The sequence below is a fragment of the Cervus canadensis genome, chromosome 2, assembly GCF_019320065.1.
Source record: "Cervus canadensis isolate Bull #8, Minnesota chromosome 2, ASM1932006v1, whole genome shotgun sequence".
NCBI lineage: Eukaryota > Metazoa > Chordata > Mammalia > Artiodactyla > Cervidae > Cervus > Cervus canadensis.
Genome location: NC_057387.1, coordinates 11,152,104 through 11,266,405, shown reverse-complemented (window position 1 = coordinate 11,266,405; position 114,302 = coordinate 11,152,104). Strand labels below are relative to the sequence as shown.

General features: G+C 41.6%; 4 protein-coding genes and 2 long non-coding RNA genes across 7 annotated transcripts; 3 read left to right on the top strand and 3 right to left on the bottom strand.

Moving 5' to 3' along the window:
* The first annotated feature begins 27,101 nt into the window (after nucleotides 1-27,101).
* LOC122431248 (antigen-presenting glycoprotein CD1d-like) lies at nucleotides 27,102-30,487 on the top strand. 2 transcript variants are annotated; one of them, XM_043452444.1, is made up of 5 exons: nucleotides 27,116-27,798; nucleotides 28,092-28,370; nucleotides 29,078-29,356; nucleotides 30,081-30,183; nucleotides 30,280-30,487. In XM_043452444.1, exons 1-5 carry the CDS (start codon nucleotides 27,222-27,224, stop codon nucleotides 30,299-30,301), a joined length of 1,260 nt encoding a protein of 419 aa, XP_043308379.1. In that variant the 5' UTR covers nucleotides 27,116-27,221; the 3' UTR covers nucleotides 30,302-30,487. The 2 variants fall into 2 exon arrangements, with proteins under 2 accessions (XP_043308388.1, XP_043308379.1); XM_043452453.1 differs by lacking the exons at nucleotides 30,081-30,183; nucleotides 30,280-30,487 and adding an exon at nucleotides 29,762-29,894 and having other exon boundaries at nucleotides 27,102-27,798.
* A 2,429-nt stretch (nucleotides 30,488-32,916) lies between these two features.
* On the bottom strand, nucleotides 32,917-49,927 carry LOC122431406. The gene is made up of 3 exons (XR_006266499.1): nucleotides 49,817-49,927; nucleotides 37,232-37,239; nucleotides 32,917-32,987 (listed from the first exon to the last, which is right to left on the bottom strand). It is a non-coding gene; the product is annotated as an uncharacterized LOC122431406 (long non-coding RNA).
* LOC122431414 lies at nucleotides 39,850-42,753 on the bottom strand. Its single transcript, XR_006266500.1, has 3 exons — nucleotides 42,532-42,753; nucleotides 41,453-41,458; nucleotides 39,850-39,887 (listed from the first exon to the last, which is right to left on the bottom strand). It is a non-coding gene; the product is annotated as an uncharacterized LOC122431414 (long non-coding RNA).
* LOC122431258 (antigen-presenting glycoprotein CD1d-like) lies at nucleotides 43,933-47,308 on the top strand. Its single transcript, XM_043452464.1, has 5 exons — nucleotides 43,933-44,597; nucleotides 44,891-45,169; nucleotides 45,888-46,166; nucleotides 46,902-47,004; nucleotides 47,101-47,308. Exons 1-5 carry the CDS (start codon nucleotides 44,021-44,023, stop codon nucleotides 47,120-47,122), a joined length of 1,260 nt encoding a protein of 419 aa, XP_043308399.1. The 5' UTR covers nucleotides 43,933-44,020; the 3' UTR covers nucleotides 47,123-47,308.
* An 8,089-nt stretch (nucleotides 49,928-58,016) lies between the features above and the next one.
* Nucleotides 58,017-61,368, top strand: LOC122431402 (antigen-presenting glycoprotein CD1d-like). Its single transcript, XM_043452716.1, has 5 exons — nucleotides 58,017-58,668; nucleotides 58,962-59,240; nucleotides 59,948-60,226; nucleotides 60,962-61,064; nucleotides 61,161-61,368. Exons 1-5 carry the CDS (start codon nucleotides 58,095-58,097, stop codon nucleotides 61,180-61,182), a joined length of 1,257 nt encoding a protein of 418 aa, XP_043308651.1. The 5' UTR covers nucleotides 58,017-58,094; the 3' UTR covers nucleotides 61,183-61,368.
* A 37,857-nt stretch (nucleotides 61,369-99,225) lies between these two features.
* On the bottom strand, nucleotides 99,226-100,179 carry LOC122431325 (olfactory receptor 10R2-like). Its single transcript, XM_043452603.1, has one exon. It carries the CDS (start codon nucleotides 100,177-100,179, stop codon nucleotides 99,226-99,228), a length of 954 nt encoding a protein of 317 aa, XP_043308538.1.
* Between the last annotated feature and the right edge of the window lie 14,123 nt (nucleotides 100,180-114,302).

Genomic DNA, 114,302 nt, shown 5'->3' with positions numbered 1-114,302 from the left:
CTAAATTTTTTCTTCTGGTAACTTTCATACACTGGACCTAATGCCACCCCCAAGGCAACTGAGAACTGAGTGAATTTTCATTTTTTTATGATAAATCTTTAAACATTGGCTAGAGATCCACAGTCCCCTAGATTGTTTTTCATTTTGATAATTTCAGACCCTTCCCATTTTGAATGACCTCTTCAGGACAAGATGCAATCGTAAAAACTCCTCTCTTGTCAGGGTGTGCCGGGGTCCAGCCTCGGCAGGATCCAGGGGGTACCCTCAGGATGAACGGCGTTGGTGAGAGAAGACACGTGAGACCAGCCTTGATAGGGCGAAGTCTGTATTTTACTTTTTGACAACAGTTTTTATACCCTCACTCAGAACGTTTCCAAGGTACAAGATGCTTACTCATGCTTCCACATGATTAGTATTACATCAGTTTGTTTTTTAGGAAGAGCAGGATGTTTTCTGCTTTCTAATTCTATAGTAAATCTTAGCACATTATCTTCTGGCCTTGGGGCCCATTAACATTTTATGCAGGTCAGGTGAATGTAAACCTATTTTCCGTTTCTGTGGTGACCTTAACTGAAAGGTAGCAGTCTCATAGGGCAACAGTACAGAGTAGAAGTATATCCTTGTTAACACAAAAGTTAATCCTTCTGCAGAAGTTGTCAGTTGAGTTTATCTAAGAAGTTTACCCCACACTTATTCTGCAACTTTGTTGAGGCAGCACCTGCCTAGCACTCCTGGCTAATAATTAACAACCATTTCATTGTTACCACACTAGGGCTAAGCTCTTATTTTTCTAGATCTTTAACTATATTAACAATGGTTTCTATAACACAACCTTAGCACATTGAAAGCAAAAACACAGCAAGCAAAACACAGCAAGCAAATATCAACCCAACAACCACCTTTAGAATAATTTTTCTTATGTTTTCTAATAGGACTCCTTCACCCCTCAAAAAGGCTCTATGTCTACTAGGGCTTTTAAATAATCAGGTTCTTTATGTTATTTTATGATTAGGGTATTATAAGCAATCATGCATATTAGTACCAAGGGCATAAACGCATTTGCCAAACAAACTAAAATACCAGCAAAGGAGTTTAAATTAAAACACTCCTTTCACCCTGGATAATCTCATAAAATACAACCACCCCAGAAGCTTATTGATTAAAGTTCTAAATTGATTCTTATTTGGGAAGAGATCGAGGAAGGCCTTCTGCCTGTGTCACAGAAATTAGGGAGTAGTCTATTGAAGCAAGCATCAGAAAAACAGAGATCATCTTTAAGGTGAGCGCTGGGGGCAGCTTTTCGGAATCCCTGAAAACCTGATCCGCCTTGCCTTTCAGGCTTTCTCCCTCATGACCTTGTCACGGCTGGGATCTCGTGTGCTGGCTCCCAGCAAGGGTGCTCAGAGTAATATCAAACATCATAGTGGGCCATTTCTGGTAACAAGGCAGAGTAAAGTAAGAGACTGCTCACTCATCTCAACATACTTCAAAGACTTTAAATGCTGAGTGAAATGTAACCTAAAGATTATAGACTATGTAGTCAAGCTCAAGCCTGCCTGTAACAAAGAGAAATGTTAAATCCGTAATAGTAAGAGTGAAGTGACAGGGTGGCAGCTCATCTGTGTCCTGGCCATGGCAAATAGATGGGGAAACAGTGGAAACAGTGAGAGACTTTATTTTGGGTGGCTTCAAAATCACTGCAGATGGTGATTGCAGCCATGAAATTAAAAGACGCTTACTCCTTGGAAGGAAAGTTACGACCAACCTAGTTAGCATATTAAAAAGCAGAGACATTACTTTGCCAACAAAGGTCCGTCTAGTCAAGGCTATGATTTTTCCAGTGGTCATGTATGGATGTGAGAGTTGGACTATAAAGAAAGCTGAGCACCGAAGAATTGATGCTTTTGAACTGTGGTGTTGGAGAAGGCTCCTGAGAGTCCCTTGGACTGCAAGAAAATCCAACCAGTCCATCCAAAGGATATCGGTCCTGAGTGTTCATTGGTGGGACTGATGTTGAAGCTGAAACTCCAATCCTTTGGCCAGTTGATGCAAAGAGCTGACTCACTTGAAAAGACCCTGATGCTGGGAAAGATTGAGGGCAGGAAGAGAAGGGAACGACAGAGGATGAGATGGATGGATGGCATCACCGACTTAATGGACATGAGTTTGGGTGGGCTCTGGGACAGGGAGGCCTGGCGTGCTGCAGTTCATGGGGTTGCAAAGAGTTGGACACGACTGAGCAATTTAACTGAACTGCTTATTCCTAGGTGCTGGGGGCTGGGTTTCTTTTGCCCGTATGGGGATCAAACACTTTGCCTTTGGACCAGTGGGAGGTGGGGCTCTGCAAAAGAGGTCCCGTGAATAAAGCTGTATCCTTTAACAGATGAAAAGCTTATGACTAATGGGCAAGAAAACCCTGCCCACTGGTCCTGAGAAGTGATGAAAAAACTTACTAGGTCTGTGGATATAATAAGAAAAAAAAAATATCCTGGAGAAATTAAAACCCCAAGCTTGTGTTATGCACTGGTTTGAGGCCTTGATATTTTGTTGTTTGCATAGAGTGTGAACTATATGCTAAGAATTAACACAAGAACTGACCTGGGACCATTAACATTCCTGGGACCTTGACAGAGCAAATGCAAAATAGTTCTATATGGATTTTTTCCTTTAATCTAGGTCAGATAGAACTTCTGTGGGGAAAAATATATAAAACATTACTTTAAAAAAACCCTCCATGGCAATGAGGACACAATAAATACAAATCACATTAGTAAAAGAATCAGTAGACATAAAAGAAAACTCACATCCCAATAATTAAAGATAATAAAATAATGTACAAGATAATAAAATAAGTATGCTCAAAATGTTTAATAAGCTAAAAGAAGGAACAGAAACCATAATAAAAAGAAGATAGCACAATGAAAAGAACAGGATTAAAATAAATCAAGTAAATCTCTGAGAACTGAGAAATTAGTCTCCAATATTAACAAGTCAATGTACAAATTAAATAGCAGAACAGAGATGATTGAAGGTAAAGTTAGTGAAATAGAAGGTAGCTCTAAAGAAATTACCCAGAATGCACTAAGAGAAATTAAAAGGGAGAAAAGCATAAAAATGAGCCATAGAGATATAGAGGTGAGAATAAGAAACTCCAACACATAGCCATTTGAAAGTCTAGAAGAAAACAGCAAGATAATGGAGAAGGATCCATCAAAAAGATTATTCCAAAATAAAGAAAAATGTAAAGGTTCCATCTAAAGAAGTACATCCACTCTGTGTCAATACGTTAACACATTTTCAGTTTGGGGTCATTACAAAGGGCTTCCCAGGTGGTGCAGTGGTAAAGAATCCGCCTGCCAAGCAGGAGACCGGGGTTCGATCCCATGGTAGGGAAGATCCTTTGGAGAAGGAAATGGCAACCGGCTCTAATATTCTTGCCTGGAGAATCTCATGGACAGAGGAGCCTGGCAGGCTATGGTCCATGTAAAGAAGTGTAAATGCACTTGAGTTGTTAAACGAACACATTTTCAGTTTGGGATCATTACAAACAATACTGCTATTGTTGCAGGAAGGGGGACCCCTTCCAGGGCCCAAAACTGGGCTCTTGTCTAACACTCGGAAATGAATTGTCTGAGGAGACACATGTGCTGACAAAGCAAGAGATTTTATTGAGAAAGGGTGCCCGGGTGGAGAACAGGAGGGTAAGAGAACCAGGAGAACTGCTCTGTCACATGGCTCTCAGTCTTGGGTTTTATGGTGATGGGATTAGTTTTCAGGTTGTCTTTAGTCAATCATTCTGACTCAGAGTCCTTCCTGGTGGTGCAGGCCTTGTTCAGCCAAGATGGATGCCAGAGAGAAGGATTCTGGGAGGTGGTCGGACAGGTGGTGTCTCCTTTTGACCTTTCCGGAACTCTTCTGGTTGGTGGTGGCTTATTAGTTCCCTGTTCCTTACCAGGACCTCCCGTGGTAAAACAACTCATGCAAATGGTTACTATGGCGCCTGGCCAAGGGTGGGCGGTTTCAATCAGCGTGCTTCCCCTAACAGCTTCCCCCTGAGAGACTTCATACTCAAGATACTTCTTGGGAATTGGGGCGGAGGTCTCTTTCTTCTGTAACTTCTTCCTGCTGTGCATGGGCTTAGGCGTGCCTGGCAGAGAAGAAGTCTCTCTCTACCTGATCTAAGTCAAGGTATTTTTTTTGCCTGAAATCAGCATTCACCCTTGTAATAACAGCAATTTAGTTTGAAACTGTTGGCTCCTTTCAGAGATGAAATAGAAAGGGGCCAAACAGGAAACCTAACAGGATGGTCATCACTGGTTCCCAGAAACAGGAGGCAACATTTGGGGTGAGGGCTGCAGGGTTTGTGACTTTTTTTTTTGATTGGTTGGTGGTGAAGCAACAGAGCTGTGCTCCAGGAATCTTGTGTTTAGTCTGAAGTTACCATCCTCCACCTGTGTGGGGGCTCCAGTTCTGTAGAACTCAAAGACATTGTTATGCATATTTCTTTGAGTAGGAACTAGGACCCTATCTCAAGGCTGTACCACCATTTTATTGTTTCTCCTCTGTTTCTGTATCCCCTCCATTCCCTGATTAGCATTTGTTTGAATCCACCCTTTGGAACTCAGGGAAGGTCAAGGAGGCTGAATGAAGCCTATATCCTACAGATAAAAAATGGAGAACACACAACAGATTGGTACTCCAGGCCCCACAGAGTCCTGCTCAGTTTTAATTTAAGGAACAAGGCAACTATGACTGTGATAACTTCCAGTCAAAATGGGGCAAAGGACTGACTCAGCTTTGAGAATAGACACTGAATTGGAAGTATTCCTGAGTTCCAAGTCCTAGCTCTGAGCCTTGTATGATTAAAATCTCAATCTCTTGGTCTGCCATTTTGTTGTAACAGACCCAATTAGTAGCTGGAGGAGGGATAACTGAAATTTTAATAGACAAAATAAATCTCATTTCTTTTTAGAAGAATAGGCCTGAAACCCAGTCTGGACCTGGCAATTCGGGGAGACTTTTAGCCAGGTAGTCAGTTGACTAGTTTTATAAAAAGTAAGATTGCAGTTACTAGCTTCCAGCAGACATTGTTTTGAGAATGGTGGCATTTAAACCTGACACGACTCAGAAAACTCAAGTGTTTAGCAATATAACGTCTACTCTGAAATTACACCCATAGTATCACCTAGTTATTTCCCAGGATGTCTGAATCGTAGTTACTCTATTTTGACATTTAATTGTAAAATTTTCCTTAATAGCCAAAGCAGATGTCACCATTAATGACGTCAGTGTTTTTCTAGGTATGAGAAGATGCAAGAATTGGAACTCATAAAATCTTCTCCTGAAAAGATCTAACTGTCTGAAGGCCTGTTCTGCCAGTTTTGCCCAGAGCATAGAGTGCCTCATTCCTGATTTTCACCCTGAACTCCTTTCAGGGGCGTTGAAAGTCAGCAATTGCAGTGGTCATGATTTAATCTCTGTAGATGTAGATGGCAAGTGTCAGTCTTCAGTTGCCAGAGCCCCTTTTTGCTCATAAACTTGACCATGATTTTGAGGGGGGCATTTCATGACCACTTCATCCCATGGTGCTGAGGATATCCATTCTCAGGTTTGGCAAAGATTTTGTTGACAGGCCACTCAATGTGCTATTACTGGACTAGGCCATAAAACAATATCCAAAATTCACTGGACCACCTGTCTTACTAGCCTCTTGGTCCAGGAAAGTATTCCCTCTTGTTGCTTCTTCCCATATCTGGAGTTACACTGTTACCATCATTGATCTCTATTAGAGGCCTCAGACACACATTTGGCAGTGTAAGAAACAGCAGTTTTGTAAAACAGGTGAAATACAAATGACATAGCCAGCAGTATTAGTAAAGTCACAAGTAAGACTTAAGAGCTTCCATTAGATGTAGCCCAGTATATCTCAGGTCATCTGACTTAGTCTACATCTGTAGAATCTTTATCTTCCAGGGAAATTATACATTGGCACTACCATCTATAAGGCACATAGCCCAGTTTTCTAGTGTTACTAGACTGATTATCCTTAGTATGATTTAATTGTTTCCAACACAGAGGAGACTTTAAACCTAAATTACCATAGCCTGGTGTTATCTATATAAATCCATCCCATAATTGTGGGAGATTTTTTTCTCCTTTGCTGAAACTTTCCTTGTTGCTCTGATTGAGCTTGAGTAATAGAAAAAGGCTCAAATTTATGGGCAGAGTCAGAGCAGGCATTATTAATTGGCCTGGTGAGGGGATCCCATATAGTAATACCACAATGATCTGAATATGACTATATATATATATATATATATATATTTTTTTTTTGAAGTAAATTTTCTCAGGGCCAACCAGTTAGAGTCTTGTAGTAGAGAAATTTACCAAGGTAACCCAGAGCTAGACACAGGTAATTGGCCACAAATCCAACAATTTGAATCAGTTCTAATGAGATGGATGAAACTGGAGCCCATTATACAGAGTGAAGTAAGCCAAAAAGATAAACACCAATACAGTATACTAATGCATATATATGGAATTAAAAAAGATAGCAATGATAACCCTATACACAAAACAGAAAAAGAGACACAGATGTATAGAACAAACTTTTGGACTCTGTGGGAGAAGGCGAGGGTGGGATGTCATGAGAGAATAGCATTGAAACAAGTATACTATCAAGGGTGAAACAGATCGCCAGCCCAGGTTGGATGGATTGATTTCTAAACCTAGCATAGGATCAGGCCTATGATAGAAAAACATTTGATTTATATGCAAAGGTCCAAGAAGTCAAGAAAACATAAATGATCATACAAATCAGGTCCAGCATCTTGGGCAAGCTGTCTACCTCTGATGTCATTGTCTTCTCATCCTGGTGTAGTGTAGTTTCTCCTGTTTGAGCATCATTTTAAGGTGAGATCAGGTCATCTGTCTTCTGTATAGACCAGTCCAGTGTAGGGGCCTTTGGAAGTGGGGATTATCTAAGAGTTAATTTCCCTTCAGTTTCATTGTGCATGAGCTAGTTAAGAGTACCTGATAAAAAAGTCCTTCCATCCAGGCTGGAGACAGTCCCTTAAATTATGTCTTTTTCCAGTCCTGGTTGCAGGTCATGAGGCATCTGATCTTTATCCAAAGATAGATTACTGAGATAAGCTTCAGAAACAAACTTAGGGTGTTCTTTAAGAATTCAATTAAATTTTACATTAATATCACATAACAGCAAAGAACTATCCAAGAAATGAGTCTTACTACCTCCATTGGTAGACCTCCACTAACAAACAGGGATTTAACATTTATTGAAACATCTTTTCCTTCCTAAAATTACTCTCATTTTTATCAAATATAACCTAATTAAGGCTAGCTTGTTTGCAAAATAGGTCTGTTCTCACTAATTTTGGTCTGATGATTTATATAACCATAATTGATCATAGATTTTTTTATTTTGCTGAAACATTTATAGACTCTCAGACTGAACTTTTAAAATAAAACAGGGCTGGGAAACTCACACCAAAGGCTTATCACAGATTTTGCCTAAAAAATCTAGGTGAATTCTCCCCTTTTTAAAGTCTCAAAAATCCCTTGAGATTTTTGTACCTGTTAGTGAGATAACCTTCCTAGCTTATGTGAAAAACTTACTGGAAACCTAAGAGTTGAAAATTTCTGGAGGAGTCAGATAGAGAGAAAATAAAATTGTTTTGTTTATAAGGTATAATTTTATCAAATTATTTTCATAATTAGTTTGAGAGGAAGGTTTTCCCTACTCCCAGAAAACACAAGATTCAAACCTGTAATTTTTCATATAGAAACTGTTAGGTAGTTAGAATAGGGAAAAGGAGTCCAAAATGGCGGTGGCTAAAAGACAGAAAGGGAAAAGCCCGCGAAAATAGAACAGAGGAAGGACAAAGGAAGGCCCGAGGACCGGAGTGAGGACTTCAGGTAGAACAGCGCTCCTGCCTAAGCCCAATTTGCATAGGATAGGCCCAGGGGGAAGAAAAAAAAACATATAAAAAGAGGAGCCAAAGGGCTCTCTCTCTCTCTCCCACACGATGGGGTGCTCTTCTCTTTGTGTGTTTTGATCGACGTGACCTCACGGCTCCAAGATGGATTTTCCTGCTATCTTCTAAATAAAGTAGAGCTGTAACAGTGAGCTGTAACACTGATTTCTCTAAAAGCTATAACACGGTCCGTTCGAGACCTGAGAGCTATAACACGATCTGCCCAAGACCCGAGAGCTGTGACCTGCCGAAGGGGCTTTAATGTTCATCACTACCAATCTTTGTTGTGACGAGACAAAGAACCAAGGAGCATACACTCGCCTGACATCTATGGTGCCGTGACTCGGATTTAACCTGGCTGAAACAACCTCCACACAGAAGAGGCGAAGCGCAGCAGGAGCCCAACTCAGCAAAGCTCCTGCAGTAGAAGCGGAACGTGAAGAAAACCCAGTGCAGGGGAAGGCCCATCGTGCTGGAAATCAGGACACTGAAAAATGAACTCAGCAGAAAGCTCACGCGGCTCAGCCACAGATTCCAGAAGACCTCCGGTTAAGGTAGGAGGTCCTCACTCTTATGGCGGGAGGGACATGCCTACCAAAATCTTAATTCCTTTACAGTCTCTCATTTCTTGTTTCCTTGAACCCCCCCGCAAACAGGCAGGTGGCAGTGGGCGCAACTGAGGGACTCTGGAGAGGCTACCCTTTGGTATGTCCCAAAGGCACTATGGGCTGGGCCCCAGTAGCGGTTACCCAAGCCGGTGGGGGTTCTTCTGTCCTTACTCTTCTCTGTGCCAAGAATCAGGCCAATGAAAACTGTGAGCACAGGTCAGGAATTTAGCAAGTTTTCTGGCAGACTATGAAGGGGATTCCTTGGCACCTTTTTACCACTGCTTTTTCCTCCTGTCCTTCAGCTGTATCCCAGGACTCAAGCCTGGCCAAAAAGTAAGGTGGATTTGTTAGGATACAGAGAGAAGCCTTGCTTCAGAGTGTGGGCCTTTGCCGAGGGCAAGGGCTCGGGCCATGGAATGTGGCCTGACTAAGTTTTGCCAGGGGGTTAATTCATATGTTAATGAGTGAGAGGATCATCCCAGCCATTGGGGAACCACCCACTCCTCCATCTTTTGACAGTGCCTTAAGAGCTGTTCTGCCACCTCTGGGTGTGTCTTTTGGCTTACAGATTGGGGATTAAGGTTTACTTGAATTTGACTGGTCATGTTGGACCCAATTGATTTTAATCGGTTTATGTTATGCCCTTGTGCTATGTCATTCTTTCAAAGGTTGTGCTCTTGCCCCCCCTTCCTTCCTGTTTCATGCTCCTTTCCTCAGCCCCATCTGGGCCCACAATGTTGCCTCTACAATCTTCTAGAGGGACAACCAGAAAATAGCTGGCCTTGGGAGGGAAGTACTGTATAATATCCAACCTCTTAATCCTACCTAGCACTGGTCACACTGGAGATCTTGGGGACGCCCAAACTCCAGGCCGGGGTTCCCAGGAGGTCATCACGCCTTGACCTGCCTGGGGATCTGGTCCTCGAAAGGTTGTCATGCCTCAACCTGCTCGGGGATCCGCTAGTCCCAAGGATCCCAGGAGGTTGTCATGCCTCGACCTGCCCAGGGGCCCAATTCTCGGGAGGCCGTCACGCCTCGACCTGCCCAGGGATTCGATCTCAGGAGGCTGTCACGCCTCAGCCTGCCTGGGGATCTGCACCCTGACCCGTGGATGCCTGGCTCTCAGGTTGCTACAGTTCTGGGTAGAATAAGCTTCAGAAAGACTCACCCCTAAGGAAGTCCACCCATGGAAACAGAAGGAAGCCTATGATTTGTGGGACTGTGCCCAGTCTCAGCAATAACTCAGGAGCCTAATGAGAACCCCATTGCCTTTCTGGAAAGGCTAAAAGAGGCCCTCCAAAAGTTTACCAATCTGGACTTAGGCTCTTATGAGGGACAGGTGATTTTAAAGGACAAATTCCTGTCCCAATGTGCATCAGATATCAGAATTAAGTTTCAACAGCTACTGCAGCAGGACCCTGTTGCTTTTTTAGATGAGATGATCCAGAAAGCCACCAAACAGGAGAAGGAGGCCAAGGCCCAGGAGAGAGAGAGAAAGAAAGAGACAAGGCATGTCCAGATGCTGTGTGCCCTCCAGGGAAGCCCCATGGCACACCCTGATTCCTTGAATGACAAGGCACGAGGCAAATATCTAATCTGTAGACAGGCGGGGCATTGGGCCAAAGAGTGTCCTAACCGTGACAAGTCTCCTAGAATGGCTTGCCACAAATGCCATCAACTGGGACATTGGGCGGCACTCTGCCCTTGGGACCCGAGAGCCTCAAGGTCAAGTGCCAAGACTTGCCTCACGATGGTTCAAGAGGACTGAAGCGGCCTGCTCCAGCCAGCCCGCCTGTCACAGATAACCATCACGGGGCTGGAGTCAAGGGTGAAACTGGATGTGGCAGGTAGGTCCGAGAATTTCTTGGTTGACACAGGGGCTACCTACTCTGTCTTGATCTCCTACTCCGGAGCCTTCTCCTCCCAAACCTGTACCATTTTGGGTGCTACAGGAAAAGCAACTACTAGAAGATTCACCCAAGCACTTCTTTGTTGCTGGGATGGACAAATATTTTCCCACCAGTTCCTGGTGATCTCTGAGTGTCCTACTCCCTTAATGGGAAGAGACAAACTCACTAAACTGGGGACCACCCTTGTGATGGGAAGCTTTTCAGCCCCTAGAGCTCTACAGCTCCTGGTTACTACTGAAGAACCCATTACACCTTCTCCAATAGAGAGGGACCAAACACTATGGGAAGACCAAATTAACTCCCAGGTGTGGGACCAGGGAATTCCTGGACGAGCCCACCAAGCTGAACCGGTCATCATTTTCCTCCGAGATCCCACTCGGTTTCCTAACTGGAAACAATATCCCCTCAGAAGAGAGGCTCAGGAGGGACTACAGCCTTTAATAAATAAATTCCTTGCTTGTGGGCTACTGGTCCCCACCAGTTCACCATGTAACACCCCAATCCTCTCAGTAAAGAAAAAGGACGGAACCTGGCGAATGGTTCAAGATCTCCGGATCATAAATGAAGCTGTAGTCCCTCTCTATCCCACAGTACCCAATCTCTATGTAATCTTGGGAGAAATCCCACCCAGTGCGAAGTGGTTTACAGTATTGGATCTCAAAGATGCATTTTTTTGCATACCACTGGCTAAGGAATCCTAATATCTTTTTGCCTTTGAGTGGGAGGCCGCAGGAGAAAAACACCAACAGATGACTTGGACAGTATTACCTCAGGGGTTCAGAGATAGCCCCCACTTGTTTGGACAGGCCCTTAGCCGGGATCTCCTAGATCTGGACCTGGGACCTAATGGGAAAATATTACAATATGTAGATGACCTACTAATCTGTTCTCCAGATGAGGAAAATGCCCAACAACATGCAATTCAGGTTCTAAACTTTTTGGCAGAAAGGGGATATAAGGTCTCCCGTGCTAAGGCACAGATGGTCGAGACAAAAGTCACTTACCTGGGAGTTCAGATTACACACAGGTCTAGGAGGCTGTCTTCTGATCGGGTACAAGGAATCCTCCAGTTGCCCTCCCCCACGACTCGAAAACAATTGTGAGCTTTCCTGGGGCTAACTGGGTATTGTAGAATCTGTATAACCAACTATGGTCTAATTGCCCAGCCCTTATATGAAAGCTTAAAGGGATGAGATGATTCAATCCCACTGACGTGGGGGAACTCCTCAAAAGAAGGCAGAGGCTACACTAAAACAGGCCTTAGCTCAGGTACCTGCCTTGAGGCTGCCAGACCCAGAAAAAGCATTCCAATTTTATGTCCATGAAAGAGAGGGAATAGCCGTGGGAGTGTTAACTCAAAGGTTGGGATCTGAGCCCCAGCCTGTAGTTTACTTATCCAAGAGACTCGGTTCAACCACCCAAGGCTGCCCGCCCCTTGCCTTCGAAATCTTGCAGCTATTGCAATCATGATAGAAGATGCTTTAAAACTCTTCTTTGGGGGCAAACTAACTATTTTTACCAGCCACCAAGTAAAACAACTCCTAAATGGGAAAGGCCATTTATGGATGTCTGATCAAAGAATCCTCAGATATCAAGTGATGCTGATGGAAAATCCAGGCCTCACTATATCCCCTTGTGAGGTTCTTAACCCAGCCACCCTCCTGCCTACTCCCAAGGGCTCTCTCCCCTTTCACTCTGGTCTAGAAACCTTGGACCACTGGACAAAACCCCGAGAGGAACTGTCAGAAGATCCTCTGACCAACCCTGAGGAAATCTGGTACACTGATGGAAGCAGCTTTCTTCTTGGAAAAAGAAGAGCTGGATATGCAGTAGTCTCCAATTTTGAGACCATAGAGGCTAAGCCTCTGTCACTAGGTACTTCAGCCCAATTAGCTGAGGTCACAGCCCTGACTCAAGCTTTAGAGCTGGGAAAAGGAAAAAGAATAGCCATTTACACTGACTCCAAGTATGCCTTTCTGGTGCTACATGCACAAGCAGTTATTTGGAAAGAAAGGGGCCACTTGACTACCCGAGAGTCCCCAATCAAATATGGTGATCAAATTCTTAGACTGTTGGAGGCAGTCCATCTGCCCACTGAAGTTTCAGTCTCTCACTGTAAAGGACACCAAAAAGGGAGCACTGAAGTGGCATGAGGGAACCAAGCAGTTGATCAGGCAGCTAAGAGAGAAGCATTACAGAACCATGACCTAATAGGGGTTGCCACCCTAGTTACACAGACTAATTTGCCAGAAACTCCTTCATATACTGAAGGTGAGACTCTTAAAACTAAGAGTGAGAGCTTTCAAGAAGATCATATGGAGTGGTTCCAAAAGGAGGGACTCCTTTTTCTGCCTGGGAACCTCCAATGGAAGTTGGTTAACTCCATACATGCCACCACTCATTTAGGAGAAAAGGCCCTCCAAAAATCACTACAAAGATTCTTCAGAGTAACAGGCCTTCAAACAACTATAAGACAAGTGGTCTCCTCTTGTCCCACTTGTCAGTTAAACAACCCCCAAGGAGCTCGAAGACCCCAGCTGGCCCAGCGCATCCAATGACGTGGGACCTATCCAGGAGAGGACTGGCAGATGGACTTCACCCAGATGCCAATTTCTCAAGGGTATAAATATCTATTAGTCATGATAGATACATTCACAGGATGGATTGAAGGCTTTCCCACCCAGACTGAGAAGGCTGAGGAGGCAGTAAAAAAACTATTCCATGAAATCATTCCAAGATTTGGTCTGCCCAGGTCATTACAAAGTGACAATGGGACATCATTTACTTCTAAGGTCACCCAAAGGGTCTCTAAAGCATTGGGCATTACTTATTATCTCCATTGTGCCTGGAGGCCTCAGTCTTCAGAAAAAGTAGAAAGAGCCAACCAATTCTTAAAATCAGCAATAAAAAAAATAACCCAGGAGACCTCCCTGGGATGGAAGGAGGCTTTACCAATAGCTTTCCTCCGCACCCATATTGCCCCTAAGGAACAGGTTGGTTTTAGTCCTTATGAGATGCTACTATATGGGAGACCTTTTGTTTATGTCAATGACCTCTTCTTAGATCCAGAGGTTCAGACCCTTCAGTCTTATACCATGGCCATTGGGCAATTCCAACAGGATATACACTTGTGGGGTATGAACCAGGGCCCAAAAGACTCTAAGGACTCACCACTATATGCTCCAGGGACTCAAGTCCTAGTTAAAGTCTGGAAAGATGGGTCCTCAAAGGGTCAACTCCAGCCCACATGGAAGGGCCCCTACCCTGTAATACTTTCTACTCCCACAGCAGTCAAGGTACCAGGACATGACTCCTGGATTCACTACTCATGAATCCAGCCATGGAAGAAAACAGAAGAGGACACTCAATACACCTGTGAGCCCCTGGGAGCTCTCAGATACCTATTCAGAACTACAAATGAGTGCCATTCTAATGAACACTCCCAAAATCTGGTTTTGGGGGATAAGATTTCTCAGAATAGCTCTGAAGAGCCAACACAGGTTGACAGAGATTGTACTCCAAAACAGACAGGAGATAGATCTTCTGATCCCTGAACAAGGAGGGACTTGAGCCATCCTGGCAATGTGAATTTAGAATTGGCTAATGCCCCTACTAGTCCTTGTTACACCATACTGATGCTGTTTATGATTGTTTCATGCATTATCAATTGTCTAACCTGTTTTGTCTCTGCTCAGGTCAACAAGCTACAACATGCAGTGCCAGTTCAACAAAGATACAAAACTACAGCCGACTATGGAAAATATCACTCACCCTTAAAATGGACACCGCTATGAGAACTCTGAGGCCTGAGACTAGCAAGAGGGGGAGGCCCAATACCCCTCACCATCCCAGTTCAGCAGGAAGTAGCCAGAAAGACCTCGATGCCCCTATCCCCAAAGAATTGGGCCTCCCATCTCTTGAGGGGGGAATGCTAGGTAGTTAGAATAGGGAAAAGGAGTCCAAAATGGCGGAGGCTAAAAGACAAGGAAGGGAAAAGCCTGTGAAAATAGAACAGAGGAAGGTCAAAGGAAGGTCCGAGAACCAAAGTGAGGACTTCAGGTAGAACAGCGCTCCTGCCTAAGCCCAATTTGCATAGGACAGGCCCAGGGGGAAGAAAAAAACATAAAAAGAGGAGCCAAAGGGCTCTCTCTCTCTCTCCCGCATGATGGGGTGCTCTTGTCTTCATGTCTTTGGACCGACGTGCCCTCACGGTTCGAAGATGGATTTTCCTGCTATCTTCTAAATAAAGTAGAGCTGTAACAGTGAGCTGTAACACTGATTTCTCTAAGAGTTATAACATGGTCCGTTGGAGACCTGAGAGCTATAACATGGTCTGTCCAAGACCTGAGAGCTGTGACCTGCCGAAGGGGCTTTAATGTTCGTCACTCCCAATCTTTGTTGTGATGAGACAAAGAACCGAGGAGCATACACTCGCCTGACAGAAACCATAAAAGTTATAGGCATATTCGCTGGTTTATGCAGTCCTTTGTTAACTTTTGTGAAGTCATCAGGTTTTTCATTAGAATACCAGGAGATATGAAAATGTTAGAACTCTATATAATTTCTAGGATATCTGTATTAGTAATTTTACCATACATTATAACATGAGTGAATTTATTACTCATTTGGTAATATTTTTCATCCAATTTAATGAACCAAATAAACGCAGTTTAATATGTCTCTTTGCGGATGTTTCAGGGGTCCTCTCAAGCATCCCATAGTTAGCTAGAGGTCAAAGGAACTTCAAAAGAATTTGATTTAGGAAGTTTTATCAAAAAGATCAATTAAAAGTGTTTAGAACATTTTGTCAGATTTAGTCAATGTTGATGGGTATCATTTAGCTTGGTGATATGTCACAATGGGTGTAAATACCAAGGATCAAGGTCTAGTGAAAGTCAGCTCTGCCATCTTGGACCTAGTTGGCTCTAACGAGTTTTCTTGTGGCTGTGTCATTCCTAACAAAATCCATTTATCTAACTAATTGTAATCCAATTTTATAAAATCCTGATCATGCATAACTCTTTTTAGTATTTTTTCATACTTTTTTTTTTTTACTGAAAGCACACTTCCTACTTTCCTTTAGCAACCAAGAGCTAACTTTTATATTAGCATTTTATAGATTGGTGAGCATAAATACCAGTGATAATCTCTAAAACCCTTGCTTTCTTAAAACATTTTAGAATGGCACCAAACATTATTCATTTATAGTCCCAAATCTCTTTAGTTTCTCTGTAAAAGGAAATTAGTGTTTAGCAGTAAATGTTGCAAAATTTTATTTTATTTGGAAGTGACCTAACTATTCAATAGACTTCCAACACTTAGCACCACCCTTAGAAATTCAAGTTACACCAATCTGGAGAGACTATTTTAGACAGATATTTCTAAAGAATAATTATTCTTAATAGAGTTCATATAAAAGCTCATATCTCATTTCCCAGTTCACCTGAACCTGGAATTTATTGTTAATTTAGAATTATTTGATTTGTAAGTGCTTACCTTTCTTTAAGCCAATTAAATAGAGCTCATTTACAAATTAACCTCAAAAATATTACCCAGAGACAAAGACACACCAAGACATATTTAGACAGACACAGTGCAAGATCTAGCTTCATTTTCTAAGTTTAGTCATGAATTAAATATTACAATATAAAATTTACTGGTTTATTAAAAAATGTTAAAATAAATAAAAAATTTAAAGCCTTTTTCCCCTTTTCCCTCAGTCTCAGGAGTTAGAGATGGTCTGGATAAGTGTTCCTGAAAGCCCTGGTCTCAAGGCACAGGGAAAGAAAATCAAATGGCAGCAGGTATAAACCAAATGGTGACCAGACAAAGCAAAATGGTCATCAAAAATCACAACACAGAACACAGAGTTAAAACACACATAAAAACCTGGCAGTCCTCATCAGACACTCCCTTAAATACAAGAATGTAGTCTCTCAGAAAGCCTTCTTTAGAGACACAGAACTTCAGATCCAAGTACTAACAGAGTAAATGAAAATATCTCAGGTCTTCAAAGATTTCAAAGGGAGGAAAGGAAGCCAAGTTAAAAGAAGAAGGGGGAGGAGGCAGGAGGGGGGCAAAAGGGATGGCCTTACAGACGTCTCCTGCCACCTGCAGATACCCAGGTGTTATGGGACTTTACCCTGGGCCTCCAGAGAAGGGAGGACTGGAACTCGGCCCAGAATTCAAGTTCTCTGCCAAGAGGAGGTGATCAGTCTCCAATCCTCAGCTCAGGCTGGGCCCTTAGATCAGATTCCTGCGTCCAGGACTGGGGGGCTAGAAAAAATGGGGAAGGATACAAAGGGTTAAGTGAAAGGTCGGGGCATGCCCCCGGGAAAGTGCTGCAAGGCAAATTCCGGAAGCTGGCTAAACTTCCAGGGGCTGGCCCCCTGCAGCCTTGTCCAATCAGGTACCAACATAGAGCCCTCGGACACTGAGCACTGCTGTAGCCCGCGCTTTCTTCCTTATATGAAAAGACCTGGCCTGGATGCCGGCCCGGACTATAAAACCCCTCCCCACCCCTCATACCTTGCAGACTCCCTTTGTCTCCTCACTCACCAGCCCCCGGGAGTTCTGCTCGAGAGCGACGCTTAATAAAAGGCCTTTACCACCGGTCCTTAGAGGTGGCTTTTTTCCTCCCGCGGCGTTTTTCCTAACATTAAGGAGAGGAAAGAGAGAGGGAAGGGGAGAGAAGTTAGTAAAGTCTCTTGTTCCTTACCCGGTCTGGGCACTTTGGTCAGTTGTCCGCGTCAGGAGGAGACCAGGGACAAAAGGATCCCAGTTGCGGCTGCTGGGTCTGGTCCGTTGGCAGGCAAGCTGGCCCCTGAGTACCTCGAGTGGTCAGGATGTCAGTCTCAGCGAAGAAGAGTCCTCACCAGGGTCTCCATTTGTTGCAGGAAAGGGGACCCCTTCCAGGGCCCAAAACTGGGCTCTTGTCTAACACTCGGAAATGAATTGTCTGAGGAGACATATGCGCTGACAAAGCAAGAGATTTTATTGGGAAAGGGCGCCTGGGTGGAGAGCAGGAGGGTAAGAGAACCCAGGAGAACTGCTCTGCCACATGGGTTTTATGGTGATGGGATTAGTTTCCAGGTTGTCCTTAGCCAATCATTCTGACTCAGAGTCCTTCCTGGTGGTGCAGGCCTTGTTCAGCCAAGATGGATGCCAGAGAGAAGGATTCTGGGAGGTGGTCGGACAGGTGGTGTCTCCTTTTGACCTTTCCGGAACTCTTCTGGTTGGTGGTGGCTTATTAGTTCCCTGTTCCTTACCAGGACCTCCTGTCATAAAACAACTCATGCAAATGGTTACTATGGTGCCTGGCCAAGGGTGGGCGGTTTCACTCAGCGTGCTTCCCCTAACACTATGATCATGTCTCATGGTATACCCAGGTGAGGCAGGAGGTAGATGAGCTCCAGTCTTGGCATTCACATCTAGCCTCCTATTTACATTTCCTGAGTAAGGAGGAAAATGGTCTCTAGGCTAGATATTTACAATCAACCTCCTCTTCCAACTTTGGGATGAAAATAACAATAGGAGCTTGGCATTGTTTTCTGTGGACACTTAAGATAGCAAACAGCATGGCAGAGACAGAGAGGGGCTAAACTTTGTTGAGTAAAAGATCAGTAAGTCACAAGTATTTCCCATCCTTGAGGCAAAGGAGACACTGCATACCCTTTCTCTCCAGCTGTGTATCTCTGCCTTGGCTTCTGTCTTAAATTGCTTCTCTGTGTGCTCTTCCACTTGTTGTACTGTGCCTCTAATAATAAACTACGAACCTGTTTTTACAGTTTTTGTCTCCTTGAGAAATTCATTTTTCAATGGGGGCAAGAGCCAGGGGAACTCTGATTCTAGCCTCCAGCCCCTGGTAGACTAGTGGTTAGGATTTCCGGTTTTCACCCAGGCTGCTCAGGTCTAATTCCTGGGCAGAGGATTAAGATTTTGTTTCAAGTCCGTGCTCTCTGCTGCTTTTCTGAGATCACAGGCATGCATTTATATAGGGACTCAGGAGAGGAATTGCTAGGTCAGACCTAGATCTGGATTGCTGTCTGATATACATGATGCTTATTTCAGTCTAACGCTCTCCTAACGGAGCTGTTCCGGCTAGCTGCATGATGCTTATTTCAATTTACTGTGCAAGTAGGATCCTGTGCGTGGTATCTACGCGCTGTCGATTTACAGACCTGGCATGGAAATCTTTGAATCTCATTTTTAGATTCTTTGACTCTGCAACATGACCATAACATATAGTGCACAATTCTTCTCTATGAACACAGAGTATATCCAACTTGGGAATGTCTGCAACTCCCAAGGCTTCTACCTTCTCTAGTGATGCTTGCTGGATACACTGCTGCTATGTTAGCCCGAATATTATGTAATGGACGATGCAGTTTCATTCTTACATTCCATTCCATTCTCCCTCACAGTATTCTCTATCCCTGTGTCTCTGTCTTTCTTTCTTTCACCTACACATAGTGCACAATCACCCTCAAACTGCAACAAAAAAAGTCTGCTTTTCCAGCAAACAACAATATTGCCTGCCATTGAGCCATCGATTATTGCAGACCCTCCCCCCCATCCCCCAGTGGTGCACCCTCAGGGGAATTCAGGATGAAAAAGACCAGAATCCTGGCCCCACATAGTTAAGATGCGTATCTAATGAATAATTTCAGAGTGTCTAGATTCCTGCATCTTCCCACACATGGGAAGCACTAAAATCACTAGCTCTAGATGTCTGTTTTTTGTAATTAGCAGTTATCTTTGATGTTTGATTAATTATTTTTGAGCAAAACTCCTATATATCCTGACTTCTTACCTCTTCCGAGCAGTTCCTCAGAGCTATTTGAGAGGCTGTCTCCTGGGCTATAGTTCTCACTAAAGTCCATAAAACATGTGTTAGGTTGTGCGTTTTTCTTCAGTCAGTAATACTCTATCTACATATACTTTAGGTTGATTCTCTCTTGAGAGCACGTTTCCCAAGTATCTTTAGTCCTGAAGCTCCTGGTTCTCCCTCACTCTAGATTACTTTTTCCACCTTAACCACTCTCCCACCCCCAGCATACTCAGATGATTCCTGGGGGCAATATGAAGGAAGATAAATAGCACAGTGCAAAGAACATGACATTTGGGAAGACATTTAAGTTAGACTCATACAGTCAATATTTACAAGCTGATGAGAAGTTATTTAAAATCTCTGTGCTTCCAACAAAGGAAACGATAAGCAAGGTGAAAAGACAGCCCTCAAAATGGGAGAAAATAATAGCAAACGAAGCAACAGACAAAGGATTAATCTCAAAAATATACAAGAAACTCCTGCAGCTCAATTCCAGAAAAATAAACAACCCAATCAAAAAATGGGCCAAAGAACTAAACAGACATTTCTCCAAAGAAGACATACAGATGGCTAACAAACACATGAAAAAGTGCTCAACATCACTCATTATCAGAGAAATGCAAATCAAAACCACAATGAGGTACCATTTCACGCCAATCAGGATGGCTGCTATCCAAAAGTCTACAAGCAATAAATGCTGGAGAGGGTGCAGAGAAAAGGGAACCCTCTTACACTGTTGGTGGGAATGCAAACTAGTACAGCCACTATGGAGAACAGTGTGCAGATTCCTTAAAAACTGGAAATAGAACTGCCATATGACCCAGCAATCCCACTCCTGGGCATACACACCAAGGAAACTAGATCTGAAAGAGACACATGCACCCCAATGTTCATCACAGCACTGTTTATAATTGCCAGGACATGGAAGCAACCTAGATGCCCATCAGCAGACGAATGGATAAGGAAGCTATGGTACATATACACCATGTAATATTACTCAGCCATTAAAAAGAATTCATTTGAATCAGTTCTAATGAGATGGATGAAACTGGAGCCCATTATACAGAGTGAAGTAAGCCAGAAAGATAAAGACCAATACAGTATACTAATGCATATATATGGAATTTAAAAAGATGGTAACGATAACCCAATATACAAAACAGAAAAAGAGACACAGATGTACAGAACAGACTTTGGGACTCTGTGGGAGAAGGCGGGGATGGGATGTTCTGAGCGAATAGCATCGAAACAAGTATACTATCAAGGGTGAAACAGATCGCCAGCCCAGGTTGGATGCATGAGACAGGTGCTCAGGGCTGGTGCACTGGGAAGACCCAGAGGGATGGGATGGGGAGGGAGGTGGGAGGGAGATCGGGATGGGGAACACATGTAAATCCATGGCTGATTCATGTCAATGTATGGCAAAACCCACTACAATATTGTAAAATAATTAGCCTCCAACTAATAAAAATAAATAAATAAATAAAAGAAACATGCCTAAAATGAAAAAAAAAAATTCAATTTTCCCCCAGAAATAAAATGTGGATTAATACTACTTACCTTCATTTTTTTTGGAAAAAAACTTGAGTGCTTAAAAACTGTCCCAGGGACTATTCTAGGTGAATGAAACCAGTAAGATATCTTGTGGATATCTGTGGAAAACTGTCCCAAGGCTTTTCTAGGTGAATGAAACCAGTAAGATATCTTGTGGATACCAGGATTAAGTAAGATAATGACTGTAAAGTACCTAGAATAGCTGTAGACCTAGAAAATGTGCTTGGCAATTCTTTTTTTTTAACTTAACAGATATTTATTGAGTATCTACAGTGTTCTAGTCTGCGGTGTACCCAGTGGGGATACAGTACTGAGAAAGACAGGGGAAACAGATCCTGAAAACAAACAAGCAAAATAAATGAGTCAGTTTCAGATCATGACATGTGCATGTGATTCACATAAATCAGTAAGAGTAAATGAAAGTACTATTGAGATCAGTGGGGAAATATTATTCAGAAACTTGAACCAAGCCAGCCTACTGAACAGTAATGCTAAGAGTAAAAAGAGAATAAAAAACTACTTTCAGGAGTAAAAAGAGAAATAAGGAAATCAACATGTGGTGATCAGAACCAATCAGGATACATCAGAGAAAGAGAGCTGACCTTGAAGGAAACAGTGTGGTAAAATCAACAGCAGGCAGGAAGTTCCTATTATATATCTCACTGGGAAGGGGTTGGGGTGGGGAGATGAAAGAGGGATCTCAAAAAGCCTTCATGATACTTGGGCTTCTGATTACTTAATCCATAACTAATTATATTTGTAACTATTTTCAGTCAAATCATCTTTGATTCTTGAATTCTAGGGCAACCTCACTTCCATCCAAGAAATCCCTATTCCATTCTCTAGCTGTGATGACCTTGGATCACAGACTCCCTCTCTCTCTCTTTTTTTTTTTTTCATTTATTTTTATTAGTTGGAGGCTAATTACTTTACAATATTGTAGTGGGTTTTGTCACACATTGACATGAATCAGCCATGGATTTACATGTATTCCCCATCCTGATCCCCCCTCCCACCTCCCTCTCTACCTGATCCCTCTGGGTCTTCCCAGTGCACCAGGCCTGAGCACTTGTCTCATGCATCCAACCTGGGCTGGTGATCTGTTTCACAGACTCTCTTAGCAGAAACCACATCCGTCATATCACTTAACCATATCCTTAGAATAGGAGATGCAACCTCAGAAAGCAACCATAAGAGACAAAGAACCAGGAGTTAGAAGACTGAGTTCTAGGGCAGACTCTGAATCATTATTGTGTGTTGCATCATTCTCTCTTTGACTTGCTTTCTTCATTGACAAAATAAGAATAGTGATCCCTGTTTCTCACAGTTGTTACTGGGATTAAACAAAATGGTATACATGAAAGTTCTTAGGGAGCCAGAAACACTCTAGAAATCAGAGACATGACTAATTTAGGTGCATGGATTGCAGCCAGTTCCTGGGCAACATGAAAGGTACTATGGCTGACTTCTCCCTACCATGGGCTGATTTTGAGGACCCGAGTAAATCACCACCTCGCTATGCTCTGGTTTTCTGACCTCTAGTATGTGAGGGTAAGTCTTGCCCCCAAAATGTTCTTCCATGATTCCATGAGTCTCTTCCCAGAGGAAAGCACTGAAACCTGGAATAGCTAAAAACTACCTGACTCAACTGACTTTTGGAAAAATATATTTATTTCCAATCCTAACTACTGAATGCCATGCTGTCTGCTTTTGTTGTTGTTGTTGATAAAAAAGAGTTCTTATATTTATGTCTGAAAGTATTATAGCACTTGCAAATTTTAAGATACAGATAAACTAAATAGAACTGTGCAAATTCTAAAAGGGAGGTTGGAAATTTCAAGAATGCAAAGTTGGATATTGTTTCATGATTCATATATAACCATTTTTCCTTTCACTTCCAGCTTCATAGTTTCCCTCCCCTCCAGGCTTCTATCCACTATTTGGACAATTTTGTACCCAGATTTAATCACTTGGCCTCTTACTTCAAATAACAGAAATAATTTTTCCACTTTATTGCAAACAGTTTTGGGGCAACATTAAGCATCATAAGAGAGGCTGGGAAAGGCTAGCTCCAAGATGCCAGCAGAAGCAGGAGCAGGAGTCTATTCTCTCTAGGGTTCTTACTATGGCAGAGTGAGGGAAGATGGAAATGTTAAGGTTGGCAGAATGGGAAGAAAACACGATCTTTGAATTCTGGCCACTCTCTAGTGGATTAAGGAAAAGACATCAAGAGACAGACATGTGAACACTTCTATAATTACAAGCTCTGGTCTGTACTGGGAGGAAAGGTTTACAAAGCTAGCTGGTGCACGAGGAGTGCGGGCAGGGCCACCCTGGTTCCTCTGCCTTTGTTCACAGCCTGGGAGGCCTGGAGAACTCCCCTGAGAAGAAAACCTTCCAGCTGAGATTTGAGCAGGAAGGAAAGAACTAGGCATTGTAAAGGGGTGTGGGGAGAAGGGGGCTAAGAGCCTTCCAAGCAGAGAGAACTATTTGTGCAAAGACCTTGGGCAGGAAGAGGTTTTGCGTATTAGAGGAACTGAAAGCATGTCAGCTGGGTTAAGGTCAAAATTAGTGAGACGACAGTAAGAGAGGACGCTGAAAGGCAGACCAAGGTCAGACTGCATACAATCTTGTATCCTGAGGAAGCTATTTCAGAAGATGAGGCAAAAGAATGGATGGTGGTGGAGGTGGAAATGTAGACAAGTGGGCACATGCAAGGGATATTTCAAAAGAGGTAAAAGAGAGGAGAGTTGTGATGGACTGGATAAAAGAAGGGGGCAGGAAGTGCAGGTGCTGTCCTGGTTCTGACTCACCAAAGAGGGGACTCTCTTTTTCACTGTGATCTGAAGTTCTGAACCGCTAAGTCTCATTGCTCTTATTTTCAGCATGATAACTGGAGAGCTGGCTGCTCAGGAACACATCATAATCTTGTCTCTGTTCTTTAGAACAGAAGCTCATATTTGGAGAGTGAATAAGTGAAGAGGCAGAGGAGAAAATAAGCAGGCAGAGACCAGGTGGGAGATGGGATGGGAGGAAGAGAGTCTCCGAGAAGGAGGCAGGGAAGACGGAGAGATTGGAGGAGTGGATTCAGGGACCATGACAGGAGGAAAGAGAGGTTGGGGATGGGGACGGTGAGATGGAAAGATCTTGGGATATTAAAGCTTGAAAATTTTTAGCCAACCCAGTCCAATCTTGTCAATATAGAGCTGAGAAAATCTGGGCTTATGTTAATATTTTATTTATTTATTTGGCCCTGTGCATCGGATCCTACTTGCAGCACACTGGGTCTTTGTTGTGATGTGGGATCTTTCACTGCAGTGCAAGGATTCTCTAGTTGCCTCTTGTGGGCTCCAGAGCTTGTGTGATTCATTCAGCAGCTGTGGCATGAGGGTTTGTCCCCCTGTGGGAGGGGGTAGATGACCTCCCCCTGCCTTCCAGGGTAAAGCGATTGGAGATTCATTCCTTGTGAATTGAAACTCCAAGACAAGAATAGAAGGTGTTTTGCCAAAAGTTTTCACTTTCATCTCAGGTTCAAAGAATTTGCTAGCAAAATCAGCCACTCTTTATATACAAATAAGTAATACAAATATTTATCAGAGAATTATCTAGCTTACTTTCAATATACTAAAATTAAGAGAAAAGAGAAATAGAAACAGCAGAGGATACATCACCAAACTGGGTTTTGACCAACATCCAGACTCAAACAGCACTGGGAAGTCCCATGACACAGCACATCTGGAGTCCCAATTGGGAAAAGGTCCCAGGCAAAGAGTTCCCTCCATGGGTGAGACTTCAAAGATTGCAGTTCAGGGTTCCTGCTTATAATCCCAGGACACAAACTGATATCATCATCAATCTGTAAGCAAAGTGCAGCTCTGGTTTCATGTTAATGCTGTTTGTTCTGTCACGTAAAACTTGGAATTGTTGTTAAGCCTGGGGCTTGATTGGCCAGGCCCCCTCAGGAGCTCAACAATCTCAAGATTACTCCCCCATCTTATCTACCCTGCTGCAAGACTTGCACTCACTGCAGGCACTTCCAGGCACTTCCAGACACCCGTAGTTAGGGTAGTGTCCAGGCAGGTTAGAAGCAAGGTCAGAGGCCTGCTCTGCTTTGTCTTTGAAGCCTGACTCAGTTCAGTTCAGTCGGTCAGTTGTGTCCGACTCTTCGGAACTGCGTGGACTGCAGCACGCCAGGCCTCTGTGTCCAACATCAGCTCCTGGAGTTTACTCAAACTCATGTCCATCGAGTCGGTGATGTCATCCAACCATCTCATCCTCTGTTGTCCCCTTCTCCTCCCACCTTCAATCTTTCCCAGCATCAGGGTCTTTTCAAATGAGTCAGTTCTTCGCATCAGGTGGCCAAAGTGTGGGAGTTTCACCTTCAGCATCAGTCCTTCCAGTGAATATTCAGGACTGATTTCCTTTAGGATGGACTGGTTGGATCTCCTTGCAGTCCAAGGGACTCTCAAGACTCTTCTCCAACACCACAGTGCAAAATCATCAATTCTTCGGCCCTCAGCTTTCTTTATAGTCCGACTCTCATATCCATACATCGCTACAGGAAAAACCATAGCTTTAACTAGATGGACCTTTGTTGGCAAAGTAATGTCTCTGCTTTTTAATATGCTGTCTAGGTTGGTCATAGCTTTTCTTCCAAGGAAAAATTAATTTCATGACTGCAGTCACCATCTGCTGATTTTGGAGCTCCCCAAAATAAAGTCTGTCACTGTTTCCTTTGTTTCCCCATCTATTTGCTCTGAAGTGATGGGATCAGTTACCATGATCTTAGTTTTCTGAGTGTTGAAGCCAATGTTTCACTCTCCTCTTTCACTTGCATCAAGAGATTCTTCAGTTCTTCTTCACTGTCTGGCAGAAGTGTGGTGTCACATGCATATATGAGGTTATTGATATTTCTCTTGGCAATCTTGATCCCAGCTTGTGCTCTATCCAGTCCAGCATTTCTCATGATGTACTCTGCACATAAGGTAAATAACCCGGGTGACAATATACCACGTAACTAAGATAATTTATTTAATTTCCCTATCAGCAGGTCAATTAAGAGAGGATGCTGGGCCCTGCCCAGAGCACGTATTTCTCAAAGTCAGGAGACCTCCCAGACCATACATGTGCAGAAAAGGCTCCTTGGAGGCCAAAGGAGAGCTATGTCAAGGGATGTTCTACCCAGATGCCTTTTCAGTAAAATCCATCTTGGCTAAGAAATGCATGCACACACATGGGAGGATCTTGAAATATACCAAATATGGACTGTGAAAGAGGCAAATTAAATTGACCGGCTGAAGGAAAACTGGAAGAAATGCCCTTTACTATCAAAGTAATTCAAACTGCCAGGAGGGTGGGACTCAGAGGCTCCCTCTCCTTGAGTCATCCTCTCCCTCTTGTACTGTCCTGTTTTCCTCTCAATAAATACCTTACTTGCTCCACTACTTTCTTTCTTTGTGGGAATTCTTTCCTGCAAAGCTGAAGGCCAGGGCCCTTGTCCCTGACCACTGGTCTACTGGCTAGGCTCTGGTGTTCTCACCACTGCAACCCAACCTCAGTCTCTGGCTGGGAACCCCAGCCCTTCTGGGAGCTGTTGCAGGCTGAGATCCCTGAGATCACCCTGACCAGGGATCCAACCAACACCCCTGCATTGCAAGGTGGATTCTTAACCACTGGGCCACCAGAGAAGTCCCTTATTATTTTATCATTAAGGTGATGTCTGCACTCCTAGACATTTTGGAAAACCAAAAATGTAAAAGAAAATCTTCCATAATCTCTTTGCCTAGAGACATCCATTGCTTGCCTCCCACTCAAAAACTTTGTTTTAAAAAACATGGTAGATGTCATACCACAGATACAACTTTATGTCCTGTTTTTAAAACTTAAATAGCAGTTGTAAAGTGTTTTCCACATACTATCTGTAACTCTACCTTGGAAAAAGCCGGTTGTGAGAAACATGATACTTAAGTGAGTGGCTGTGACCAGGGCTCTTTGCAGCTCAGATATTTAATGAGAGGGACCATCTGGCAGATGAAAAAGGGATCCCTGGACAGGAGGAGGTTGGAAGCAAGTCCCCAGAGAGCCAGAACCAGAGTCCTGCCTGCCTCCAGGCTTAAGAATTGGCCAGCCACAGGGTCAAGTTCAGGCTTTCCGCAGAAAGCCTGGTTTCCCGGAAACCAGGGGTGTGTGGGCGGGCGTTGGGGAAGGACCAGGACCGGGCGGGGGTGGGGGCGGAGATTCGAGGTCCCAGAGCAGAGCTAGGACGCGGGGTGCTTGCTGTTTCTGTTCTTCTGGGGGCTTCCCCAGATTTGGGGGAGTTTTGAGGATGAGTGGAACCGGGGCTCCCGGGCAGAGGGCGGCGAGAGGGAGGCGAGCGGGGAAAGCGGCCGACGCTCGCGGCGGGCGGGCGCAGACTGATACACCTCGGGAAGCCGGGAGCTTGACCCACCAGCCCGAGAACCTGCTACCCCCTGCCTCCAGCTGCTTGGCCCCTGGAGACCGAGCTCGATTCAGAGCCAGCAGACATCACCCTTTCTTCCCAAACCTAGCTGTTTGTTTGTTTCTGTTGCTCTTCCTTCTCCCTTCTGTGCTCTCCCTCCCGTGCCCCCGGTTCCTCCGATCTGTATTGTCTCCGGAGCCGCAAACGTCTTACTCCTTCCGCGGCCTCCAGATCTCCTCCTTTGCCAACCGCAGCTGGACGCGCACGGACGGCCTCGGGTGGCTGGGGGAGATGCAGCTCTATACTTGGCGCAATGAGTCGGACACCGTCGGCTTCCTGAAGCCTTGGTCTCAGGGCACATTCAGCGAGCAGCAGTGGGAGCAGCTGCAGCATACGTTTCAGGTTTATCGCAGGAGCTTCACCAGGGACATCTGGGAATTCGTCGAAATGCTGCACCGCGACTGTGAGCTGAGGGATGGGATCGTGGACAGCTGCCCAGGGGGAGACAGTGGATGCTGAAGCCCAACCGGGAGGTTCTGGCCCCCCGTGATTGTCTCCTCTCTCCCTTTTGAGTCCCACTTCTGCCTGAGAGGTCCCAGCTTGAGTCCTCAAAATACCCCTTGTTCATCCCGCTGCAGGTCTCCCATTCCCATTTACATGAACTTTGGGGTCCCCAGTATAACCCTCACACCAATTTCTTCAACTCCTTTCAGTCTTCTAAGCTCTTCATTGATCTCTTTCTATTCCTCTCTTCAGATCCTCTTGAGATCCAGGGATCTGCAGGATGTAATTTGCTCCCGAGGAACACCTCAGAAACCTTCTTACATGCTGCATTTCAAGGAAAGGATGTCCTGAGTTTCCAAGGAATGTCTTGGGTGCCAGCCCCAGATGCCCCCCCTTGGATCGAGGACCTCTGCAAGGTGATAAATGGGGACCAAGGGACCAAGGAAACAGTGCACTGGCTCCTCCATGACATCTGCCCCGAGTTGCTCAGAGGCCTCTTGCAGATGGGGAAGTCCGAGCTGGAGAAGCAAGGTCAGCCTACTTTTGTCACCTTCTGCCCTCCACTCCACTCTGGGGCTCCATCTGGGGTTTTCATTCCAGGGGTTCACACCCCTTTAAGCATCACGGGAAGAGGAGGGGATGGATAAGGTGTGAAGGTATTTAAGCATTCCACAGACATTAACTAGGTACCTTTTGGGGTCCATGAATAGAATTAAAGAAACCCTGGGGATCAATCAGGATCTGTACTTGAGGAGGGAGAGGAGAGAAGGCAGATGAACAGTTAAAGCAGTGTCCTGGTGGCTCAGATGGTCTGCCCACAATGCAGGGGACCGGGTTTGACCCCTGGGTTTTGAAGATGCCCTGCAGGAGGAAATGCCAACACCCTCCAGTATTCTTGCCTGAAAAATATATGGACAGAGGAGCCTGGTGGGCTACAGTCCATGGGGTTGCAGAGTTGGGCATGACTGATTGACTACCACTTAGAAACATGCTATATATGTTACAGCTGAACACAGGGTGCTCTGGGATTACAGAGTAGGGGTATTTACAGGAGAATGGATCAGGGAAGGGAATGAGGATCGGGGAAGGCTTTCCTGGAGAAGCTAATACAAACGGATTGAAATGGTGGGAGTTCATCTCCAGAAGTAGAAATGTAGGACTGATGAGCCTGCTGTAAAGTCCAGAGCCTCTGATGCGGAGTCTCACTTTAAGATCCCTTATTCTCGTGTTGAATACAGTGAAGCCGGAGGCCTGGCTGTCCAGTGGCCCCCCTCCCCGGCCTGGCCACCTGCGGCTGGTCTGCCACGTCTCAGGATTCTACCCAAAACCCGTGCGGGTGACGTGGGTGAGGGGCGAGCAGGAGGAGCCTGGCACTCAGCAAGGAGACGTCATGCCCAACGCCGACTCGACTTGGTATCTGCGAGTAACCCTGGATGTGGAGGCTGCGGAGGCGGCTGGCCTGAGCTGCCGAGTGAAGCACAGCAGCCTGGGAGACCAGGACATCATCCTGAACTGGGGTGAGGAGGATGTGGGAACGGGAGGAGGTGGTCCTCAAGCCCAGAGGGAGGTCCTGCGGAAGGGGAGGCAAATGACACCCCAGCCAGGAGTGATAGAAGGAGGGGATTCTCCAAGTGGAGGAATAAAGATCTGAACTCAAAAAGGATTGAGACAAGGTGTTCCATATAAAAGAAAGAAGAGGCTAAAATCCCCACAGATCCCGAAGTAGGTGGCAAGTACAGAATCCCAGGAAGATTTGTTCCCCAGAAGAGGGAACTGCGGACTTTGAAAGGCAGGGTACCAAAGATAGGTGTGGTTTATAGAGTGCTTTCTCGGTGTGAGCTGAACACTCTGCATACCGCAGAGTATGTGTGAACAATCATCCCCACTCTCCTTTGAGCAGGTGCTGTTGTTTTATGTTACAGATGAGAATTGAGGCTAAGCTTGGTCAAACTGCCCTGAGTCTCATCATTAGAAAGCGGAAGAGCTGGATTTGGACTCAGGTTTGGACTAGCTGTGACACTAGTGCCTGCCTCCATATGTGTACGAGCATATGCTGAATTGAATGGAATTATAGATGCCCAGACCCCAAGAAAATATGGGGTGTCGATTAACTTCACAGGAATACAAGTGGGCACATTAGATAGGACAAGAAATAAGCATCTGGCATGCTCACACGTGCTTACAGTAGGGGACCTGATGCAGATTCCCAGGCTGAGACACACCCTGTGTTCCCCCACACAGATGGGAACCGTGTCTCCAGGGGCTTGATTGTCGTCCTGGTAATCCTGGTGGTGTTCGTCCTTCTGGTTGTTGGAGGCTTAGTCTTCTGGTTTAGGAAGTACCGGTAAGTCTCTCCTTTCCATCTCCTCCCAACCTCAACCCCTCTACCCACATTTTCTCCTCTTCCCTTTTCCTTAATGGTGTCTGCTTTCTCTCACAGCCGCTATCAGGATATCTCGTGACTCTCCTCCCCACATCTATCTGTCTGGACTTCAGGATCTCTGGGCTTTAGCCCTCAGAATTTGAAGGTGAAAGAGAGCTACCTTGAAGAAGCAGAGAGAGAAACCTTTGCAATATTTGGGGTGTTGTTCAGTTGCTCAGTTGTGTCTGACTCTTCGTGACCCCATCATTTCAGTTCAGTTGCTCAGCATACCAGGCTTCCCTGTCCTTCTCCATCATCTGGAGCTTACTCAAACTCATGTCCATTGAGTCAGTGATGCCATCCAACCATCTCCTGCTCTGTCATCCCCTTCTCCTGCCTTCAATCTTTCCTCTCATCAGGGATTTTTCTAATGAGTCAGCCAAATACTGGAGCTTCAATTCAGCATCAGTTCTTCCAATGAATATTTTGGGTTGATTTCCTTTAGGAATGACTGGTTTGATCTCTTTGCAGTCCAAGGGACTCTCAAGAGTCTTCTCCACCGCCACCATTCAAAAACATCAATTCTCTGGCACTTACCCTTCTTTATGGTCCAACTCTCACATCCATACATGACTACTGGAGAAACCATAGCTTTAACTAGACGAACCTCTGTTGGCCAAGTACCGTCTTTACTTTTTAATACGCTGTCTAGGTTTGTCATAGCTTTCCTTCCAAAGAGCCAGCATCTTGATTTCATGGCTGCAGTCACCACCTGCAGTGGTTTTGTGTGGGAACCATGTTTTACTGATTTCTCAGAAATACCTCCTGGAATTTAATACTCATACTCTTTTCCTTGCTTGCTCTCCCCCACCCTTAATTTAGACATTCTGACTGACATGTCAGCATTAGCTGGATGCTGTTCTGTACACAGAACAAACCCCCTTATCTTCAAAGACCTTTCCTACATGTCTTATATGATTACCTCCTGACCTCCAGGAGGAAGCCTCCTTGATCCCTGAATTCTAGTCTCTGTCTTGCTTTCCTGCTCATACTTAAAGATTACAAGATAAGTTACCAATAAAATATGTGCTCAGCACTTCTTGGGGAGTTGCTTGTCTGAACGCTCTTCCTGTGCTGTCTGTCATAATACTGTGTGTTTGTATTATTCAGTGCGAATCCACCACAGTTTTGGCGCCCAAGAGAATAAAGTCCGTCGCTGTTTCCATTGTTTCCTCATCTATTTGTGATGAAGTAATGGGACTGGATGCCATGATCTTAGTTTTTTGAATGTTGAGTTTTCAATCAGCGTTTTTTTGGGATGTGGGATAGTCCAAATACACCTCTGCTGGATGAACCTAGGCCTCCCAGTTTGTGTCTGTGACATCAAAAGTTTGTCCTGAATGATACACTGAGAATTTCAGAACCTACTCTGGTCGTTCAGGTGGTAAGGAGTCTTCCTACAATGCAGGAAACCTGGGTTTGATCCCTGGGTCAGGAAGATCCCCTGGAGAAGGGGATGGCAGCTCACTCCAGTATTCTTGCCTGGAGAACCCCATGGACAAAGGCGACAATCCATGGAATGGCAGAGAGTTGGTCATGACTGAGCAAGTAATGCTTTCACGTTCACTTTCAGAACCTAGTTTCTATTTTGAACCTGAATTTACAAAGAGAGACATTTTAAAAGAAAGTTAGGTTGTAGGAAACAGAGATGTCTCAAATTTTTTACTTCATGTAACTTGATTAAAAAAGGAGACATCATAGTGTGGGTATATAATGTTGAAAAGGCTACTTTTTCATAGTGATATTTCTCTCACATGGCCAGTTATTTTTTTCAGAGTGGACAGAGACAGATTCTCCCACTTACAGCCATTAAATGAGACTATACATAAGCTGGGCTGAATCCATTTGGGCAGGCATGAGCGCTGGCGGATGGCCCAGCTGCCTGCTCTATTCTCAGCCGAGATATAAGAAGCAGGAAAGGCAGAGGAACAGCAGCCCTTCCCAATGTGAAGAAATTTGAAGGTCAAGATAAAATCCTCTGTTAGCTACCAGGGAAGTAGTCGAGTAGCACTCAAGGCCCTTGAACATCCAGAAAAAAAGACTAAGCTTTTGAAGTCTTTGCTTGAGAAAATGAAGATTTGGCATCTTCTGTGTTGGACTTGCAGATAAAACCTAGAATGTGTGTGGAAATGTAGCTAGTTTCTAAATCCATGGTTTCCAAACTGGTTTCCTAATCTGTAAGTCACATCACCTGGAAAGTTGCAAATTATGTTGGGCACCCCCTGCCAATGAGTCCTACTAAATGAGAAATCATAGGAGTGGGGCCCAGTCATCTGTGTTTTACAAGCCCTCAGGTGATTCTGGGAGCTTCACAGGTGGTGAGTGGTAAAGAATCTGCCTGCCAATGCATGAGGTACAAGAGACGTGGGTTCGATCCCTGGGTCAGGAAGATCGCCTGGAGAAGGAAATGGCAACCAGCTCCAGTATTCTTGCCTTATATCTGATGGGCTACCGTCCATGGGATATGAAAGAGTCATACATGACTGAAAGACTTGGCACATGCACACACACACATACAGGTAATTCTGATGTTCAGTTTAAGTTAGAGAATCCCTGTTTATAAGTACTGTACATTGCTATGCAACCGATTCCTCAGAATGCTAAATGAAATGTTGGCTTGAGGTTAGTTAGGGAAGGCCTCCAAGAGGGAGGGGAAATGGAAGCTGGAAGTAGAGACCCACTGAGGTGAACCCACAAGGGCACTGATTAGGAGACAAGGATCTCCTCTGAGTCACTCCATTCCTGTGCCAAAAGGGGACTCTAAGGTCTGTTGTGATCACGCTGCAGATTGAGTGTCTGTGTCCTCTGTCCTCTGTTGAAAACCGAATACCCAAGGTGATGGCTTTAGATGGTGAGTTCTTTGGGAGGAGATTAAACCATGAGGTCTGAGCTCTCATGAATGGGATTATAAAAGTGTCCTTGTCTATATATAGCACAGGGAACTCTACTCAATACACTGTTGTCATATGTATGGGAAAAGATCTCAAAAAGAATAATATGTATATGTATAACTAAATCACTTTGCTGTACCCCTGAAACTAACGCAACATTGTCAATCGGCTATACTCCAGTATAAATCATTAAAAAGGTGTTTGTCTCCTCCACCACTTGAGAAGCAAGACACAGCAAGAATATGCTGTCTAGGAACCGGGAAGTGGACTCAGTTGATCTGGTAGTTCTCAGCCTCAATTATAGAAAAAAAATTTCTCTTGTTTTTAAGCCACCCAATCTATGGTATTTTGTTATAGTAGCCAAGTGGACAAAGATAGATAATCTTAGAAATGCCATGGGAAGCAATGTGTACAAATGTGTGACAGTCCACAATGCTTGTAAAAATGTAACGCCTGTAAACAGCTTATGGTACCATGTTGACCTCAGGGGACGCTCTTCCACTTAGCTTCCTTGAGCAGTGTCTAGATTTTGAACAATCCCATTGGTCTTCTATAGTTTTCAGGAATGTGTGTTAATGTCCTTTCTGAAATCTTTTCCAGAATGCTTCAGCATGAATTTACCATAACTCTGGTTCATTGTTTTAAATGAATAAATTAATTAATTAATTTGCTTTTTGGCCGCACTGGGTCTTCTCTGCTGTGTGCAGGCTCTCTCCAGCTGTGCGGAGCAGGATCTCCTCTTCAATGTGGTTCGGAGGTTCCTCATTGCGCTGGCTTCTCTTCTTGGGGACCACGGGCTCTAGGTGCTTGGGCTTGTAGTTTGGGGCACGGGCTTAGTTGCTCCATGGCTAGTGGAATCTTCCTGGAATGAACCTCTGATCCTGACATTCACAGGCAGATTCTTTACCACTGGACCACCCTGGACGTCTTGCTCTGGTTCATTTTTAAGCAACTTTGATTTGTTTTGGAAGTAAATGTTTATTTCTCCAGGAAATTTTGTCTCCTTCCTTTAAATACTCAGTTCAAGACATCTCAGAAAATCCTTTGAATTCATTTCATAATGTTTATTCTCTTTATGGATATTGTGTTCCTTATTAAGGGCTGTGCTGAAAGTCAATTTATTGACCCTTAAGTCACACTTCATTTTAGACTCTGACAATCGGTGAAATTCCTCTAATCATTTCTTCAGAGTGAGCACCATGTTAAACACGTTTTCAGTAGAGGACCCTGGAGAGGTAATGTTGGCGGGAGGCGCTCTCCTGTAGCTTCCAACTGCAGCGGGTCAGGTCAGTGGAGTGGGTGAGAAGGCAGCCTGTGGGTGCTGCCCCAGCCACGTGCCCAGAGCTCATGGACACTCAGCAACTGCAGCTTCGGCCTGGCAGTTAACTTCCCATGGATACCAGCACTCTGAAGGCTTCTACCCCTCCCAGTGCCCCATCCTCTCCTTGGATACTCACAAGGCCGGTGCTAAGTTCATCTCCTGCCCAGAGCTTTCTGCTGAGTCCCACTCTGTCTGCCTGCCCTCACCTGGGGTCTGGAGAAAGGCTTTCAGCTTGTCTGGTGAGTGCAGACCAGCTGTGCCCTGAACAAACCTGTGAACTCCTCTGTTACCCATGGGGCTGAACTGCACCTTCTCCAAGGAGATCTATACTCTAGCCTGTTGTTCTTGTTCATTCTCTTAGTCATGTCTGACTCTTTTGGGACCTCATGGACTGTAGCACAGCAGACCCTCACTATATCCCGGAGTTTGTCCAAGTTCATGTCCATTGAGTCGGTGATGCCATCCAACCATCTCAACATCTGCTGCCCCCTTCTCCTTTTGCCTTCCATCTTTCCCAGCATCAGGGTCTTTTGCAATGAGTACTCCAGCCTTGGGGAGGGGTAATCCTTCCAACTATATTCCGCCTTAGACTTTCTCCTTCAGCCCTAGAGTTCCATGTGGAGTTTTCTTAATCTTTCCGATTATTGTTTCATAATTCTATTAAATTAAAATTCATCTATTAAATTCTAAGTTCATCTATTTAATTGTATTAAAGTACATCTGTTTAGCTCACTGTGTAATTTCTATTTCTTAATTGAACTCAGGTCATACATATGCCTACTCTCGACCATACACAGGAAATCTGAACTTCCCTAAGCTATTTCTTGACTTCTCTTTAGCTCATAAGTCTATGGCATGGAGTTGACCCACTTTGCTGTGTGGTTTAGCTCTTCCTCCAAGAGCTCCGATTTCATGTTCTCTGCAAAGCCATCCCCAGGAGTCATTAGCTGCCCCACTTTTAGTGCACCTGCTCGTCTCATTCACAGGGACTTGTAGTTGAGAGGGGTGTGGTGAATAGTTTGACCAGGACAGGTGTTAACTGTCCTGTGTTCTGGCTCAAACTTTCTGTTGATTTATTATTTTCTATCTGTGCTGTGCAGTTGCTCAAACTACCACACAGTTGCACTCATCTCACATGCTATTAAAGTATGCTCAAAATTCTCCAAGCCAGACTTCAGCAATATGTGAACCTTGAACTTCCAGATGTTCAAGCTGGATTTAGAAAAGGCAGGGGAACCAGAGATCAAATTGCCTACATCCACTGGATCATTGAAAGAGCAAGAGAGTTCCAGAAAAACATCTGCTTCCACATTATTGAATATGCCAAAGCCCTTGACTGTATGGATCACAATAAACTGTGGAAAATTCTTGAAGAGATGGGAATACCAGACCATCTGACTTGCTTCCTGAGAAATCTGTATGCATGTCAGGAAGCAACAGTTAGAACTGGACATGGACCAACAGACTGGTTCCAAAGAGGAAAAGGAGTATGTCAAGGCTGTATATTGTCAACCTGCCTATTTAACTTATATGCAGAGTGCATCATGTGATGCCAGGCTGGATGAAGCACAAGCTGTAATCAAGACTTCCGGGAGAAATATCAATAACCTCAGATATGCCGATGACACCACCCTTATGGCAGAAATTGAAGAGGAACTGAATAGACTCTTGATGGAAGTGAAGAGGAGAGTGAAAAAGTTGGCTCAAAGCTAAACATTCAGAAAACTAAGATCATGCCATCTGGTTCCATGACTTCATGGCAAATAGTTGGGGAATCAGTGGAAACAGTGGTTGACTTTATTTTTCTGGGCTCCAAAATCACTGCAGATGGTGATTGCAGCCATGAAATTAAAAGATGCTTACTCCTTGGAAGGAAAGTTATGACCAACCTAGACAGCATATTAAAAAGCAGAGACATTACTTTGTCAACAAAGGTCCATCTAGTCAAGGCTATGGTTTTTCCAGTGTTCATGTATGGATGTGAGAGTTGGACTATCAAGAGAGCTGAGTGGGGAAGAATTGATGCTTTAGAACTGTGGTGTTGGAGAAGACACTTGAGAGTTCCTTGGACTGCAAGGAGATCCAACCAGTCCATCCTAAAGGCAGTCAGCCCTGGGTGTTCATTGGAAGGACTGATGTTGAAGCTGAAACTCCAATAGTTTGGCCACCTGATGGGAAGAGTTGGCTCATTGGAAAAGACCCTGATGCTGGGAAAGATTGAAGGCAGGAGGAGAAGGGGATGACAGAGGATGAGATGGCTGGATGGCATCACCAACTCGATGGACATGAGCTAGATTAAACTCCGGTAGTTGGTGATGGACAGGGAGGCCTGGCGTGCTGCAGTTCTTGGGATAGCAAAGAGTCGGACACGACTGAGTGATCAAACTGAACTGATCTGAGTGGTTCAACCCTGGCTCTTCCGGTCTTCTTCCTGGGACCGGCCTCTACCTTCAGGTTACATAAATCTTCCCACTCCCATCGCCCACTCCTGTATTCTCTTGTCCCTCTGATCTTCCTTTGCCTTCTGTGTTCATTATCATCCCTCATTTTCAGCTGAGATACAGTGATGGGGAAGTGTTTATTCTCTGAAACATCTTTTACTTCCTCTGGCTGAATCTTCACAAGACTTGCCTACTTCTTTTACTGACGTTATTGCATCATCTCTGTGGCAGTGTTCCCCCATGTTGGTTCCTGCTTTTCACCCTGCAGAACCATCTTTCCTCTTTTCTTGTGAAAATCAGGATTATTCAGTAACAACTCCCTTGTCTTCACTCTCCAGTTTATACATGACCTTTGTACACCTTTCCATCTTCCCAAAACACATAGAAACTTTCCAGCCCTCCAAAAATCCTTCTTGTCGCTTTGTTAACAGTACCTCAGACCCTTGGTCTCATGCAACCACTGCTCTGCTTTCTGTCTCTAGAGATTTGTTTCACCAACCTGAGAAATTCATATCAATGGAATTGTGCTTATTGTTTTGCAAATCATCCCTATCATTGCTTGTATCAGTAGTAAATTCCATTTTCAGTTTTATGTAGTACAGTATTTTCTTGTCTGAACATACCATGACCATCCATTGACCTACTGATGAAAATTTTGGGATTCTTAGGAATAAGACTGCTGTGATCCGATGTGTATGTCTTTTTGTGGACTTAGGTTTTTATTTATTTTGGGTAAATACATAAGAATGGACTTGCTGAGTTGAATGGTAAGCGTATTTAACTTTTTGACCCATTGGTTATTTAAAAGTGTGTTGTTTAATTTCCAAATATTTGGAGGTTTTCCATGTGCCTTTTAGTTATTAATTTTTTCATTTGATTCCCTTTGGTCAGAAAACACACTCCACGTGATGTCAATCCTTTCAAGTCAGCTGAGACTTTTTTTAGGCCCAGTATGTGTCGATCTTGGTGAATGTTGTATGGGCATTTGAGAAGAATGTGTAGTCTGCTGTTGTTGCATGGACTGTTCTATAAATGTCAGTTAGGTTGTTAGTCGATATTGTTCTTCAAATCTTCTAGATTTATTTATTTTTTTTAACTTTCTATCTGATCTGTTACTGAGATTGTTGTTGTTCAGTCGCTCAGTTTTGTCTGACTCTTTGCAACCTCATGGACTGCAGCACGCCAGGCTTCCCTGTCCTTCACCATTTCCCAGAGCTTGCTCAAACTCATGTCCATTGAGTCAGTTATACCATCCAGCCATCTCATTCTCTGTCATCCTCTTCTCCTCCTGCCTTCTATGTTTCCCAGGGTCTTTTCCAGTGAGTCACCTCTTCACATCATGTGGCCAAAGTCTTGGAGTTTCAGCTTCAGCATCTGTTCTTCCAATGAATATTCAGGATTGATTGGTTTGACCTCCTTGTAGTCGAACGGACTCTCAAGAGTCTTCTCTAATACCACAGTTCAAAAGCTTCAATTCTTTGACACCCAGCCTTCTTTATGGTCCAACTCTCATATTCATACATAACTACAGGAAGAAACATAGCTTTGACTATATGGACCTTTGTTGGCCAAGTAATGTCTCTGCTTTTTCAATTGCTGTCTAGGTTGGTCATAGCTTTTTTTCCAAGGAGCAAGCGTCTTTTAATTTCATGGCTGTGGTCACCATCTGCAGTGAAATCTCCAACTATAATTAGGGATTTATCTATTTCCCCTGCATTTCTGTACACTTTTGATTATGGATTTTGAAATTCTATTATTAGGTGCAGACACATTTAAGATTGTTTTCTTGATGAGTTGACTTTTTTTTTTTTTTGGCCAAGCAGCTTGCAGGATCTTAGTTTTCTGACCAGGGATTGAATCCAAACCTTAGCTGTGACAGCACTGGGTCTTAACTGCTAGATCTCCTGGGAATTCTCATGATTGACACTTTTACTATTATTAAATGCCTCTTTGATTGCTGATATTCCTTATCCTGAATTCTACTTTGTCTGACATTAAAATGGTCACTCTTACTTTTTTATTACTAGAGTTTACTTGGTATGTCTTCTTCCAGTTTCTGTTTTCAACCTACATGTGTCTTTATTCTTAAAGTATGTTTTCTGTGTGTAGCAAATAGTTGGGTTTTGCATTTTAATTCATTATCACAATTTCTGCTTGTTGACTAGAGTGTCTTGACCATTTAAAGGTAATGATTACATTTTTGACATGGGTTGAGTCTAGTTTCAGGCCATTTGTTTTCTATTTGTCCCATCTGTGGTTGTTATTCATTCACTATGTCATGTCCAGCTCTTTGAGACCCCGTGGACTGTGGCATGCCAGACTTCCCTGGCTTTCACTGTCTCCCAGAGTTTGGTCAAACTCATGTCCATTAAATCAGCTGATGCTATCCTACTGTCTCATCCTCTGTTGCCTCTTTCTCCTCCTGACCTCAATCTTTCCCAGCATCAAGGTCTTCCCCAATAAGTCAGCTCTTCACTTCACATGGCCAGAGTATTGGGGCTTTAGTTTCAGCATCAGATCTTCCAATTCAGTTTAGTTCAGGATTAATTTCCTTCAGGATAATTCAGGATTGATTGTTTTGATCTTCTTGCATTCCAAAGGACTCTCAACAGTCTTCTCCAGCACCGCAATTCCAAAGCATCAATTCTTTGGCACTCAGCCTTCTTTATGGTTCAACTCTCACATCCATACATGATTTCTGGGAAAACCATAGCTTTGACTAGGCAGACCTTTGTTGGCAACGTGATATCTCTGCTTTTTAGCATGCTGTTTATGTTTGTCACAGCTTTTCTTCCAAGGAGCAAGTGTCTTTTAATTTTGTGGCTACAGTCACCATCCAGAGTGATTTTGGAACCCAAGGAAATAAAATCTGCCACTGTTTCCACTTTTTCCCCTTCTATTTGCCGTGAAGTGATGGGACCAGATGCCATGATCCTCGTGTTTTGAATCTTGAGTTTTAAGCCAGCTTTTTAACTCTCGTCTTTCACTCTCATCAACAGGCTCTTGAGTGTCTTTATGTTTTCTGCCATTAGAGTGCTATCTTCTGCATGTCTGAGGTTGTTGATATTTCTCTCAGCAGTCTTGATTCCAGCTTGTGATTCATCCAACTCAGCATTTCCCATGTGCTTTGCATAGATGTTAAATAAGTAGGGTGACAACGTACAGCCTTGATGTACTCCTTTCCCAATTTGAAACCAGTCAATTGTTTCATGTCCAGTTCTAACTGTTGCTTCTTGACCCTCATACATGTTTCTCAGGAGGCAGGTTAAGTCGTCTGGTATTATCACCTCTTTCAGGATTTTCCACAATTTACTGTGATCCACACAGTCAAAGGCTTTATCATAGTCAGTGAAGCAGAAGGAGGTGTTTTTTTGGAATTCCCTTGGTCTCTCTATGATTCAATGAATGTTGGCCATTTGATCTCTGGTTCCTCTGACTTGTCTAAATCTAGCTTAAACATCTGGAAGTTCTCAGTTTTTGTGCTGTTGAAACCTAGCTTGAAGGGTTTTGAGCATGACCTAATAGCATGTGAAATGAAAGCAGTTGTACAGTAGTTTGAATATTCTTTGTCATTGCCCTTCTTTGGGGTTGGGATGAAAACTGACCTTTTCCAGTCCTGTGAGCACTACTGAGTTTTCCAAATTGGCTGACATATTGAGTGCAACACTTTAACAGTGTCATCTTTTAGGATTTGAAATAGCTCAGCTGGAATTCTTTCACCTCCACTGGTTTTGTTCATAGTAATGGTTCCTAAGGCCCAGTTGACTTCACACTCCAGGATATCTGACTCTAGGTGAGTGACCACACCATCATCATTATCTGGGTCATTAAGAAACATTTTTGTGTAGTTCTTCTGTGTGTTCTTGCCACCTCTTCTGACTCCCTTCTGCTTCTGTTAGGTCCTTACCATTTCTTTGCTGTATCACGCCCATCCTTGCATGAAATGTTCCTTTGATATCTCCAAGTTTCTTGAAGAAATTGTTAGTCTTACCCCTTCTATTGTTCTCCTCTATTTCTTTGCATTGTTCACTCAGGAAGACTTTCTTACCTCTCCTTGCTATCCTTGGAACTCTGCATTTAGTTGGGCATAACTTTCCCTTTCTCCTTTGCCTTTCACTTGTTGCATCTGTAGATTTTTCTTTTTAGGATTCTGTATTTTATCCACTAGTGCCTTACAGGGATGCCTCTTTTTAAAACTTTTTAAAGGTATTTCCCTAGGATTTTCAATTGTTTTCAATGTATTGCTGGGTACCTTTAAGTAATATTATGTTACTTCCCTTATGCAGTTCCCAGGTGGCTCAGTGGTAAAGAATCTGTTCTCAATGCAGGAGATGTGGGAGATATGGGTTCCATCCCTCGGTTGAGAAGATTCCCTGGAGTAAGAAATGGCAGCCCACTCCAGTATTCTTGCCTGGGAAATTCCATGAGAAGAGGAGTCTTGTGGGCTATAATGGATAGGGTCGCAGAGTTGGACACGACTGAGCATGCATGTGTGCCCTTCATATATGTTTTAAGGACTATGCACAAGATATTTTCACTTCTCCCTTCCTGTTCTTTGTTGTCCTAACATTTAGTTATTTTTTGGCCTCGGTGCATGGCATTTGGAATTCTAGTCCATGACATCTGGTCTAGAGAATCAAACCTGAGCCCCTTGAATTTGAAGCACTGAGTCTTAACCACTGGACCGCCATGGAAGTCCCAAAGTTTATTTTTTTCTTTTTGAAGAAACATAAACCTATTATCGTTATTTTTTGACATTTAGTATTTTAAGTTTATTTAAAAAAATTTATTACAATATAGTTGTTTTACAATGCTTTGCTGGTCTTTAATGTACAGTGAAGTGAATCAGCTATAGATACACACATATCCCCCCTTTTTTGGATTTCTTTCCTATTTAGTTCACCAAATTTCAGTTCAGTTCAGTTCAGTTGCTCAGTCATGTCCAACTCTTTGCAACCCCATGAACCGCAGCATGCCAGGTCTCCCAATCCATCACCAACTCCTGGCATCTGCCCAAACCCATGTCCATTGAGTTGGTGATGCCATCCAACCATTTCATCCTATGTTGTCTCCGTCTCCTCCCACCTTCAATCTTTCCCAGCATCAGGGGCTTTTCACATGAGTCAGTTCTTCGCATCAGGTGGCCAAAGGATTGGAGTTTCACCTTCAGCATCAATCCTTCCAAAAAATATTCAGGACTGATTTCCTTTAGGATGGACTGGTTGGTTCTCCTTACAGTCCAAGGGACTCTCAAGAGTCTTCTCCAACACCAGAGTGCAAAAGCATCAATTCTTCCATGCTCAGTTTTCTTTATAATCCAACTCTCACATCCATACATGATCACTGGATAAACCATAGGTTTGACTAGACAGACCTTTGTTGGCAAAGTAATGTCTCTGCTTTTTAATATGCTGTCTAGGTTGGTCATAGCTTTTCTTGCAAGGAAAAATTATTTCATGACTCCAGTCACCATCTGCAATGATTTTGTAGCTCCCCAAAATAAAGTCTGTCACTGTTTCCACTGTTTCCCCATCTATTTGCTCTGAAGTGATGGGACCAGATGCCATGACGTTAGTTTTCTGAGTGTCGAAGCCAACTTTTCACTCTCCTCTTTCACTTGCATCAAGAGTCTATTCAGTTCTTCTTCTCTTTTGTCAGAAGTGTGGTGTCACCTGTATATATGAGGTTATTGATATTTCTCTTGGCAATCTTGATTCCAGCTTGTGCTTCATCCAGTCCAAAATTTTGCATGGTGTACTCTGCATATAAGTTAAATAATCTGGGTGACAATATACACCCTAACTAAGACTATTTATTAAACTTCCCCAACAGCAGGATAATTAAGAGAGAATGCTGGGCCCTGCCCAGAGCACGTATTTCTCAAAGTCAGGAGACCTCCCAGACCATACATGTGCAGAAAAGGCTCCTTGGAGGCCAAAGGAGAGTTATGTCAAGGGATGTTCTACTCAGATGCCTTTTCAGTAAAATCCATCTTGGCTAAGCGATGCATGTGCACAAATGGAAGGATCTTGAAATATACCAAAAATGGACTGTGAAACAGGCAAATTAAATTGATTGGCCAAAGGAAAACTGGAAGAAATGCCCTTTACTATCAAAGTAATTCAAACTGTCAGGAGGGTGCGACTCAGAGACCCTCTCATTGAGTCATCCTCTCCCTCTTGTACTGTCCTGCTTTCCTCTCAATAAATACCTTACTTGCTCCACTACTTTCTTTCTTTGTGGGAATTCTTTCCTGCAAAGCTGAAGGCCAGGGCCCTTGTCCCTGACCACTGGTCTACTGGCTAGGCTCTGGTGTTCTCACCACTGCAACCCAACCTCAGTCTCTGGCTGGGAACCCCAGCCCTTCTGGGAGCTGTTGCAGGCTGAGATCCCTGAGATCACCCTGACCAGGGATCCAACCAACACCCCTGCATTGCAAGGTGGATTCTTAACCACTGGACCACCAGAGAAGTCCCTTATTATTTTATCATTAAGGTGATGTCTGCACTCCTAGACATTTTGGAAAACCAAAAATGTCAAACAAATTAAAATCTTCCATAATCTCTTTGCCTAGAGACATCCATTGCTTGCCTTCCACTCAAAAACTTTGTTTTAAAAAACATGGTAGATGTCATACCACAGATACAACTTTATGTCCTGTTTTTAAAACTTAAATAGCAGTTGTAAAGTGTTTTCCACATACTATCTGTAACTCTAAGTTGGAAAAAGAGATTTAGAGAAGCCGGTTGTGAGAAACATACTTAAGTGAGTGGCTGTGACCAGGGCTCTTTGCAGCTCAGATATCTAATGAGAGGGACCATCTGGCAGATGAAAAAGGGATCCCTGGACAGGAGGAGGTTGGAAGCAAGTCCCCTGAGAGCCAGAACCGGAGTCCTGCCTACCTCCAGACTTAAGAATTGGCCAGCCACAGGGTCAAGTTCAGGCTTTTGGCAGCCCCGGAAACCAGGGGTGTGTGGGCGGGCGTTGGGGAAGGACCGGGCGGGGGTGGGGAGGGAGATTCGAGCTCCCAGAGCAGAGCTAGGAAGCGGGGTGCTTGCTGTTTCTGTTCTTCTGGGGGCTTCCCCAGATTTGGAGGAGTTTTGAGGATGAGTGGAACCGGGGCTCCCGGGCAGAGGGCGGCGAGAGGGAGGCGAGCGGGGAAAGCGGCCGACGCTCGCGGCGGGCGGGCGCAGACTGATACACCTCGGGAAGCCGGGAGCTTGACCCACCAGCCCGAGAACCTGCTACCCCCTGCCTCCAGCTGCTTGGCCCCTGGAGACCGAGCTCGATTCAGAGCCAGCAGACATCACCCTTTCTTCCCAAACCTAGCTGTTTGTTTGTTTCTGTTGCTCTTCCTTCTCCCTTCTGTGCTCTCCCTCCCGTGCCCCCGGTTCCTCCGATCTGTATTGTCTCCAGAGCCGCAAACGTCTTACTCCTTCCGCGGCCTCCAGATCTCCTCCTTTGCCAACCGCAGCTGGACGCGCACGGACGGCCTCGGGTGGCTGGGGGAGATGCAGCTCTATACTTGGCGCAATGAGTCGGACACCGTCGGCCTCCTGAAGCCTTGGTCTCAGAGCACATTCAGCGAGCAGCAGTGGGAGCAGCTGCAGCATACGTTTCAGGTTTATCGCAGGAGCTTCACCAGGGACGTCTGGCAATTCGTCAAAATTCTGCCCAGCGACTGTGAGCTGAGGGATGGGATCGTGGACAGCTGCCCAGGGGGAGACAGTGGATGCTGAAGCCCAACCGGGAGGTTCTGGCCCCCCGTGATTGTCTCCTCTCTCCCTTTTGAGTCCCACTTCTGCCTGAGAGGTCCCAGCTTGAGTCCTCAAAATACCCCTTGTTCATTCTGCTGCAGGTCACCCATTCCCATTTACATGAACTTTGGGGTCCCCAGTATAACCCTCACACCAAGTTCTTCAACTCCTTTCAGTCTTTTAAGCTGTTCATTGATCTCTTTCCATTCCCCTCCTCAGATCCTCTTGAGATCCAGATATCTTTAGGATGTGAGTTACTTCCGAGGAACACCTCCAAAAGCTACTTACGTGCAGCATCTCAAGGAAAGGATGTCCTGAGTTTCCAAGGAATGTCTTGGGTGCCAGCCCCAGATGCCCCGCCTTGGCTCCAGGAGTTCTGCAAGGTGCTCAATCGGGACCAAGGGACCAAGGAAACAGCGCACTGGCTCCTCCATGACGTCTGGCCCGAATTGGTCAGAGGCCTCTTGCAGACGGGGAAGTCCGAGCTGGAGAGGCAAGGTCAGCCTGCTTTTGTCACCTCTTGCCCTCCACTCCACTCTGGGGCTCCATCTGGAGTTTTCATTCCAGGGTTCACACCCCTTTAAGCATCACAGGAAGAGGAGGAGATGGATAAGGTATCAGGGTATTTAAGCATTCCACAGACATTAACTAGGTACTTTTTGGGTTCCATGAATTGAAATAAAGAAACCCTGGGGATCAATCAGGATCTGTACTTGAGGAGGGAGAGGAGAAGGCAGCTGAACAGTTAAAGCAGTGTCCTGGTGGCTCAGATGGTACAGTTTGCCCACAGTGCAGAAAATCTGCATTAGGTTTGATCCCTGGGTTGTGACGATGCCCTGGAGAAGGAAATGGCAACCCCCTCCAGCACTCTTGCCTGAAAAATCCCGTAGACAGAGGAGCCTGGTGGGCTACAGTCCATGGGGTTGCGAAGACTTGGGCATGACTGAGTGACTACCACTTAGAAACATGCTACATATGTTACAGCTGAACACAGGGTGCTTTGCGAGTAGAGAGTAGGGGCATTTACAGGAGAATGGATCAGGGAAGGGAATGGGGATCCGGGAAGGCTTTCCTGGAGAAGCTAATACAAGTGGAAAGAAATGGTGGGTATTCATCTCGAGAGGTAGAAATGTAGGACTGATGAGCCTGCTTTGAAGTCCAGAGCCTCTGATGCGGAGTCTCACTTTAAGATCCCTCATTCTCGTGTTGAATACAGTGAAGCCAGAGGCCTGGCTGTCCAGTGGCCCCCCTCCCCGGCCTGGCCGCCTGCGGCTGGTCTGCCACGTCTCAGGGTTCTACCCAAAACCCGTGTGGGTGACGTGGGTGAGGGGCGAGCAGGAGGAGCCTGGCACTCAGCAAGGAGACGTCATGCCCAACGCCGACTCGACTTGGTATCTGCGAGTAACCCTGGATGTGGAGGCTGCGGAGGCGGCTGGCCTGAGCTGCCGAGTGAAGCACAGCAGCCTGGGAGACCAGGACATCATCCTGAACTGGGGTGAGGAGGAAGTGGAGCCCAGCTGGGGATGGGAGGAGGTGGTCCTCAAGCCCAGAGGGACGGCCTGTGGAAGGGGAGGGAAATGACGCCCCAGCCAGGAGTGATAGAAGGAGGGGATTCTCCAAGTGGAGGAATAAAGATCTGAACTCAAAAAGGATTGAGACAAGGTGTTCCATATAAAAGAAAGAAGAGGCTAAAATCCCCACAGATCCCGAAGTAGGTGGCAAGTACAGAATCCCAGGAAGATTTGTTCCCCAGAAGAGGGAACTGCGGACTTTGAAAGGCAGGGTACCAAAGATAGGTGTGGTTTATAGAGTGCTTTCTCGGTGTGAGCTGAACACTCTGCATACCGCAGAGTATGTGTGAACAATCATCCCCAGTCTCCTTTGAGCAGGTGCTGTTGTTTCATGTTACAGATGAGAATTGAGGCTAAGCTCGGTCAAACTGCCCTGAGTCTCATCATTAGAAAGCGGAAGAGCTGGATTTGGACTCAGGTTTGGACTAGCTGTGACACTAGTGCCTGCCTCCATATGTGTACGAGCATATGCTGACGTGAACGGAATTATAGATGCCCAGACCCCAAGAAAAGATGGGGTGTCTATTAACTTCACAGGAATACAAGTGGGCACATTAGATAGGACAAGAAATAAGCATCTGGCATGCTCACACGTGCTTACAGTAGGGGACCTGATGCAGATTCCCAGACTGAGACACACCCTGTGTTCCCCCACACAGATGGGAACCGTGTCTCCAGGGGCTTGATTGTCGTCCTGGTAATACTGGTGGTGTTTGTCCTTCTGGTTGTTGGAGGTTTCGTCTTCTGGTTTAGGAAGCACCGGTAAGTCTCTCCTTTCCATCTCCTCCCAACCTCAACCCCTCTACCCACATTTTCTCCTCTTCCCTTTTCCTTAATGGTGTCTGCTTTCTCTCACAGCCGCTATCAGGATATCCCGTGACTCTCCTCCCCACACCTATCTGTCTGGACTTCAGGATCTCTGGGCTTTAGCCCTCAGAATTTGAAGGTGAAAGAGAGCTACCTTGAAGAAGCAGAGAGAGAAACCTTTGCAATATTTGGGATGTTGTTCAGTTGCTCAGTTGTGTCTGACTCTTCGTGACCCCATCATTTCAGTTCAGTTGCTCAGCATACCAGGCTTCCCTGTCCTTCTCCATCATCTGGAGCTTACTCAAACTCATGTCCATTGAGTCAGTGATGCCATCCAACCATCTCCTGCTCTGTTGTCCCCTTCTCCTGACTTCAATCTTTCCTCACATTAGGGTTTTTTCTAATGAGTCAGCCAAATACTGGAGCTTCATTTCAGCATCAGTTCTTCCAATGAATATTTTGGGTTGATTTCCTTTAGGATTGATTGGTTTGATCTCTTTGCAGTCCAAGGGACTCTCAAGAGTCTTTTCCACCACCACCGTTCAAAAACATCAATTCTTCGGCACTTACCGTTCTTTAAGGTCCAACTCTCACATCCATACATGACTGCTGGAAAAACCATAGCTTTGACTAGACGGATCTCTGTTGGCCAAGTACCATCTTTACTTTTTAATACGCTGTCTAGGTTTGTCATAGCTTTCCTTCCAAAGAGCAAGCATCTTGATTTCATGGCTGCAGTCACCACCTGCAGTGATTTTGTGTGGGAACTATGTTTTACTGATTTCTCAGAAATATCTCCTGGAATTTAATACTCATTTTCTCTTCCTTGCTTGCTCTCTCCCACCCTTAATTTAGACATTCTGTCTGACATGTCAGCATTAGCTAGATGCTGTTCTGTACACAGAACAAACCTGCTTATCTTCAAAGACCTTTCCTACGACTCTTACATGATTACCTCCTGACCTCCAGGAGAAAGCCTCCTTGATCCCTGAATTCTAGTCTCTGTCTTGCTTTCCTGCTCATACTTAAAGATTACAAGATAAGTTACCAATAAAATATGTGCTCAGTATGTTCTTGGGGAGTTGCTTGTCTGAACGCTCTTCCTGTGCTGTCTGTCATAATACTGTGTGTTTGTATTATTCAGTGTGAGGCCACCACAGTTTTGGAGCCCAAGAGAATAAAGTCTGTTGCTGTTTCCATTGTTTCCTCATCTATTTGTGATGAAGTCATGGGACTGGATGCCATGATCTTAGTTTTTTGAATGTTGAGTTTTCAATCAGCTTTTTTTGGGATGTGGGATAGTCCAAATACACCTCTGCTGGATGACCCTAGGCCTCCCAGTTTGTGTCTGTGATGTAGAAAATTTGTCCTGAATGGTACACTGAGAATTTCAGAACCTTCTCTGGTCGTTCAGATTGTAAGGAGTCGTCCTACAATGCAGGAGACCTGGGTTTGATCCCTGGGTCAGGAAGATCCCCTGGAGAAGGGGATGGCAGCTCACTCCAGTATTCTTGCCTGGAGAACCCCATGGACAAAGGCGACAATCCATGGAATGGCATAGAGTTGGTCATGACTGAGCAAGTAATGCTTTCACGTTCACTTTCAGAACCTAGTTTCTATTTTGAACCTGAATGTACAAAGAGAGACATTTTAAAAGAAAGCTAGGTTGTAGGAAACAGAGGTGTCTCAAATTTTTCACTTCATGTAACTTGATTTAAAAAGGAGACATCATAGTGTGGGTATATAATGTTGAAAAGGCTACTTTTTCATAGTGATATTTCTCTCACATGGCCAGTTAGTTTTTTCAGAGTGGACAGAGACAGATTCTCCCACTTACAGCCATTAAATGAGACTATACATGAGCTGGGCTGAATCCATTTGGGCAGGCATGAGTGCTAGCGGATGGCCTAGCTATCTGCTCTATTCTCAGCTGAGATATAAGAAGCAGGAAAGGCAGAGGAACAGCAGCCCTTCTCAATGTGAGGAAATTTGAAGGTCAAGATTAAATCATCTGTTAGCTACCAGGGAAGTAGTCGAGTAGCACTCAAGGCCCTTGAACATCCAGGAAAAAACGACTAAGCTTCTGAAGTCTTTGCTGGAGAAAATGAAGATTTGGCATCTTCTTTGTTGGACTTGCAGATAAAACCTAGGATGTGTGTGGAAATGCAGCAATTTTCTAAATCCATGGTTTCCAAACTGGTTTCCTACCCTGTAAGTAACATTACCTGGAAAGTTGCAAATTATGTTTGGCCACCCCCTGCCAATGAGTCCTACTAAATGAGAAATCATAGGAGTGGGGCCCAGTCATCTGTGTTTTACAAGCCCTCAGGTGATTCTGGGGGCTTCACAGGTGGTCAGTGGTAAAGAATCTGCCTGCCAATGCATGAGGTACAAGAGACGTGGGTTCGATCCCTGAGTCAGGAAGATTCCTTGGAATAGGAAATGGCAACCTGCTCCAGTATTCTTGCCTGGAAAATTCATTGGCTAGAAAATCCTGGTGGGCTACAGTCCATGGGGTCAGAAACAGTCGTGCGTGACTAAAAGTGTTGGCTCACACACACAGGTATTTCTGATGTTCAGTTAAAGTTAGAGAATCACTGTTTGTAAGTACTGTACATTGCTATGCAACAGATTCCTCAGAATGCTAAATGAAATGTTGGCTTGAGGTTAGTTAGGGAAGGCCTCCTAGAGGGAGGGGAAATGGAAACAGGAAGTAGAGATCCACTGAGGGGAACCCACAAGGAGACAAGGATCTCCTCTGACTCACTTCATTCCTGTGCCAAAAGGAGACACTAATGTCTGTTGTGATCATGCTGCCGATTGAATGTGTATGTCCTCTATCCTCTGTTGAAAACTGAATACCCACGGTGATGGTTTTACATGGTGAGTTCTTTTGGAGGAGATTAAACCATGAGGTCTGAGCTCTCATGAATGGGATTCGTGACCTTATAAAAAGGGTCCTTATCTATATATAGCACAGGGAACTCTACTCAGTACACTGTTGTAATCTATATGGGAAAAGATCTCAAAAAGAATAATATGTATATGTATAACTAAGTCACTTTGCTGTACCCCTGAAACTAATGCAACATTGTAAATTGGCTATCAGTTCAGTTCAGTCACTCAGTCATGTCCGACTCTTTGCGACCCCACGAATCGCAGCACGCCAGGCCTCCCTGTCCATCACAAACTCCTGGAGTTTACTCAAACTCATGCCCATTGAGTCGGTGATGCCATCCAGCCATCTCATCCTCTGTCGACCCCTTCTCCTCCTGCCCCCAATCCCTCCCAGCATCAGGGTCTTTTCCAGTGAGTCAACTCTTTGCATGAGGTAACTAAATACTGGAGTTTCAGCCTCAGCATCAGTCCTTCCAATCAATACCCAGGACTGATCTCCTTTAGGATGGACTGGTTGGATTTCCTTGCAGTCCAAGGGACTCTCAAGAGTCTTCTACAACACCACAGTTCAAAAGCATCAATTTTTCGGCACTCAGCTTTCTTCACAGTCCAACTCTTACATCCATACATGACCACTGGAAAAACCATAGCCTTGACCATACGGACTTTTGTTGGCAAAGTAATGCGTCTGCTTTTTAATATGCTATCTAGGTTGGTCATAACTTTCCTTCCAAGGAGTAAGCATCTTTTAATTTCATGGCTGCAGTCAGCATCTGCAATGATTTTGGAGCCTAAAAAAATAAAACATGACACTGTTTCCACTGTCTCCCCATCTATTTCCCATGAGGTGATGGGACCAGATGCCATGATCTTAGTTTTCTGAGTGTTGAGCTTTAAGCCGACGTTTTCACTCTGCTCTTTCACTTTCATCAAGAGGTTTTTAGTTCCTCTTCACTCTCTGCCATAAGGGTGGTGTCATCTGCATATCTGAGGTTATTGATATTTCTCCCGGCAATCTTGACTCCAACTTGTGCTTTTGCAGACCAGTGTATCTCATGATGTACTCTGCACATAAGTTAAAAAAGCAGGGTGACTCCAAGTACAAATCATTCAAAAGGTGTTTGTCTCCTCCACCACTTGAGAAGCAAGACACAGCAAGAATATGCTGTCTACGGAACCAGGGTGTGGACTCAGTTGATCTGGTAGTTCTCAGCCTCCAGAAAAATGTTCTACTGTTTTTAAGCCACCCAGTTTATGGTATTTTGTTATAGCAGCCAAGTGGACAAAGATAGATAATTTTATAAATGCTGTGGGAAGCAATATGTACAAATGTCCACAGTGCTTGTAAAAATGTATCCCCTGTGAACAGCTTTTGGTACTGTGCTGACCTCAGGGGATGGTCTTCCGCTTTGCTTCCTTGAGCAGTGTCTAGCTTCTGAACAATCCCATTGGTCTTCTACAGATTTCAGGCATGTGTGTTAATGTCCTTTCTGAAATCTTTTCCAGAATGATTCAGCATGAATTTACCAGAACTCTGGTTCATTGCTTTAAATAAATAAAGAATTAATTCAGTTTGCTTTTTGGCCGCACTGGGTCTTCTCTGCTGTGTGCAGCTGTCTCCAGGTGTGCGGAGCAGGAGCTCCTCTTCAATGTGGTGTGGTGGTTCCTCATTGCGCTGGCTTCTCTTCTTGGGGATCATGGGCTCTAGGTGCTCGGGCTTGTAGTTTGGGGCACGGGCTTAGTTGCTCAAGGCATGTGGAATGTTCTGGAATGAACCACTGACCCTCGCATTCACAGGCAGATTCTTCACCACTGAACCATCCTGGAAGTCCTGGCTCTGGTTCATTTTTAAGCAACTTTGGTTTGTTTTGGAAGTAAATATTTATTTCTCCAGGAAAATTTGTCTCCTTCCTTTAGATACTCAGTTCAAGATATGTCAGAAAATCCTTCGAATTCATTTCAGAATGTTTATTCTCTTTATGGATATTGTGCTCCTTATGGAGGGCTGTGCTGAAAGTCAATTTATTGACCCTTAAGTCATGCTTCATCTTAGACTCTGACAATCGGTGAAATTCCTCTAATCATTTCTTCTTCAGAGTGAGCACCATGTTAAACACGTTTTCAGTAGAGGGCCCTGGAGAGACAGTGTTGGCGGGAGGCGCTCTCCTGTAGCTTCCAGCTGCAGTGGGTTAGGTCAGTGGAGTGGGTGAGAAGGCAGCCTGTGGGTGCTGCCCTAGCCACATGCCCAGAGCTCATGGACACTCGGCAACCTTACAGGTTTGGCCTGGCAGCCACCTTCCCGTGGAGACCATCACTCTGAAGGCTTCTGCCCCTCCCAGTGCCCCGTCCTCTCTTTGGATGCTCACATGGCCGGTGCTAAGTTCATCTCTTGCCCAGAGCTTTCTGCTGAGTCTCACTCTGTCTGCCTGCCCTCACCTGGGGTCTGGAGAAAGGCTTTCAGCTTGTCTGGTGAGTGCAGACCAGCTGTGCCCTGAGCAAACCTCTGAACTCCTGTGTTACCCAAGGGGCTGAACTGTACCTTCTCCAAGGAGATCTATACTCTAGCCTGTTGTTCTTGTTCATTCTCTTAGTCATGTCTGACTCTTTTGGGACCTCATGGACTGCAGCACAGCAGACCCTCACTATCTCCCGGAGTTTGTCCAAGTTCATGTCCATTGAGTCGGTGATGCCATCCAAGTATCTCAACCTCTGCTGCCCCCTTCTCCTTTTGCCTTCCATCTTTCCCAGCATCAGAGTCTCTTGCAATGAGTACTCCAGCCTTGGGGAGGGGTAATCCTTCCAACTTTATTCTGCCTTAGATATTCTCCTTCAGCCCAAGAGTTCCATGTGGAATTTTCTTAATCTTTCCCATTATTGTTTCATGATTCTATTAAAGTTCATCTGTTTAGCTCACTGTGTGGTTTCTATTTCCTAATTGAACTCAGGTCATACATATGCCTACTCTTGACCATACACAGGAAATCTGAACTTTCCTAAGATATTTCTTGACTTTTCTTTTGCTCATAAGTCTATGGCATGGAGTTGACCCACTTTGCTGTGTGGTTTAGCTCTTCCTCCAAGAGCTCCGATTTCATGTTCTCTGCAAAACCATCCCCAGGAGTCATTAGCTGCCTCACTTTTAGTGCACCTGCTCATCTCATTCACAGGGACTTGTAGTTGAGAGGGGTGTGGTGAATAGTTTGACCAGGACAGGTGTTAACTGTCCCGTGTTCTGGCTCAAACTTTCTGTTGATTAATTATTTTCTATCTGTGCTGTGCAGTTACTCAGACTACGTCACAATTGCACTCATCTCACGTGCTATTAAAGTATGCTCAAAATCCTCCAAGCCAGACTTCAGAAATATGTGAACCTTGAGCTTCCAGATGTTCAAGCTGGATTTAGAAAAGGCAGGGGAACCAGAGATCAAATTGCCAACATCTGCTGGATCATCAAAACAGCAAGAGAGTTCCAGAAAAACATGATTCCACCTTATTGAATATGCCAAAGCCTTTGACTGTGTGGATCACAATAAACTGTGGAAAATTCTGAAAGAGATGGGAATACCAGACCACCTGTCCTGTCTCTTGAGAAATCTGTATGCATGTCAGAAAGCAACTGTTAGAACTGGACATGGAACAACAGACTGGTTCTAAATAGGAAAAGGAGTATGTCAAGGCTGTATCTTGTATTTATTTAACTTGTATGCAGAGTACATCATGTGAAATGCCAGGCTGGATGAAGCACAAGCTGGAATTAAGATTTCCGGGAGAAACATCAATAACCTCAGATGTGCTGATGACACCACCCTTATGGCCGAAAGTGAAGAAGAACTGAATAGACTCTTGATGAAAGTGAAAGAGGAGAGTGAAAAAGTTGCCTTAAAGCTCAACATTCAGAAAACTAAGATCATGCCATCTGGTCCCATGACTTCATGGCAAATAGACTGGGAAACAGTGGAAACAGTGGCTGACTTTATTTTTCTGGGCTCCAAAGTCACTTCAGATGGTGTATGCAGCCATGAAATTAAAAGATGCTTACTCCTTGGAAGGAAAGTTATGATCAACCTAGACAGCATATTAAAAAGCAGAGACATTACTTTGCCAACAAAGGTCCATCTAGTCAAGGCTATGGTTTTTCCAGTGTTCATGTATGGATGTGAGAGTTGGACTATCAAGAGAGCTGAGTGCGGAAGAATTGATGCTTTAGAACTGTGGTGTTGGAGAAGACTCTTGAGAATTCCTTGGACTGCAAAGAGATCCAACCAGTCCATCCTAAAGGAGGTCAGCCCTGGGTGTTCATTGGAAGGACTGATGTTGAAGCTGAAACTCCAATACTTTGGCCACCTGATGGGAAGAGTTGGCTCATTGGAAAAGACCCTGATGCTGGGAAAGATTGAAGGCAGGAGGAGAAGGGGACGACAGAGGATGAGATGAGTGGATGGCATCACCAACTCGATGGACGTGAGTTTGAGTAAACTCCGGGAGTTGGTGATGGACAGGGAGGCCTGGTGTGCTGCAGTTCTTGGGATGGTAAAGAGTCGGACATGACTGAGTGACTGAACTGAACTGATCTGAGTGGTTCAACCCTGACTGTTCCGGTCTTCTTCCTGGGACCGGCCTCTACCTTCAGGTTACAGAAATCTTCCCACTACCATCGCCCACTCCTGTTTCTGATCTTCCTTTGCCTTCTGTGTTCATTATCGTCCCTCACTTTCAGCTGAGATACAGTGATGGGGAAGTGTTTATTCTCTGAAACATCTTTTACTTCCTCTGGCTGAATCTTCACAAGACTTGCCTTCTTCTTTTACTGATGTTATTGCATCATCTCTGTGGCAGTGTTCCCCCATGTTTGTTCCTGCTTTTCACCCTGCAGAACCATCTTTCCTCTTCTCTTGTGAAAATCAGGATTATCCAGTAACACCTCCCTGTCTTTGCTCCCTGTTTAATACATGACCTTTGTACACCTTTCCATCTTCCCAAAACACATAGAAACTTTCCAGCCCTCCAAAAATCCTTCTTGTCGCTTTGCTAACAGTACCTCAGACCCTTGGTCTCATGCAACCACTGCTCTGCTTTCTGTCTCTAGAGATTTGTTTCACCAACATGAGAAATTCATATAAATGGAATTGTGCTTATTGTTTTGCGAATCATCCCTATCATTGCTTGTATCAGTAGTAAATTCCTTTTCAGTTTTATGTAGTACAGTATTTTCTTGTCTGAACATACCATGACCATCCACTGACCTACTGATGAAAATTTTGGGATTCTTAAGAATAAGACTGCTGTGATCCGATGTGTATGTCTTTTTGTGGACTTAGGTTTTTATTTATTTTGGGTAAATACATAAGAATGGACTTGCTGAGTTGAATGGTAAGCGTATTTAACTTTTTGACCCATTGCTTATTTAAAAGTGTGTTGTTTAATTTCCAAATATTTGGAGGTTTTCCATGTGCCTTTTAGTTATTAATTTTTCATTTGATTCCCTTTGGTCTGAAAACACACTCCACGTGATGTCAATCCTTTCTAGTCAGCTGAGACTTTTTTTAGGCCCAGTATGTGTCAATCTTGGTGAATGTTCTATGTGCATCTGGGAAGAATGTGTAGTCTGCTGTTGTTGCATGGACTGTTCTATAAATGTCAGTTAGGTTGTTAGTTGATATTGTTCTTCAAATCTTCTAGATTTATTTTTTTTTTAACTTTCTATCTGATCTGTTACTGAGATTGTTGTTGTTCAGTCGCTCAGTTTTGTCTGACTCTTTGCAACCTCATAGACTGCAGCACACCAGGCTTCCCTGTCCTTCACCATTTCCCAGAGCTTGCTCAAACTCATGTCCATTGAGTCAGTGATACCATCCAGCCATCTCACTCTCTGTCATCCTCTTCTCCTCCTGCCTTCTATCTTTCCCAGGGTCTTTTTCAGTGAGTCACCTCTTCACATCACATGGCCAAAGTCTTGGAGTTTCAGCTTCAGCATCTGTTCTTCCAATGAATATTCAGGATTGATCGGTTTGACCTCCTTGTAGTCTAAGGGACTCTCAAGAGTCTTCTCTAATACCACAGTTCAAAAGCATCAATTCTTTGGCACCCAGCCTTCTTTATGGTCCAACTCTCATATTCATACATAACTACTGAAGAAACATAGCTTTGACTATAGGGATATTTTTTGGCCAAGCAATGTCTCTGCTTTTTAATATGGTGTCTAGCTTGGTCATAGCTTTTTTTCCAAGGAGCAAGCGTCTTTTAATATCACGGCTGTCGTCACCATCTGCAGTGAAATCTCCAACTATAATTAGGAATTTATCTCTTTCCACTGCATTTCTGTATGCTTTTGATTATGGATTTTGAAATTCTATTATTAGGTGCAGACACATTTAAGATTGTTTTCTTGATGAGTTGACTTTTGTTTTCTTTTTTTTTGGGTGGAAGGGCAAACAGTTTGCAGGATCTTAGTTTTCTGACCAGGGATTGAATCCAAACCATAGCAGTGACAGCACTGGGTCTTAACTGCTAGATCTCCAGGGAATTCTCATGTTTGACATTTATACCAATATTAAATTCCCTCTTTTATTTCTGATATTCCTTATCCTGAATTCTACTTTGTCTGACATTAAAATAGTCACTCTTACTTTTTTATTACTAGAGTTTACTTGGTATGTCTTCTTCATGTTTCTGTTTTTAACCTGTATGTGTCTTTATTCTTAAAGTATGTTTTCTGTGTGTAGCAAATAGTTGGGTTTTGCATTTTAATTCATTATGATTGATTCTAGCTTGTGCTTCATCCAGTCCAAAATTTTGCATGATGTACTCTGCTATATGAGTTAAATAAGCTGGGTGGCAATATACAGCCTAACTAAGACTCTATTTAATTTCCCTACCAGCAGGACAAAAAGAGAAGATGCTGGGCTCTGCCCAGAGCACGTATTTCTCAAAGTCAGGAGACCTCCCATACCATACATGTGCAGAAAAGGCTCCTTGGAGGCCAAAGGAGAGTTATGTCAAGGGATGTTCTACCCAGATGCCTTTTCAGTAAAATCCATCTTGGCTAAGCAATGCATGCGCATACATGGGAGGATCTTGAAGTATACCAAATATGAACTGTGAAACAGGCAAATTAAATTGACCGGCTGAAGGAAAACTGGAAGAAATGTCTTTTACTATCAAAGTAATTCAAACTGCCAGGAGGGTGCGACTCAGAGTCTCCCTCTCATTGAGTCATCCTCTCCCTCTTGTACTGTCCTGCTTTCCTCTCAATAAATACCTTACTTGCTCCACTACTTTCTTTCTTTGTGGGAATTCTTTCCTGCAAAGCTGAAGGCCAGGGCCCTTGTCCCTGACCACTGGTCTACTGGCTAGGCTCTGGTGTTCTCACCACTGCAACCCAACCTCAGTCTCTGGCTGGGAATCCCAGCCCTTCTGGGAGCTGTTGCAGGCTGAGATCCCTGAGATCACCCTGACCAGGGATCCAACCAACACCCCTGCATTGCAAGGTGGATTCTTAACCCCTGGACCACCAGAGAAGTCCCTTATTATTTTATCATTAAGGTGATGTCTGCACTCCTAGACATTTTGGAAAACCAAAAATGTAAAACAAAATCTTCCATAATCTCTTTGCCTAGAGACATCCATTGCTTGCCTCCCACTCAAAAACTTTGTTTTAAAAAACATGGTAGATGTCATACCACAGATACAACTTTATGTCCTGTTTTTAAAACTTAAATAGCAGTTGTAAAGTGTTTTCCACATACTATCTGTAACTCTAAGTTGGAAAAAGAGATTTAGAGAAGCTGGTTGTGAGAAACATACTTAAGTGAGTGGCTGTGACCAGGGCTCTTTGCAGCTCAGATATCTAATGAGAGGGACCATCTGGCAGATGAAAAAGGGATCCCTGGACAGGAGGAGGTTGGAAGCAAGTCCCCTGAAAGCCAGAACAGGAGTCCTGCCTGCCTCCAGGCTTAAGAATTGGCCAGCCACAGGGTCAAGTTCAGGCTTTTGGCAGCCCCGGAAACCAGGGGTGTGTGGGCGGGCGTTGGGGAAGGACGGGGAGGGGCTGGGGACGGAGATTCGAGCTCCCAGAGCAGAGCTAGACGCGGGGTGCTTGCTGTCTCTGTTCTTCTGGGGGCTTCCCCAGATTTGGGGGAGTTTTGAGGATGAGTGGAACCGGGGCTCCCGGGCAGAGGGCGGCGAGAGGGAGGCGAGCGGGGAAAGCGGCCGACGCTCGCGGCGGGCGGGCGCAGACTGATACACCTCGGGAAGCCGGGAGCTTGATCCACCAGCCCGAGAACCTGCTACCTGCTGCCTCCAGCTGCTTGGACCCTGGAGACCGAGCTCGATTCAGAGCCAGCAGACATCACCCTTTCTTCCCAAACCTAGCTGTTTGTTTGTTTCTGTTGCTCTTCCTTCTCCCTTCTGTGCTCTCCCTCCCGTGCCCCCGGTTCCTCCGATCTGTATTGTCTCCAGAGCCGCAAACGTCTTACTCCTTCCGCGGCCTCCAGATCTCCTCCTTCGCCAACGGCAGCTGGACGCGCACGGACTTCCTCGCGTGGCTGGGGGAGCTGCAGCTCTATACTTGGCGCAATGAGTCGGACACCATCGGCCTCCTGAAGCCTTGGTCTCAGGGCACATTCAGCGAGCAACAGTGGTTGCAGCTGCAGCGTGCGTTTCAGTTTTATCGCAGGAGCTTCACCGGGGACATCTGGGAATTCGTCAAAATTCCCAGCGACTGTGAGCTGAGGGATGGGATCGTGGACAGCTGCCCAGGGGGAGACAGTGGATGCTGAAGCCCAACCGGGAGGTTCTGGCCCCCCGTGATTGTCTCCTCTCTCCCTTTTGAGTCCCAGTTCTGCCTGAGAGGTCCCAGCTTGAGTCCTCAAAATACCCCTTGTTCATCCCGCTGCAGGTCTCCCATTCCCATTTACATGAACTTTGGGGTCCCCAGTATAACCCTCACACCAATTTCTTCAACTCCTTTCAGTCTCCTAAGCTCTTCATTGATCTCTTTCTATTCCTCTCTTCAGATCCTCTTGAGTTCCAGGGATCTGCAGGATGTAATTTGCTCCCAAGGAACACCTCGGAAACCTTCTTACATGCTGCATTTCAAGGAAAGGATGTCCTGAGTTTCCAAGGAATGTCTTGGGTGCCAGCCCCAGATGCCCCCCCTTGGATCGAGCACCTCTGCAAGGTGCTCAATCGGGACCAAGGGACCAAGGAAATAGCGCACTGGCTCCTCCATGACATCTGCCCCGAGTTGCTCAGAGGCCTCTTGCAGATGGGGAAGTCTGAGCTGAAGAAGCAAGGTCAGCCTACTTTTGTCACCTCCTGCCCTCCACTCCACTCTGGGGCTCCATCTGGGGTTTTCATTCCAGGGGTTCACACCCCTTTAAGCATCACGGGAAGAGGAGGGGATGGATAAGGTGTGAGGGTATTTAAGCATTCCACAGACATTAACTAGGTACCTTTTGGGGTCCATGAATAGAATTAAAGAAACCCTGGGGATCAATCAGGATGTGTACTTGAGGAGGGAGAGGAGAGAAGGCAGATGAACAGTTAAAGCAGTGTCCTGGTGGCTCAGATGGTCTGCCCACAATGCAGGGGACCGGGTTTGACCCCTGGGTTTTGAAGATGCCCTGCAGGAGGAAATGCCAACACCCTCCAGTATTCTTGCCTGAAAAATCCATGGACAGAGGAGCCTGGTGGGCTATAGTCCATGGGGTTGCAGAGTTGGGCATGACTGAGTGACTACCACTTAGAAACATGCTATGTATGTTACAGCTGAACACAGGGTGCTCTGGGATTACAGAGTAGGGGTATTTACAGGAGAATGGATCAGGGAAGGGAATGAGGATCGGGGAAGTCTTTCCTGGAGAAGCTAATACAAACGGATTGAAATGGTGGGAGTTCAACTCCAGAAGTAGAAATGTAGGACTGATGAGCCTGCTGTGAAGTCCAGAGCCTCTGATGCGGAGTCTCACTTTAAGATCCCTCATTCTCGTGTTGAATACAGTGAAGCCAGAGGCCTGGCTGTCCAGTGGCCCCCCTCCCTGGCCTGGCTGCCTGCGGCTGGTCTGCCACGTCTCAGGATTCTACCCAAAACCCGTGCGGGTGACGTGGGTGAGGGGCGAGCAGGAGGAGCCTGGCACTCAGCAAGGAGACGTCATGCCCAACGCCGACTCGACTTGGTATCTGCGAGTAACCCTGGATGTGGAGGCTGCGGAGGCAGCTGGCCTGAGCTGCCGAGTGAAGCACAGCAGCCTGGGAGACCAGGACATCATCCTGAACTGGGGTGAGGAGGAAGTGGAGCCCAGCTGGGGATGGGAGGAGGTGCTCCTCAAGCCCAGAGGGATAGCCTGTGGAAGGGGAGGGAAATGACACCCCAGCCAGGAGTGATAGAAGGAGGGGATTCTCCAAGTGGAGGAATAAAGATCTGAACTCAAAAAGGATTGAGACAAGGTGTTCCACATACAAGAAAGAAGAGACTAAAATCACCACAGATCCCAAAGTAGGTGGCAAGTACAGAATCCCAGGAAGATTTGTTCCCCAGAAGAGGGAACTGCGGACTTTGAAAGGCAGGGTACCAAAGATAGGTGTGGTTTATAGAGTGCTTTCTCAGTGTGAGGTGAACACTCTCCATACCGCAGAGTATGTGTGAACAATCATCCCAACTCTCCTTTGAGCAGGTGCTGTTGTTTCATGTTACAGATGAGAATTGAGGCTAAGCTCGGTCAAACTGCCCTGAGTCTCATCATTAGAAAGCGGAAGAGCTGGATTTGGACTCAGGTTTGGACTAGCTGTGACACTAGTGCCTGCCTCCATATGTGTACGAGCATATGCTGAATTGAATGGAATTATAGATGCCCAGACCCCAAGAAAATATGGGGTGTCGATTAACTTCACAGGAATACAAGTGGGCACATTAGATAGGACAAGAAATAAGCATCTGGCATGCTCACACGTGCTTACAGTAGGGGACCTGATGCAGATTCCCAGACTGAGACACACCCTGTGTTCCCCCACACAGATGGGAACCGTGTCTCCAGGGGCTTGATTGTCGTCCTGGTAATCCTGGTGGTGTTCGTCCTTCTGGTTGTTGGAGGCTTAGTCTTCTGGTTTAGGAAGTACCGGTAAGTCTCTCCTTTCCATCTCCTCCCAACCTCAACCCCTCTACCCACATTTTCTCCTCTTCCCTTTTCCTTAATGGTGTCTGCTTTCTCTCACAGCTGCTATCAGGATATCTCGTGACTCTCCTCCCCACATCTATCTGTCTGGACTTCAGGATCTCTGGGCTTTAGCCCTCAGAATTTGAAGGTGAAAGAGAGCTACCTTGAAGAAGCAGAGAGAGAAACCTTTGCAATATTTGGGGTGTTGTTCAGTTGCTCAGTTGTGTCTGACTCTTCGTGACCCCATCATTTCAGTTCAGTTGCTCAGCATACCAGGCTTCCCTGTCCTTCTCCATCATCTGGAGCTTACTCAAACTCATGTCCATTGAGTCAGTGATGCCATCCAACCATCTCCTGCTCTGTCATCCCCTTCTCCTGCCTTCAATCTTTCCTCTCATCAGGGATTTTTCTAATGAGTCAGCCAAATACTGGAGCTTCAATTCAGCATCAGTTCTTCCAATGAATATTTTGGGTTGATTTCCTTTAGGAATGACTGGTTTGATCTCTTTGCAGTCCAAGGGACTCTCAAGAGTCTTCTCCACCGCCACCATTCAAAAACATCAATTCTCTGGCACTTACCCTTCTTTATGGTCCAACTCTCACATCCATACATGACTACTGGAGAAACCATAGCTTTAACTAGACGAACCTCTGTTGGCCAAGTACCGTCTTTACTTTTTAATACGCTGTCTAGGTTTGTCATAGCTTTCCTTCCAAAGAGCCAGCATCTTGATTTCATGGCTGCAGTCACCACCTGCAGTGGTTTTGTGTGGGAACTATGTTTTACTGATTTCTCAGAAATACCTCCTGGAATTTAATACTCATTCTCTTTTCCTTGCTTGCTCTCCCCCACCCTTAATTTAGACATTCTGACTGACACGTCAGCATTAGCTAGATGCTGTTCTGTACAGAGAACAAACCCCCTTATCTTCAAAGACCTTTCCTACATGTCTTATATGATTACCTCCAGACCTCCAGGAGGAAGCCTCCTTGATCCCTGAATTCTAGTCTCTGTCTTGCTTTCCTGCTCATACTTAAAGATTACAAGATAAGTTACCAATAAAATATGTGCTCAGCACGATCTTGGGGAGTTGCTTGTCTGAACGCTCTTCCTGTGCTGTCTGTCATAATACTGTGTGTTTGTATTATTCAGTGCGAAGCCACCACAGTTTTGGAGCCCAAGAGAATAAAGTCTGTCGCTGTTTCCATTGTTTCCTCATCTATTTGTGATGAAGTAATGGGACTGGATGCCATGATCTTAGTTTTTTGAATGTTGAGTTTTCAATCAGCGTTTTTTTGGGATGTGGGATAGTCCAAATACACCTCTGCTGGATGAACCTAGGCCTCCCAGTTTGTGTCTGTGACATCAAAAGTTTGTCCTGAATGATACACTGAGAATTTCAGAACCTACTCTGGTCGTTCAGGTGGTAAGGAGTCTTCCTACAATGCAGGAAACCTGGGTTTGATCCCTGGGTCAGGAAGATCCCCTGGAGAAGAGGGTGGCAGCTCACTCCAGTATTCTTGCCTGGAGAACCCCATGGACAAAGGAGACAATCCATGGAATGGCATAGAGTTGGTCATGACTGAGCAAGTAATGCTTTCACGTTCACTTTCAGAACCTAGTTTCTATTTTGAACCTGAATTTACAAAGAGAGACATTTTAAAAGAAAGTTAGGTTGTAGGAAACAGAGATGTCTCAAATTTTTGGCACCAAACTGCAATAGAAGCATTGTCTTTATCAGCATGCCCTCACAGAGGAATCAAAGCCAGGTTCACTTAGGATATTCTTCTTGAATAAACTACTCAGGAATAAACTTAACCAAAGAGATGGAAGATCTATATGCTACAAACTATTAACTATTGATAAGGGAAATTGAGGATTGAAAGACATAGAAAGATATCCTCTGCTCTTGGATTGGAAGAATTAGTACCTTTAAAATGACCATACTACCCAAAGCAATCTATAGATTTATTATGATCCTTGTCAAAATGCCCATGACAAATTTCATAGAACTAGAACAAATAATCCTAAAATTTGTATGGAATCACAGGACCCAAAACTACTAAAGCAATGTGTGTGTGCTCAGTCATGCCTGACTTTGCAACCCCATGGACTTTTGTAGCCCCTCAGGATCCTCTGTCCATGGAATTTCCCAAGCAAGAACACTGGAATGAGTTGCCATTTTCTACTCTAAGGGATCTTCCTTACCCAGGGATTGAAAGTGTGTCTCTCATCTTCTGCATTGGCAGGCAGATTCTTTTACTACTGCACCACCAGGGAAAAAGAACAAAGCTGGAGGCATAACAATCCCAGACTTCGGACAATAATACAAAACTACAGTAATCAAAACAGCATGGTATTATCACAGACAGATATAGATCATTGGAACAGAATAGAGTGCCTCCTCTATGGCCATAGCCTGAATGCACCTGATCTCATCAGAACAGAGAGCCCAGAAATAAACCCAGAGACTTATGGTCAATCTATGACAAAGAAGGTAAAAATACACAGTAGAGAACACAATCTGAGTGCTACTGGAAGGATGGACAGCTACATGTAAATTAGAACACTCCTCACATCATATACAAAACTAAACTCAATGGGGAGGGAGGTGGAAGGGGGCAAGTATACCTATGGCTGATTCATGTTGATGTTTGGCAGAAATCAACACAATTCTGTAAAGCAATTATCCTTCAATTAAAAAATAAAAACAAAAATAACTCAATGGTTTAAAGAGCTAAATATAAGACTTGACACCATTAAACTCTTAGAAAATAACATAGGCAAATAGTCTCAGATATAAATTATAGCAATATTTCCTTAGATCAGTCTCCCAAGCCAAAAGAAATAAAAGCAAAAAATAAATAAATAAAGGTAAAAAAACAATTGGAGGTGTGGTTAGGACTCTGCTCTCACTGCTGAGGGCCAACCCAGTTTTGATTTCTGGTCAGGCAACTAAAATTCCACAAGCCACACAGCAAAGCCATAAAATAATAAATAAAATTGGCCCACTTTAAAAAAATGGAGCTTAATCAAACTTAGAATTCATACAACTTAACAACAACAAAAAAACAAAATGAGCAGAAGACCTAAGCAGACACTTCTCCAAAGAAGACGTATAGATGGCCAAGAGGCAGATGAAGAGATGCTCAACATCACTAATTATTAGAGAAATGTAAATCAAAACTATGAGACATCACCTTACACTAGTCAGAATGACTATCATCAGAAAGTCTACAAGTAACAAATTCTGGAGAAGATGTGGAGAAAAAAGAACCTTCCTACATTGTTGGTAGGAATGTAAATGATGAAGCCACCAGGGAAAACAGTGTAGAGTTTTCTTAAACTAATAACCACATGATTCAGCAATCCCACACGTGGGCACGTATTAGAAAAGAAACTAATTCAAAAAGACACTTGCACCCCAATGTTTCTGGCAGCATATTTACAATAGCCAAGACATGGAAACAACCCAAGTGCCCAACAACAATTGGTTTAATAAGATGTGGCATATACACAACGGAATACTACTCAGCCAGAAAAAAATGAAATGTTGCCATTTGGAGCAACATGGATGTACCTAGAGAATATCAAACTAAGTGCAGTACGTCATAGACAAATATGACATTATGTGAAATCTAAATAATACAAATGAATCTATATACAAAACAAACACAGAGAGAAAACAAACTGGGGAAGGGAGGAGGGAGAAGAGGATAAATTAGGAGTATGGCGTTAACAGGGACATACTACGTGTTACTACTACTACTACAACATAGAAAATAGATAAACAAGGATTTACCATATAACCCAGAAAAATATAGCTAATACCTTGTAATAACCCATAATGGAAAATAATCTGAAAATATATGTAAAATATGTAATAATTGCTTTGTATATGTGAAACAATATTATAAATCACTTCTAATTACTTTTCAAAAGAGTAAGAATTAATAAATCTTGACTCATATGTACTTCTCAAAATTCTATTTGTCAAAGTGGGAAATATTCAAAAAGCACCTCTGCAGCCTCCTGAAATGAGAAGATTGTCTCCAGGCAAAGCATTTGTGTGGTTATTGAGTTGCAAGCTGAACTAGCCACTTTTTAATGGAATCATCTTTACTTAAAAGACTGATTGACAAGCTATAGTGAGCTATTTCAAATCCTAAAGGATGATGCTGTGAAAGTGCTGCATGCAATATGCTGGCAAATTTGGAAAACTCAGCAGTGGCCACAGGACTGGAAAAGGTCAGTTTTCATTCCAATCCCAAAGAAAGGCAATCCCAAAGAATGCTCAAATTACCACACAATTGCACTCATCTCATACACTAGTAAAGTAATTCTCAAAATTCTCCAAGCCAGGCTTCAACAATATGTGAACCATGACTTCCAGATGTTCAAGCTCATTTTAGAAAAGGCAGAGGAACCAGAGATCAAATTGCCAATATCCGCTGGATCATCAAAAAAGCAAGAGAGTTCCAGAAAAACGTACATTTCTGCTTTATTGACTATGCCAAAACCTTTGACTGTGTTGATCACAATAAACTGTGGAAAATTCTGAAAGAGATGGGCATACCAGACCATCTGACCTGCCTCTTGAGAAACCTATATGCAGGTCAGGAAGCAACAGTTAGAACTGGACATGGAACAACAGACTGGTTCCAAATAGGAAAGGGAGTACGTCAAGGCTGTATATTGTCACCCTGCTTATTTAACTTATATGCAGAGTACATCATGAGAAATGCTGGACTAGATGAAACACAAGCTGGAATCAAGATTGCCAGGAGAAATATCAATAACCTCAGATATGCAGATGACACCACCCTTATGGCAGAAAGTGAGGAGGAACTAAAGAGCCTCTTGATGAAAGTGAAAGAGGAGAGTGAAAAAGTTAGCTTAAAGCTCAACATTCAGAAAATTAAGATCATGGCATCTGGTCCCATCACTTCAAGGGAAATAGATGGGGAAACAGTGTCAGACTTTATTTTTTGGGCTCCAAAATCACTGCAGAATAGTGATTGCAGACATGAAATTAAAAGATGCTTACTCCTTGGAAGGAAAGTTATGACCAACCTAGACAGCATATTAAAAAGCAGAGACATTACTTTGCCAACAAAAGTCTGTCTAGTCAAGGCTATGGTTTTTCCAGTAGTCATGTGTAGATGTTAAGAGTTGTACTGTGAAGAAAGCTGAGTGCTGAAGAAATGATGCTTTTGAATTGTGGTGTTGGAGAAGACTCTTGAGAGTCCCTGGGACTGCAAGGAGATCCAACCAGTTCATCCTAAAGGAGATCAGTCCTGGGTGTTCATTGGAAGGACTGATGCTGAAGCTGAAACTCCAATACTTTGGCCACCTCATTCGAAGAGTTGACTCACTAGAAAAGACCCTGATGCTGGGAGGGATTGGGGGCAGGAGGAGAAAGGGACGACAGAGGATGAGATGGCTGGATGGCATCACCGACTCAATGGACATGTGTTTGAGTAAACTCCGGGAGTTTGTGATGGATGGGGAGGCCTGGCGTGGTGCGATTCATGGGGTCACAAAGAGTCGGACACGACTGAGCAACTGAACTGAAGACAAGTTTTTGAAAATGAACAAGTTAAACTATCTTTTCAATGAAAACTGTCTTTTCAAAGTATTTGTAGCCAAAGACAAAATTTGAGCTTTCAAGCAAATTAGAATTTTGGAAAATGTATTTCCTCAAAGCGCTCAGCTTTCTTTATGGTCCAACATTCACATCCATACATGACTACTGGAAAAACCACAGCTTTGACTATACAGACCTTTGTCAGAAGGACTAGGTCAATAAAAACCTATTCATCTATTGCTTTAAAGAGTAATAATCTATTCTTGCTCCAAAACTTCATCTTTACATTCAGGATGCTATGAATACATGTAGATACTAAAAACTATCATCAAGAAGAAATTGATGAGCATTAAAATAATAAATACTTGAGAAAACATAAAAGACTATTTTTTCTTTATTTATGAATAAATGTATGTAGTGAATATGTATGAATAAAGCAAAAAATTATTACATTTCCTTATGGGTTTTTAATGAAGAGATGAAATACACTTTAAAATAAAGGATAGGTTAGTGGTAAATGGATCTATGCAATTCCAAAGCTTTTACATTTCAGGTATAGTCATACAATATTAACTCTATGTAGACTGTGAAAGTTAAAAATGTAATTGCATTTCAGTTCTAAACTTTCTTTTAATTGTCCTATGATCATGGAACATTTCTCCCTTGCCAGCTGACACTGTACTAAGCTTTGTCCGTAGAAGGTGATAATTGGACTCCAGAGTTAGGAGACAGTTCTGTACCTGTTTCTGATGTGTTTGCTGCTGTCTAGAGGTTAGCGGCATGTGGGACACACAGAAGAATCTCCCTCTGTTTCAGCAGTAAGGTTCCCACAGACATTTTCCCCGTGAATTCCATATTGAGGCAACTTACCATTGACAGCCTCCTCCAGCTCCCCAGAAGGTGGCTTTGCAGCAAGTTCTGCAGTATATCACCTTCTCATATATGACAGAAAATGGAAACAAGAAAACACAACCCAGAGGAAATTATACCAAGACTTATTTATAAAGCTACATTTAAATAGACAGTTTGGTATTAGTGTGAATATAGACAAATAGATCAAAATATGGTGTCCAGAAATAGATCCATATTGATAAAGTCAATTAATTTTCTATAAAGCTGCCAAGGTAATCCAGTGATGAAAGTAGGGACTAGAAAATCCCCTGACTGATTGGGAGGAGGAGCTAATGATGAAAGTGTGACATCTACTCAAGAATGATGAAGAAGATGGTCTTCTTTTCCTCCCCACCTTTCCTACTGATTATAAAACTATAGCCCACTCAACTTCCTTGCCTGCCCACTTGTATCTCTCACAAGTGCCCTATACTAATAAACTCATTCCTGATCTGTCACTCTGCCTCTCAATGAATTCTTTCCTAACAGAGACAGAAGAACATATGCTTTACAACGTCCTAAGAGGATAACCTTTTCAACAGAGTTGCTTTTGGATAGGTGAAAAATAAAAACGTACACTCTTCTCACATCATATAAAATAAAATCAACTGAAAATGAATTATATCCTGGCTGCAAAAGCTGATATTATAAAAGTTTTTGAAAATAGCATTGGATAAAATGTCAACTAGCTTATGTTTTGCAAATATTTCTTGAATATAAGACAAAACACATAAACCATAAAAGTCAAAATCAGTATATTGTACTTCTTTAGCAATCCCCTCAAAAAAATTGCTCTTCAAAAGACACTGATAAAAAAGCAAAAGCAAATTAGAACATGGTAAAATATTTGCATAATATATATGTGACAAAACTTATGCCTAGAAAATATAAAGAACTCTTAAAATTCAATAAAGAGAAAAATGATCCAATCTAGAAATTGGAAAGACATTCAAATTAGGAAATGGATAAAAGATGTGAGAGGAACTTAACTAAAGAAATTACAGAGACGGCCAATAGATACATAAAACAATAATCAGCATCTTTAGTCATCAAGGAAATTCCAACCACAATTTGATACCACTGCCTATCCACTTGAGGGATGAAATTAAGACTGGCGAGTTATATTGAGCATGTCAAGCAACTGGTAACCCTCATATATTGCTGTTGAGAGTGTGTGTAGAGTGTAAAATGGCAAAATTCTTTGTCAATCTCTTATAAAGTTAGCATATATTTACATACAGAGATCATCAATTCCACACCTAGATATTTACATAATAGAATGAAAAATATCTCCACACAGTTATGTAAATGCATGTACACTAATATTTCTCCAAGGAAAGTTATGGCCAACCTAGATAGCATATTAAAAAGCAGAGACATTACTTTGCCAACAAAGGTCCGTCTAGTCAAGGCTATGGTTTTTCCAGCGGTCATATATGGATGTGAGAGTTGAACTGTGAAGAAAGCTGAGAATTGATGCTTTTGAACTGTGGTGTTGGAGAAGACTCGAGAGTCCCTTGGTCTGCAAGGAGATCCAACCCGTCCATCCTAAAGGAGATCAGTCCTGGGTGCTCATTGGAAGGATTGATGCTGAAGCTGAAACTCCAACACTTTGGCCGCCTCATTCAAAGGGTTGACTCATTGGAAAAGACCCTGATGCTGGGAGGGATTGGAGGCAGGAGGAGAAGGGGACGACAGAGGATGAGATGGCTGGATGGTATCACCTACTCAATGGACATAGGTTTGGGTTAACTCCGAGAGTTGGTGATGGACAGGGAAGCCTGGCATGCTGCGATTCATGGGGTCGTAAAGAGTCGGACACCACTGAGCGACTGAACTGAACTGACTGAACTGATTGCTAAGAGCTATAAACTGAGAAAAAGCTAAATGTCCATCATCATGTACCTGGATACATGAAGTGTGGTGTATTTATACAATGAAACAAAAAGAATGTGAACTATTTCATCACTCCAATATGGATACATTTCAAAAATACATCCAGTGAAAGAAACCAAAAAGTAAAAAATCATATATTATGTGATTCTATTCACATGAATTTGTAGTACTGTCATAGTTTTAGTGACAAAAAGTTGGTTTCCTGGGGCTAGTGGCGACATAGGGTACTCATAAGGAAGGAGCATGAGGAAAGTTTAGGGATGATGGATATGTGTTGTATCTTGATGATGGTGGTTACATGGGCGGTTTTGCATGTCAAAACACATCAAACACATTATATAAAATATAAATAAGTATATTTATATTTATTAAATATAAATAATTATATTTAATTATGTCTCAATGTATTTGGTGAAGAGATGAAACATAAACTCACAGCATGAATAAAAGCTAAAGCTATAAAACTTCTAGAAATAAATGTAAGGGAATATTTTTTTAGGCTTGGTTTAAGAAAACTCTTCTCAGACAAGACAAAAGAAACACCAAATATTTAAAAAACTCTGACAAAAAAAGACAAATATATAAATATTTGTATATAAGTCTAAATATATGGGTTTCCCTGGTGGTTCAGTTGGTAAAGCATCTGCCTGAAGTGCAGGACAGTTGGTAAAGCATCTGCCTGAAGTGCAGGAGACACAAGTTCAATCCCTAGGTTGGGAAGATCCCTTGGAGAAGGATATGGCAAACCATCCCAGAATTCTTGCTGGGAGAATCCCATGGACTTAGAAGACTGACAGGCTACAGTCCATAGTGTCACAAGGAGTCAGATATGACTAAAGTGCTGAGCATGCATGCATGCATATACACATTAGTTCTCAGTAAAATGTATTGTAAAAATTATTTTTTATTTATCTATAAAAAAAGCTTATACTGCTTTTTTGCAACAACACGAATGGATCTTGAAGGCATCATGCTAAGTGAAATATGACAATCAGAAAGGCAAATACTGTATGCTTTCACCTGTATGTGGAATCTAAAAACATTAAAATCATAGACATACAGAGTAGAATGGTGTTGCCAGGTATTGTGGTTGAGAGAAATGGAGAGATATTTATCAAAGGGTATAAGCTTCCATTTGTAAGATGAATAGGTTCTGGAGATCTAATACACAGTATGGCAATTATGTTAACCATACTACTGTATTATCTAATTCAAAGTTGCTGAGAGAGTAGATCTTAAATCATCTTAACAAAAAAGAGAGATAATTATGTGATATAATTGTAGTTTTATATAACCTTATTGTGGTAATCAGTTTGTAATATATACATGTATCAACCATCACATTGTATACCTTAACCTTCCAGAATGTTATTTGCCAATACATCTCAATAAAGCTAGATCAGAGAAACCAATACCATGTTTTTCTGAGGTAGGAAGTCAACTAGAAAATGGCATAAAATAATTTGTGAGTGACAAAAGTCTTGTATTTCTTGATTGGTGTGGTAGTTAAATGGGTTATTGTAAAAAACATACAATTGTAAAATTGTAAAGTTATTGTAAAAACTCACAAATAGCTTACACTTAATATACCTAAACTTTATGCAAACTACCCCTTAATTTAAATGTAAGATAAGGGAAAATGTGAGTGCAAAAGGTACACTGAGACTCCAGAGGTCACATTGCAAAAAGCCAATCGACAAAATATATTCAAGGAACTCAAAATTTGGTATTAAAATTGTGGAAGAGAAATCAAAGAAGCAAATTCTTCTGACAGTCCTAATGTCATGAGAACAGCAAGGACAAAAAAGCAACTTCCAAAAGCAAAAACTCAAAAATCGGTTGGCCAATCTGAGAGCATCAGCCAAAAACAGAAAAGTCTACAGCCTCCAATTAAGAGTTGAATACATTTTAATGACAACACAAGAGGGAGCCCTACTGTTACAAGGCAAGCAATACTATGTTATAGCAGCCTCCCCTTTTAAAAGTACCTAAAAATCAGTCTCACTGAAACATGAACCCAGAAAAAGAGCATGCTCAGATTCCATATAAAATTATTATTGAAAAAAAAGCATAACAGTATCCTTGTAGAAAATTACTCTGTGCTTATGTAGTGGAAACCAAGATGCCCAGTGCAAATTCTACTTCAAAGAAAGGACTTGTTGCCCCAGTGTTGGGTAGTCAGACTTCACAGTCTGTCTCTCTAAGCTTTTTGGCAGCAACATAGACACCTCACACAAATCACCACCCTTTCTGTAGCAGCCATATCCAAACAATGATTGACACAGATTTGTGAACTCCTGGCCATCTTGGCCCAACTCAGAACACCTCTGAAGAGCTCACCTTCAGACCAGCTGAGGCTAACACTGGGAATGCCTTCAGCTGGGCTTTTCTCCCTGCCCAATACACCCCCTTCATTCCCCAGTTGTTAATCCCAGGTATTTGTTAATACATATTCCACATGCCATTGTCTCTCAGAGTGTGATTCTCAGGGAATACAACCTTCAAAAGCCTGGGAGATATACTCACAAATAAGTGGAAACTAGCCAAACATTTCAAAATAAGTTAAAAGAAATTTAAGAAGCCATAGAATATGTGAAATAGCAACAAAGATCAGAATTCAAAATAATTCAGTTATGAGTGGTTGGAGAAAGAGTTTTGGGAATAGAGGAGCATCTGGAAGCAGTTAGAAATGAAAGTATTAATAAAACCATTTCTGAGAATGTAAATTGGTGCAGCCACTGTGAAAAACAGTAGGGCAATTTCTCAAAAAAACTAAAAATAGAACTATCATATGACCCAGAAATTCTACTCCTGGGTAAAAGCTAAAAAAAAAAAAATTCAAAAATGTATGTGCACCCCACTATTCATAGCAGTGTTATTAAAAATTGCCAAGATGTAGAAGCAACCTAAGGTTCCATCAACAGATGAATGGAAAGAAAAGTGATGTGGTGTGCATATATATGTATTAATATGTTGACAAAATTTTGCTATTTTCAGCAGCATGGATAGACTTGGAGTGTGTTATACTAAGTGAAGTGTCAGATGTGTGTGTGTGCTTAGTAAGTTTGTCATGTCTGACTCTTTGTGACCCCATGAACTGTAGCCCTCCATGTTCTTCTATCCAAGGGCTTCTCCAGGCAAGAATACTGAAGTGAGTTGCATTTCCCTCCTCTAGGGAAATGTCAAACAGATAAACACAGACACTGCATTGTATCACTCATATGTAAAATCCAAAATACACAACAAACTAGTAAATAAAACAAAAAAGAAGTAGTCTCACAGATATAGTGAACGAACTAGTGGTTACCATTGGGGAGAGGAAAGGGGGGTGGGCAATACAAGGGTAGGGATTAAGAGGTACAAATTGTTACATAGAAAATAAATTGTAAGAATAGATTGTACAACAAGGGGGATATAATCAATATTTTATATTATTACTAAATGGAATATAACTATAAAATTGTGCTTCCCTGGTAGCTCAGATGGTAAACAATCTGCCTGCAATGGGGAAGACCTGGGTTCTATCCCTGGTTTGGAAAGATCCCCTGGAGGAGAGCAAGGCAACCCACTCCAGTATTCTTGCCTGGAGAATCCCCATGGACAGAAGAGCCTGGCAGGCTACAGATCATGGGGTCTCAAGGAGCTGGACACAAGTCAGTGACTAAGCACAGCACAGCAGATACTGTACAATATGGGGGAAGTTTCAAAAAGAAAAAGAAACTATCTCATACCTTGTTCAAATTTGGAGAAATAATAAGACTGAATAAACATGATAGACAAGGCCATACAGAGAAAGCAGATTATAAAGAGAGGGGGAAAAACAGGAGAAAACTATAAAAATAGTTCTAAAGCATACATTCTCTGTAGTTCTACCATTATAAAGTTTTGAACTAGAAAAATGCTAATGTATGATATTAGAAGTCACAAGTTTTGTCTCTGTTGGATAAGAGGGAGTGAGTAATGAGTGTGTAATATTCTATTTTTGACCCATTCATGTTCACTTTGTGATAATTTATCAATATGCCAACCATGATTTGTCAACTTTTCTATCAGTGTTTTTGTTTCCATAAAAAAGTGAACATAATGTACTGTTCTTTCATAAATATACTTCACATGAGTAAACTAATTATATTTTCTATTCTATGTACTTTTTACATTTCCTCTGAGAATGTGTGTGACAATGTATAGTGTGGGGAATATAGTCAATATTTATGTAGTATCTTTGTATGGTGTTATATAACTAGATTTATTGCGGTGAGCACTTTGAAATTTATAGAAACATTGAGTCACTATATTGTGTAACAGTAACTAATATAGTGTTGTAGAACATTTATACTTCAAAATCAAACAGACAGACAGACATACAAAAAGAGATCATATTTTTGGTTATCAGAGTTGTTGGATGGGAGGAGAGGCAATTGGAGGAAGATGGTAAAAAGGTAAAAATGTCAAATCACAAGATAATAAATATCAGAGACAATGTACATCATGATAATTACAATTAACACTTCTGTATGATATAACAGAAAGTTAAGAAAGTAAACTCTAAGATTTCACACTAAGATTCAATGTCTTTAATTTTGTATGTGTATGAAGTGATAGATGCTCATTAAGCTTATTATAATAACCATTTAATGGTCAACATAAGCCAAAGCATTATGCTGTATACATTAAACTTGTACATTCAGTTCAGTTCAGTTCAGTTGCTCAGTCATGTCTGACTCTTTGCGAACCCAAGAATCGCAGCACACCAGGCCTCCCTGTCCATCACTAACTCCCAGAGTTTACTCAAATTCATGCCCATCGAGTCGGTGATGCCATCCAGCCATCTCATCCTGTGTCGTCCCCTTCTCCTCCTGCCTCCAATCCCTCCCAGCATCAGGGTTTTTTCCAATGAGTCAAAGCTTCACATGAGGTGGCCAAAGTATTGGAGTTTCAGCTTCAGCATCAGTCCTTCCAATGAACACCCAGGACTGATTTCCTTTAAGGTGGACTGGTTGGATCTCCTTGCAGTCCAAGGGACTCTCAAGCGTCTTCACTGACGCTGATTTCCACAGTCTGACACTGTTTCCACAATCTCCCCATCTATTTTCCATGAAGTGGTGGGACCAGATGCCTTGATGTTAGTTTTCTGAATGTTAAGCTTTAAGCCAACTTTTTAACTCTCCTCTTTCACTTTCATCAAGAGGCTTTTTAGTTCCTCTTCACTCTCTGCCATAAGGGTGGTGTCATCTGCATATCTGAGGTTATTGATATTTCTCCCGGCAATCTTGATTCCAGCTTGTGTGTCTTCCAGCCCACCATTTCTCATGATGTACTCTGCATATAAGTTAAATAAGCAGGGTGACAATATACAGCCTTGTTACTGTATGCCAATTATATCTCAATAGAAGGGAAAAAAATTAATTTTAAGTATTAAGCAACTTTTATAGAATTTGATATTATTGAAACATCTAATCAGTGAACACGTTTTTTAGAATAGAGAATGGAAAAGTTAGGTTTTTCTTTTCTTTTTTCTAGCAATTCATTTTTGTTGCATTTTGCTGAAGTATTGGCTTGTGAGCAAATGAAATAAGTAAACTAACTCATCCTTCATGGCAGATGATTTGAGAAGCACTGACTGAGAAGCTGTTTCTTAGGAAGATGTTAAAGAAATCTTATTCTGAGAGACTCACTTGTGAGGAGGATTCCAAAAAGTTCTGTGCTGTGAACTGGTTCCTTTTGGTTTATTTTCCACTTTGTGCTGCTCTATTTTCAGCACTTACTCTTCTGCTTTTTTCTTTGATTCTGTAATTTTTTAATATCTCCTGTATTCTGTCCTTTCTTGTTTGACTTCTTAATAAATGCTTTTATGTTTCTTTCTTTTATCCTCTTCTCATAGTGCAATTTATTTATTTTTAATTTATTTATTTTTAATTGAAGGATAATTGCTTTACAGAATTTTGTTGTTTTCTGTCAAACTGCAACATAAATCAGCCATAGGTAAACATATACCCCCCTCCCTTTTGAACCTCCCTCCCATCTCCCTCCCCATCCCATTCCTCTAGGTTGATGCAGAGCCCCTGTTTGAGTTTCCTGAGTCATATAGCAAATTCCCACTGGCTATCTATTTTACATATGGTAATGTAAGTTTCCATGTTATTCTTTCCATACATCTCACCCTCTCCTCCCCTTTCCCCATGTCCATAAGTCTATTCTCTGTGTCTGTTTCTCCATTGCTGACCTGCAAATAAATTCTTCAGTACCATTTTTCTAGATTCCGTATATATGAGTTAGTAGACAATATTTATCTTTCTCTTTGTGACTTACTTCACTCTGTATAATAGGCTCTAGTTTCATCCACCTCATTAGAACTGACTCAAATGTGTTCCTTTTTATGGCTGAGTAATATTCCATTGTATATATATGTACCACTACTTCTTTATCCATTCATCTGTTGATGGACATCTAGGTTGCTTCCATGTTCTACCTATTGCAAATAGTACTCCAGTGAACAATGTGATACATGTGTCTGTTTCAATTTGGTTTCCTCAGGGTATATGCCTAGGAGTGAGATTGCTGGGTCATATGGTGATTTTATTCATAGTTTTCTAAAGAATCTCCATACTGTCTTCCATAGTGGCTGTATTAATTTACATTACCACCTCAGTGCAAGAGTGTTCCCTTTTCTTCACACCCTTTCTAGCATTTATTGTTTGTTTTGTAGACCTTTTTATGATGGCCATTCTGACGGGTGTGAGGTGATATTTCATTGTAGTTTTTATTTGCATTTCTCTAATAAAGAGTGATGTTGAGCATCATTTCATGTGTTTGTTAGCCATCTGTATGTCTTCTTTGGAGACATATCTGTTCAGATCTTCTGCCCACTTTTTGATTGGGTTGTTTGTTTTTCTGGTATTGAGTTATATGAGCTGATTGTATATTTTGGAAATTAATCCTTTGTCAGTTGTTTCATTTGTTATTATTTACTCCCATTCTGAGGGTTGTCTTTTTACTTTGCTTATAGTTTCCTTTGCTGTGCAAAAGCTTTTAAATTTAGTCAGGTCCCATTTGTTTACTTTTGTTTTTATTTCCGTTACTCTCAGAGGTGGGTCATAGAGGATCTTGCTTTGATTTATGTCATCAAGTGGAAAACCTATGCTTTCCTCTAAGAGTTTTATAACTTCTGGTCTTGCATTTAGCTCTTTATTCCATTTTCAGTTTATATTTATGTATGGTGTTAAAGTGTTCTAATTTGTTCTTTTACATGTAGTTATTCAGTTTTCCCAGCACCATTTATTGAAGAGACTGTTTTTGCCCCATTGTATATTCTTGCCTCATTTGTCAAAAATAAGGTACCCATACATGTGTGGGTTTATTTGGGGGCTTTTTATCATGTTCCATTGGTCTATACTTCTGTTTTTGTGCCAGTACCATGCTGTCTTGATGACTGTAGCTTTGCAGTATAACCTGAAGTTAGGAAGATTGATTCCACCAGCTCCGTTCTTTCTCAAGACTGCTTTGGCTATTCAGGGTCTTTTGTGTTTCCGTATGAATTGTGATTCCCCACCCCCCACCCCCAATTCTGTGAAAAATGCCACAGGTAATTTGATAGGGATCACATTGAATCCACAGATTGCATTTGGTAGTATAGTCATTTTCACAGTATTGATTCTTCCTACCTGGAAACATTAAATATCCCACAATCTGTCTATGCGGTCTTTGATTTCTTTCATCAGTGTCATGATTTTCTGTGTACAGCTCTTTTGTCTCCTTAGGTAAGTTTATTCCTAGATATTTTATTCTTCTTCTTCTTTTTTTTCATTTATTTTTATTAGTTGGAGGCTAATTACTTCACAACATTTCAGTGGGTTTTGCCATACATTGACATGAATCAGCCACGGAGTTACATGTATTCCCCATCTAGATCCCCCCTCCCACCTCTCTCTCCACCCCATCCCTCTGGGTCTTCCCAGTGCACCAGGCCCGAGCACTTGTCTCATGCATCCCACCTGGGCTGGTGATCTGTTTCACTATAGATAATATACATGATCTTCTTTCGAAACATCCCACCCTCGCCTTCTCCCACAGAGTCCAAAAGTCTGTTCTATACATCTGTGTCTCTTTTTCTGTTTTGCATATAGGGTTATCATTACCATCTTTCTAAATTCCATATATATGTGTTAGTATGCTGTAATGTTCTTTATCTTTCTGGCTTACTTCACTCTGTATAATGGGCTCCAGTTTCATCCATCTCATTAGAACTGATTCAAATGAATTCTTTTTAATGGCTGAGTAATATTCCATGGTGTATATGTACCACAGCTTCCTTATCCATTCATCTGCTGATGGGCATCTAGGTTGCTTCCATGTCCTGGCTATTATAAACAGTGCTGCGATGAACATTGGGGTGCACGTGTCTCTTTCAGATCTGGTTTCCTCAGTGTGTATGCCCAGAAGTGGTATTGCTGGGTCATATGGCAGTTCTATTTCCAGTTTTTTAAGGAATCTCCACACTGTTTTCCATAGTGGCTGTACTAGTTTGCATTCCCACCAACAGTGTAAGAGGGTTCCCTTTTCTCCACACCCTCTCCAGCATTTATTGCTTGTAGACTTTTGGATAGCAGCCATCCTGACTGGCGTGTAATGGTACCTCATTGTGGTTTTGATTTGCATTTCTCTGATAATGAGTGATGTTGAGCATCTTTTCATGTGTTTGTTAGCCATCTGTATGTCTTCTTTGGAGAAATGTCTGTTTAGTTCTTTGGCCCATTTTTTGATTGGGTCATTTATTTTTCTGGAATTGAGCTTCAGGATTTGCTTATATATTTTTGAGATTAATCCTTTGTCTGTTGCTTCATTTGCTATTATTTTCTCCCATTCTGAGGGCTGTCTTTTCACCTTGCTTATAGTTTCCTTTGTTGTGCAAAAGCTTTTAAGTTTCATTAGGTCCCATTTGTTTAGTTTTGCTTTTATTTCCAATATTCTGGGAGGTGGGTCATAGAGGATCCTGCTGTGATTTATGTCAGAGAGTGTTTTGCCTATGTTCTCCTCTAGGAGTTTTATAGTTTCTGGTCTTACATTTAGATCTTTAATCCATTTTGAGTTTATTTTTGTGTAGGGTGTTAGAAAGTGTTCTAGTTTCATTCTTTTACAAGTGGTTGACCAGCTTTCCCAGCACCACTTGTTAAAGAGGTTGTCTTTTTTCTATTGTATATCCTTGCCTTCTTTGTCAAAGATAAGGTGTCCATAGGTTCGTGGATTTATCTCTGGGCTTTCTATTCTGTTCCATTGATCTATATTTCTGTCTTTGTGCCAGTACCATACTGTCTTGATGACTGTGGATTTGTAGTAGAGTCTGAAGTCAGGCAGGTTGATTCCTCCAGTTCCATTCTTCTTTCTCAAGATTACTTTGGCTATTCGAGGTTTACTGTAATTCCATACAAATTGTGAAATTATTTGTTCTAGTTCTGTGAAAAATTCCGTTGGTAGCTTGATAGGGATTGCATTGAATCTATAGATTGCTTTGGGTAGAATAGCCATTTTGACAATATTGATTCTTCCAATCCATGAACACGGTATGTTTCTCCATCTGTTTGTGTCCTCTTTGATTTCTTTCATCAGTGTTTTATAGTTTTCTATGTATAGGTCTTTTGTTTCTTTAGGTAGATATACTCCTAAGTATTTTATTCTTTTTGTTGCAATGGTGAATGGTATTGTTTCCTTAATTTCTCTTTCTGTTTTTTCATTGTTAGTATATAGGAATGCAAGGGATTTCTGTGTGTTAATTTTATATCCTGCAACTTTACTATATTCATTGATTAGCTCTAATAACTTTCTGGAAGAGTCTTTAGGGTTTTCTATGTAGAGGATCATGTTATCTGCAAACAGCGAGAATTTCACTTCTTCTTTTCCTATCTGGATTCCTTTTACTTCTTTTTCTGCTGTGATGCTGTGGCCAAAACTTCCAACACTATGTTGAATAGTAGTGGTGAGAGTGGGCACCCTTGTCTTGTTCTTGATTTTAGGGGAAATGCTTTCAATTTTTCACCATTGAGGGTGATCCTTGCTGTGGGTTTGTCATATATAGCTTTTATTATGTTGAGGTATGTTCCTTCTATTCCAGCTTTCTGGAGAGTTTTAATCATAAATGGGTGTTGAATTTTGTCAAAGTCTTTCTCTGCATCTATTGAGATAATCATATGGTTTTTATCTTTCAATTTGTTAATGTGGTTTATTACATTGATTGATATTAAAGAATCCTTGAATTCCTGGGATAAAGCCCACTTGGTCATGGTGTATGATTTTTTTTTTAATATGTTGTTGGATTCTGTTTGCTAGAATTTTGTTAGGGATTTTTGCATCTAGGTTCATCAGTGATATTGGCCTGTAGTTTTCTTTTTTTGTGGCATCTTTTTCTGGTTTTGGAATTAGGGTGATGGTGGCCTCATAGAATGAGTTTGGAAGTTTACCTTCTGCAATTTTCTGGAAGAGTTTGAGTAAGATAGGTGTTAGCTCTTCTCTAAATTTTTGGTAGAATTCAGCTGTGAAGCCATCTGGTCCTGGGCTTTTGTTTGCTGGAAGATTTTTGATTACAGTTTCGATTTCCTTGCTTGTGATGGGTCTGTTAAGATCTATTTCTTCCTGGTTCAGTTTTGGAAAGTTATACTTTTCTAAGAATTTGTCCATTTCTTCCAAGTTGTCCATTTTATTGGCATAGAGCTGCTGGTAGTAGTCTCTTATGATCCTTTGTATTTCAGTGTTGTCTGTTGTGATCTCTCCATTTTCATTTCTAATTTTGTTAATTTGGTTCTTCTCTCTTTGTTTCTTAATGAGTCTTGCTAATGGTTTGTCAATTTTGTTTATTTTTTCAAAAAACCAGCTTTTAGCTTTGTTGATTTTTGCTATGGTCTCTTTAGTTTCTTTTGCATTTATTTCTGCCCTGATTTTTAAGATTTCTTTCCTTCTGCTAACCCTGGGGTTCTTCATTTCTTCCTTCTCTAATTGCTTTAGGTGTAGAGTTAGGTTATTTATTTGGCTTTTTTCTTGTTTCTTGATGTAAGCCTGTAATGCTATGAACCTTCCCCTTAGCACTGCTTTTACAGTGTCCCATAGGTTTTGGGTTGTTGTGTTTTCATTTTCATTCATTTCTATGCATATTTTGATTTCTTTTTTGATTTCTTCTATGATTTGTTGGTTATTCAGAAGCGTGTTATTTAGCCTCCATATGTTTGAATTTTTAACAATTTTTTTCCTGTAATTGAGATCTAATCTTACTGCACTGTGGTCAGAAAAGATGACTGGAATGATTTCATTTTTTTTTAATTTTCCAAGACCAGATTTATGGCCCAGGATGTGATCTATTCTGGAGAAGGTTCCGTGTGCACTTGAGAAAAAGGTGAAGTTGATTGTTTTGGGGTGAAATGTCCTATAGATATCAATTAGGTCTAGCTGGTCCATTGTGTCATTTACGGTTTGTGTTTCCTTGTTAATTTTCTGTTTAGTTGATCTATCCATAGTTGTGAGTGGGGTATTAAAGTCTCCCACTATTATTGTGTTACTATTAATTTCCTCTTTCATACTTGTTAGTGTTTGCCGTACGTATTGCGGTGCTCCTATGTTGGGTGCATATATATTTATAATTGTTATATCTTTTTCTTGGATTGATCCTTTGATCATTATGTAGTGTCCTTCTTTGTCTCTTTTCACATCCTTTATTTGAAAGTCTATTTTATCTGATATGAGTATTGCGACTCCTGCTTTCTTTTGGTCTCCGTTTGCATGAAATATTTTTTTCCAGCCCTTCACTTCTAGTCTGTATGTGTCTCTTGCTTTGAGGTGGGTCTCTTGTAGACAGCATATATAGGGGTCTTGTTTTTGTATCCATTCAGCCAATCTTTGTCTTTTGGTTGGGACATTCAACCCATTTACATTTAAGGTAATTATTGATAGGTGTGGTCCTGTTGCCATTTACTTTGTTGTTTTGGGTTCATGTTTATACAACCTTTCTACATTTCCTGTCTAGAGAAGATCCTTTAGCATTTGTTGAAGAGCTGGTTTGGTGGTGCTGAATTCTCTCAGCTTTTGCTTGTCTGTAAAGCTTTTGAATTCTCCTTCATATCTGAATAAGATCCTTGCTGGATACAGTAATCTAGGTTGTAGGTTATTCTCTTTCATTACTTTCAGTACGTCCTGCCATTCCCTTCTGGCCTGGAGAGTTTCTATTGATAGATCAGCTGTTATCCTTATGGGAATCCCTTTGTGTGTTATTTGTTGTTTCTCCCTTGCTGCTTTTAATATTTGTTCTTTGTGTTTGATCTTTGTTAATTTGATTAATATGTGTCTTGGGGTGTTTCACCTTGGGTTTATCCTGTTTGGGACTCTCTGGGTTTCTTGGACTTGGGTGGCTATTTCCTTCCCCATTTTAGGGAAGTTTTCAGCTATTATCTCCTTGAGTATTTTCTCATGGCCTTTCTTTTTGTCTTCTTCTTCTGGGATTCCTATGATTCGAATGTTGGGGCGTTTCACATTGTCCCAGAGGTCCCTGAGGTTGTCCTCATTTCTTTTGATCCTTTTTTCTTTTTTCCTTTATGCTTCATTTATTTCCACCATTTTATCTTCTACCTCACTTATCCTATCTTCTGTCTCCGTTATTCTACTCTTGGTTCCCTCCAGAGTGTTTTTGATCTCATTCATTGCATTATTCATTTTTAATTGACTCTTTTTTATTTCTTCTAGGTCTTTATTAAACATTTCTTGCATCTTTTCAATCTTTGTCTCCAGGCTATTTATCTGTAACTCCATTTTGTTTTCAAGATTTTGGGTCATTTTTATTATCATTATTCTAAATTCTTTTTCAGGTAGATTCCCTATCTCCTCCTCTTTTGTTTGACTTGGTGGGCATTTTTCATGTTCCTTTACTTGTTGGGTATTTCTCTGCCTTTTCATCTTGTTTAGATTGCTGTGTCTGGACTGGGCTTTCTGTATTCTGGAGGTCTGTGGTTCCTTTTTATTGTGGAGGTTTCACCCAGTGTGTGGGGTTGGACGACTGGCTTGTCAAGGTCTCCTGGTTAGGGAAGCTTGTGTCGGTGTTCTGGTGCATGGAACTGGATTTCTTTTCTCTGGAGAGCAATGGATTGCCCAGTAATGAGTTTTGAGATGGATCTATGTGTTAGGTGTGACCTTGGGCAGCCTGTATGTTGACGTTCAGGGCTATGTTCCTGTGTTTCTGGAGAATTTGTGTGGTATGTCTTGCTATAAAACTTATTGGCTCTTGGGTGGTGGTTGGTTTCAGTGTAGGTATGGAGGCTTTTGGATGGTCTCTTATTACTTAAAGTTCCATGTAGTCAGGAGTTTTCTGGTGTTCTTAGGTTTTGGGCTTAAGTCTCCTGCCTCTGGATTTCAGTTTTATTCTTCCAGTAGTCTCAGGACTTCTCCAACTATACAGCACTGATAATAAAACTTCTAGGTTAATGGTGAAAAGATTCTCCCCCGTTAGGGACACCCAGAGAGTTCACAGAGTTACATGAAGAAGAGGAGAGGGAGGAGGGAGATAGAGATGAGCAGGAGGAGAAAAAGGGGGACTCAAGACGAGAGAGACAGATCTACGCAGTTGTTTGTTCCCAGAGTGTTCTCCGTAGCCCAGACACCCACAAAGATTCACAGAATTGGATTGGGAAGAGAAGGGGAAAGGAGGAAATAGAGGTGTTCTGAGGTAGAAAATGGAGAGTCAAGATTGGGAGAGAATAATCAACACACTCCTGAATAAAAATGGGAACTGAATATTGGATTCTTAAATGTCCACAATTTATATCATATACTGAAAAACAAAGATTAAAAGTCTACAGTAGAGGTTAGACTCTTAAAAATACTATATTAAAAACAAAAACCAAAACACACAAAAAAATTTTAGAAATATATATGAAGTTTGGTTTAAAAATAGGGTTTCTCTTTTCTTTTTTTTTTTTGGTAAGGTTATAGTGTATTGAAAATGAAAATTAAGGGGTAGTAGAGGAGTAATAGGGGACTTTACAAGGAAATAAGAGAAAAAGAAAAGTAGAAAATAGAAGAGAAAAAGGAAAAAAAAAGAAAAAAAAAAACAAGAAAAAAAATTTTTCCTAATTAAAAAAATCGTAAAAATCTATGAAAATGAAAGTTAAGGAGTAATGGGGGAGTAATAGGGAATTTTAAAAGAAAATAAAAGAGAAAAAAGAAAAAAAAATTTTTTTTCTTACTTAAAAAAAAAAAAAAAGTAAAAATATATCTAGGAATTTCTCTGGAGCTGCTGTGGTCAGTGTGGGTTCAGTTCAGTTTCAGATAGCTCCTCGTTCCAGCTTACAGTTCTCAATATCTACAGGCCCCTTCCAGTGTAGTCGGTGTTATCTACAGGGATTTTGATCTGTTGCACCGGTCCCTTCTGAAGCGGTTCCCTTTGTTTATTTGGGTTCTGTTTGCCGGTCTCTTCAGGGCCTAATTTCCGCCCTGACACAGGCAGGCGGAGGTGGTCTCATATTCAGGTTGCTAGTTCCGTCGCGCTGCGGAGAGAGGCTGGTGCTGTGGAGAGGGACTGGTGCTGCTTTCCCCTCTATGCTGCTCAGGCTTCCAGCTGTTCTATATGGGGCGTGCCCTGCGCTGCGCGGTTCCAGCCCTCAGGTGTTCCACTAAAGCACGGAACAAAAAGCCGCGCCTGCGTTTTGTGTCTTCCCTGTCCGAGTGGCTCAGGCAGCCAGGAGCTTGATGGGCGCACTCTCCCTGGGTGCGGCGCACCTTCTCCCTTCCGCGGTCCCAGTCTCAGTTTCCGCCTGCGCCAGTCGGGTGCGTGTGCCTTCTGCCCTCTGCGTCCCCAGCCCCAGTCCCCGCCTGCGCTGGTTGGGTGCCTGCACCCTGTGTCTCCCCGCGACCTTCCCGCGGATGTAGCCCATCCAGAATCTCAGGAGGTCTTTGATTAGAAACTGGAGGCCTGTTTGCAGTGTGGTAGGGGATGCGGTCCTTGGGGCCGAGCCTGCTCCTTTCCCCTCCCCCCTGCCTCCTGCCTCTGGCAGGGCTGGGCTGGTCCGCAGCCGGCTAGCTCCTCTGGACTTGCTTGGTCCCTTTGTTCTGCGAACGGCCGGCAGTGTGTTCGGGCCGGTTAATTTTCTCTCTCTCTTTTGCTACCCCACAGTTCAAGTTGGTAACTCACAAAAGCTCCCTCCGATTGTCCTCAGGGCACTCAGGCCCGGTCCTTACCCTAAGCAATGCTGCCCACTCCTCTCCGTTCCGTCCCCACTTGCTGCTGGCAGATGCGGGTGTCTGGGGTACTTTTCTGCTGGGAGTTGCTTTTAGGCATGTAATCTGTGGGTTTTATTTATTGTTCCCCTCCCAGTCAGTTTGCCCTCCGAGATTGAAAAACTTCCCCCAGACCCGCCAGTGCGAGGGTTTCCTGGTGTTTGGAAACTTTCTCTATTAAGACTCCCTTCCTGGGACTGATCTCTGTCCTTAGCTCTTTTGTCTCTCTTTTTATCTTTTATATTTTGTCCTACCTCCTTTTGAAGACAATGGGTTGCTTTTCTGGGCGCCTGATGACCTCAGCTAGCGATCAGAAGTTGTTTTGTGAAGTTTGCTCTGCGTTCAGTTATTCTTTTGATGAATTTGTAGGAGAGAAAGTGGTCTCCCCATCCTATTCCCCCGCCATCTTGGCTCCTCCTCTATTCCTAGATATTTTATTCTTTTTGTTGCAATGGTGAATGGGATTGATTCCTTAATTTCTCTTCCTGATTTTTCATTTTTAGCATATAGAAATGCAAGTGATTTCTGTGTATTGATTTTGTATCCTGTGACTTTGTTAAATTCACTGATTAGCTCTAGCAATTTCCTGATACTGTCTTTAGGGTTTTCTATGTACAGTATCATGTCATCTGCAAACACTGAGAGCTTCACTTCTTCTTTTCCTATCTGGATTCCTTTTATTTCTTTTTCATCTCTTATTGCTGTAGCTGGGACTTCCAAAACTATGTTGAATAATAGTGGTGAAAGTGGACACGCTTGTCTTGTTCCTGATCTTAGGGTGAATGCTTTTGGTTTGTCACCATAGAGAGTAATGTTTGCTGTAGGTTCATCATATATGACCCTTACTATGTTGAGGTAGGTCCCTTCAATGCCCATTTTTTGAAGAGTTTTAATCATAAATGGATGCTGAATTTTGTCAAAGGCCTTTTCTGCATCTATTGAGATTATCATATGCTTTTTCTCTTTCAATTTGTTAATATGGTATATCACATTGATTAGTTCATTTATATTGAAGAATCCTTGTATCCCTGAAATAAACCCAACTTTATCATGGTGTATGAGCTTTTTAGTGTGTTCTTGAATTCTGTTTGCTAAAATTTTGTTGAGGATTTTTGCATCAGTGATATTGGCCTGCAGTTTGCTTTTTTTGTGTTGTCTTTGTCTGGTTTTGGTATCAGGGTGATGGTAGCCTTGTAGAATGAGTTTGGAAGTGTTCTTTTGCTTGTAGATTTTTTGATGATGACCATTCTGACCAGTGTGAGGTGATACCTCATTGTAGTTTTGATTTGTATTTCTCTAATAATGAGTGATACTGATAATCTTTTGATTTGTTTATTGGTAAATTGCATGCATTCTTTGGGGAAATGTCTTTTTAAGTCTTCTGTCCATTTCTTGATTGGACTGCTTGTTTTCTGATATTAAACTATAACAGCTACTTATATATTTTGGAGACTAATCCTTTGTCAGTTGCTTTGTTTGCAATTATATTCTTTCATCCTGAGGGTTGTCTTTTCACCTTGTTTATAGTTTCCTTTGCTGTGCAATAGTTTTTAAATTTAATTAGCCCCCATTTGTTTATTTTTATCTATATAACTCAAGGAGGTGGGTCAAAGAGGATCTTGCTGTGATTTATAACAGAGAGGGTACTGCCTAAGTTTTCTTCTAGGAACTTTATAATTTCAGGACTTACATTGAAGTATTTAATCCATTTTGAGTTTAGTTTCATGTACAGTGTTAGGAAGTGTTCTAGTTTCATTCTTTTCATATGTAGCTCTCCAGTTTACCTAGCACCATTTATTGATTAGGCTGTCTTTTCTCCATTGTATTTCCTTTGTCAAAGATAAGGCATGCCTAGGTGTGTGTATTTATCTCTTGGCTTTTTATCTTATTCTATTAATCTATATTTTTTGTTGTTGTTTTTAACAGTACCATACTATCTTGATTAATATAGCTTTGCAATACAGTCTGAAATCAGGAAGGTTGATTCTTTCTGTTCCATTTTTCTCTCTCATGATTGCTTTGCCTATTTGGGGTCTTTTTTGTTTCCATACAAATTGTGAATTTTTTTTTTAAATCTAGTTCTGTGAAAAATATCATTGGCAGTTTTATAGGGGTTGCACTGAATCTGTAGATTGCTTTGAGGGAAATACTCATTTTCACAATATTGATTTTTCCACTCCAAGAACATGATATATCTCTCCTTCTGTTTGTGTCATCTTTGATCTCTTTCATCAGTGTTTTATAGTTTTCCACATACCTGTCTTTTGTCTCTTTGGGTAGGTTTATTCCTACATATTTTTTTTTCTTTTTGTTGTAGTGAATGGGATTGTTTCTTTAATTTCTGTTTCTCACTTTTTATTATTAGTGTATAGGAGTGTAAGGGATTTATGTGTATTAATTTACTGACTTTATTATATGCATTGATTAGTGCTAGTAATTTTCTGGTGGTCTCTTTAGGGTTTTCTATGTAGCGAATCATGTCATCAGAAAACAGTGAGAGTTTTAACACTTTTTTTCCAATCTGGATTCCTTTTATTTCCTTTTCTCCTCTGATTACTATGTCTCAGTTCAGTTCAGTCACTCAGTCATGCCCAACTCTTTGAGACCCCATGAACTGCAGCACACCAGGTTTCCCTGTCCATCACCAATTTGTGGAGTTTGCTCAAACTCATGTCCACTGAGTCGGTGATGCCATCCAACAATCTCATCCACTGTCATCCCCTTCTCCTCCTGTCTTCAGTTTTTCCAGAATAAAAGTATTTTCCAATGAGTCAGTTCTTCACATCAAGTGGCCAAAATAATGGAGTGTCAGCTTCAGCATCAGTCCTTCTAATGAACATTCATGACTGATTTCCTTTAGGATTCATTGCTTTGATCGCCTTGCTGTCCAAGCAACTCTCAAGAGTCTTCTACAACATCACAGTCCTAAAGCATCAATTCTTCAGTTCTCAGCTTTCCTTATGGCCCAGCTCTCACATCCATACATGACTACTGGGAAAAAAAAACCATAGCTCTGACGAGATGGACCATTGTTGGCAAAGTAATGTCCTTGCTTCTTAATATGCTGTCGAGGTTTGTTATAACGTGACTTCCAAAAGAGCAAGTATCTTTTAATTTCATGGTGCAATCACCATCTGCAGTAATTTTGGAGCCAAAGAAAATAAAGTCTATCACTGTTTCCTTTGTTTACCCATCTATTTGGCATGAAGTGATGGAACTGGATGCCATGATCTTAGTTTTCTGAATGTTGAATTTTAAGTCATTGTATTTTTCACTCTCCTCTTTCACTTTCATCAAGAGGATCCTTAGCTCCTGTTTCCTTTCTGCCATGGGGTGGTGTCATCTGCATATCTATTCAGTTCAGGTCAGTTCAGTCGCTCAGTCACGCCCAACTCTATGAGACCCATGGACTGAAACACTCCAGGCTTCCCCGTCCATCACCAACTCCCAGAGCTTGCTCAAAATTATGTCCATAGAATTGCTGATGCCATCCAACCATCTCACCGTATGTTGTCCCCTTCTCCTCCAACCCTCAATCTTGTCCAGCATCAGGGGCTTTTCTAATGAGTCAGTTCTTGGCATCAGGTAGCCAAAGTATTGGAGTTTAAACTTCAGCATCAGTTTTTCCAATGAATAGTCAGGACTGATTTCCCCTAGGATTTGTGGGTTGGATCTCTTTGCAGTCCAAGGGACTCTCAAGAGTCTTCTCTAACACCACAACTCAAAAGCATCCATTCTTTGGTGCTCAGATTTATTGTCCAACTCTCACATCCATACATGACTACTGGGAAAACCATAGCTTTGTCTAGATGGACCTTTGTCAGCAAAGTAATGTTTCTGCTTTTAAGCTAGATGCTGTCTAGATTTGTCATAGCTTTTCTTCCAAGGAGCAAGTGTCTTTTAATTTCATGGCTTCAGTCACCATCTGCAGTGATTTTGGAGCCCCCCAAAATAAAGTCTCTCACTGTTTACATTGTTTCCCCATCTATTTGCCATGAAGTGATAGGATCAGATGCCATAATCTTAGTTTTCTGAAGTTGAGCATTAAGCCAACATTTTCGCTCTCCTCTTTCACTTTCATCAAGAGGCTCTTTAGTTCTTCACTTTCTGCCATAAGGATGGTGTCATCTGCATATCTGAGGTTATTGATATTTCTCCCAGTAATCTTGATTCCAGTTTGTGCTTCATCCAGCCTGGCATTTCACATAACATATGCTGCATATAAGTTAAATAAGCAGGGTGACAATATACAGCCTTGATGTTCTCTTTTCCTGATTTAGAACCAGTCTGTTGTTCCATGTCCAGCTCTAACTGTTGCTTCTTGACCTGCATACAAATTTCTCAGGAAGCAGATAAGGTGGTCTGGTATTTCTATTTCTTTAAGAAATTTTCACAGTGTGTTGTGACCCATAGAGTCAAAGGCTTTGGCATAGTCAATAAAGCAGATGTTTTTCTGGAACTCTGTTGCTATTTTGATGGTCCAATGGATGTTGGCAATTTGATCTCTGGTTCCTCTGCCTTTTCTAAAACAGTCTGAACACTTGGAACTTCACAGTTCATGTACTGTTGAAGCCTGGCTTGAAGAATTTTGAGCATTACTTTGCTAACATGTGAGATGAGTGCAATTGTGTGGTTGTTTGAACATTCTTCGGCATTGCCTTCCTTTGGGATTGGAATGTAAATTGATCTTTTCCAGTCCTGTGGCCATTGCTGTTTTCCAAATTAGCTGGCATATTGAGTGCAGAATTTTCACAGCATCATCTTTTAGGAAATAGTTCAGCTGGAATCCTATCACCTTCACCAGCTTTGTTCGTAGTGATGCTTCCTAAGGCCTAACTGACTTTGCAGTTTAGGATGTCTAGGTGATTAATCACACCATCATTGTTATCTGGGCCTTAAGATGTTTCTTGTATAGTTCTTCTATGTATTCTTGCCACCTCCTCTTAATATCTTCTGCTTCTGTTAGGTCCATACGGTTTCTGTTCGTTATTGTGCCCATCTTTACATGAAATGTTCCCTTGGTATCTCTAATTTTCTTGAAGAGATCTCTAGTCTTTCCCATTCTATTGTTTTCCTCTATTTCTTTGCACTGATCACTGAGGAAGGCTTTCATATCTCTCCTTGTTGTTCTTTGGAAATGTGCATTCAGATGTGTATATCTTTCCTTTTCTCCTTTGCCTTCACTACTTTTCTTTTCTCAGCTATTTGTAAGGTCTCCTCAGACAGCCATTTGGCCTTTTTTTCATTTCTTTTTGTTTGGGATGGTATTGGTCACCATCTCCTGTGCAATGCCATGAACTTCTGTCCATAGTTCTTCAGGCACACTATCAGATCTAATCCCTTGAATCTATTTGTCTCTGTCACTGTATAATCTTAAGGGATTTGATTTAGATTGTACCTGAATGGTCTAGTGGTTTTCCCTACTTTTTTTCAATTTAAGTCTGAATTTTGCAGTAAGAAGTTCATGATCTGAGACAGTCAGCTCCTCATTTTGTCTTTGCTGGCTGTATAGAGATTCTCCATTTTCAGCTGCAATGAATATGATCAACCTGATTTCAGTATTGACCATCTGTTGATGTCCACAGGACTTTCAAAAATATGTTGAATAATAGTAGTGAGATTGTGTACCCTTGTATTATTCCTGATCTTAGAGGAAATGCTTTAAAGTTTTTCACTGTTCAGAATAGTGTGTGCTGTAGGCTTGTCATATATGACTTTTACCATATTGATGGTATGCCCACTTTCTGGAGAGTTTTTATTGTAAATAGGTTTCAAATTTTGTCAAAAGCTTTCTATGCACTATTGAGATTATTAAATGGCTTTTATCTCTCAATTTGTTAGTATGATGTATCACATTCTTTGATTTATATACTGAAGAATCTTCACATCCCTAGGATAAAGTCCACTTGATCATGATATATGATCCTTTTATTGCATGTTGGATTGTTTGCAAGAATTCTGTTGAGCATTTTTGTATCTATGTTGATCAATGATATTAGCTTGTAATTTTCTTTTTTTGGAGGTATCCTTCTGCAGTTTTGGTATCAGGGTAATGGTGGCCTTGTAGAATTGATTTTGATGTTTTTCTCCCTCTGCAAATTTTCTGGAGAGTTTGAGCCATGTCGGTATTAGTTCTTCTCAGAATGTTTGGTAGAATCTCCTGGGAAGCCATCTGGCCCTGGACATTTTTTGTTGGAAGATTTTGATCAGTTTCAATTTCAGTGCTTGTGACGGTCTGTTCATACTTTCTATTTCTTTCTGGATCAGTCTTGGAATGTTATACTTTTCTAAGAATTTGTCCATTTCTTCCAAGCTATTCATTTTATTGGCATATAGTTGCTCAAAGTAGTCTCTTTTAATCATTTATATTTCTGTGTTGTCTGCTGAAACTTACCCTTATTTTATTTCTAATTTTATTGGCTTGAGTCTTATTTTTTTTTTCTTGATGAATCTGGCTAATGGTCTGTCAATTTTGTTTATCCTCTCAAAGAACCAGCTTTTAGATTTATTAATCCTTGCTATTGTCTCCTTCATTTCTTTTTAATTTATTTCTGCTTTATGGTTTCTGAACCCAGGTCTGCTGCACTACAGGCAGAACCTTCACTGTCTGAACCTCCAGGAAGGTTCAATGAGGTGCATCTGGTCCAAGCTATCATTTAAAGCTTGTTTTTCCTTATTAATTTTCTGTCTGGATTATCTATCCATTGGTATGAGTGGGATGTTAAAGTCCCCCACTATTATCATGTTATTGTCAATTTCCCCTTAATGGTTGTTAGCATTTGCCTTATGTATTGAGGTTCTCCTGTTTTAGGTGCATATATAATTATAATTGTTATATCTTCTTCTTGGATTGATCCCTTGGTCATTATGTAGTGTCCTTCCTTGTCTCTTGTAATGGTATTTTTCAAAAGTCTGTTTTATTTAATATGAGTATTGCTATTCGCACTTTTTTTGATTTCTGTTTGCATGGAATACTTTTATCCAGCCCCTCACTTTCACTTTGTATTTGTCCCTCAGTCTGAAGGGGGTCTCAAGTACACAGCATATATAGGGGTCTTGTTTTTGTATTCATTCAGCGTGTTTTTTGACTGGATCATTTAGTCTATTTAAATTTATGGGAAATTATTAATATCTACATGTGATTAGATTGGTTAGTTTTTTGTGATGGTGGTTTTCAGTCTATCTGCCCTCTGAAGGAGAAGGATAAGAGGCTTATGAAAGCTTCCTGATGGGGTATGAAGACCTACAAGACTTTCTAGAATTAACACACATAAAAAGATGTCCTTTTCATTATAGGGGACTGGCATGCAAAAGTAAGAAGTCAAGAAACACCTGCAGTAACAGGGAAATTTGGCCTTAGAGTACACGATGAAGCAGGCAAAGGCTAATAGAACTCTGTCAAGAGAATGCACTGGTCATAGCAAATGCCCTCTTCCAACAACACAAGAGAAGACTCTACACATGGACATCACCAGATGGTCAACACCGAAATCAGATTGATTATATTCTTTGCAGCCAAAGATGGAGAAGCTCTATACAGGCAGCAAAAACAAGACTGGGTGCTGACTGTGGCTCAGATCATGAACTCCTTATTGCCAAATTTAGACTTAAGTTGAAGAAAGTAGGGAAAACCATTAGAACATTCAGGTATGACCTAAATAAAAGCCCTAACGATTATACAGTGGAAGTGAAAAATAGTTTTAAGGGACTAGATCTGATAGACAGAGTGCCTGATGAACTATGGATTGAGGTCATGACATTGTATAGGAGACAGGGAGCAAGACCATCCTCAAGAAAAATAAATGTAAAAAAGCAAAATGGTTGTCTAAGGAGGCCTTACAAGTAACTGTGAAAAGAAGAGAAGCCAAAAGCAAAATAGAAAAGGAAAGATATACCCATTTAAATGGGTTCCAAAGAATAACAAGGAGAGATAAGAAAGCCTTCCTCAGTGATCAGTGCAAGGAAATAGAGGAAAACAATAGAATGGGAAAGACTAGAAATCTCTTCAAGAAAATTAGAGATACCAAGAGAATATTTCATGCAAAGATGGGCTCAATAAAGGACAGAATTGCTATGGACCTAACAGAAGCAGAAGATATTAAAAAGAGGTGGCAAGAATACACAGAAGAACTGTACAAAAAAGATCTTCACGACCTAGATAATCATGATGGTTGTGATCACTCACCTAGAGCCAGACATCTGGGAATGCAATGTCAAGTGGCCCTTAGGAAGCATCACTACAAACAAAGCTAGTGAAGGTGATGGAATTCCAGTTGAGCCATTTCAAGTACTAAAAGATGATGCTGTGAAAGTGCTGCACTCAATATGTCAGCAAAACTGGAAAACTCAGCAGTGGCCATAGGACTGGAAAAGGTCAGTTTTCATTCCAATCCCTAAGAAAGGCAATGTCAAAGAATGTTTAAACTACCACACAATTGCACTCATCTCACATGTTAGCAAAGTAATGCTCAAAATTCTCCAAGCCTGGCTTCAGCAATACGGGAACCGTGAACTTCCAGATGTTCAAGCTAGCTTTAGAGAAGGCAGAGGAACCAGAGATCAAATTGCCAACATCTGTTGGATCATTGAAAAAGGAAAAGAGTTCCAGAAAACCTCTATTTCTGCTTTGTTGACTATGCCAAACCCTTTGACTCTGTGGATCACAATAAACTGTGGAAAATTCTGAAAGAGATGGGAATACCAGACCACCTGACCTGCCTCTTGAGAAACCTGTATGCAGGTCAGGAAGCAACAGTTAGAGCTGGACATGGAACAACAGATTGTTTCCAAATAGTAAAAGCAGTACGGCAAAGCTGTATATTGTCACCCTGCTTATTTAACTTATATGCATAGTACATCATGAGAAACGCTGGGCTGGATGAAGCACAAGCTGGAATCAAGATTGCCAGGAGAAATATCAATAACTTCAGATACGCAGATGACACCATCCTTATGGCAGAAAATGAAGAAGAACTAAAGAGCCTCTTGATAAAAGTGAAAGAGGAGAGTGAAAATGTTGGCTTAAAGCTCAACATTCAGAAAGCAAAGATCATGACATCTGGTCCCATCACTTCATGGGATATAGATGGAGAAACAGTGCAAACAGTGTCAGACTTTATTTGAGGTGGGGGGGCTCCAAAATCACTGCAGATGGTGACTGCAGCCCTGAAATAAAAAGATGCTTACTCTTTGGAAGAAAAGTTATGACCAAACTAGATGGCATATTAAACAGCAGAGACATTACTTTGCCAACGACGCTCCGTCTAGTCATGGCTGTGGTTTTTCCAGTAGTCATGTATGGATGTGAGAGTTGGACTATCAAGAAAGCTGAGTGCTGAAGAATTGATGCTTTTGAACTGTGGTGTTGGAGAAGACTCTTGAGAGTCCCTTGGACAACAAGGAGATCCAACCAGTCCATCCTAAAGGAAATCAGTCCTGGGTGTTCATTGGAAGGAATGTCGCTGTAGCTGAAACTCCAACATTTTGGCCACCTAATGAGAAGAGCTGACTCATTTGAAAAGACCCTGATGCTGGGAAAGACTGAAGGCAGCAGGAGAAGGGGACGGCAGAGGATGAGATGGTTGGATGACATCACCGACTCAATGGACATGAATTTGAGTAAACTCTGGGAGTTGGTGATGGACAGGGAGGCCTTGCATGCTGCAGTCACAAAGAGTTGGACACAGCTGAACGACTGAACTGAACTGATTGATATATACAATCCTGTTACCATTTACTTTATCATTTTGGCTTTGTTTTTGCAGGTTTTTCTTTCTCTTGTGTTTCCTATCTAAAGAAGTTACTTTTGCATGTGTTATAGTGTTTGTTTTGTGGTGCTAAATTCTCTTAACTTTTGCTTATCTGCAAAGCTTTTGATTTCTCCTTTGAATCTGTAGGATATCCTATTGAATAGAGGAATCTTGGTTGTAGATTTTTTTTTCTTTCATCACGTTTAGTATATTCTTATACTCCTTTCTGGACTGCAGAATTTCTGTTGAAAGATTAGCTGTTAGCCTTATGGGGATCTCCTTATAAGTTATTTATTGCTTTTCCCTTGCTGCTTTCAATATTTTTCCTTTACTTTTAATTTTTGTTAGTTTGATTAATACATGTCTTGGCATGTTTCCCCTTGGGTTTATCTTGTATGAGACTCTTGGTCTTCCTGGAGCTGAATAGTTATTTCCTTTCTTATGTTAGAAAATTTTTCAGCTATAATCTCCTCAAGTAATTTTTCATACACTTTCTTTTCCTTTTCTTCTTCTGAGACCACTATAATTTGAATGTTGGAGCACTTAATGTTGTTCCACTGTTAGTTGCTCCATTGTGCCTCTTTTGGTCCCATGGAGTATAGCCCACCAGCTCCTCTGTCCAGAGAATTCTCCAGAGATCTCTGAGAGTGTCCTAATTTCTTTTAATTCTTTTTTCTTTATTCTGCTCTGTTTCAGTTATTTCCACCATTCTATCTTGCAGCTTCGTTACCCATTCTTCTGCCTCAGTTATTCTGCTATTGCTTCCCTCCAGTTTATTTTTATCTCAGTTATTGTATTGTTCATTGCTGATTGTCTATTCTCTATTTTTTCTAGGTCCTTGTTAAACATTTTTTGTATCTTCTTAATCCTTGCCTCCATTCTATTTATTTATACCTTCATTTTATTTCCAAGATTTTGGATTTTCTTAACTATCATTACTCTGAATTCTTTTCCAGGTAGACTGCCTGTCTTCTTCATTTATTTGGTCCTGTGGACTTTTACTATATTCCTTCACCTGCTGCTTGTTTCTCTGTCTTTTCATTTTGCTTAAGTTACTGTATTTGGGGTCCTCTATCTGCAGGCTGGAAGGCCATAGTTCCTCTAAATCATGGCGTCTGCCCCTTGTGGGTGGGGTTGTACCAGTACCTTTTGAACGTTTTCTGGTGGGAAGGACTGGTGCCTGTGTTCTGGCGGGTGGCACTGAATCTTGTCTCTCTGAAGGGTAATGCTGTATCCAGTGGTTTGTTTTGGGATGCCTGTGGATTTTGTATGGTTTTGAATAGGCTGTCTACTAATAGGAAGGATTGTGTTCCTATTTTACTGATGGTTTGGCATGAGGGGTCTGGCACTGCTTGCTGGCCTTTGGATGGGGCCTGGTCTTAGTGTTGAGATGGAGACCTTTGGGAGAGCTCTTGCCAATTAATGTTCCATGGTATTGGGGGTTCTCTGGTGGCCCAATGTCCTGGACTCGGGTCTCCCACCTCAGAGGTTCAGGCCCAACCCCCTACTCTAGCAGTTAGACTCCACAAGCCACCCAGCACAGAAGATAAAGAGAAAGATATATCAGAGGGGGGAAAAAAGGGGGGGAAAAAAGTCACATAAACAAACAAAACAAAAAAGAACAGACAGATGAAACCCCAAAGCAAATGGTGAAAGCAACACTCAACAGACAAGAACACCCAAAGAAACTTATACACTCACAAAGAGGAAAGAAGAGAGGAAAAAAGAGTAAAAACAGAAACCAGAGAAGAAGACAGCAATCAAGCCAATCATCAAACCTATAAGCGAAAATGAATACTAAAAACTAGTCTAGCGAATATACAAAATCAAAAACATGGGAAAATGCAATATAACTAGAGAGTACTATAAAAATAGGATAGGAAAGATAAAATAAATTTTTGTAAGAAAAAGCTTTTTATAAAGGAAAAACGTAAGTTAAAAGTAAAAATGAATGGAATAATAATTTTAAAAAGAACAATAGAATACAAAAAACAAAAACAAAAACAAAAAAACATGAAATATATATAGCGATAGAGTGGTAGTGAGAAGAGTATTCTTCTGTGTCCTCCATTGTCCTCACCACACATTGAGCATGAGCCAATCTGCCTACTCAGGAAGTCCTCTAGTATGTCTAGGAAGGTTTCTGGGCCTGCTGTGGGTGTTGTGAGGTCAGCTCAGACTCATATCTGGCCTTACTCCAGATTGCACTTGCTTCCAATGTCCACAATTGTTCCCAGAGTCCACAGCACCAGGCTAATTAAGGGGTAAGTTTTCTGTACCTTTAGCTGCAGGAGTAACTTACTCTATCCTGTGGTCACACAGCCCCTGGTGTGAGCAGCTTTGATTTTTTGTCCTCCCTCTGCTTGTAGGCCTCCCTCCAATGTCTGCTCCCTACCCAGACAAGAAAGGGTGAAAGTGACAGCTTATGAGGGCTTATTTGCCCCTTCACCCTGGGGAGATGAAGGGATACATTAGACACAATTGGGATGTGCTATGGTGGAAGGAAAGTTATGACCAACCTAGATAGCATATTAAAAAGCAGAGACATTATTTTGCCAACAAAGGTCTATCTGGTCAAGGCTATGGTTTTTCCAGTAGTCATGTATGGATGTGAGAGTTGGACTGTGAAGAAAGCTGAGTGCTGAAAAATTGATGCTTTTAAACTGTGGTGTTGGAGAAGACTCTTGAGAGTCCCTTGGACTGCAAGGAGATCCAACCAGTCCATCCTAAAGGAGATCAGTTCTGGGTGTTCATTGGAAGGACTGATGCTGAGGCTGAAACTCCAATACTTTGGCCACCTCATGCAAAGAGTTGACTCATTGGAAAAGACCCTGAAGCTGGGAGGGATTGGGGGCAGGAGGAGAAGAGGATGACAGAGAATGAGATGGCTAGATGGCATCACCGAATCGATGGGCATGAGTTTGAGTAAACTCTAGGAGTTGGTGATGGACAGGGAGGCCTGGTGTGCTGCGATTCATGGGGTCGCAAAGAGTCAGACACGACTGAGCGACTGAACTGAACTGAATGGTGCCTGCTGCAGCCAAGGCCTGTAGGAAATTGCTACAGTTCAAGCTGGTTTGTGTGCTCCTCTAGGGGAGTTGGCCCCTAGTTGTGTGTTCCTCAACAGAGCCAAGCTGCATAGGTTCCCAGGGATGTGTGGGGAATGACCTGTTCCTGCTAATGGCTTGATGGCAGCTGCTACTTCTGGGTTTGGAACCACAGAGCCATTTCTTCCCCTACCTCTGGAACTTGCCCTGGCTTTGGAAGTGACCATTTGACCTGCATTCACCTCTTTGGGATCTCAAACTGCAATCGCAGGTAGTCCCGCCTCTAGCACTCATGGCAGCTTTGGCAGTCTATCTCTGAGGTTGCAGTCCACACCACTGCTCATCCCACCTACGGCACTTGCAAAGGCAGGGTCCTGTGATCTGTGAGGGTGTGAAGGGATGTGGTCCCTGTGACAATGATCTCTTGCCTCTCTGGCAGGCTCAGGCTTTTCTCTGGACTCCCTCAGCTGTGTTAAATTAGCCCCTTCACCTTCATGGCAGTCAACCCCAGTCGTCTCCCTGAAGTTCAACCCCTGAAGCCCAACCCCCGAAGCCTGAGCCTCAGCACCCAGTCCCTGTTTGCCATGATGGGCATACAAACAGCATCTCTGCTGGGAAGTGCTGGCCAACAACAATCCCTGTGATAAATTGTCTCCATTTTGCCTTCCGAGCACCTGTTGCTGTATTCTCCTCAGAGGTTCCAGAGTTTCCCCTTTCCCCACCCATGAGAGGGTTTCCAAGTGTGAGGAAACTTTCCTCCTTCATGGAGCCCTCTCCGAGGCACAGGTCTTATTCCAAATCCTTTGTCTCTTTGTTTTCTTATATATTTTGCCCTACTTCATTCTGTGGAGATTAGTTTGCCTTTTTGAAAGTCTGGGGTCTTCTGCCAACTTTCAGAAAGTGATCTGAAGGAGTTGTTTCACATGCAGATGTATTTTTGATATAGCACATTCCCTACTCCCTAAAGAGTAGTTCAAATGGCTGGTCAGAAAAGACACCTAGAAATATAATTTTTGGAGACTCTGAAAGAAACAGAAGGTCATGCAGAGATGTGTAAAGTCTTAGACTGGCTCTTAAGTCTTAAGAGTCTTAAGTTATATCCAGCTTTGCATTTTACTTATGCTTGCTTTCATCTTATCCATTAGATACAAACAAAAACCCTGGAAAGTATAAAAGGAAAATTATATTATCCCTATATTCTATATACAAAGTTTAGATTTGGGGAACAACCATAGTTTTCTTAGTCATGACCTAAATAGTTTTCTAATTACTAGTACAGTAACTTTTCCCCCAATCAGATGTTCCTCCTATATCCACACTATATTCAGGCCTCAGCAACTCATTTTCAGCTGGGCATAATCTTAAACAAAGGAGACAATCAGAGATTTGTGGCTAGCAAGCCAAACATAGGGTAAGAGATAATGACTGTTAAGATCCTTTTGAGAACTATCTCTGGAGGAAGAGGAGTAGGAGAGTTGTCTTTTAGTGAAAGTTGCCTTGATAAGGAAACTTTTGCCCTTAATTCAGCATAAGCCTTGAGATGAACATACTACTAAGTTTGTTTTACATAAGAACACTACAGCCTCACAATGTCAAAAATCTCATCCAAGGCCACAGAGTTATACAGATGAATAGACTAGAAACTTTCATGACTTAAACATTAGTGATACGTTTGATCCAAATGTGTGTGTACTATTAAAAAAGAAATTAGTTATAAAGTCTTAACAGAATTATAAAATCTTAACCTAGCCTTCTCAATCATTTTCCTAATAGCCAGCTGTACATCTTTGTTCCTTAGGCTATATACCATAGGGTTCAACAGTGGGGTGATGACTGTATAGGTTACTGTCACCAGCCTGTCTTTTCCTGATGTATATTTGGCTGAGGGTCGCAGGTAGACAAAGGAAGCACAGCCGTAGTGGACAATGACCACAATGAGATGGGAGGCACAGGTGGAGAATGCTTTTCGTTTGCCTTCAGCTGATGAGATCTTCAGGATAGCAGAGGTGATAAATCCATAAGAGATGCAGATGAAGATCAAGGGCACAACAAGGACCAAGACCCCACCAATGAAGATGACCAGTTCATTAATGTAGGTTTCCGCGTAAGCGAGGCGGATGACTGGTGAAATGTCACAAAAATAATGGTTGACCTTGTTGGAGCCACAGAAAGGGAGGCTAAAGACCAAAGTTGTTCCCAGTAGAGATATTAGGAAACCACTGACAATACAAGTCACTGCCAGTTGCCCACATACCCTCCAGCTCATGAGAATGGAGTAGTGCAAAGGCTGACAGATGGCAGCATAGCGATCATAGCCCATCACTCCCAGAAGCAGGCAATTGGTGACAGCAAAACCAAGAAAGAAGTACATCTGTGAAGCACAACTCACAAAGGACAGTGTCCTGAGCACAGAGAGCAGATTGATAAGCATCTTGGGCAGAATGACAATTGTGTAGAAAGTTTCAGAGGTAGAAAGGACACATAGAAAGAAGTACATGGGTGTGTGGAGGCTGTGATCCAAGCAGATGACTGAGATGATGGTGATGTTTCCACTCAAGATAATCAAATAGAGGCAGAGAAAGACCACAAAGAGGACAAGCTGCAATTCCCCAAGGCTGGAGAAACCCAGCAGGAAGAACTCAGTAACACAGGAGGAATTGGCCATGGAGAATTGATCCCATGGAATAAAGTCAATATGATCAAGTCCAGAGTCCTCTGAAACTAAGAAATCAGGGAGATTTAACCTTCATAAAGTCACCAGTCTGGTATAAAAGAGAAACAACAGGAATGGGAGAGAAAAAAGGAAACCAAGATAAAATAATAAAGCATTTTACAATAAACTAAGCAAAATTTATCCTAAATTAACATGTGCCCACATTGCTAATTTTCTGCCAATGATTTTAGCAGAGAATTCAGGGACAAGTGTTCAAATGAAATGGATAGACATTTGCTCAAAAGAAGTCTATTCTTCTGGCGCCTAAGAAATATAGTCCCTGCTTATAGACTTATATAATCTCTGCTTAGTTTGTTGATAATCTAATCCTCAAAAAACTTTTATTTACATTAATTTTGATTTTAAGTGGTCATAATTTTATCCATATTATTGATACATATATTCCACAGGGAATACCAGCAATGTATGAAGATCTACATCCCACCTGATTTTAATGGTTTCTTCATCTAGGTCAGTCAGTAATCATTGATTTGTCTTTTTGTTGCTTGTCCTTAAAAAACAGAATTCTCTTTCATTACTAACAACATACTCCATTTCCATGCAGTTAATAGCCAGGACATGGAAGCAACCTAGATGCCCATCAGCAGATGAATGGATAAGGAAGCTGTGGTACATATACACCATGGAATATTACTCAGCCGTTAAAAAGAATTCATTTGATCAGTCCTAATGAGATGTCCTTATACAGAGTGAAGTAAGCCAGAAAGATAAAGAACATTAGCATACTAACACATATATATGGAATTTAGAAAGATGGTAATGATAACCCTATATTACAGAACAGACTTTTGAACTCTGTGGGAGAAGGTGAGGGTGGGATGTTTACACATATCTATGGTGAAACAGATCACCAGCCCAGGTGGGATGCATGAGACAAGTGCTCGGGCCTGGTGCACTGGGAAGACCCAGAGGAATCGGGTGGAGAGGGAGGTGGGAGGGGGGATCGGGATGTTGAATTTGATATTTGGCTTTAAAAAAAAAAACTACAGCTACTGTTTAGAATTAGTGTATGGTTCCCCTACAAACTCTAGCATTAGTTTTTTTTTTTTTTTCAACATTCACTGTTTTCCCACTTGGTTATATATCTTATTCTTGATATACTTGACTTGGAAACCCAACAGACTGTTCCCAGGCTCCATCTCTGAAGTCTTGAGCAGGGAGGCTCAGATACTTTCCCTGATGACTCTGACACAGTTCTTATTGCTGGTACTAGATTATGTGTTTTTACTTGGAACATTCTTATCCTTTCCAGCTTATCACCCAAATCTGTTCCTTTGCCTGACTTCTATATCTCAATAAGAAGTTTCCAAAGCTTCTTAGTCATCCAAGCTGTATACTTATGGGGCATATTAAAACATATGAAAATTCTCACCCTCCACATCGGATCTGTTTTTTCTTGTGTGTGTGTGTGTGTGTGTGTGTGTGTGTGTGTGTGTGTGTAACACGTCTATGATACATTTTCCCCCCATTTTTCCAGAAATTAACCCTTAATCTGCATTATTACAAGAACATTTTGAATGGACTCTGAGGAGTCTGTCTCTTCCCATTCTATCACCTTCATAATAGCAGTACAGTTGTCTTTTTATAGGGCGAAATCTATACTATTAACAAAACTAAATGGTCTTCAATTATTTATAAAGTTAAAATAATTATATTCTGTCTTTCTACTGTTTCCAAACATACCTTTCCTCTCATAACTGTCAATATACATATTCCTTCAGATGAACTTTAGCATAGAGAAAATTTGAACAATCATTTCCTTTTACATACTACCCCCTACATCTGGAAATAGTGCATATTTGAAGTGAAGTTGGTCAGTCGTGTCCAACCCTTCCTACCCCAGACTCCTACACCCATGGAATTTTCCTGGCAAGAGTACTGGAGTGGGTTGCCGTTTCCTTCTCCAGGGGATCTTCCTGACCCAGGGATCGAACCTGGGTCTCATGCACTGCAGGAAGACTCTTTATCATCCGAGCCATCAGGGGAGTGAATATTTATTGTCATTTTATTCCTCTTCTTTTAATTGGACAACTCGCTTTAAGTTCTCAAAGTGGCATGTACGCATTGATCCTTCCTACAACTTCTTAATTTTGCTATATTATTTTATCTGGGCTTTAGCAATCATTAAAATCATATTGGCTTTGCCATTAGTATTTTAAGCTTATCTCTAGTTCCACAAATTATAACTTTCCAGAGACAGAAATTGCATACCCACACATGACATACTGTCTAGTATATAGCAGTACTCGAAAACTTGTTGAGGAAACAAAGTGACCAATAACAATAACCTCAGTTTCTCTTCTAAATTACTTTGGAAAACTCCCAGGTAGATGGCATTTGATTTCAGGGATTTTCTAAACTTGTTCCCTTGCTATTAATCTAGTATACAATGTTAACCTTCTGCTTCAACATTTCATGATGAAAAATCTCTCTAACATTGTTCTCTAAATGCAGAGACTAATGCTTCATTAAAAATTGCTGTCATCCCCCAAACTATAATTCTGCTGTATGTTATATATGATCATTATTAAGAGAGTAAATTGGCTTCCCAGGTGGTGCAATGGTAAAGAATCCACCTGTCAATGCAATAGAGCCAAGAGATGCACATTCAATCTCTGGGTCAGGGAAGATCCCTGGAGCAGGAAGTGGCAATCCACTCTTGGATTCTTGCCTGGAGAATTCCATGGACTGCAGAGCCTGGTGGGCTACTGCCCATGGGATCACAAAGAGTCAGACACAACTAAGCAATTGAGCATGCACACACAAGAAATTAAACCCTTAGAGTTCTCATCACAAGAAAAATATATAATTATTAATATTTTTCTCTAGTTCTTTAAGTTTTTACCTATTTGAGATGATGGTAGTTCATTAAACTTGTGATAAACATTTCAAGATGTATGTAAATCAGATTATTATGCCATATATCTTATGCTTATATAGTATTGTATGTCAATCATATTTCAGTAAAACTAGAAGAAGAAGTGCTGCTTTTTCATTTTCTTTCTGGTTATTGGGTAGTTTTCCCCATTGTCTCACTAATTAAACTTTTAATTTTAATAGCACTTTATTATTGGTCAACCCACTCCAGTATTTTTGCCTGGGAAATCCCATGGACAGAGGAGTCTAGCTGGCTATAGTCCATGGGGTCACAAGACAGTCAGAAGCTACTTAGAAACTAAACAACAATAATTGATCTCAAAGTACTCTACAAACAATAAAATGTCTAAGTTTTTGTTCTTTTGCTTAGGCAAAGCTCTGGTAAAATTTTGAAATGGGACTTTTGAATTACCTCGTCTGTTGTTTGTTTCTGTTGGTTTTAGTCATTAAGTCTTGTCTCTTTTGCAACCACATGGACTGTAGTTCACCAGGTTCCTCCATCCATGGGATTTCCCAGGCAAGCATACTGGTATGGGCTGCCATTTCCTTCTCCAGGGGAACTTCCCAACCTAGGGATCGAACCCACATCTCCTGCATTGACCACCATGGAAGCCTTATCTGTAAACTTTATAAATAAGAAGTACACACTGTGCTTTTGACCAGAACAAATACTCCTGTATTATTCCTCCTTGGATATAATCTCTACCTTTCCAACTTCCTGGTCTCCTTTCTTTAACTATTTTCTCTTTTATAGGATCATCTTCAGAAAGAACAGTGACTAGCTATTCAAAGAAAGACAGAGCTTCTGAAAGGAAGGAAAATCCACATTATTCAATGGCTATTCCATGACCCTCCCTGCCAACTGCTGCAACATATCACATAATTTTTCAAACTCATCCTCAGAACTTGTGTGGTAACTGAAGTTGGAAAAGAAATTTACTTTGGAAAATGTTGGCTGTACTTAACCCAGTCTGGGATATTGTACATAATATTGGTATTTGGTAAACAGGAAAAATGCTTTAAATATAGTTATTGATTTATTCATTTGACAAATATTTATGGAGTTTCTGTAAAATGTCAGGTACTATCAGGAACTGTGGGTAAATAAAAGAAGAAATGACAAGTTCCTTGGTTACAAGTAGCTTATAGTCTATTGGAGATAAGACATTTACACAAAGTAGAACTTGAAGCACCATGAAATGAATATGGGAATTCTGTAGGGGGGGGAAGTTTTGCTATTTACAGAGTCTGGGATCTGAGATAGCTGCATGGCAGAGAGATGACAATTGAAATGAGTTAGGGAATTTATTTTGAATTTGGACGTGAAGACTTGGACAAGAAAGAAAATAAAGGCCCTTCAGATCACTGCACTACATTACATATTTTACAAAAGAACCATAGAGGGGCTGCTGCCATAGTCCTTGGGGTATGCAGGCAAACAAGTGGTATTGCTGGGTTTGGTTTTGTTTTTTAATTTGGAGAGGGGGATATTTTGTGTTCAAAGAAACCTCGGGAAAAAATGAAAAGATGGAAAAGAACTTATAGGATAATTAAACTGCCTTCTCAAAAAGTGGAAAAAGAAAGCTGATTTTTCATTATTTTGTTTCATTGCCTACACAGTAAAGCCAATTTCTTAAGTTGACTAAAAAGGCAACAATTTTATCATCTATCAACATTTGCAATCTAAATCTTAATAACATAGAACTGGCATTAAAATGCACAGTTTTCTACACATGATTTTCTATTTCAAGACTTCATAGAAAGGGAGAGAGGGAAATCTCAGCCTTGAATATCTTTTAATTTTCATCTGTGGCCCACTCATTCCTCAAGCTTTTTACAGGCACCAGTTATTGAAATTTCTCTAATCTGTTTAGGGAGAATTTGTTGTTTCTAGTGTATCTAAAGCTTAGGATATTTAGAGGTTGTTTCATGTATCTTTATTTTCTCCTGATTGTCTCTCCAATAGACTAGACAATCTCAAGGATAAATTCCACAACATATGCCTTGTATATCATCAAAGCATAATCTATATTTAAATATATGGAATATGTGAAATACAAAGACTTGATGAATAAATAGTTCATTAATGAATTATTGATAGTAATGATCTCAGTTAGCTTACTTTAGAACAGCTTGGCCCCCTTTGTACGTACCATCATGTGCCTCCTAGGTAAAATTACTTTGTGTTTCCATATGTTCCATATTCCATTTAAATTTGTCATCTTTCTTTCTTATATTGCATGAAATATGAAAAATTTCATGAAAAAATTCAAAACTTATCCTGCAGCCCTACCTTCTTCTTACTGTGGTCTTTATTTTTAGCCTTACATTTTTCAGCATCCAACTGCCGTGTTGATAATTTGATCACTTTTTCTATTTTCCAATACTAACAACTAGGGGGAAACAGATCAGTAGCTCCATGGAAAAGCCTACAGTTTAAAAATTTGACATAAAAATAAATGATGAGGTTGTCACTTGTCTTCTCAATAAGAAAATAAAAGTCCCTAAATAAAAATAAAATGTTTAGAGTCTAATGCCCAGTGATATCCTGATGTCTTTACTCTCAGACACATCTTGGAATCTTTTATGAAACTTTCTGGTGAAATTTGCCAAAATTATCTTCCCTATCATAATGTCCCAGGGCCCTTCTTCCATTTTCTACAAACTCTAGACCAGTATAAGAGAGTTATATACATTGTTCAACACAAAAATTTCACCTGTACCTTGGATAGTTTAGGTGTGTCCTCAATGAGTATGACAATGGTCTTTCCTTTTTACATCAGCAATGATCTCAATTCTTTGTTTATTATTGAGATCGCTATCTCCATAGGGAGCTAATTACCACATTCTGTCCAATACTTGTCCATAATATCCCCGGTTAGCAAGTAGAACTATAGCAATACACTATGAGAATTAGTTGGTCGAAGACAAGGCCCTTTCTAACACATTGTGGAGATTACTTGGTTTCCTCTTAGAAATTCTCTGGGGACTTATTAGAGTGTTAAAGGTTTTCTTGGTCTTATTTGTTAAAACAGACATAGTAGAACTACTTCCTGTGAGTATTCCTACCTAATGGTTAAATTTTTGCACTCAATCTGGCAAAAAAATATTCACTTTATATTCTCATTTCTGAAAGTTAGAAGAGGAAGAAAGACACAAAGAATAGAGAACATAATATAGAGTATCAGAGGCAACATAAGTCTTTCAGACACATGGGAGACTGATTTTTTTCCTGGAATATAATGTGACCATGATTGATATTTGTTCAATAAACAAAGAAAGAAAATTTGGGTTGTAGAGTAAAATGTCACAGTGCCCTGTTACAGGTGTTAGCTGAGACTTCTCCCTTAGTAGGATTACCTTCTAATTTCATATTGCATATTTACTCCCTCTGCCAGTGAGTCCATATACTTTGGACTAGAAATGGGAAAATATTGTACTAGATACTCAAAGATGTCTCTCTTAGGGACTCATGTGACCCAATCTTGTATAAGTTACATCAGAGATGCTACAGGGATGGAAAAGGAGGAGGAAATTCCAAGGTATTAAATAAGAATTTGATGACTAGGATTTAGTGAATTTACTGTCTTTCAGTTATGTCATAGATTGGGACCATGGCTAGAGTTTCAGGAAATCCGTTAGTGAAAAAATTCATTGGCAGTCTATACCTTTCCACTGAATCTGGGTAGGCCAAATGACTACTTAAATCAATAGATTATAGCAAATGTGACGGTATAGTGGTTTACAAACTTTGATCTCTAGAGTCTGACAGTTTCTACTTCCTAACTCGGAATATCAACTTTTGTTCCCTAGACAGCACTTTTTAAATTGAAACATAGTTGATGTTAGGTTAGCTTCAAGTATACAACATAGTGATTCAATTTTGTCACGGATTATACTCCCTTTATGATTATTGTAAAATATTGGCTCTATTCCCTCTGTTTACAATATATATTGGTGACTCAGATGGTGAAGAATCTGCCCACAATGCAGGAGACATGGGTTTGATCCCTGGGTCTGATCCCTGGGTCAGGAAAATCCCCTGGAGAAGTGAATGTCAACTCACTCTAGTATTTTTGCCTGGATAATTTCATGGACAGAGGAGCCTAGCAAGCTGCAGTCCATGGGGTCGCAGAGTTGGACAAAACTGAGCAACTGACTCACACACACACAACATATACACACACACACACACACACACTGGCAGTTTATTTGTTTTATACATAGTAAATTGAATCTCTTAATCTTCTATCTCCATCTTTCCCATTACACCTTCCCTGCTCCATTGGTATCTACTGGATTGTTCACTGTATCTGTGAATTCTTTTTCTTTTTTTTTTTTAGAATCTGCATATAAATATAGCATACAATATTTGTCTTTGTCTGTCTAATTTCATTAAGTATAATGCCTTCCAAGTTCATTCAAATCATTGCAAATGGCAAAATTTCATTCTTTTCATGACTAACATTCCATTGTATATGTGTGTGTATATATGTGTATATATTCACTCAGTAACAGTGAATCTCTAGAGAGAAAGAGACAGAGAGAGAGAGAGAGATTCTGTACCTTGGCTATTATAAATAAAGCTACTATGAAAATTAGGGTACATGTAACTAGTACAGCCGCTATGGAGAACAGTGTGGAGATTTCTTAAAAAACTGGAAATAGAACTGCCATATGACCCAGCAATCCCACTTCTGGGCATACACACTGAGGAAACCAGATCTGAAAGAGACACGTGCACCCCAATGTTCATCGCAGCACTGTTTATAATAGCCAGGACATGGAAGCAACCTAGATGCCCATCAGCAGATGAATGGATAAGGAAGCTGTGGTACATATACACCATGGAATATTACTCAGCCGTTAAAAAGAATTCATTTGAATCAGTCCTAATGAGATGGATGAAACTGGAGCCCCTTATACAGAGGGAAGTAAGCCAGAAAGATAAAGAACATTACAGCATACTAACACATATATATGGAATTTAGAAAGATGGTAATGACAACCCTATATGCAAAACAGAAAAAGAGACACAGAAGTACAGAACAGACTTTTGAACTCTGTGGGAGAAGATGAGGGTGGGATGTTGTGAAAGAACAGCATGTATATTATCTATGGTGAAACAGATCACCAGCCCAGGTGGGATGCATGAGACAAGTGCTCGGGCCTGGTGCACTGGGAAGACCCAGAGGAATCGGGTGGAGAGGGAGGTGGGAGGGGGGATCTGGATGGGGAATATGTGTAAATCTATTGCTGATTCATGTCAATGTATGACAAAACCCACTGTATGAAAATTAGGGTGCATGTATCTTTTTTAAGTACTGTTTTCATTTACACTGAAAAAATAAATAAATATATTTTTAAAAAAAAGAAAGAAAGAAAAAAAAAAGAAAATTAGGGTGCATGTATCTTTTTTAAGTACTGTTTTCATTTACTTTAGATATATGTCGAGTGGAATTGCTAGATCGTGTGGTAGTTCTATTTTAATTTTTTTTTTTTTTTTTTATGAAACCCAATAGTGTTTTCCATAGTGGCTGTACCAGTTTAGACTCTCATAAACAGTGTGCTAGGTTTCTCTTTTTCCCTTATACTTGCCAACATTTGTTATTCATAGACTTTTTGATGATATTAATTCTGACATCATGGTTTTTATTGCATTTCTTTATTAGTGATATTGAGCATACTTTCATGTGTCTCTCATCTGTATGTCTTCTTTGGAAAACTGTCTACTCAGATCTTCTACTCATTTTTTAATCTTTTTTTTATATTGAGTTGTATGAGCTGTTTATATATTTTGAATATTAAGCCCTTACCGGTCACATCATTTGCATATATTTTCTCCTATTCAGCAGGGAAAACATTTTGTCACTGGTTTCCCTTTCTGTGCAAAATTTTTTTAATGTTTAATTGGGTCCACTTGCTTATTTTTGTTTTTGTTCTGTATGGGGTAGGAGACATAAAAAAAAATTGCTATGATTTCTGTCAAATCATATTCTGCTTATATTTTTTTATCAATTAGAGGATAATTGCTTTTGAATATTGTGTTGGCCTCTGCCACACATCAACATGAGTCAGCCACAGGCATACATGTTTTCTCCCTCCTGAAACCCCTCCTCTTTCCCACCACATCCCACCCCTCTAGCTTGTCACAGAGCACTGAGCTGAGCTCACCGTGTTACACAGTAAATTCCCATTTGCTATCTATTTTATATATGGTAATGTATATGTTTCCATGGTATTCTCTCAATTCATCCTACCTTTTCTTTCCCCCACTGTGCCCACGAGTCTGTTCTCTATGTCTACACCTCCATTACTATCCTGCAAATAGGTTCATCAATACTATCTTTCTAGATTCTATACACATGTGTTAAAATGCAATATTTGTCTTTCTCCTTCTGACTTATTTCCTTCTCTATAATAGGCTCAGATTCATCCACCTCATTAGGACCGATTTGAATGCATTTGTTTTATTGCTAGGTAATATTCCATTGTATATGTGTACCACAATTTCTGTATCCATTCATCTGTTGATGGAGATCTAGGTTGCTTCCATGTCCTAGCTATTGTAAAAAGTGGTGTGAAAACATTGGGGTACATGTGTCTCTCAATTATGGTTTTCTCAGGTTATGTGCCCAGTAGTGAGACTGTTGAGTCATATGGTAGCTCTGTTTATTTAATTTATCTGCAGAGTGCATCATGCAAAATGTGGGGCTAGATGAAGCACAAACTGGGTCAAGATTGTTGGGAGAAATATCAACAACCTCAGATATGCAGATGATACCACATTAACGGCAGAAAACAAAGAGAAACTAAAGAGCCTCCTGATGAATGTAAAAGAGGAGAGTGAAAAAACTGGCTTAAAACTCAGCATTTAAAAAACAAAAATAGTAGCATCTGGTCCCATCACTTCATGACAAATGGATGAGAAAGCAATAGAAGCAGTGACAGATTTCATTTTCTTGGGTTTCAAAGTCACTACAGTGACTGTAGCCATGGAATTAAAAGACACTTGCTCCTTGAAAGAAAAGCTATGCAAACCTATACAGCATATTAAAAAACAGAGACATCACTTTGCTGACAGAAGTCCATGTGATTAAAGCTATGGCTTTTCCAGTAATCATGTATGGATGTGAGAGCTATACCATAAAGAAGGCTGAGTGCTGAAGATTTGATACTTTCAAATTGTGGTGCTGGAGAATACTCTTGAGCGTCCTTTAGACAACAAGGAGATCAAACCAGTCAAACCTAAAAGAAATCAGTCCTGAATATTCATTGGAAGGACTCATGCTGAAGCTAAAGCTCCTATACTTTGGCCATCTGACGGGAAGAAGTGACTCATTGGGAAAGACCCTCATGCTGGGAAAGATTGAGAGCAAGAGGAGAGGGCAAAGAGGATGAAATGGTTGGTTGGCATCATTGATTCGATGGGCATGAGTTTGGGCAAACTCAGGGAGATAGTGAAGGACAGGGAAGCCTGGAATGCTGCAGTTCATAGGGTCACAAAGAGTCAGACATGACTTAGTGACTGAACAACAGCAAATGGTAGTTCTATTCCTAGTTTTTTGAAGTCTCTCCATACTGTTCTCCACAGTGGCTGTATCAATTTACATTTCCATCAACAGTGCAAAAGGGTTTGCTTTTCTCCACACCCTCTCCAGCATTTGTTGTTTGTAGCTTTTTTTAAATGATGACCGTTCTGACCAGTGTAAAGTGATACTTCATTGTAGTTTTGATTTGTATCTCTCTAATAATGAGCGATGTTGAGCATCTTCTCATGTGTTTGTTGGCCATCTGTTTGTCTTCTTTGGAAAAATGTCTGTTTAGGTCTTCCAACCTTTTCTTAATTGGGTTGTTTGTTTTTCAACCCAATTAATGAGCTCAAGTAGTTCACTGAGAGGCATAAGTTACTTGAACATTTTGAAGATTAATCCTGTCAGTTGTTTAGTTTGCAATTATGTTCTCCCATTCTGAGAGCTGTCTTTTAATCTTTAATTTTTCCTTTGCTTTGTGAAAGCTTTTACATTTGATTAAGTCTCACTTGTTTATTTTTGTTTTTATTTCCATTACTCTAGAAGGTGAGTTAAAGAGGATCTTGCTGTAATGTACTGCCTATGTTTTCCCCTAAGGGCTCTATAGTTTCTGGCCTTACATTTAAAGCTTTAATCCATTTTGAGTTTATTTTTCTGTATGGTGTCAGAAAGTGTTCTGGTTTCATTGATTTACATTTTTCTTTTTGTTCCCTGTAGAACAGAAGGAGGTAGGAGATAGAGCCAAAAAAAAAAAAAAAATTGCTATGATTTCTGTAAAAGCATGTCCTAATTTTTTTTCTAGAAGTTTTATAGCTTCCAGTCTTACATTTAACTTTTTAATCAATTTTGAATTTATTTTTGTATGGTTTAAGAAAATGTTCTAATCTTTTCCTTTAACATGTAGTTAGTTTTCCACTTCTCTCAAAACTATTAATTGAAGAGACTGTCTTTTCTCCAGTGCATATTCTTGCTTTGTTTGTTATAGATTAACTGATCATAGGTATATGGGTATATTTCAAAACAGCATGTACTGTTTTGATGACTATAACTTTGTAATATGATCTAAAGTCAGGAGTGTGATACCTCCAGCTTTGTTCTTTTATTTCAACATTGCTTTGGCTATTGAGGGTCTTTTATGGTTCTACATAAATTTTAGGATTATTTGTTCTACTTCTGTAAAAATATTTTGGTAAGAATTGTACTGACTCTGTATATTGCTTTCAGTAGAAAGGACATTTTAACAATATTAGTTCTTCTAATCTGTAAACACAGGATATATTTTCATTTCTTTGTATCATCTTCAATTGCCTTCATTGTTTTACAGTATTCAAAGTACAAGTCTTTCACATCGTGGTTAAATTTATTTCTAGGTATTTTATTCTTTTTGATGTGATTTTAAATGTAATTGTTTCATTGCTTTTCCCTTCTGACAGTTCATTATTGGTGTATATAAAAACAACAGATTTCAGTGAATTAATCTTGTATCCTGCACCTTTACTAAATTTATTAGGTCTAATATTTTTGTGGAGACTTTAGCATTTCCTATATTTAGTATCATGTCAACTGCAGATAGTGACAATTTACCTCTTATCTTCTAATTTGGATGACTTTTATTTCTTGTTATTGTTTGCTGTGGCTACAACTTTCAACATTATGTTAAATAGAAGTGTTAAGAATGGATACCCTTGTCTTGTTCCTGACTTTAGAGGAAAAGCTTTCAGCTTTTCACCATTGAATATCATGTTAGCTGTGGGTTTGTTATAAATGGGATTTATTATGTTAAGATATACTCTGTCTATAACAATGTTGATGAGAGTTTTTATCATGAATAAAAAATTTTTTCCAGGGCGTCTGGGCTGCGGGCGGCGCCGGCCGTCTCCCGCGCTCCCCCTCGCGGAGGCCGGGCGTCCGTGAAAAAAAAAAAAAAAAATTTTTTTTCCAGTTCTTTTTCTGCATCTACTGAGATCATCATGTGATTTTTGTCCTTTAGTTTTGTTAACATGGTGTATAACATTGATGAATTTTCAGATATTGAACCATCCTTGTATCTCTGGAATAAATCCCACTTGATCAAGGTGTATGAGTCAGTTTATATATTTTTGAATTAAGTTTACTAAATTTTGTTGGGAAATTTTGTCTCTACATTCATCAGATATATTGGCCTATAATTTTCTTTGTTTCTGGTTTTGGTATTAGGATAATGGGGGGTCTTGAATAATATATAAAATTGGGGGTATTTCCACCTCTTCAATTTGAGGGAATAATTTGATAATAAACATTAGTTCTTCTTTATGTGTTTGATAGAATTTGCCCTGTGAATTTATCCTGTCCTGGATTTCTATTTGCTGGGAGGTTTTGTTTCTTTATAAAGTTATAAATTTAATTTTATTTCTAGTGGTAAGTTTGTTTAGACTGTATATTTCTTTCTGAGTCAGTATTAAGAATTGTATATTTCTAGAAATTCATCCAGTTCTTTTAGGTTAGCACATTTGATGGCATATAATTGTTTGTAGTAGTCTCATGAAGTTTTTTCATATCTCTGTGCTATTGGTTGCTATTTCTCTTATTCCATCTTTGATTTTGTTTATTTTGATCTTATCTCTTTTTAGTTATTGAACTTGGTGTGTGAATTCTTTGTAATCTTTAAAAAAAAACAGGTTTTTGTTTCATTTATCTTTTTTATTGTTTTTTGGTCTCTAATTTATTTTCTCTCTTCTCTTTATTTTCCCTCATTCTACTGACTGACTATGGCTTTGCTTGTTCTTCTTTTTCTAATTCCTTTAAATGGCATGTTACATAGTTTATTTGATATTTATATTCTTTCTTGAGGTAGGTCTTTATCACTATAAACTTTCCTCTTAAAATTGCTTTTGTTACATCTCTTAAATTTTGGAAGGCATGCTTTATTTTCATTTGCCTTGAGATAGTTCTGAGTTCTTGTTTGAAGAAAAAAGAAATTTTTCATTGACCTATTGGTTTTTCAGTAACATGTTTTGTCTCTGCATGTTTTTGTTTTTTTCTCATTTTTCTTACCATAATTTACTTCCAGTATCATACTGTTGTGACAAGAAAAAAATGCTTGGTATAATTTCTGCTCCCTTAAATTTGTTAAGACTTGTTTTGTTGTAGTATTTTATCTATCCTGGAGAATGCTCCCTGTGCACTTGGGACGGGGGGAGACTATATGTATATACTGACATTTTTGCATAAAACAGCCTGTATACTTCTATAATATTCAATTGATTTAGCATAAATAAGGGCATGGGCTGATGCTATCCAAGCACCAGTCAGAATTCTGGGCCACTTCTGACCCTCTGCTCCCATGGAGGCCAATAATGGCTGCCAGCACTCAGTTTGAATGTTGTGCTTATCTGAGCAGACTCTGTTCCCTGAAACTGTGGGCTCTCCCCTAGTGTGGAGCTGTGTCACAGAAAAAGAGGGACCAGAAAAGGGCTAGAGTGAGCACTGGGGTGACTGTGGAAAGCTGGCCACAGTTCTGGGCAGTTTCAATCTATTTCTTCTACCTTGTTTGGTGTGTAAGCAAGCATGTGCGTGTGCTTCATGAGTAGGGCCTAGGTTCTACAACCCTGCTGTCAGTCCCACTGCTTTTCAAAACAGCTAATGGACCTAGGCTTTCTGGTGTCA

Excerpts from the sequence above, each read along its gene's own strand:
- LOC122431248 (XM_043452444.1), top strand. The coding sequence starts at position 27,222 with ATGAGTGGAACCGGGGCTCCCGGGCAGAGGGCGGCGAGAGGGAGGCGA. Across the intron at positions 27,799-28,091 it reads CGAAATGCTGCACCGCGACT|ATCCTCTTGAGATCCAGGGA; the intron begins GTGAGCTGAGGG and ends TCCTCTCTTCAG. Across the intron at positions 30,184-30,279 it reads TTCTGGTTTAGGAAGTACCG|CCGCTATCAGGATATCTCGT; the intron begins GTAAGTCTCTCC and ends TTTCTCTCACAG.
- LOC122431325 (XM_043452603.1), bottom strand. The coding sequence starts at position 100,179 with ATGGCCAATTCCTCCTGTGTTACTGAGTTCTTCCTGCTGGGTTTCTCC.
- LOC122431402 (XM_043452716.1), top strand. The coding sequence starts at position 58,095 with ATGAGTGGAACCGGGGCTCCCGGGCAGAGGGCGGCGAGAGGGAGGCGA. Across the intron at positions 60,227-60,961 it reads GGACATCATCCTGAACTGGG|ATGGGAACCGTGTCTCCAGG; the intron begins GTGAGGAGGAAG and ends TCCCCCACACAG. Across the intron at positions 61,065-61,160 it reads TTCTGGTTTAGGAAGTACCG|CTGCTATCAGGATATCTCGT; the intron begins GTAAGTCTCTCC and ends TTTCTCTCACAG.
- LOC122431258 (XM_043452464.1), top strand. The coding sequence starts at position 44,021 with ATGAGTGGAACCGGGGCTCCCGGGCAGAGGGCGGCGAGAGGGAGGCGA. Across the intron at positions 44,598-44,890 it reads CAAAATTCTGCCCAGCGACT|ATCCTCTTGAGATCCAGATA; the intron begins GTGAGCTGAGGG and ends TCCCCTCCTCAG. Across the intron at positions 45,170-45,887 it reads GTCCGAGCTGGAGAGGCAAG|TGAAGCCAGAGGCCTGGCTG; the intron begins GTCAGCCTGCTT and ends TGTTGAATACAG.